Genomic DNA, 144,179 nt, shown 5'->3' with positions numbered 1-144,179 from the left:
CACAACCCAACATCATCATTATTCCCTTTTTAGACATCCTAAGAGACACATATTTATACAATCCCATGGTCTGCAACCATGGGTAGATATTCAAAAGCTAACTCAACTTACATAAAAGAAGGGAGAAACCCTTTATGACTCTTTAATTATCTACAAGCTCCGTGACCACAACTTGCAGATAGTTTACATCTTTATACAAAAAAGCTTGGGATTTTTCCCCAAAAATTGGGCTTTTGCCCCAAATTGACCCTAGGGGACCCCATGCTAATAGTATAGTGTAAAACTTTGATGAAAGTTGGCTTACATGTTTTGATGTGTATTTGAGACAGGTGGATCTCGTATGAGATAATCTGAAATGTGGTCCACGAAGGGTGTTGAGGGTTGGAGCCTTCAATGAGGGATTCAAATATTCCTTCCAATGGTAGTTGATAAATTTGCTTATGGGGTAGGAGTTCCCTTCTGATGGGAGTCAGTAAATATGTTTGGGGGTTGTATCTCCCTTCTAGTGGTTCTTGGAGAATGTGTGGAGGTTGTATCCTCTTGCAGGTGGATTCCTATGAGCTAGTAAGAGTATGCACTGGTAGAGGATGTAATGAATATTTTCTTTATATAATAGGAAAGAAGACATAGATGACGATGATCATTTTCTCCTAGATTGGGTTTCCACCTAAAATATTGGTGTTCATATGTGTTAATGTGTTTCTTATGTGCTGTGATTTGTCTATTCATTACTTAATACTATATGTCTATGAACTAATAATGCAATTATTAAGTTAAAAATCAGATGGAATTTTTGAAGAATTAAGTAATATGAACATACACTATTTGCATTCACTAAAGTCATGCATACATGTGGGTTGTGCGAGTAATAGTAACATATAAAATTATGAATGTGAAATTGGAATTTAAAGTGAATTAAAAATATTTATTTCCCCCTTGCCTCTTCTTAATATTTTTCTAAAAAAAATTCTATCTCTTCGTGCTGCAACAAACAAGTTCTGTCTCTATTTATAATTGTGAAGATCTTATTGTATTATCAGTGTCTAATCATGTCACTATGGAGGAATATGGTATTATGCTTCCCTTCCGTACAAATTGGACTCAGGACTTCTAGTGCCATAGTATCTCCTTTGGTGTGCACCTATGTTACAACTCATGTATTAGTCTTCCTTCCTACTCTAATAGTGCCTCAAATCTTCCAGCCATGATTAGTTTTTGTTGTATTTCCTTCATACAAGATTTTGATGTCTTATTCTCTTGATGGATATTTCCAAACTCCATGCAATTCCAACGTTTTATTTTCCTTTTTACTTCGTTTAACTTCCATTGAAATGTCTCCATCCCATTCCTCCCTTGAAAATTTATTTCACCCCAACAATATTCCAACTTATGCACAAAATCAGGGCATTAGAACCATAAGGATTCAAACTAAGAAGGCATTTTATATAGGGGCATCTTGAGGTCAATTTTGAAGCATATAGGTTAGTGATTAGAACCCAAAAAAAGAATTATGGGTACTAAAAATCATATATTTCTTTTCAAAAAACCCTCCAAGAGAAAAAAATTGTTAAGGTGAGGGTTATCTGGTATTTACTACTTCAGTGATTATTCCATGTGAATATGCCATTAATAGTGTCCACATTATTGATCTAAATATATTGGATTACTCTTGGAATGTTTGGAACATTTGATTAACATAATGAAACCCTCCATTTTTCTCCCCCAAATGCCTAATAATATTAAAATCCCCTAAGATTATCCAAAAAATTTCTTGATACAATCTCCTTAGGTGTTGCAAATCCTATAAAAACCCTTGTTTTCCCCCAGTGTTTAGGATCCATAAATTGTAAATAGGGAAATAAAGTCTAATTCCGCAAGGTGCAAAATATACTAGAAAGGATGTTTTAGAATAAGATATATTCCAATTACAAAACCACCTTGGGGTCCCAATGCACTTCCAGACCCCGAATAGTCCCTCTGGTATCCAACACCATGGAATATATGCCCCTCTAGAATTTTTCCATAGTACTTGATAATTTTTCACTGGAAATCTTCATTACTTGTAATGGATAATACCAAGATTCTACTTTTCTATTCGTTATTTCATGTACCTCAACTTTCCTTTATTTTTGAGACCATAGATATTCCAGGTCACAATATTCATTGAGGGTCAGAAGAGATGATTGGGATGTACTCTATGTTCTCATTTATTTGACTACATTTGAACAATTCTCCCACCTCTAAGATCACATACTGAGTCACCTTCCTACACTTTTTTCCTTGTTAGCTTCCTCATTAAGTTTATATTTATGTTGCTAGGGTGCGTCATCCCTTCTCACATGACAATGATACTCTTCAAATATCCTTGTGACAATTATTTTTTCTTCTTCCAACCTACATACAACTAGTAGATGTAATTAATCTACTACTTCAGGATTTCTTGATTTGGATTTCATCCATATTCTAAAAAATTCAATCCTTGTTTTCTCATCCAGACTAAAATTTTCAATTATGTCTTCCACTTCAAATATTTCCTGTAGGTTTTAACCCCGTATATAAATTACTTGCATACAAATTCTAAAACACAAAAAATAAACAATGCGAGAGCATAACACATAAAACACATATACATAGAGATTTTCCCCTAGATCCAAAAATCGGGACTACCAGCTTGATTTTTCATTATGTTCCTTTTAATGTTACAATACATATTTGTACATGCTGAAGCATTCAATACCATGGACCGAAAACCATCGCGTCCAAAACCATGTGAGAAAACCATGCATAAAGCCATAGGTAGGTCTGCCCAACCTAATATAGGATCCAAAACCAAAATTTTCCAAGGCATTGCCTTCGACCCCATAGAGGGGGGCTACCCGCACCCCTAAAACCCCCTATGACCCCCCCACTACGCAATCGATGCAATGATGGGGGGGGGGGGGCCTTCGGCCCCCCTCTAACCTCGTGGTTAACTACGTGGGCTAGTCATGGAAATAATATAACAAAACCCAACATTCTCCCACTTGTTGTTTTATTTCCAAAAGGGACCACAAGGGAATTTAGTCATTTATCCAACACTGCAATGCCCATTGTTTCTCTACACCAAGAGAATATATCAGAGCTCATAGATTTTGTTAGTGCATCTGCAGTATTCTTCAAAGTGTCTACCTTTACCAGCAAGACCTTTTTGTCTTCTATCATATCCCTCACAAAGTGATACTGAACATCAATGTGCTTTGTCATTGAATGATATGCATGGTTCTTTGCCAAGAAAATTGCACTTTGGCTATCATAGTCTATCCTTACAACTCCTTATACTAACCCCATACTTGAACATAATCTCTGCAACCAAACTACTTCCTTTCTTACATGATTTGATGCCATGTATTCTGCCTCCGTATTTGATAGTGCCACTATAGATTGTTTCTTACTCATCCAACTGACTACACCTCCAAATAGGTTAAACACATACCCACTTGTAGATCTTCTCTGGTCCAGATCTCTATCCCAGTCTGCATCAACAAAGCCATGAATATCCAACACTATGTCCAATCCCAGTCTTCCTTGGTAGCACAAACCATAATCACTACTGCCACGCAAATACCTGAAAAACCTACTTCACTGCTGTCTAGTGAACCTTCCCTGGTTTTGACATAAACCTTCTCAATACTCCCACTTCATGTGTAATGTCTGGTCTAGTACAGACCATTGCATACATCAGGCTACTGATTGCACTTGTATATGGAACATGGGACATGTCCTCTTCCTCTTCTTATGTCTTGGGACATTGTTCAGTAGATAACCTCACACCTACAGGAATAACAACCTTCACCGGTTTACTATCCTGCATATTAAACCTCTACAGTATTGTCTCGACATACTACCTCTAGTTTAATTAGAGCTTCCTCTTTGCACGGTCTCTTTGAATTTCCATGCCCAAAATATAGTTTGCAGCACCAAGATCTTTCATGTCGAATTTGGAGGACAAATGGGTCTTCAAATCCTAGATAATTTCTTTGTCATTTCCAACTAGCAACATATCATCCACATACAAGACTAGATAAATAACACGGTCACCAATTAATTTAAAATACACACAGTGATCTTCTTTGCTTCTGGTGAAGCCAAGTCCCAATATAAATGTATCAAATTTCTAATACCACATCCTTGGTGATTGTTTTAACCCATACAGAGACTTCTTTAACTTGCATACCATTTCTTTCTTACGTTCACCGCAAAACCTTCTGGTTTCTTCATGTAGATCTCCTCTTCTAGATCCCCCTCAAGAAATGTTGTCTTCACATCCATCTATTCTACCTCAAAATCAAAAGTAGTCGCAATAGACAAAACTAATCTAAGAGAAGCTACCTTGGCAATAGGAGAAAAAATATCACGAAATCAATTCCTGGAACCTGGGAATAACCTTTTGCTACCAACTGATCTTTGTATTTCTCCACCTTTCCTTTTGCATTTGTCTTCTTTTTGAACACCCATTTGTTGTCAATGGTTTTCCTTCCAGCCAGAAACTCCACCAGATCCCAAGCCTCATTTTTGTGAAAAGATGCCATTTCATCAACCATGGCCTCTTTCTAGAGTTTTCCATCCTCTGAATCTATTGCTTCCTTCACAGTTATGGGATAATCATCAGTAACAGATAAAGCAAAATTTGAACAAAAATAAAATGGACTATACCTTTTCGGTTTCCTTCTTTCTCAAATTGATCTTCTCACACCCGTAGTTTTTGGCTCTTCATCTTCTAATTCCTCCTCTACTGTAGAGTCTGATTCTTCCTCCTTAAGCTCAAACTCTATCTTCTCAGGTTCCTTTGGTTGGACTTTATGTTTAATAACATCTTTCACCTCTCTGAACATCACATGTCGGCTGTACACAACCTTGGTTTTTACTGGGTTCCAAAGTTTATAACCCTTTAAACGATCCTTATACCCAATAAAGATGCACTTTTCAGATTTACTATCCAACTTGGTTATTTTCTCCTTCGGAACATGCACATATGCATCACATCCAAATACTCCCATATATGAAAGAGAGGGTTTCTTACTTGTCCATACCTCTTATGGAGTCTTATCCTCCAACACTGATGAAGGTGATCTGTTGACTAGGTAACATGTTGTCTCCACCGCCTCTAACCAAAATTCTTGTCCTAACCCGAACCACTGAGCATGCTTCTTGCCCTTTCCATCAACGTCTTGTTCATTCTTCCTACATCTACATTTCTCTTAGGTGTGTATGGAGTAGTCTTCTTCCATGCTATACCACACTTCTTATAGAATTCTTCAAATTCCTTGTTGTAAAACTCTCCAATGTTATCTGTCCTCAACACCTTTATCTTCTTCTCTACCTAGTTTTCCACTAGAGCCTTAATTTCTTTAAACCTGGAAAAGACTTTAGATTTCTTATTAAGGAAATATATCCATGTATTCCTTGAGAAGTCATCTATAAATGATACATAGTATACAGACTTACCTAGTGATGGAACCTTCACAGGTCCAAACACATCACTGTTCACAAGTTCTAATATATGTTTCGCCCTCTTACCACCAGAGGGGAAACTCACCCGATTCTACTTCCCATATACACAATTTTCACAGAAATCAAAATCCAAAGGGATATTACTCATACCTTCTACCATACCCTTACCATGAAGTATTTGAAGGCCCTCCTCTCTAATATGTCCGAGCCCTTGATAACATAGCGTGGTCTTCTCCCTAGAGACCACTAGATTTTCTGCTCCACTTTCAGGAACCACAGAACTGTTGCGCCCATAAATAACAGTGCTACCTTGCAGCCTATACAGAGTTCCAATCCAAACTCCCCACATCAGTACCATTGCTCCCTGAACCATTTTGTAGGTATCCTTCTCGAACACTGTTTTTACACTTGCATAATCCAGCTTGCTTACAAAAATCAGATTTCTGGCCAATGCAGAAATATGCATAACATCCAGAAGCATTCTAACACTTCCACCTTGCAACTTCAACTTTACTTTTCCACAACCAATGATTCTAGCCTTCCTGTCATCCCCCAAGAAGACATCACCACCATCATATTTCTCATACTCGCAGAACCACTCTCTATGGGGAGTGAAGTGAAATGATGCACCTGAGTCAATCAACCATGCCTCCTGATCTACATGTGTACTTGAAGAAGCCAAGTACACATCCCCACCTTGATCTGAGATGGTTTTCACCTCTGTAGAAAGAGAATCATCACATCCCTTTCCTTTCTCAGGAGCTTTAGATTTACAATCCCTTTTGTAGTGCCCTTCCTTTCCGCATTTCCAACACACCACCTTTACATGTTTTCTAGGAGATTTAGATCTCCCACTCGATGACTTATTTTTGTTTCTGTTCTAGGACCATCCTTGTAAAAGCAAGGCATCATCGTTCTGCCTCTCCATATTTTTCCCTCTAATCTCCTCCATCAGCAAGGATGAAACTATTTCAACAAACTACAAGGCAACTGCATTGCTACTTATTGCAATAACCAGACTATCCCACGAATCTGGAAGAGGACACAACAAATTGATGCACTTATCTTAATCTGAAATTTTAATATCAACATATAATAACTGATTTACCACAGTATTAAATGCATTCATATGTTCTGCCCGAGTCTCCATCTTTCATCCTCAAGTTATACAGTTTTTTCCATAGGAACAATTTATTCACTAGAGACTTAGATTGGTACAAAGTCCCTAACTTGTCCCACAAAGCCTTCGTCGTAGCTTCCCCTGATACATTCAACAAGACTGAATCTAAGACACACAATTGTATTGTGCTCTTAGCCTTCCGATCCAACTTCTTCCATTCTTCATCGGACACTCTTGTTGGCTTAGTACTTGGATCTACCACGACCCACTGATCTTTATCCACCAACAGATCCTCCATATTGAGTTTCCATAACTCAAAACTCTGATCATTAAATTTCTAAATCTCTATCTTTCCACTGCTCGCCATCTTCTTTCACCACCAAAATCCATCCCGCAGATCTCCCATAGAACAGGGTCTGCCACAAACCTGAGCAAAACCCCTCAGCAACAAAGGTGTCCCTTTGAATCCAGAACAACTTTGATACCAAATGTTGGTTTTATACCTTTACAGAAATTACTTGTATCTGAATTCTAAAACACAGAAAATAAAAAATGTGAGAGCCTAACAAATAAAACACATATACGCAGAGATTTTCCCCTAGATCCCAAAACTGGGACCACTAGCTTGATTTTTCACTATGTTCCTTTCAACATTACAATACATATTTATACATGCCGAAGCATCCAATATCATGGACCCAAAACAATCGTGTCCAAAACCATGGACTGAAAACCATCGTGTCCAAAACCATGTACGAAAACCCTGCACAAAACCATAGGTAGGTCCGTCAAACCTAATATAGGGTCTAAAAACAAAATTTTTTTAGGCACTATCCCAGAACCCATAGACGGGGGCTACCCGCAACCCTCAAACCCCCTATGACCCGCCCGCTATGCAATTTCCACGACGAAGGGGGGGGGGGGCTCTGTCCCCCAGTTAACTACATGGGCTAGTCATGGAAAGAATATAACACAACCCAACATTGCCTTGGTGTGTGCTAGTAGTTCACTTATGTCTTGTTCACTAGATGGATCTTATGGGTTTTGTCTTTTGGGAAATTGTTCCTCCTTCTGAATCACTAATTTCCTCCCTATCTGCATGGGTGGTTGTGTCTAAAGGATTAGATCTTTGGACAAACACTAATTTTCTTACATATTCACATGGGTGAAGAACTTAATATGAGTATATTTACTTTGGTGCACATTCAAATTTTGTGTTGGGTTTCTTACTGTTGGGCCCCTATTGTCATGATTCCTTCTATTATTAACCTTCTAAAGCCCATATTGGGTTGTACTAGTGTTTATCATTGGTTATTTTTTAGGTGCTAACACAAAATTGTGAATTAAGTTCCCATACCCATTGCATAACCTACATTTAAATGATATGTTCTCATAATACAACAACTATGTCCATACATTATCTTGCTATTCAATTTTAATGGATTACAGAAGGGGTTTGGAGATGTTCAGGTAGAAATATATTCATGCATAGGAGGTTTGTATTCTTTGCTTTGTAATCTCATAAACTTATACAAATTATCTAATCAAGTTCCTTATTCTCCCCATTATATTGAGCTCCCAAAAGTCCTTTGGCAGTGAAAATATTTGAACCCACAATAGGGCTGCCAGAAATTGCTCCTTTTCTAGTTATAACAGGATTCCCAAAAGATCATGAATATCCCTCCATTATGCATGAAATAGGGACCATTCTCAAAAACCATCTTTCTATCATCTAGTTTAGGGAACATTACAATGAAAAAACCTTTTCCCTTAGTCTTAGCTCAATTTCTATGTTCAACCTCCACTTCAATTAGATCCACTAGATTAAATCACACTCCTTTAGAAAAATCCCCATGGATTTACAAATGAGGGCATGATCCTTCATTAACTGGTAGGACTTCTCCAACCAATTTCTTGGAATAACAAAACGATAAGGCAACTACTTATTATGTTGAAAATTTAGCACTTTTAACATAGTAAATAATATACCAAGAATTTTCTATAAAATAGATTCCTAAAGAAGAAGACAACTATAATCTGTATGTTAATATTAAGAAATTATGGTTTTAAAAACTAGTTATCCATCTACCTATTTTTCCATGTGGCAAAACCATTGAATGGATCTTACAATGAGTAAGAAGTAGAAGAGACCAGATTGAATGACTTGCAAACAGAACAAATTCTTCACCCTATATATGTGTGACCTCCCACATCAATCACTGGTGGTCATTTCCGAGTTAATCAAATGGGAATAATTTCCAAGAAAAGGATAGAATATTAGATCTCTCAATGTTCCCATTTTATGAGTTTAAATATAGAATCTCATAAAAAAGGAAAAAATACTTGGAAAGAGAACCAAGTAATACTATATATGTCACTATTCAAAGCAAAAGTGTAATGGATACTACTATTGATCCTATAGTGATAGCGTCCATCATAATTTCATTTACTATTGGAACTGAAAAAACATGGATCACTTGGAAAAATAAGTTGATGAATTGGAGGAAAGCTTAGTGGCTTCACAACTATAAAATGAAAGATTGCAAGACAATATCTAGACCATATCAATTGCAAGTTCTCATAAAGAAGATTTCCAAGAATCAATTTTAGAATGTTCTAAAACATTGGAGGAAATCATAAATAAATTATGTAATGAAATTATCTTCCTCCACAAAGAAGTATCAGCACTACTATAGTTATAGAAAAATCTAAAAGGAAGAGAAAAATTGGTGAAGTATACCTTTAAATTTGCATATCACATATACAGATGGTGCTCCATATATCTAGATGCCTTAGTGCGACTAGCAAGAAAAGAGACAATGGTTGCAGAAGGAGAGAAAGTGAGAATTTTGATGTGATTGAAATCCCATGGAAATCTTAGTAGATATATTGCAATAACGATTAATTCATATTAGATGCTCCATACTCTGTTAGAGTTCCTTGTTAAACTGCATAAAGTTCCTGTACTACAAGAGAAGTGAGGTCCAAAGAATAAATATAAAGATAAATCCAAATTATTTGAATTCAATAAAGCAGGATTTTATATTTCCGAGGCTTAGCTCAATTGTTTTAGTTCTCATCATTAAAGAAACGTAAAATTGAGAGCTCAGATGGTCAATTATTCTTAATGTTCTTATTGTTAGTGATCCAGGTGGGTATTGGTTGCCACCCACTAATTCCACTTGGACCCCCACCATTGTTTGTTTCATTTTTTTAGTTCCCTTATTTGTAGCACAATTTACTATTTTTGGTAGTATTTCGGGTCCTGAACATCCAGAGCCATTTTGAGGCCTTAAATGACGTTTTCTTAGGAAACCTAGGAGAAACATGGGGCTAGCGACTAATGTTTTTGATCCCTAAGTTGTATTCCTCAGATATATATTTCTAATGAGGTATTGTGCATGTAAAATAGAGATCGTATGCCAAAGTTATGACCCCGGGAAGTTGATGTACCAATTTACCCAAAACGAGGCCCATAGTTTTGGTGCTTCATCTCCTAGGGTCATGGTTTTGGATGTTTAGGGTTTTCCATTTTTCCTAAACAATAAATAGGCCTTTGAGCCTCATTATAAGATAGTTCAAAGGCATGTAGCCACCACATCTCTCCTCAGATATAAGCTACCATAACTCGAGCTAGTTTATTTGCATTTTTGTTTGTAAGCATATTTCAGTATTTTACATTAATGAAATGAAGTATTATTTTCGCTATATCTCTGTAGTTGTGTTTATCTCTGTAATTTTTTGCATTCCTATTTTAATTTGGATCAGTGGTATCAGAGCAGTCTACTCTTTCACTATTTCTCTTTGCATGTCCCCATAGAGGCCATGATATAAGGAGTTAGGGCTTGAACTGGTCGAACCTTTGTAAGACCAGCATCGCAAATCCCAATGGCCTCCCATGGTGGATGAAAAGAAAGATGAGGGGGAAGGAGATCTTATCAAAATCTTGCTCAAAGAGGCCCTCGAGCGATAAAGGAACATGATGATGGACAAATTTGCCAAGATCCTTCAGCGACTACCCAGGGGTGACACATCTACTTCTAGTAGCTACTTTGGAAGCGCCACACCCTTTAAGATACAAGTTAACTTTGACATTCCCATATTTGAGGGTCATATAGATGTAGACGCCATAGATAAATGGTTAAATCTACTAGAAGGGTATTTTTATGTTCATGATTTTTCCGGCCAGGAAAATATTACTTTCACTCTTCTCAATGTTTCCACCCACGTCAAGGACGCATGGGAAGCCTACTACGAGCATAAGGATGAGAGTAAAACCTCACCTTTTTCGGCTGCACCCACTTGGAATTCATTCCATAATGCCATCAAGGAGCAATACTACCCTATCAGAAGCTATGAGGATAAATACATTAAGTAGACCACACTGGCACAGGGAAGGGACCAAGATGTGCCATAGTTTGCCAATATTTTTCATACCCTTCGCACAAAGTTGACTATCAAGGATTCTAAGCTGCATTTGGTACACAAATATTGTAGCTTCCTACATAGGTACATCAAAGATGAGATGGAGTTCCTGGACATCTCCTTGCTCGGCATGGCCGATACACTATCAAGATCAAGAAAAATTTTAAACAAAAGAAGAGAGACTTTGGATATGCAAATCCAAAGCAAGGGAAAGGCACCCCCAAGCCACTGAACAAAGGGCAAAGCCAAGGCAGGGTGGCCCAGGACAACCTGCCAAAGCCACAAGCAAAGAAAAACACTGCAAAGCTAAAGAAGGACATAGGAAAGTGGTGTGAGTTCCATAAGAGCTCCACTCACAACACAAGTGATTGTCTGGCCAAGCAGTGACTGGTGGCTGAGCTAAAGTATTTGGAATCAGATGCATACTTAGACTCCAAGTCAGAACCCAATAAGGGGAATGAGAAAGGGAAGAATATTATCGTTGCGGATCCCAACACCACTATTGCCACCATGAAGATCCATAAGGAGGAACCTGAAGATCCAGAGGAGGAGGAGCACCTCTTCCACTCCCAGATGCGGGTAAAAGGCTCCCTTCATAGTTCATTATCAATAGCAGGATCCAAAAGAACCTCATTTTAGCAAAGGCCATGAAGCGACTGGGCTTACCAATCACAGCACATCCATAACCATACACCATCAAGTGGCTTCATCAAGGACGAGATCTTCGTGTGAGCTAGCAATGTTACCTTCCATACAACATCAAGTGCTTCATGAATGAGGTACTGTGTGGCATTGCTCCCCTTGATGTTTCTGATGTATTATTAAGCTAACAATACTTGTGGAAGTGACATGCTGTATTTGATTCAAGGCCTCATGTTGCTATTTTTACTTTGGGAAATAAGTTGTACAAGATACCAGAGGTAACACCGAATACCACCATCTCTTTGGCTATTGCAAATCAATGCAGTAAGCTCATTTCCAAAACCAGGAAATTTTTTTTACTGATGATACGCCCTCAAGGAAATACGAAGAAATTTTCCATGACCTCTAGACATGGCCCCTCCGCACGACAACTATAGATGGACAAGGTCATGGAGGAGTACGAGGACATCTTCACCTCCCCTGTAGGGGTTCTTCTGCACTGTCAGGTCAAGCACTCCATCGATCTAACCTAGGTGTGCCACTACCCAATGGACCAATCTATTGTTGCTCCATTCTTGAGAACAATGAAATCAAGAGGGAGATTCAAGAGTTATTGTAGAAAGGTCACATCCGACCAAGTTCATCACCCTGTGGGAGCCCGATTACAAAAGAAGGATGGGACTTGGAGACTTTCTATTGACTATCGGTTGCTGAGCAAGATCACTGTCTGGAATAGGTACTTGATCCCATGGATTGATGACCTTTTGGACAAACTGAAGGGGGAGAATATTTCAGCAAGATCGATTTGAAGTCAGGATATCACTAGGTACCAATCAAACCCTCTGATGTATGGACTGCCTTCAAAGCTAAGGAGTGCCTTTTCGAATGGTTCGTTATGCCTTTCAAGTTGATGAATGCTCCTGCAACCTTGATAAGGCTAATGGATGACATCATGTAGCCATTCACCAACTCATTTGTAGTGGTATACTTGGATGACATCCTAGTCTTCAGCCAGAGTTGGGAAGAGTGCCTCCACCACATCCAACAAGTTCTCCAAATAGTGCGACAACATAAGTTATGTGCCAATTTGGAGAAATGCACTTTTGGCATGACCCAAGTTTAGTATTTGGGATACATTATTGATGAGTAGGGGGTTCATCTAGATCCAGCCAAGATCAAATTCATTCGATATTGGCCATCTCCAACGACTCTGACAGAGCTTCGCAGCATTCTAGGTCTTACCAACTTCCACTGCAGGTTCGTTGGGATTTTCTCATATCACTTGGCCCTTGAGTTAAGTCACCAAGGGAGGAGTGAAAGAAAAATTAATTTGGTCTGAATCTTAATAGAAGGAATTCATAGAGTTGAAACATTGCCTCTTCTTTGCACCAGTGCTCACATTACTAGACTTGCAACAACCATTTGAGATCGAGACAAATGCCTTTGACTATGCTATTGGGGAAGTCCTTACTCAACATGGGCATCTAGTGGCATATCATAGTGAGACACTTTCATACATAGTCCAGAAGTATCTGACTTATGAAAAAGAGATGTATTCCATTGTCCAGGCCTGCTGACAATGGAAGCATTACATTTTGGGGAAGGAAACGATCATCCATATAGACCACTAGCCCTTGCAGTTCATACAGACGCAAGGGAAGTTGCAGAATGATCACCATCAAAAGTGGTCCACATACCTGCAATATTTCCATTTGAATATCAAGTATAAGAAGGGCAGCACCAATAAAGTTTCATATTTCCGCAATCGACCACCGATCATGGCGTTAACCACCATGCTCAACTCTTATGGGCATGAGACTTCTGATTGGCCAGTTCTCTAGAAAAGTGACCTAGAATTTAGCCACACATACCAGACACCCTTGGAGGGTCAGTATGTTCTAGATTTTCACCTCCAGGATGCCCTGTTATGCCACCTGGGTCACCTTTGTGTTCCTTCAAGGGAGCGTGCCAAGATGATTTGGGAAGCATACTACTGTCGGGTTGTTGGGATTTTCGGGGTCAAGAAAATGGTAGTAGCACTATAGAATTATTTATATTGGTTGAATCTTTGACAGGGTGTCAGGAAGTACATCAGATCTTGCACTACCTACACCATTGCCAAACCGACCATCAAGAATCAAGGCCTTTATAATTTGTTGCCTACCCCTAGTCAACCTTCGAAATCCATCTCCATGGATCACCTGTCGGGCCTTCCTTCTACTAAGCATGGAAACGACTGTGTTTTTGTGGTCGTCGACAAGTTCTTAAAGATGGCCATTATGGTAGCCTACAAGAAGAATATCACAACAAAAACCACTGCTAATTGCTTCTTTGAACAAGTGTGGGTAAACTTTGGGATCCTACAGTCTATCATCTCAGGTTGGGACAATAGGTTCCTCAGTACATTTTGGTCCAGTCTTTAGTTGATGTTGGACGCCAAACTCACTAAGTCCATAGCTTTCCATCCCCAAACTGATGGCCCGAAAGAGGTTGTCAGCAGGATGATCATACACATTATGTGCATGTAAAAGTCAAAGCATCCATGCACATGGGATGAGAGCCTCTCGTATGTTCAACACAACTATAACCAGGCTCTCCATAGCTCGACTGGCCACAACCCCTTTTAGGTGGGCTTGGGATTCCAACCACTATGTCCCATTCATGTGCCATGACATTTGCAGCTACTCAGACAGATTTGGCTCATGTCCAGTCTGAAATAGATAAGGAAAAAAACTTCATTGAGCACATCCATCATATCCACCAGTAGGTCCATGACATTCTGGGGAAATCAAATGCCAAGTACAAGCAACGACATGATCAACATTGGGTGTCACACAGGTTTCAGGTGGGTGACAAATTCTAGTTGCATTTGTAAAAGGACGGAGCCTATCATAAACTCAAACCACTCTGATATGGTCCTTACACTATTATGAAGGCTGTGGGAGAAAATTCATTTGAGCTCAACATTCCTCCATTCATTGGCTTGCACCCAGTGTTCAATGTGGATCGCCTTTAGCCATATTTTCCATCATTACTAGACACATCCAACATTGCAGAATAGCTCACACCAATAGGGTTAAATCCAGATTGCATGGAACAAGCTGTAACAGATTGGATCATGGACACGTAGATCAAGCATACTTTCCAATAGAGGATTCCAATTGTATTGAGTTGTCAAATTAGGCCAACTCCTTCATCAGGGCAAGTGGCTCACTAGGGACCAAGTTCAACAAAAGTTTCCTCATCTCATGGAGGAACTCAAAAAAATGGGGACCATTTCTTCCTAAGGGGGGAGGAATGGTCTAGATGGATATTGGTGGCTAGCCACCAATTCCACTTAGACCCCCACCATTGTTTCCTTCAATTTTTCAGTTCCCTTATTTGTAGCACAATTTACTATTTTTGGCAGTTTTTCAGGTCTTGAACTTCCGGAGCTATTTTGAGGCCCTAAACGACATTTTTTTGGGAAAATTGGGAGCAAGAACTTATTAACGAGGTATTTTTCACGTCAAACGGAGATCATATGCTAAAGTTACAACCCCAGGAAGTTGAAGTACCAATTTACCCAAAACGGGGCCCATAGTTTGGTGCTTCGTCTCCTAGGGTTAGGGTTTTGGATGTTTAGCGCTTTCCATTGTTTCTCAAAAATAAATAGGCTTTCAAGCCTCATTGTAAGATAGTTAAAAGGCATGTAGCCACCACATCTCTCCTCAGAGATAAGCTACCATCGTCTGAGCTAGTTTATTTCCATTTTTGATTGTAATCATATTTCAATATTTTACATTAATGAAATGTAGTATTTTTTGTGTATCTCTGTAGTGATGGTTATCTCTGTAATTTGTTGCATTATTATTTAAATCCAGGTCAATTAAGATCTATTAATGAGCCAATAGGAAGTTATCACTTCAAATGGATCTTCCCAGATCAATTTTTTAGTGGTTGTAGTTATTATTGATCTCTATATCCCATGAGACACATTAATAAAATAAATAAACAAAGTAATTTTCTACACAAAATGACTTAGATCCTACAAAAGACAAAGCAACAAACTATGTTGTGGAGCCAATGAAATTGCACACCAAGGTATCAAAGCTCATGGGTCACTTACAAATGAAGATAAAGATGTTTCTTCTCGATGGTCTTAAGTGTGAGATGAGATTTGAGAGAGAGTCACCAAAGAAGGTTAGATTAGCTACCTCTGAATATTAGGACTGACATACATATCTCATAGGGAAATTACAAGTGGGAGCTCCCAACATGGAAATCATGAAGTTGGTCCCATAAAGAAAGTTTTCCATTAATGCCTTTGAACTTTTGTTGTAATTTGTAATATACTATATTGTGATTAGAAAACAAATAAAAATAAAATAGGGAGAAAATGAAAAGTCATGAGGGAATTTGAATAGTCAAGGGAGGTGAAGAGTCACCTTATTTTGTAGAAATATGCCCTCATAGCTAGTTAGAAGGAGTTTTTAGTTCTAGACTCCATTTGAGCACCTTGTTTAGGAAAGGTTGTATATCTTTTTGAGAAATCAAGTTATATCTTAGTACTTCAAATATTGGATTGCATGGATGATTCATGTAGTGGTGCATTCAATGTTTAAAATGCAACAATAAAATCCTTATTTAATTTTTTTCTTGAATTAAATTAGGAAAAAAATTGTAATTCTACATCACAAGCCCACTTGTATGAGTTAACTATGTTAAATTGGCTTAGTTTTCTTAGTTAATTCAAGTTGAGGGTATAACTAGAGTCATGTAGATTTTATCCTACATCTTAGGAGCCTTAGTTGAGTTTATTTTGAGCTATAATTAATTAATTCAGTTTAACTGAGTTAAAGTCTGCTAAACTAGTTACAACTAATGGAGGAACTAGTAGGAGGTTAGAAAGTGGGGTGTTAGTTCATGCGTTCAGCCAATTAACTACCGATTCACTCATAAATAACTGATGCATGTCAGATCTGAGAATTACCTAGTGGATATTTGAGTTTAGGGGCATTTTACAATCAATTTTATAATAATTTGAATTGTACAGGTGGTGCATGTAGTCATAGGAATACGTGTGAGGATTGGGAAATTATAATCGAGGATTTTCCATAATTAATATGGGGCTAATTCTCAAGGAAACATCATAAGTAAATAGGGACTCCAGCAAGGCAAAATTTGGTTAATTAATGGCATGGTCTTGTCTAGGAAGTCATGAGACAGACAAACATAATGCAAATGTTGTTTGGGCTTGAGAAAAGAATTGCAATCTTCTCGTATTATCTGACTAATGAAATATACAAATAGTAGGTGTTTTTAGTTGTGGTTTTCCATGAGAAATCACTGTGTAATGTGTTGATTTAATTCTTTCTCTTGTATGTTTTGTGATTTCATGATCATTTAATTATTTCTGCTGATGAGTAGAGTAAATTCAAGTCTATTATTTTAGTAAATTATAATTAGGAATTTGAATCTACAAGGAATTTGTACATGGTATTAGACCATACATCAATCTATAAGAGGAGAATAAGAGTGTCTTTTTTCGGTGAAATAAAATATGCACTATCATTCTTTAGATCTAGTTGGATGTCGTTCTATGGGTTTAGACTTGAATATGCCCTTAGGGGTAGTTTGAATTATATTTCTTGGAAGGATAGGATGGAGGTAGTGTTTCAAGACAACATGCTAAAGGAATTCATAGACAAAGATATTCCTAAACCTCCAACAACTGATAATGAAGATAGGGAAGGGTGGAGGAAATGTGTTGCAAAGGTGAGAAGGATCATACTAGAATGGGTTTGATATCATACAATCTCAAACCTCTGCAGGAAGGAGAATCCATATGAAATGTGGAAGGCCTTGACATATCAATTTCAAAACAACAATGACCATAGGAAGCTAACACTAAATGACAAGTTTAGGAAATTCAAGATGGAGAAGGGTGACACAATACCAAAGTACTTGACCAAGTTCACCCAATGTCAGGATGACCTTGGAATTGTTGGTGTTATAGTTGTTGAAGATGATCTATCCACCCTAACACTTCTAGGATTTCCCAAGAGCTGGAACATATACCCAGATTTAGCAAATGAGAGGGAGAAATGACCATAGTGGGATCATTTCTGGTCTGACTTGATGCAATAAGAGATTTGGCAGAACACCATAGATGGATCCTCATCCAAGACTAATGATTAGGAGAAATATGCCTTGGATTTACACACAAAGAAAGGGATAGGGAATTCATCCCATTCCAAATTAGGTTCTAGTCAGGGTGATGAGAATAAGGACTTATCAAAGATTAAATGTTTTCACTATCACAATTTGGGACACTATGACACGAAGTGTTTGCATAACAAGGTAAAAAAGAAGCCCTTTGGAGGAGTGGCAGGCGAAGCTCTTTCTTCACAATTCGAGATGGATTTCACCCTCATTACTTGAATGGTGACATTGATGATGGGTGGTGTGTGGTATCTAGATAGTGAAGTGTCATTCCATATGACCAAACAAAATATATCTTCAGTCACTTCGAGGAGATGGACCTCGAGATGCACATCGAAATGGGAAATGATGGAATTTATAGCATGAATGACATCATTATTGTTACTTTTCAAAGGGAGTTTGGTTCTCCTCTCACATTAAAATATGTCATGTATGTTCTAGGTTTCGAGAGGAATATGGTTTCAGTGTCTATGTTGGAGGATTGATGCTACGATGTGATATTTATCAAAGGAAAGGATTTCCTTTATCACATAGCCTCAGGACAAGTGAAGCAGATCAAGGTTCAGGTGAAGATTGGGCCACCTACACCACAGAGATTTGAAGATCATGCATCATATTTCTACAGGACTTACCAAGGGTACACTAGAGCATAAAGATACATGCAAAGGTTGTACATTGAGGAAGTACACCAAATCCATCTTTCATGATAAGTGCAATTGAGTGCAAGCAATCCTTTCAGGATTTCACTAAAATGTGTGTGGACCGTTCTTGACAACCACCATGGATAAGAACAAAAATTATGTAATATTTGTAGAAGATTTCTCATGTAAGTGATGGATTTTATTCATGCAGAATACAGATTAGGCATTCTCTAGATGTTGTCAACTTAAAGAAACTCTTGAGAATTACATTGGTAGAAAAGTGAACGTTATTAGGAGAGATAACAGTGGAGAATGTTTGTCGAATTAATTCAATAACTTATATGCATAAAAAGGAATTCAATGGGAGTTAATAGCATCCCATAACCCACAACAAAATGAGGAGGTTGAAAGGAAGAAACAAAGTATTCTGGGAGCTTCAAGGGTGGTGTTACATATTAGGGACTATTGTTGCACTTGTGGGCTAAAGCATGTAACACAGTTGTATACATTCAAAGTAGGATTCCTCATTAGATTCTTAGGATGACTACACTAGAAGAAGAAATTTCAAGTAAGAAACCAGATGTGGCACACTTCAGGATCTTTGCCTCATCAATTTACTGTTATGTTAGCAAGGATGCAAGGAAAAAAATATAGAGCCAACAACTGATTTGGGAATATTTGTGGGGTACACTCATACACCTCACAACTATCAACTATACATGCCATCTCATAGGATGATAGTGGTTCGTAGAGAAATGAATTTTGATGAAAAGGATATAGATGTTCCCTTGAGAGTGAGCTTTAGTTACATGTAGATGAGGATATTTTATCTCTAAAGGAAGAGCGTTAGGATGATGTGGAGTAGCCACATGTAGAGGAGTAGATAGTGGAAGAACCCACTCATGTAGATACTTCCAAAGATGGAAGGAAGAACACCAAAGAAGTTGAAAGATTGATGCATGTAGCTAGAGAGAATGTGGGTGCACCCACATAATAGTGTAGTAAAAGGAGGTCACCAAATAAGTACACTTTCTACATGTCTCTCATGAGTGACAGTGTAGAGATTGAGCCATCCTCATTTGAGGAAGAAGTGAAGAAACAAGTATGGGTTTGTTATACACATTTTTGGGCACTGAAACTCTAATCAAACATGTCCACAAACCAAGGGCTCCTAAGTCCCTAAAAGTGTTTTTCCATCCCCTAAAAGAATAAGGTCAGCTGATTACATCATCTCCCAGAAGTTCTCCATGAAAAACTACTCAGAACTGGTGAAAAATGGACCATCTCACTTGCTCCATGGTCAAAGTGCGATGCATCCCACCTAAATGCACAGGGGAGGTGTGATGCATACTGAAAAGCCCTTCTATGGGGCTCAATGGGTGAGAATGGACAAATGGCAGAGGCAGTATGCGAGGTGGAGGATCATGGAATCTTCCTGAAACTTCTCTTGTGACACTTACCTCTTTGAATTCGCCCAGGGATGAGTAAGAGATCATCATTCTCCAAGCGGAATCAAGAACTAGCAGAGAGAGGACACTAATTAGATCCCAGAAGCTAACTCGCCCCCCTTGCAAACATTTATATATGGATCCATCATCCCAGAGATCCAGAGGCTAGGATTTTGTATCTTGTAAGGAAGTGTTGTTGGTTTCTTGTTGTAACATCATAGTGTTGGGTGATCTAAGATTTTCATGAGGTGAAGAAGGGCTTCTTGCTGAGAGGATGACGTTGGGTCAGAACAATTGGTTGTAATCCTCTTTTCTCATTCTTGATATTAATAAATCTATTCAAGTTTTCCTCCACATTCTTGTATGTTTGATGATATATTCTTTTGTGTGGTCAATATACGTCTTGTCCTATATTGTTTATGATTGTAGATCTCTATTCTTCGATAGTATTATGCTGCTTTCATTCCACAGGTGATCTTTGAAGCTGTGTTGAGAAGAGAGGAGTGGCAAGGATCTGTCAGAAGAAGGGAGGGGAACTGAGCAAGGAACCAAGTGCAAGACAGAGGTTGGTGTCCTTCATTCCCCTCTTATTTACTTCTCATAAAGGAAAACAAAAGTGATTTTAGTTTGTTTGTTTCTAAGATAGCTACTCATCTTAGTGGGACTAGCAGCTCTGCATAGACACTAGATTTCCCGATAACAAAATGGCAACTCCGCTGGGGAGCGAATAGCTTGTTTAATTTTTCTATATTTGTTAGTTTTATAAACTTACAGATGGAGCCTGAAGTCAAGCCAGCTAGCCTTCGAACTACATTTGCTATGCAAGTGAAAAGTAGATCAATGCTACTTCGGTCTATCTCCGGGTTTTGTTTATATACTAAACAATTGATTTGTAAACATCCTAATTTCCCTTGTGGTGGCTCTAGTAACCTCCTTAGAACTACCCCTGTGATTTGTTTACAGGTTATCACTTGGTCGGCCTAAATCCCTGAACTCTGCTGCAAACTGTGATCAAGAACTGGTTTAAAAGTCTTGCACTGTACCATCGCACCCTCTCTTCAAGGATATCAGTATGCATCGCACTTCTTGTGTGTTGTAGGTGGGATTCATACTGGAATCCCTGTGTATTAGGTGCGCTGATCAGAAAAGGCTAATTTTGCCTCCAGACTTTGTTTTTTCTTCACTCTTTTCAACTCTATCTAGGAGTTTTGCTGTCTGTAGTCGGTATAACTCTATTGGTAACCCCCTTCCTTACCATTATTCCACCTCCATTGTGCAAAAAACTGTAAATGTTTTTATGTATTGTGAGCCATTTTCAGTTCTCCTTTACAAAGAAGTAGTGTAATTGAACTATCGTTTCTTGATTTGGAGGTGTCGCAAGTGTCGTTTTCAATCATAGAAGAGAATCTGATTGTTCTTGATAGTTGATTACACTATTACTCTTGTATTTGATTTGAATTAATAGTTTTTCAAGTGTCGAAAGCAAGTTCTCAATTCCAAATCGCAAAGTGTCATCATTGTCTTCATTTTGTCTTGAAAAGAAGCTTGTTAGTAATGTCACTTTGAAAGATAATTCAGGTTTGCACATAGCTTTCTTTTTATCATTCACACAATAAGAAGGCTGAAAACAAATACATGCATGTGCATTTGAATTTAGACTATTTGTTGGTTTGATTTAGGATAGTGCATATAGTGTGTGCTCTCTACTCTGTGTTGAAAGAATATCATCCCTCTTTCTTTAGTAGCTAGGATTTTCATTGCAAAAAGAAGATTAAACGATTGTTTATCATCTTAGATTACATTTTAGGAATTACACATCTACATCACGTGGTGAACCTGAAAGGAAAATTTCTTGAGCAAGATCAACTGTAAAATAAATTTAATGAATCTAAAAACGCTTTGGAACCTAATGCACAACATTTATAAGTCTAGGCTAGAGACGTGTTCCGGCGTTGTAAAGCCTGGTAACTATTGTTTTCATTGCTGGTTGGATGATTCCTCCACTTTGAGACAACAAGTTCTAGTACGGACTTGTTCTCCCACGTACTGTTGAGTATATATTGGGATACCATAATAGGCTATATCCTTTATCCATAGGAAGTCGTGTCTACCGCCCTATTGATCGCAATGCACTAAACACAACATTCAGGAAGATTGACTACCGTACCGTAAAAAGTATTCTGTAGTTTTTCGATTGGTTTGGTAATCCCTCTGTCTAGATTTCTAGAGTAGTCTCTTTCGTTCCTTTTTAGACTCCTTAAAGGAAAAGGTCCATCTGAGCACTTTTCACTTCAGGCTCATTAAAAATCAAAGGCGACTAGAGTCATCTTTTGTTTTTCTCAACTCTTAAAAATTGAAAATCAAGTTGTGTCAAAGCATCTAAAATTTATTTTAATCGGAATAACATCATTGTTCCCTCGTTGGTCTTTAGGTTGAGAAAAATGGAGTCCACCAACCAAGGATTTCCCCTTGGAGGAAATCCTAGTCCTTTCTCCTCTTGGGGATATGTTGGTGCACCCCATATGGCCACATTGTCACTTCCAGGATTGACGATTGGCTTGCCCATATGGCTCTTCTCTACCTCTATCATTCAAAATACCACAATTCTTGAGCAATCAAGTCAACAACTAAATGATACCAGAGTTACCCCCCAACCTTCTACTTCATCTGATTCTCCCTCTCCTCCTTCCTCTTCGCTTGATGAAGCTGGTAAAGAAAAAAATCAAGTAATTGAGAAGAAGAAGGAGAAGAATAAGAAGGAGCCAAAGGCGAAAAGGCGTAACCAGGCATCGTCTAGCAAAAATCCACACATTACACCGTCCAGGCCTAAATCGCCATGTGTCATTTGCAAAGGAGAACACTATCATCGATATTTTTCTTGCATCCCTCGGATCTTAAGGGACTGGTCTCCTCATTTGCACAATCTGGTGTCATCAACCTCTGACGATCATGTTGAGAATACACCGTCAACTAGTGAAAATGAAGTCTCTGGACAAAAAAGGAATTACAAATTTCCTTGTAAACTATGTGATGGCGATCATGCCGTCGACCAGTATCCCTTACTAGATGAGGCTAAAAGAGTTTGGATGACCGTCTGGTTTCACCATTATGGCTTCCTCCTGGGTATAAGAAACTCTTTCCAAATCCATCACTAGTTGAAAATCCGGCTGACATGCCATTGTGGTCGGCTGAAACATCTATCATTGAAGATGAACCCTCTGAATCCATACTAAATGAAAGTCAAAAGGTCGAGATGGCAGTGGACCCGGTCTTGCCTTCAGAAGATTAATCTTCGGATGATAAAATCACCGAGGAGAATAAGAACGACACTATTCAAATTCTCTTTGTAAACACAGACTCCGATGAACGTAGGGGCAGTCTACCCATTCCTTTACCATAGGAAGGAAGTTCGTCAGAGTCATATCTGGCCATCTATATGGTCCCACCTCCAAGAAACCTAGTTGTTTCCTTCGACTGGAATCTATTAGGCAGACCCCATTTACTGGCTAGTGTACCGTTTCGAATCATTGTACAAGCATACAAAATGGTCATGGCCGGTATCACCATAGATGAAGGGGCGTTTATGAGTATCCTTTCCTCAATAGCTTGGGAAGCACTTGGTTCACCATCTCTTCTGCCTGAGATGAGAAATCTGAAAGGCTTTGACAAAGGAACCAGTTGACCGTTAGGGATCCTTCCCAATGTGCCCATAACGTTGAGATGGAAAACCGTTCACATGAACGTAATGGTAGTCCAAGGACCTCTAGATTATATTCTACTCCTTGGACCCGACTATATTTATAGCATGGGAGCCATTGTCTCCTCACTCTTTAGAGTAATGTGTTTTCTGCATGAAGGCAGAGTGGTCAAGCTCGTAGACCAGCTTTCGTTTCCCAGCTCACACATAGCTAATAGTAAGATACCATCCCTAAATGGTATTTTCATGCAAGGAATGTCTCATCAATCCCCAGTTCGTCCACCTGATGAGCGAGACTGATTCTGGAGGACATGACTGAAACCCAGGGGGAATGCACCCTAGTCTGTTTTGGCAGGAAAACCTTGGGTATAGGGTAGGTTTCCGCGAAGGACATATGACTAGTTTATGAGTTTAGACTGGAATAAGATTCCTCCGTCAAAGTTATGTGAGTGGAGGTGGATTCCGCCACTCACCTTTGTCTACTTCAGTAGACATCACCGACGAAGTGTTCTGTTTGAAGTGTGGATAGAACAATCTTTGGTAACTTGGGAATTTTTCGCTATACCTGGGGTCATGCAAACCTCGTGCAAGCAAGCGATAAATGGCCAACTAACGTTATCTCTATGATTCCGCTGACTTCAACTGCCTAGGTCGGGTGAGTGGTCAAATCGACCATTCATCTTCGCAGGGGCCAAGTTGGTGCTAGCAAAGTAAAGGAGAAAGTTTCCTACCTAACCTTGGCGGTGATCTTGGTAGTTAAGTAGAGAGGCGTAGTTGGTCGTTCCTAGCTTGCATGCGAGAGGCACCGGAGCAAAGCTTTGTAAGGTGCAAGCTCCACAAAAATGGCATCTTAGATGAGACATCCTTATTATACGACTGGATTGAGCAGTTTTTATGTGGAGTTCAAGCTCGTTAAAAATTAAACACAAGCAGTGAGCAAATGTTTCCCCCAGATTTTAAGCTCATTCGTTTAAAAATGAACCAATTTCTGGTAAATAACCATTGTGAATGTATTATCATCAGCTTTCGAGCCATGGTTGTGTTCTCATCATCACCTCCACTCTGTTTTAGCCGATCATTCACCTCCATTTGATTGTTTACCCCTTTTGAGGAACAACTGCGAAGAGTGATCCTGTTAGCCATCCTTGTAACACTGGCATGATTGGAAGATTCCAAAACTTACCTGGAATTAGCTGCTACCCGAATTTGTCACTCGTTCCTCGAAAAGCAAGTCTCCTTTAAGCTCTTTTCATCTGACTTGTAAAATATGAAAAGATTGCCGAGCGATTGGCCTCTCCAGCTCGTTAAAGTGACCGGAAGTGCTATCCCTCCTCTAGATTTTAATATTTTTGGACCTGAAGGATTATTACACAAAAAGATCGAGTGCTTGTTTTGTTCGGCTCGTTAAAATTAGCGAAAATTCATCCTTTCCGTATTATTTTATACTTTTTCAGACCTAAGGGATTATATGATGAAAAAGGATTATTGGAGTTTTCTTTAAGTCCCTTTCAGACTCTCTAAAATTGAAAAGGACTGAGTTGTCTTCGTCATTAAACTTGTTAAAACCTAATGGCGAAAAAATTGTCTATACAGACAAGAACAAGTTTCACTATCGCTAGGCTCACTAAAACATAGCAATGGGTTTGCCCGAAGGGAAAATTATAGAACAAGCATATTTTATCCTCCTCAAGCTTGAAAAAAATAAAGAGGTACTGGTCAGCAATGATTGGGGAAAAATTGGGAAGAAAACTTGAAGAAACTTTATTGGTAGCAAGTCGCTCTTGAACATGACACTTTCACTCCGCATCAGAGTCGGGTTGGGTTGTTCCGTTCACTAGTCATATCACCATTGGTCCATCACACCATCCATATTTGGGGTTAATGCTACCAATCCATCATGTCAGTGTCACCAGTATGTTAAAGAGAAGTCACTCAGAGAATTCACCTGTGTCTCATCCACTATAATACATTCACGCTCCATTCTTTCATGACCGCCACCCTGAACCTTATATCATCAGATCATTTTCACCTCCATTAAAATCATTTTCTCCGTTCCGTGTCGTAGATGTGGGATTCATTAAAGCCCTCCTACAACGGATCGCTTCTTTTCGACATCAGCTCATTATGCAGGAAGTCAATCTAGGAACAACCCTTTCAGTACTTTGAAGCTTGCATGCCTCAATGGCAAGTTTCTCACTTCCGGCGATAGGTTTACATCATTGGCCTTCGACCGAAAGATTTTGCATGGTGTTCGATGCCAAGTCCCTTTTCACACCATGCGAATTGTATTGTAGTACCTTGAGGGTCATCATCATTATCGGTGATTCCTCTCATGCCTGTTAACAGCTTACATCATTGGCTGGTAATCAGGCGATGTCTTTCCATGTTCGACTCCAGAAAATCTCTCACATGGATCGACTTGTACTTTGAGTGAAGATCAAACGAGATTGAAGACCCCAGATCTAGTTTCATCCATTCGGGTTGTGATATATACTTAGGAAACTAAATACATCAAATGTACATCACTGCTACACAGATAATCATCCAAACTAAGGGATGATGGCTCTACCAAAATCATCAGTCTGCACACAGACAATTGTCTGTCCTATGTACATGAAAATGAATTTATAAAGCTGAGCATGGGAATGCCCGACTCAGCTAGATCATGAAAATATTATGAAGATAATGTATTGTATTGTATCTTATTATAGGTTGCCTTCCAGCTCGAAAAACTTCGGATCCTCATGTTAAAGCATTTCACCCGACATCAAAAGAATAACGACCACATGCTTTAGGGGGAAACTGATATAGAAATTTTTGGGCATTGAATCCCCAATCAAACATGTCCACAAACCAAGGGCTCCTAAGTCCCTAAAAGTGTTTTTCCATCCCCTAAAAGAACAAGGTCATCTGATTACATCATCTCCCAGAAGTTCTCCATGAAAAACTACTCAAAACTGGACCATCTCACCTGCTCCATGGTCAAAGTGTGATGCATCCCACCTAAATGCACACGGGAGGTGCAATGCATACTGAAAATCCCTTCTATGGGGTGCGATGGGTGAGAGTGGACAAATGGCAGAGGCAGTATCCGAGGTGGAGGATCATGGAATCTTACAGAAACTTCTCCTGTGACACTTGCCTCTCTGAATTCGCCCAGGGATGAGTAAGAGATCATCATTCTCCAAGTGGAATCAAGAACTATCAGAGAGAGGACACTAATCAGATCCCAGAAGCTGACTCACCCCCCTTGCAAACATCTATATATGGATCCCTCATCCCAGAGATCCAGAGGCTGGAATTTTGTATCTTGCAAGGAAGTGCTATTGGTTTCTTGTTGTAACATCATAGTGTTGCGTGATCTAAGATTTTCATGAGGTGTAGAAGGGCTTCTTGCTGTGAGGATGACGCTGGGTCAGAACAATTGGTTGTAATCCTCTTTGCTCATTCTTGATATTAATAAAGCTATTCAGGTTTTCCTCCACATTCTTGTATGTTTGATGATGTATGCTTTTGTGTGGTCAATATACGTCTGGTCCTATATTGTTTATGATTGTAGATCTCTGTTCTTCTATAGTATATGCTACTTTCATTCCACAGGTGATCTTTGAAGCTGTGTTGACAAGAGAGGAGTGGCAAGGGTCTGTCAGAAGAAGGGAGAGGAACTGACCAAGGAACCAAGCATAATACAGAGGTTGGTGTCCTTCATTCCCCTCTTACTTACTTCTCATAAAGGAAAACGAAATTGGTTTTTGTTTGTTTGTTTCTAAGATAGCTACCCGTCTTAGTGGGACTAGTAGCTCTGCATAGACACTAGATTTCCCAATAACAGGGTTGATTCCATTGTAGAGGATTATGAATTCATTATTAGAAAAAGTGTTTTTGAAGTGGTCCCAAGACTAGTAGATAAGTCAATGGTGAGTTTGAGATGGCTTTACAAGGTAAATAAAGCATAAAATGGGAGTGTGAAGTAATACAAGGAAATATTTGTGGTGAGAGGGCTCTCCTAGGTGGAGGGAATTGATTATGTTGAGACCTTTGCTATACTATCAAGGTACACTTCAACCAGATCTATTCTAGTACTTTCCATGCATATGGGATGGAAGATATGCTAAATAGACAAGATTCCTTAATGAAGTGATTAAGGAAGAGGTTTACATTGAGTAGACAAAATGATTTTAGACCTTCAACAGAGAGTTGCATGTGTGCAGACTTAAGTGAGCATCGTATGGATTGAAACAAGAACCTCGTGCTTGGTAAACCACGATTGAAAGTTGCTTCACTAGGTTGGAATTCACCAAAAGTGAAGTAGATGCAAACCTTATCATATTGTGGTTGAAGGTAAATTTTTTATTATAGTATTATATTTCGATGATTAATTTTAAGAGGTCATGAGATGGTGGTAAAACATTGCAAAGAGGAGCTTGCAAGGAATTTTGAGATGAAGGATCTAGGTATCATGCATTATTTCCTTGGTATCAAAGTATGGCAAGAAGATGAGGAACTATTTGTCTCTCAGGGAAAGTATTCCAATGAGATATTGAAGAAGTTCCAAATGGAGAGAAACAAATCCATGCAGACTCCTCTAGCAGGAAATTGGGGGAAGGAAGATGCTAATTGAGGTGAAGTAGTGGATGCTACTATTTATAGGAAGCTTGCTGATTCACTTATTTATTTGGTGAAAACATGACTGGACATATGTTTTGCAGTTAACCAACTTAGTCAAGAAATGGTTAAGCCAACCAAACTCTATTAGAAGGAAGATAAACATGTGTTGAGATATCTCAAAGGCACACTCAATTTGGTTTTTTGTATAGATAGATATAGGGAGTGAAGCTTCAAAGATTCACAAATGCATATTTGCAAGGGATTCCATCTAACAAGAAGAGAACACTATGGGGAATATTTAGTATTGGGTCAACACAAATTTCTTGGTAAAACAAGAAGAGATCAGTTTCACTCAATTCAGCAGAATAAAAGTACATGGTTGCTAGTCAAGTAACTTGTGAAGATGTCTGGATGAGGAAGATCCTTGTTGCATTTTTTGGTTAGTAGATGGATACTACAGTGATTTACTGTGACAATTAGATTTGTATCAAACTCTTTGAGAATCCATTTCTTCATGTTCAGTCCAAGCCTATCGACATTTGGTATCACCATATATGAAATTATGCTCAAAGGAGAATCATGTAGTTGGAATACATTCCTAAAGTGGAACAAGATGTAGACATATTGAGTAAGGAACTTTCAAGAGGAAAAATTGAGTTCCATAGAGGCAAGATCATGGTAGTAGATAATCCCTTTCTTGTTGGGAGGAAATGCTGAAAATGAAACAAGAAAATCCTAATTTAATTTTGTCCTTGAATTAAATTAGGAATAAAATTGTAATTCCACATCACAAGGCAAATTGTATGAGTAAACTAATTTAATTTGACTTAGTTGGCTGAGTTAATTCGAGTTGAGGGTCTAACTAGAGTCATGTAGATTACCTCCTACATTACAGGAGCTCTGGTTGAGTTTATTTCATGTTGTAATTAATTAATTCAGTTTAACAGAGTTAAAGTCAGTTAAACTAGTTTCAACTGATGGAGGAACTAGTAGGAGCTCAGACAATGGGGTGTTTCTTGATGTGTTCAACCAGTTAACTGATTATTCACTCATAAATAAATCATGCACATTAGATCTAATAGTTACCCAGTTAAGATTAGATTTCAAGGACAATACAATATTAATTGTATAATCATCTAAATTATACAGGTGGTGCACGCAGTCAGAGGAAGGCCTATGAGGATTGTTCAATTCTAATTGAGGAATTTACTTAATTAATAGGGGTCTAATTCACAAGGGAAAAAACACAAGGAAATGGGGACTTGGGCAAGCCAAAATTGGTTAAGTATTGGCATGGGCTTGTCCAGGAAATAATGAGACAAATAGAGATAGTGAAGAGGTTGCTTGGGCTTGAGAAAAGCATTGTAATCTTCTAATATTTTATGGATAATGAAATTTATAGATACTAAGGGTTTTGACTTGTTTCTTTCCCCAGGAAATGATTTTGTAATGCGTTGATTGAATTATTTCTCTTGTATGCTTCTAAATTTTTCTATCATTTAATTGTTTTCGCTAATAGGTAGAGCAGATTCAATTCTATTGTTTTAGTAAATTACAATTAGCAGTTTGAATCTTCAAGGAATCTCTACATTCAACATTTCAATGCAACATTTGGAATCTCATTGAGCTAAGATAGAAATTTCATCCATATATTTTTGAATGTTGGGTGACTTATCTCACGATCTTTTAATGGCATGTGATTATTCTTTCCATGTGTTAAGTTAGTGAACTCTTTTATTGATATAAAAACACATGTTACTTGAATTTCTGTGCTATTTATAATTTCATTTTCTTTGTTGATTGCGAACTCATTCAAAATCAATAAACAGATGCTTCCCTTCATCCATGTATCTTTATAGAAGCATGCTTACATTATTCTTTTAAAGATTCATGTTTCTTTTTTTGCTTCATGTTATGTTTTTTTTATCTTACTTGTATAGTATTTCATAAGCTATTATAACTTATGTTTTGCCAATTTTTATATTGGTTTTCTCTTGCATTTCTCATCTCATCAAAAAAAAAATTGAAACAACATGGTGGTAGCGAGACCCACATTCTAGATGGGACTCCCATTCTAAATAGTGTAAGCTCTAATTGGAAATTTTCACTGAGGAGATCCCTTATCATCGGGGAAACCATTTTCTATCAACACGTTTATGTGAAAAGGTTATGCATATGAGAAGCTTACTTGTCATGATTAACTCCCATAATTTGAGAGAACATAATTTCAACCCCATTAATCGTGGAAAATAATCCATCCATGTGGAATCTATGGAGAAGTCTCTAGAAGGGTCAAATCTATAACTTTAGTTAAGAGTTGAAGCAATTAAACTTAACCCCTAGTTTTCTATTGGGCTATTTTATAGCCTATAACAACATAAGCTCCTTAAGCTTTTCAAATATTTTTGTTTTTTCTTGAGTCAAATAAAATGCTTCATTCTTTGATAATGTCGTTATAGGTTCTTTTATATGACCATAATTCTTGAAAAAACTCCAGTAATAAATGATCAATTCTAAGAATCCTCGAAGTTTCTTCAAGGTTTTTTTGATTGACTATTATATCATAGATTTATTTTTGTTGGAGTCTACATTGACATCTCAATTAGATACAATATGATCTAGATATTTCACTTCCCAATCCCAAAAATAAAACTTGGAAGGTTTGCATATGTATTTTTTTCTTCCAATAGTTTTAGGACGCAATTGACATGATGCACATATTCTTCACAAGATTTACTATAGATTATCATGTCATCAAAAAATATATATAGTTTGAAAAGGATTTCTTTAGGAATTTAAATGTTTAAGCTACATTAGTAAGACAAAATGTTGGAAACAAAAACTCAAAATGACATTCACATGTTCTAAATGTTATATTAGAAATGACTTCTTGCCTCATTCTAATTTGATGATATCCTATGCATAGATCCATCTTGAAAAATAAAATTTCTCCATGAAATTCATCAATAACAAGAACATGGAACTTAACTTTGATGACTATTTTGTTGAGTTGTTTATAACATTGAAAAAATTTCTATTGGGTTTATCTAGGGTGGTTCAGAGGAATGATTAGGATCCTCACCACGTGCTCCCAACCTACCTTCAATTATCCTAAGTAACATGATGATATTTGTTCTAATGGCTTCAAGTGTCGTTGAAAATTAATAGTCTCTTCATGACGAGAACCTGCATATTCCTCATATGGAAGAGAAAGGTATTTACTAAGTGAAACAATATTGACACATATGCAGGAAAGTCCCTTTTTGTAACCATCACCATAAGTGAATAGAAAGCATGTTAGCTAAGTTATACTATTTCTACTACTAATATTTCTTATATCATATTTTGAATCGCACTGTTTGGTGCATATGAATAATTGTAAGGCATAATGTTAGGTGGTGCACTTTTTGGTTTCAAATGAATAACATGGAGGAATACCTTTAAGAATCTCTTGAAATACATCATAATGATAGAAGATAACTATTTGTAGATCCACATGGGTGTACAATGCAATTTTTTGAAAATATAGTGAGAAACATTTTGCAATTACAACATGATTTCCATTTCTAAGTATTTTTTTATATTGTCAGGTCATCTCACTTTAGAGGATTTCCATTTGATACCTATAAGATTTATTTCCTTTCCTCTTGAGGAAAATATTATGAAAAACTATTAGAAAGTAAGGGCTTGTTCATGGTGCTAGACCCACCAACAGTCAAGGGGTCTCGCCACTATGTGGTCACAATTAGACCTCACACCGTTTGGGATAGGAGCCCCATCTGGATGATGGCCTAGTTGTCGGTTATCTGAAATATATGCCTTGTCTCTAATTGTCAGCGATAGCAAGGAATGTGCATGTGCCTTTGAAAAGCAATGGGTTTGTGTCAGGTGACTGTTTGATCGTACGTGTGTTAAAGTTATTTCACTTCAAAGGGGAAGAAAAGTGAGCCTCTAAGATGTTATCACTCAGTATTTTCTCAAGGTTAAAGAAAGAAATCACGGAGGTAACCACAAACCAATCTTTTAGGCTTAGGCTCTAGCCAACCTAAGTCTAGATAGGGATCTCTCTTTATAATTTAGCTTTGGTTTTATGGGATTTTAGGCTAGTTCTTAATGTTCATGGGGTTTTGTTTTGAATTGAAGGTTGGGTGGTGGAATTCTTACAGCAGATGGATAGAGCTAGGTCTTTAAGCTATTGGGCTATGAAATCAACAAATGGATAGCATAACTGGACCAGATCATTAAAGGGAATGTTCACAGGGCAGGCTAGCAAAGCAAAAGGAAAATCATTAGGCCTAATGGGTGAAGTGATATTAACCAGGGTGAAAGGGAACTCAAGAATCCTTGGACCGGGATCAGAATCACTTCACCCATTAGGCCTAAAGATTTGCCTTTTCCTTTGCTAGCCTACCCTGTAAACATTCATTTTAATGATCTGGTCGAGTTGTGCTATCCATTTGTTGACTCTATAGCCAAATGGCTTGAAGACCTAGCTCTATTCATTTGCTCTAATAATTCCACCACGCAACCTTCAATTCAAAACAAAACCCCATGAACACTTAGAACTAGCCTAAAATCACATAAAAACAAAGCTAAACTATAAAGGGAGAGCTCTCTTTGAACTTAGGTTAGCTAGAGCCTATGCCTAAAATATTGGCTTGTGGTTACCTTGGGGATTTCTTTCTTTAACCTTGAGAAAATACTGAGTGATAACATAGTGGCGACCATACTAGGGAGAACCAACATTTTCTTCAGAATTGTTTTACAAGTTTAGATTTGATCTATGATGGTGGATAGTGATCAGACATACAAAGGTTAAAATCATCCACCTGGTGACTCCAAATCAATTCCATAATCAAGACTCCATTAGAGGAAAGAACTTGAAAGAACTGTATGAAAAGATCAGGCTTTTAACTTGGATTGTTATCCAAGACATTATGTTCTTTCTCATCAATAAATTTTTTCAATGTATATTATATTTTAGAGAAGATTTTAGATTAATTTTTTATTATTTCTCTTTGAAAATTGTAGATATAAAGTCTCCTTACACATTTGAACAAGAGTCTTCTATCTCTTATGAAGATCATTTTTCCAATTAAGGAGCATCAAACAATCAAGACTAATCATACAATCCCTATACATATTTCAATACCTCATAAAGTTCCTGATAAATATAAGCATTCTTTTTACCTCTTACACTCCATGTTTTCCCTAACAATTATTATGAGAATTTCCCTAGGTTTGATGGAGAAAATGGTATCATTGCTCAAAAACATATTCAAGGTTTTGAAAATTATCTAGACTTATTTGAAATTAATGAAGATGATGTTATTATCAGGCTTTTTTCTCTTTCTTTTCAAAATAGAGTGAAGAGTTGGTTCAAGAATTTACCTATTGCAAGCATCTAAAATTTCCAACAGTTTGTCAAAATTTTCCTTGATAAATGGATAATCAAAGTCGACCTTATTGTGATCATAGAAGAATATAATCAATTAAAATGACAACTAGATGAAACAATACAACAATTTTCAGACAGATTTAATCAAGCCTATTATTCAATGCCATCAAATATAAGACCTCCCCCCGATTCAACTCTTTTGCATTACCCAAGGGAATTTGATCCAGAGATGGAATTTTAGCTAAGAGAAAGAAACCCCTCAACACTAGAACAGATGCAGAACATTGCAGTAGATGTAGAAGTTAATCTACAAATTAGAAGAGAAAAGTTGAAAGCAGAAAAAGAGGAAAAACTCGAAATTTTGATGAAGAAAACAGAGGAAAGGATGCAGAGATCACCATGAAAGATGATTTTTTTCTCAAAATCACCATGACACATTTATTTCACCAAAGGAAAAGGTTGATATTCATGAACAAATTCCTTCTAACTCCAACTACCACAGATCAGAAGATAGATTCATAGAGCAATATGTGGAGGAGAAATCTCCTGATTTAATGTGTACGTTTGATGACATTAATTCTTTTGATGATCTGCCCAAATATGATCAGTATGATGATGATTATGTTCTTCAAATCCAAACTAACTTTACAGAGCAATCAGAAGCTAGTTTGGGGAATAAGGAATTCAGTTTCAGTATCTTGAAAACAATGATAATTTTATCCATATTGGCTATGAAAGTGAAGAAGAAAGTCTAGAAAATTTGGAAATAAGTGAAGCTTCTTTGCCTCTTTGTTTTGAATCATTTGAGTGTTTAAAGGAAATGTGGTATAACATCTCTAAAGAAAAGGATGAGCAGCTTGTAGAAACCTATGAAGTTCCATTCAAACCTATATGTAATAAGTTGCAACAATCCTTCCAAGTTGTTTATAGTCCAGTAGCTGATAGGTTGGATGATAAGAGCAATCAAAATTTTTCTCCATTAACTGACTATAAGAGTCAAAATCAAGATGATAAAGGTTTCACCAGATAGACATTTCAATCAATAGAAATATCATCACAAAGCTCATCTGGAAGTCTGCAAGGTGTTAAAGATAAAAGTGACATTTCAATTTCATAGCATGGAAGCCATCTAAAACAAGTGTGCAATTGCTTAAATTAGTTGAAAAATAGTGTATATATTTTGGAAGATCCTTTTGTACAATTTTTAGAGCCTACAAAGGAAAGCAATTATTTCCTTATCTTCTCTTTGGTTGACAAGGTTATATTTGACTTTAGAACCTCAGTTTTAATCACAAACAAGCCCAAGTAGCAAAATCCATCAATGTATATAATGCTTGAGTGGTTGCATTGGTTGTTTCATTTTACCTAACCAACAACCAGAAAGCTGATTAGAGTAAGTAGGTAGGATTTTAGTTGGTGTAAACTCAGTTTTCAACAGCAAGTTTATGTTAGATCAGAGTTTAGTTTGTAGAAAAGGGTGTATTTTCAATTCCAAAGTTTTAGTCACAAAGATTATACAATAGAGCATATACATGTGTGGAATTGACCCAATGGATCATGCTACTAGTCGACGGTGTTATTCACATTTCACAAGGAAATGTCATCCCCAAGTGGAGTGTTATAGACATATTTGGGCACTGCGACCCAAAAGTCATATGTCCATAAACTAAGGGCTCCTTAAGTCCCTAAAAGTGTTGTTTCACACCCTAAAGGATCATGGTCAACTAATTACATCATTTCCCAAAAGTTCCTCCTAAAAAATTACTCAGAACTGGCCAAAATTGGACCATACAGATTGCTCCATGGGCAAGGTGCGATGCATACTTAAATGGCCTTTTGTGGGGTGTGATGAGCGAGAATAGACAAATGATAGAGACAGTTTGCAAGGTGGATGATCATGGAATCTTCCAGAAACTTCTTGTGTGACACTTGCCTCTCTGAATTTGCCCAGGGATGAGTAAGAGATCATGAAATCTCCAAGTGGAACCAATAACTATCAATGGAATGACACTAATCAAAAACCCAGAGCTGACTCACACCCTTGCAAGACATCTATAAATGGATCCCTCATCTAAGAGATCTAGAGGCTAGAATTTTGTATTTTGTAAGGAAGTGTTGTTGGTTTGTTGAGAAGAGACATTGCATTGTTGGGTGATTTGCTTGTTCATGAGTTGAAGAGGGCTTCTACAACTGGGAGGATGATGCTAGATCAGACAGCTGGGTTGTAATCCTCTCTTACATTACTATTAATAAAGTTCTTTAAGTTTTCCTCCATATGATCTTGTATTTGTGAATCTTATTGTTTATGAATGAAATTGTATGGTCAATGTGTTTCTGATTCCGCATTGTTTATGATGTTTTAGATAGAGATGCTTTGATAATTTGTTGTTACTTTGACTCTACAAGTACTCTTTGAAGCGGGACAAGTAGGAGAGGAGTGGCAAATTCTATCAAGGAAAGGAGAAATCAAGCTAGAATCAAAGAGAAAGATCCAGGTTGGTCCTCTTTTCTTCTCTTCCATCTATCACAGTTAAAGGAACTCTTGAAAAGTTTTCATTGTTTGTTTCTAAGATAGCTACCCATCTTAGTGGGACTAGTAGTTCGAATCGACACTAGTTTTCCCTGAAACAAAATGGCGACTCCACTGGGGAATGAATAGTTTGTTTTGTTTGTTTATTATTTGCTTTATAAACTACAGACGAAGCCTGAAGTTAGCTAGCTAGCCTTCGAAACGCCTTTTATATGCAATTGCGAAGTACACAAACACTGCTTCAATCAATCTCCAGGTTGGTTTATGAACTGAACATCTAACTTACAAAGCACCCTAAATTCCCTTTTTGTAGCTCATAACCTCATCAGATCCTACCCTTATGCTTTGTGTTTACTGTGCATCATTACTCAGCCTAAATCACTGAACTTAGCTGCAAGTTTTGAGCAAAAAACAAGCTCAATTTCTCTCCCTACCCCATCGCACTATCTGTAACTATGCAACTTGGATGCATCACACCTCCCATGCGTTGCACATGATATGCATACCTGTTTCCCTGTGTTGCAGGTGCAATGATTGAGTGAACTATTTTTCTTCTCTGAAATTTGGTTTTTTCTCTCTATTTTCAGCTTTATTCAGTAGTTTTTCTGTTCATGATTAGTGCCTTCTTGCTATAACCATATTCCTTCACATTATTTCAGCCTCCATCAGTTAGGAATTGTAAATGTTTTTGTGTATTTTTCGATCATTTGCAATCTTCCTTTGTCAAAAGTAGTCTAATCGAACTGTTGTTTTGATGCAAGTGTCGTAATTGTCATTCTGAATCAAGAGAAGAGTGTCATAAAGTCTTCCTCTTCTAGATAGCTTATTGTACTTTTGTCATTGTACTTGATTTTGAAATTATTAGTATTTCAAGTGTCGAAAATAGTTTTCAATTTGAAATCGAAAGTGTCGTCTTAGCCTTCCTTTCGTTTTGAAAAGAAAAAATTGTTAGTACTATCACTTTGAAAGAAAATAGTTCAGATCTGTACTTAGCTTTCATTTTATCATTCACACATTAAGAAAGCGGAAAAAAAATACATGCATGTGCATCTGCATTTTGACTGCTTGCGAAATTTTATTTAGGAAAGTGCATTTAGTGTGTGCTCTATGCTCTCTGCTGAAAGAAAAAATCGTTATCTTCTTTCCTTTGTAACTAGGATTTTCATTGCTAAAAGAACATAAATGACTATTTATCATTTTAGATTGCATATTTAGGAATTTCACATCTACATCACATGGTGAACCTTCAAAGACAAACTTCTAAGCAAGATCAACTCTAAAATAAACCTCAATGAACATAAAAATGCTTTGGAATCTAATACAACACATCTAGAAGTCTAGGCTAGAGATGTGTTCCAGTGTCATAAAACCTGGTAACTATCATTTTCATCGAAGGTTGGGTGATTCTCCTCTTTGATACGACAAGTGCTAGTACAGACTTGTGCTCCCTGTACCATCGAGTATATATTGGGAGACCAAAATAGGCTAATATCCTTTATCCTTAGGAAGTCGTGTCTGCTGCCCTATTGATCGTAATGCACTGAACACAACATTCAGGAAGATTGACTACCATACATAAGTCCTTGGTAATTTCTCTATCATTTATCACCAAGGTGTATTTTGTAGTTTTACGATTGATTTGGTAAACCCTCTGTCTAGACTTCCAGAGTAGTCATTTTCATTCCTTTTCAACTCCTTAAAAGAAAAGGTCCATCTGAGCACTTGTCACTTCAGGCTCATTAAAAATCAAAGGTGACTAGAGTCACCTTTAGCTTTTTCTCGACTCTTAAAAATTGAAAAATCAAGTTGCGTAAAAGTGTCTTAAAATTCATATAAATCGGAATAAAATTTTTCCCCTTTAATTTTTTGAGTTGATCAAGTAATCCGCAAACATGGAAGAAAATAAATCAAAACCCCGTCATTCACGGAGACTAGTGAGTCAACCATCTTTGACCCTGAAAAAAAAACCATCCTAGGCAAAGCGTTCTCATTTAACTGAGTCCAATTCACCTAATTTATTTGAAACTTATGTTTCAACATCGTAAGAGACTACAGTTACTCCAATTACCTCTGGTACATCTGCCTTTACAGAAGAAGTTTCGAAGTTACAAGAGGACATTAGAACTGATCTTAGTGTAACGGTAGACACCTCTGTTCCTGAAACAACTCCACCTAGTACTGATCAAGAAACTAAAGTTCACTTACCTGAGCATCTGGAAGTTGAATTCCAAAATTCAGAAGGTGTCACCGCTCCAGTATCTATTACTGCAGAAGCTACACTCTCTTCGGTTCCAAAAATATTTTATGGACCTGACGGTCTACCTCTTCCACCTAGATTGATTGCTATAGAAGAGATAGTAGAGGATCTTCCACCCATTACTCTAGTGCATTTTGGAATTGGGATCCACTTACATCCTTCTACTATAGAAGTTAGTTCTCTTTCATTGCAAGTTCCTCTCGAATCACTAGGAAATCTTTTGGATAGACGAAACATGTCTGAACAAACATCAACATCTAGCACTGTGTCAATTGACATAGCTACGGCAGAGCTTCCAGCTGCCATTCCTACAATGATTGATGGTATACCATTTGTCTCGGCTAGTTATCAACAACAAGCTGGAGTCCAATCAGGGACTGTTTCGACAACATGGTTAGTTCCTATTTCTTCATCTAGATTCTCATCTGGTATTTCTTATGTTGAAACTCAACAAGTTGATCCAATGTGTCTTCAAAGGCCAATCTACCATTTAAGTACTGGATTACCACCATATGGGGGGCAGTATGCCTGTTCATTGTTCCCTCCTGGAGAACAACCATATGAGAGTTTACAACAAAGTTCAGGTCAAACTGGAATTACATCCAGCAGTTGGGTACCAATACTGCCTCAACAACCAAGGGTTGTATATTCAATGCAACCAGTCCATCTTATGTCAAATATTCCCACTACACCTGCTATTGTGACTGTATCGCAAGTACAAGTGCTACTTGTTGTATGTCAACCTCAAGATTCTCAGGTTGCAATACAACAGCCTCTCGTCTCAATGATTCAATCACAAGCTCAAGTTAGTGCCTCCTTATCTGGAGCGACTCAGGTTCAAACAGGTACTATGACTCCGCATCTTGGTCAATCATCCAGTATTGGACAACAACAAATGGTCCAACAACCATGGCTAGTTCAATATCAACAACCCCAATTCTAGTAATCATACCAAGGACCTGAGCAACAAATCTTTGTAAGTAATGGGCAACTGCATTTCCAAAGCGATTATCAACAACCATACTATAATGGTTATGCCCATCAACCTTATTAAAGTTACCAACATCAAATACATTATGCTGGTATGCAAAGACCTACTGGTTAGGCGATTCCATCTTATCCTGGGTATGCTTCTCCTAACCTGAATCAACAATTTCCCTTTGTAGCAACTCTAGAATTACTAGATCTAAACCATTTGATGAATGATCCAATTTCGTACGCCCCTTGGTGGCCTGCAATTCCTCATAAACTTCCCTTTGATATTCCTAAATTCACTGGAAATCCAAGTGAAGATCCATCGAATCATGTAATAACATTCTATTTGTGGTGTTCATTCAACACCTTGAATGATGATTTGATTAGGCTTCACCTTTTTCAACGAACGTTAATTGGTTAGGTAGCTAAATGGTATATATAATTTCCTAGAGCTTTGTTTGATAACTTCAGCACCCTTTCCACTACCTTTTTAACCCATTTTTAGTTACCAATAAGGTACGAAACAGGGACATAACTCCTTACCAACTTTAAATAGACAACATCCAATCACATATTGGATCATATTCATGAGTGGTGGCATCGTCGAGGAATGGTGAAGACGTATGTTCCCAATCAGCTTTTAGATGAATGGTTTATAAAGTCATTGTTACCCTCTATTATAGAGGATGTGGCTAAAGGAGGAGTTGTTACAGAAGAGCAAGTCATTGCTCATGCGCAATATTTAGACTTGATCTATATTTAGTCTGGCACGCTCTACGACAAAATTCTTGACGCTCCTAGAACATAATTTTCCATTCCTCCTCCTCATAAATCAAATAAAGACTTTCATGTCGGTGATGGTGTGATAGGTATGACAAGCACGAAAACTGCAAAGGCTACATCTAAGAAAGCCCGTACATTTTCTAGTCAAAAAGTAGATGAGGAACCTCTCGCCTCAGAGGTCAATGCCGTGTCAACCGACAAAGGGAAAAATGCTAAGAAACCAGGAGGCAAGAAGAGAGGGACAAACAAAAAGAAGAAACAGGAGGATTTGACTCCTGAGAAACCTTCTGGAAACCCTACTAGAAATAAGAAACCTAATTGGCCATGCTTCATATGCGACGAGGACCATTACACAAAATATTATCCACGTCAAGCTGAAGTCAAGAAGTTTTTCAAAAAGACTTTAAATACCTCAGCAGTATTGACTGATCCATTTCCAAATCCAGAAACTAACCTAGTTGCTAGTGATCGTGCTTCCCCATCCCAAGTGCTTATGCTATCCATCTCAAAACAACAAAATGACGCTTTGATATCTACAAGGAATAAGGATTATGGAAATCCACAATCATCGAATGGCAAGGCTACAGATCAACCAAGTAGTTTGACAACAACTTCATCAGAAGTTGTTCCACCAATCATTCCTGAATTAACAATAAAACTGCCTAAGGGAGTAGTACATAAATCGACATTTAATCCTCGTGCTCGAGCAACACAGAATTATAATATAGTGGAAGATCTGGCCCATTCGCCATCCGCTATGTCGACACTTGAAGTACTACAAAATTTCCCCTCCCAAAACAAGATTTGTTATTAGCGATAGATGGGATTGATCCAGCAGATTCCAATCTAGTGGCCTTTAATCATAAAGGATACGAACCTCAGTTACCAGCACAACTCGCTTTCCTCATACAGGTTAAAGTCCTCAACAAAATTCTTCATCAAACAATCATTTATGAGGAATAATCTACCTATATTATGTCAATGAGTTGTTGGAAAACTTTAGGCTCTCCACCCTTGTCATGGTCATTAACGACGTTAAAAGCATTCAATGGAAGAACATACATGCCATATGGGATATTAAGTAACTTGCAAGTTGAACTGGGGGGCAAGACAATAGAAATTGAAGTCGAGGTCATTGATGGAAACCTTGACTACAATATCTTGCTAGGAAGGCCCTAGATTTATGTTATCGTTGCTGTTGTGTCGACATATTTTAGAAAGATTGCATTTCCCTTCCAAGGAAGAATTACAATCATAGACCAACTAACCTTTTTCCCCAACAGTTCGCAAGTTACTTGAAGCATTCCGTTGATCCATGGAAGTTCTCAATCACTTCAAGATATTAGAGTAGATTTCCTAAAAGACCCTTCCTTAATGGGTACTTTTACCCTCCCACCTATAAGTAATTTGGTGAAAGTGGCCACAGTGGAAACATACCATATGATATCTTCTACATCATCAAAGATTAATAATAACTCTGACCATTTTGATAGTGTGGATCATCGTGAGGTATTACCCCCAAGCCCTACCATACCTACATCATCTGATGATCAATTCAGTGATGTTGTACATTTGTACTAGGGGCATTGGAACCAGATCTTTCCTTCATGACCCCTTATGAGTTGTGATCAAAGGTCACCAGAGGATAGTTCGTTGACTGGTGTCAACCTTGTTAAAAAGTAAAACCAAGGATCTGAGCAAAATTCCTTGTCTTGTGTCAAGCTCGTTAAAAAATTAAACAAGGCTGAACAAAGTTCCAAGTCGAGTCTTTCACTTGATCTCGTAAAGGAACCTTCATTCCATCCACCTAATTACCAAGTAGTCTGGTGAATGTAACAAAGCTTAGGGGGCATGCACCCTTGTCTATGTTGTGGACAAACACAGCCATAGAGATAAGTTTCCCTGTAAGTTATGTGATCGGTCTGAGTGACCTTTCACCTTTGTCTATTTGGCGGACAAAGTGCATGAAGTGTTTTGTCTAAGTATTAACAAAAATCATCCTGCTAAACCACAATAAGTTTCCATATGGTTATTGAAGAGATTTTTTATGCTGGGGGCATGCAAACCTTTTTATACAAGCAAAAACGACCAATTTCATTTTTTAGCTTTTTAGCGTTTTATTTTTGTCGTTCCTCGCTTACATAAAAAGGAAAAAAAGCAACGTTCTTGTAAGGTTCAAGCTTGTTAAAAAATAAACCTGACACTGAGCACATGTTGGCACAAGGTTCAAGCTCATTAAAAAATAAACCCACCATTGGTAAATAACCTTTGTGATCGCTTTGCCATCAGCCCTTTTGAACTTTGGTTGTGTTCCTTCCGTCACCTCCATTAATTTGGCCGACCATACGCTTCCACTTGATTGTTTACCCTTTTGAGGAACATCTGCAATGAGTGATTTTGATTGCCACCCTCTTCACACTACCATGTTTTGATAAGTTCCAAACTTACCTGGAACCAACTACTACCCAGAAATACCACTCGTTCCTAAAAAATGAGCCTCTTTTGAACTCTTTTTACACTCGTTAAATATAAAAAGATTGTTGAGCTATTAACCTTCCTAGCTCGTTAAAGTAAGGGGAACAGTATCCCTCTCATATATTTTAATATTTTTGGATTTTAGGGATTATTAAACAAAAAGATCGAGCGCTTGTCTTTGTCGGCTCGTTAAAACTATTGAAAAGTCATCCCTTTCATATTATTTTACACTTTTTCAGACTTAAAACAATGTAAACTTTGAAACGGGCACTGATACTGTTACCCATTTCATCGAGATAGCAAAAAATTGACCCAATTTTGAAAAGGGGCGATGCAAAACACACATACTTTTTTTAGAACATAGTTCATGGCACTTTAAATAACCGATACAATTACCCGTTTCGTAGAGGTAGTAAAAACATGACCTGATTTTGAAAAGTGGTGATGCAGAATACAATACTTATTTTTTGGAGCATATTTTTGACAATTTAAATATTCTTATGTATCAAATATAAATATTTGTTTTAAATGTTAGTGATTTTTATGCTGATTTTGAAACGTGCTGATGCAACGTGTTATACAACATACCTTTTTTTTAGAGGACTTATTTTTCACACTTTAAAATTTATTATGTCCAATTTTTTTTTAAATCATGATTACTTAATGAATTTTTAAGTTGTTTTATTTTTACTTTTTTAAATGTTGATTACTTCAAGAAACTCATATAAAAATATATCGAAAAAAAAGACAAAAAAAAATGTTAATAAAAAGAAAATATCTCATAAACCATAAAAGAATTTGAAAAAAAAAAACAAACATAATTATATATATATATATATATATATATATATATATATAGATATATATATATATATATATATATATATATATATATATATATATATATATATATAATTAACTAAGGCAAAATAGAAAAATAAAAAAAAACATTAACAAAAACAAGAAAAAAAATAAAATAAAAACAAACTAGATTAAAAAAAAAAAAAAATAGAAAATTAACAAAAATAAAAATAAAAAACTAATAAAATTAACATTAAAAACATTTAAAAAATAAAAAAACAAAATAAACTGAGAATATATATATATTAAAAATATATGTCTTTAAAAAAAAAATAAAAAAATTAAAAAACACGTATTTAAAATTAAAAATTAAATTTTTAAAGAATCATATTTTTTCTATTTAAAAAATAAAAAACAAAATTGATTAAACTTACATTTTTTATTTAAAACAAAACAAAATTTAAAAATTTAATTTTTTTTTAAACAAATTGTTTTTTTTTTATTTAAAAAAAATATGTATTAAAAAATTTTAAAGTAATTGTTAAACAATTTTTTTTTATTATTATTTAAAAAAATATTATTAAAAAATGTTAATTTTTTTCTTCAACAAGTTTTTTTTTATTGTTTAAAACAAAAAAATTTAACGTTTTTTATTTAAAAAAATAAATTATTAAAAAAAATAAATTTGCGCCCTCCCGGTCTCCCGCAGTGGCGCGGCCCCGAGTGGAGGCCTGCACGCAGGACCTTTGCCCGGGGCCGTGCCACCGCGGGTGGCCGAGAGGGCAAAGGGGTGATTCTGGGAATCGCCCCTCCACCCTCCTGGCCGCCTGCGGTGGCGCGGCCCCGGGCGGAGGTCCTGCTTGGTGGCGTGGCACCGGGTGAAGGCCTTGCAAGCACGACCTCTGCTTGGGGCCACGCCACCACAGGCGGCCAGGAGGGTAGACGGGTGATTCCGGAATCGCCCATCTACCCGGGTTCCCGTCTACCCTCCCGGTCGCTTGCGGTGGCATGGCCCTGGGCGGAGGTCTTGCCTAAATCGCCCATCCGCCCTCCCGGCCGCCCGCGATGACGCGGCCCCGGGGGGAGGTGCTGCCTACAGGCCTCCCCCGGGGGCGCCACCGCGGGCGGCTGGGAGGGCAGAGTGGTGATTCCGGGAATCGCCCCTCCGCCCTCCCATCCGCTCGCAGTGGCGTGGTCCCGAGCGGAGGTCCTGCCTAGAATTGCCCCTTCTCCCTCTTGGCTGCCCACAGTGGCACGACCTCGGGCGGAGGTCCTGACTGCAGGCCTCCGCCCGGGGCCGTGCCACCGTGGGCATCCGGGAGGGCAGAGGGGCGATTCTGGGAATCACCCCTCCATGCTCCCGACCGCCTATGGTGGCACGGCCCCGGGCGGAGGTCCTGCGTGCATGCCTCCGCCCGGGGCAGCGCCACCATGGGTGGTCGGGAGGGCGGAGGGGTGATTCCCATGCGCAGGTCTCTGCCCGAGGCCATGCCACTGCGGGCGGCCGAGAGGGCGAAGGGGCGATTCCTCCGCCCAGGGCCGTGCCACTGTGAGCGGCCGGGAAGGCGGAGGGGAATCGCCTCTCCGCCCTCTCGGCCGCTTGCGATGGCGCGGCCACGCCACCACTAGCGGCCGGGAGGGCGCAAATCTTTTTTTTTTAATAATTTTTTTTGTTTAAATAAAAAACTTTAAAAAATTTTGTTTTAAATTTAAAAAAAAACTTGTTTAAAAAAAAATATTAACATTTTTTAATAATTATTTTTTTAAATAAAAAAAAAAAAAACAAAATTGTTTAACATCTATTTTAAATTTTTTTAATATATATATTTTTTAAATAAAATAAACAATTTGTTTAAATTTATATATATATATATATATATATAGTTTTAAATAAAAAAGTAAATTTAATCAATTTTGTTTTTTTATTTTTTAAATAGAAAAATATATGTTTCTTTAAAAAATTTAATTTTTTTATTTTAATTTGAAAACACATATATTTTTAAATTTTTTTGGTTTTTTTTGTTTTAATTTCATTTATTTTTATTTTTACTTTTGATAATTTTCTATTTTTTTTTTAATCTAGTTTGTTTTTAATTTACTTTTTTTCCTAGTTTTTTTTTTGTCTCATATATATATATATATATATATATATATATATATATATATATATATATATAATTAATGTAATTAACATTTTAATCTTAATTTTAGTAGTTTTTTTTTTTTATTAATTTTCTATTTTTTTTTATTAAATTTAGTTTGTTTTTAATTTTAATTTTTTTTTTTAGTTTTTTGATAATGTTTTTTAAATTTTTCTATTTTTACCTAAATTTTATAGTTTGTTTTAATTTTTTTTCCTTTTCCATATATATATATATATATATATTTTTTCTTTTCTTTTCTTCTCTTTTAACAATTTTTTTAATGGTTTACAAATTTTTTTTTGGGTTAAATATGTTTTCTTTACTATTTATTTATTTATAATTTTTAAGTTTTTTTAGTTTTTTAATTTAATTTTTTTTTTTTGACATTTTTATGATTGTTTTTTTGTTTAATTTTATGTTTTGTTTTTAGTATATACTTTAATTTATGTTTTATTAATTTTTAAACTTTTTTTTTGTTTTGTGTTTTTTCATTGTTTTAATTTTTTTATTTTTAATTTTATTTTATGTCTTCATTATTTGTTTGAAATTTTAATTTTTTCCAGGGTCATGATAAAATATTTTACGCTATTATTTCGAAATGTTGAAATATTACCCTTGAAAAAAAGGGAAAGAAAAAAGTGTTATCTCAACGTTAACACTTTTTGTTTTGAGGGTGTTTTTTGAACAACTTTTGCACAAAAAATTGGTTTTCACCGCCATTTTTAAAACATGTTCAAAATTTACCCTAGAAAAAAAGGTGTTATTTCAACATCAACACTTTTCATTTTTAGCACTGTTTTTGATGTTTTTAATAGGGTTTTTGGCTAGAGTTCCTGTTTCAAAGTTTACATTGTTTTAAGGGATTATGCCGCGAAAATAAATTGTTGGAGTCTCCTTTTTGTCCGTTTTTAGACTCTCTAAACAAGAAAATGGCTGAGTTATATTTGTCGTTAAACTCGTTAAAACAATAGTCACAAACTTGTCCACCCAGACAAGAACGAGTCTTGCTGATGCTAGGCTCGCTAAACACAAAGTGACAGGTTTTCCCGAAGGGAAAATTATAGACCAAGCATATGTTATCCTCCTCAAGCTTGTCAAAAATAAAAAGGTATTGGACAGCAATAACTGGGGAAAAATGGGAAGAAAACTTGAAGAACTCTCTTGGTAGCAAGTCGCTCTTGAACATGACACTTTCACTCCATCACCGTGATTGAGTTGGGTTTGGTTTCCGTTCACCGTCACCATTGGTCTGTCATGCCATCCATGGAGTTAACACTACCAGTCCATATCAGTGTTTCCAATATGTTCAAGAGAAGTCATTTAGAGAATTCACCATCCAACAAACACCTCATCCACTACATTACATCCATGCTTCATTTTTTATGACCGCCATTCCTAAACCTCATATCATCATATCATTTTCACCTCCACAAAAATCATTTGCTCCATTTCACGTCGTAGATGTGGGATATATCAAGGCCCTCCTACGACAGGTCACTTTTTGTCGACATCAGCTCATTATCCAAGAAGTTGACTTAGAAACGACCCTTTCAGTACTTTGAAGCTTGCATGCCTCAATGGCAAGTTTCTCACTTCCGGTGACAGGTTTACATCAATGACCTTCGCCCAAAAGACTTTGCGTGGTGTTCGACATCAACTCATATATTCACACCACATGAATTGTATTGTAGTACCTTGAGGGTCATCATCATTGTCAGTGATCCCTCTCACATATGTTAACAACTTACATCATTGGCTGGTAATCAGGCGATGTCTTTCCATGTTCGACTTCAGAACATCTTTTCACATGGATCGAATTGTACATCAGGCAAAGATTGCACGAGTTTTGAAGACCCCGGATCTAGTTTCATCCATCTGGGCTGCGATATATTCAGGAAAATAAATACATCAATTTTACACAAAAGTTGCACAAATAGTCATCTAGCCAAGGAAGATGACTCTTCATGCAAAGAATCACAAGTCTGTAACAACAGACGATTGTCTATCCTATGTACATGAAAATGAATTTATAAAGCTGAGCATGGGAATTCCAGCCTCAGCTAGATCATGAAAATAATATGATGATGATATATTGTATTGTATTTTATACAGGTCACCTTCTAGTTCGAATACCTCGGATCCTCATGAATAAATCATTTTACCCAACATCAGAAGATTTATGACCTCATGCTTGAGGGGGCAACTGTTATAGACATATTTGGGCACTACAACCCTAAACTCATATGTCCATAAACTAAGGGCTCCTTAAGTCCCTAAAAGTGTTGTTTGACACCCTAAAGGATCATGGTCAACCGATTACATCATTTCCCAGAAGTTCCACCTAAAAAACTACTCAGAACTAGTCAAAACTAGACCATACAGGCTGCTCCATGGGTAAGGTGCAATGCATACTGACTGCCTAACTGGCCAGGTGTGATACATACTCAAATGGCATTCTATGGGTGTTACCGGGAAAAGTGTCTATTTAGAACTGCTCTATCCCATTAAGGTGTGACAGCTACCTTAGAAACAAACAGAGAAAACTACTTTTGTATTTCCTTTATGAATTAAAGATAGAGGGGGATAGAAAGAACCGACCTGTGTCTTGTGCTAATCCTTTGATCCAATCCCTCTCTTCTTTGACAGCGTCCAGCTACCTGCTCCCTTACTTGCCCAGCTTCACCAAGTTCCTATAAGATCACAGAAGAAGAAAACTATACAAAGACATGGATCTATATTCATAAATAGCTTAGGATCAGATTTAAGCTAAACATACAAATGTAACAAGTATCAATGATACAAAATCATGTAGGAGAAAATCAAATAGTTTTTATTGATATACAAGAAGATCCAGGAGGAGTTACAACCGATGATTCCTGACCCAGCATCAACCTCCCAGCAAAGAAGCCCCTTCTTCACCTCCAACAAAGCATAAATCACCCAATACTCTGATATCTATCTCAAAACCAACAGCAATTCCTTGCAATGTACAAAATTCCAGCCTCTGGATCTCTGGGATGAGGGATCCATATATAGATGTATGCAAGGAGGATGAGTCAGCTCATGATTTGATTAGTGTCTTCTCTCTGTCAGTTCTTGCTTCCACTTGGAGACTGAGAGCCTCTTACTCATGCTTGGTCAAATCCAGTGAGGCAAGTGTCATAGGAGAAGATTCTGGAAGCTTCCATTGTCTTTCCACCTCGCGGAATGGCACTGCCATTTGTCATTTCCCGCTCAACGCACCCTGATAGTGCATTTAGGTGCGTTGCAACGCACCTAGCTAGTGTATTTAGGTGCTATGCAACACAGCTAGCCAGTGGAGCAGCTGAAATGATCCTGATTTAACTTATTCTGAGCAGTTTCTGGTGGAGAACTTCTGGGAGAAGCTGTAATTTGTTGACCTTGTTCCTTTAGGGGTTGGAACAACACTTTTAGGGACTTAGGAGCCCTTGGTTTATGGACATTTCATGCTTGGAGCTGCAAGGCACAAAAATGTCTATAACAGTTGCCCCCTAAAGTATGAGGCCGTTAATCGGGTGAAATGCTTTATTATGAGTATCCGAAGTTCTTTCAATGTTGGGAGGAGACCTGTAATAAGATACAATACAATACATTATCTTCATACTGTTTCTCATGATCTAGCTGAGGCGGGCATTCCCATGCTCAGCTTTATAAATTCATTTTCATGTACATAGGACAGACAATCGTCTGAGTGTAGACTAATGATTCTGATAAAGCCATCATCCTTTTGGTAGGATGATTATCTGTGCTGCAATGCTGTACATTTAATGTCTTTATTTTCCTGAATATATATCGCAGCCCGGATGGATGAAACTAGATTCGTGGTCTTCAATCTCGTCTGATCTTCACTCGAAGTACAAGTCGATCCATGTGAGAAATGTTATGAAGTCGAACATGGAAAGACATCGCTTGATTACCAGTCAATGATGTAAACTGTTAACAAGCGTGAGAGGAATCACCGATAATGATAATGACCCTCAAGGTACTACAGTACAATTCACGTGGTGTGAATAAAGGACTTGGCGTCGAACACCACACAAAATCTTTCGGTCGAAGGCCATTGATGTAAACCTGTCGCCGGAAGTGAGAAACTTGCCATTAAGGCATGCAAGCTTCAAAGTACTGAATGGGGTGTTCCTAGATCAACTTCTTGGATAATGAGCTGATGTCGACAAGAAGTGATCCGTCAAAGGAGGGCCTTAATGAATCCCACATCAATGACACGGAACGGAGCAAATGATTTTGATGGAGGTGAAAACAATCTGATGACATACGGTTCAGGGTGGTGGTCATGAAAATATGGAGTATAATGTATGGTAGTGGGTGGGACACAGGTGACTTCTCTGGATGACTTCTCTTGAACATGTCGGTGACACTTATGTGATGGATTGGTAGCATTAACCCCAAATGTGGATGGTATGGCGTGACCATGGTGATGTGACCGGTGAATGAAACAACCCAACCCGACTCGGACACGGAGTGGAAGTGTCATGTTCAAGAGCGACTTGCTACCAATAAAGATTCTTTGAGTTTTCTTCCCAATTTTTCCCCAGTCATTGCTGACCAGTTCCTCTTTATTTTGTCAAGCTTGAGGAGGATAACATATTCTTGTTCTATAATTTGCCCTTCGGGCAAACCCATCGCTATGTTTTAACGAACCTAGCAATAGTGAAACTCGTTCTCGTCTAAAGACAAGTTTGTCGCTATTAATCTTTTTAACGAGTTTAACGACAAAGATAACTCGGTCCTTTTCATTTTTAGAGAGTCTGAAAAGGTACGTAAAGGTAACTCCAAAATTCCTTTTTCGTCATCTAATCCCTTAAGTCCGAAAAACTATAAAACAATACAGAAGGGATGAGCCGAACAAAACAAGCGCTCGATATTTTTGTGCAATAATCCCTCAGGTCCAAAAAGATTAAAATCTAGAGGAGGGATAGCACTTCCTGTCCCTTTAACGAGCTGGAAGGCCAAGGACTTGGCAATCTTTCCATATTTTACGAGTCAGTTGAAAAAAGCTTAAAGGAGACTCGTCTTTTGAGGAACGAGTGATAAAATGGGTAGTAGCTGATTCCAGGTAAGGTTTGGAATTTTCCAATCACGGCAATGTTACAAGGATGGCTAGTGAAATCACTCTTCGCAGCTGTTCCTCAAAATGGGTAAACAATCAAATGGAGGTGAATGATCGGCCAATGAAAAAGTGGAGGTGACGGTGAAAACACGACCAAGGCTTTAATGGCTGAAGTACTACATCCACGGTGGTTATTTACCGGGGAATAGTTCATTTTTTAACGAGCTTAAACGCGGGTGGAAACATTTGCTCGGTCCGGGTTTATTTTTTAACGAGCTTGAACCTCGCGGTAAACACTGCTCGATTAATGGTCTTTTTCTTATTTGACCATAAATAGCTTTGTTCTTTCAAAGATCGTACTGTATTTTCAACTGCTTCATCAAACTAGTCAGAAATGAACAATATTTGCTTGAGAATGAGTTAAAACGCTAATATTTTACTTTGAACTACGTAAAAGTAATTAAAAAGTTTTTTTTACCTCTCATTTTACCATTTCATTTGAAATTGGTTTGTTGGAGCTTTGGAGGTGCTTTTCCCCCTCGATTTTCACCAGTTGATTTCAGGAGATTCTGTGGATGATTCTCGGCGCCGTCTGGACCAGGTAGGAGCTAAACCTAAGCTCTTTCATTTCATGGTTTCCATTTTGCATTTTGAGCTTGATTCCTAGCTTTTCTGAGCCCCTGGGGTTTGAGGAACGTGTTCTGCCATCAACGCACCCTCAGTGTATCGAAACCTACGGTGAATGTTGGCCTGTCTAAAGGCTATCTGACATTCAACGCACCTAGAACACTACTGCAGCTGCGTTGGGCGCAAAAAGGGAATTTGATGCACAATTTTTGATGGAATTTTTGCCTGTTTCTCACCAAAATCAGGACCTAACTCCTCTCTTGTTTGTTTTTCAGAGGTCTTTGGAGTAAGATGACCCTTACATGGCGAGAACGTGAGCATGAAGAAGAGGACATGGTTTCCCTACATGATCCAGTTACAGTGAATGCGCTGTGGAATTGTGGCTTGCTGAAGTTCTTCCGCATTTCTAGCATGAGACAGCAGATCAACTTACTGCAGTATTTGCTCGATGCTTGGGATCCTACCAATCAGGTTTTCCAGATCAGGGGCAAATCTATCCCCTTGACTGCAGTAGACATCTATTTCTTGACTGGCTTGTCGAGGCGGGGTGCCCCCATCTCTTTGTCAGGTTCGGCTCGAGGAGGCGATTCTGTGAGAGATTATGTCCGCCGGTACTGTAGAGAAGGATCTCAGCCGAGTAAAGACGGCAAGATCATCATCCGTGATGTCACTGACAGGTCCCTTAGGACTATTCTGTTTACTTTTGGTAGGATGGCCAGTAGTGCGTCTCTTCATGTAGCCAATCGATCTTATATGCAGCATGCCTTGGAATGCCTCCAACCGAAGGTGTTCAACTGGTGTGACGTAGTACTTCTTGTGATGAAAGAACAATTGACCAAGCTAAAGAATGGGAGATTGAAGAACTTTGGGTATGGTTCTATTTTGACCGCCTTTGCCTTGGAGAGGATACCACTGATGCAGCCGTAGTACATTGCACTCGCTTTACCTCCTCCTACTGAACCACGTATGCAGAGATGGGTTGACCATATGTCTAGGCATGCTGGCCAGTCTCAGATTTCATTTTCTGATACCTTCTTCAGGTGGTTTGACCATCAGGAGATGGTTTATTCTGAGTATCCATATGCTGGCATGGACTTCCGGGGTGATCCAGATTTAGTACTGCCGGATGGCGAGCAGTGGGGCGCCATTGGTAAAATCTTTGACCATATTGTTGTTTATCGTTTTTTGCTTGTAATGTTCTTGTGCTTTATTCTATCAAGACTTTAATCAAACTCATGTGTACATGCAGATGTTGGTCCTGTTCGTCCAGTAGTTCGCCTGAGAGTACCAGCTGCTGCCCCAGCAGGAGAGGCCGTCAGAAGAGCTGTTCTTCGTGACCTCGATGTGGCCGAGACTCTCACATCTTTGCAGGAGTAGGTTGAGGGCCTCACTCTCAGTATTCCGGATGTGAGGACCGATGAGCTACCTTTACGATTACAGCGGCATACTACTGGTGTGCCCAGACGATGGACTCGTCTCTTACACATGATCGCACAGGTTGTGACTTGCTATCACGAGCATCATTAGACTAGGGTTCCCCCTAGCATTTTGAGTTTTTGGGTCATTTGATCGATTTTGTCTTGGTTACAGAACATTATGTGTAAACCATAAACAGTTATATATATTTTTGATTTTCGGAGTTTTATTTTGGTTGAGTTACATGATCCCATGCGAAACATTTATGATGTGCTTCTTTTTTATAAATGTTGCAAATGTCTATCTAACACATAGTTTGCTAATGAGTCAGTTAATGTGTTTAAGTTTCTGGAAATATGTTGATACTGAATAAGATCAAATTGTCTTTCCAAAATCTTAACCCTTAGGAACCTGCGATAAATAGCTGGGTTTCGGACGGAATATATACCATTGAGTTGTAGTATTACGAGTTGTGAGTCTAGCCTGACAATTAGTCGGCGTATACCATGAGTGATGGCATCAGAGAGAAGTTCTATCAACGTGCTATACTCAGCGATGTTATTCGTTGATCGACCAATACATACACCTCTGAAACTTACTAACTCGCCGCTTGGATCAAAAATGGCCCAGGCTGCGGAGGACAGGTTCCGCGAACTACGACTCGCTCCGTCAGCATATCCAATACATGGCTCCAATAGGTTTGACATCTACAATAAATGTAAAAAGTGGATTACTCGACCAAAACAAAAACTTTAGCGAAAACAAAAACATAACAAAAGCATGTTGGTTACCATTACGCATAGTAACGCTTGAGGTACAACCCATTACGGGGTTGTGCTAGTGGAATTCCATCATAATCCATTAACTCGTAGGCTCCTTTCACTAACACTCATTTAACAATATCGGGGCCCATCCATAAAGACTTAAATTTACCTGCTCCCAATTTATCGGATTCTTGGTCGTAAAGCAAGACCAAGTCACCTTCCGAGAAGACACAGGGTTTGACATTTTTGTCGAACTGTGCCTTGACTCGTTTCTTATGGGCTTCGTTAGCCAAAGAGGCATCACGACGGGTTTCATCCAATTGGATTAATTCCAAGAAACGAGCCTCTTCTTTTGAAGTTCTGGGGAGGAGATCAATTGCGAGTTTGAGAGACGAGATTTCACACTGGATTGGTAAGACTGCTTCCAGGCCATATACCAGTTGGAAGGGTGTGAACCCGGTTGCATTCCTTACCGATGTTCGGTAAGCCCACAAGGCTGAGTACAGGATTAGGTGCCATCTTCTTTTGTGAACTCCGATCATCCTTTGCAGCATGCGTTTCAGGACCTTGTTGATCGCTTCAACTTTTCTGTTGGCTTGCGGATAATACGGAGTAGAGCTGTCGTGAGACAACCCTAGTTTGGCAGCTAATTCGACCATCATGTGATTGCGAAAATGTGATCCATGATCTGTGACTATAGCCTGTGGTACGCCGAATCTGGCGACTACATGATTGAAAAAGAAGAGGGCAGTTGTTTCACCAGTATTATCTAATGTAGGCATCGCCTCAGCCCATTTGGTAAAATAGTCAACTGCGACTATGATATACCCATGCCCCCCGGTCGAGGTGGGGTTACATGTCATGAAATCGATGCCACATTTGGCGAACGGCCCAACAGCAACTATTGGCTGTAGAGATGCGGGTGGTCTTCTGGTTTTGCTATCAAAAATTTGACAAGCATGGCAACTTCTGACTGCGGTTATGCAATCTTTGAACATTGGCCAAAAGTATCCTGCTCGTAAATTTTTTTGTGTTGTAGCATATCCAAATTGATGCCCCCCATACGCGCCTGAATGACACTCATTCAGGACTTTTTCGGCTTCCTCATGGGTGAGGCACCTTCTCAGAATTGTATCGATACCACGACGGTAAAGTGTATCACCGACGATCATGTAGTCTTTTGCTTGGTATCGAATACGTTTTTGTTCAGAGTGGGAGGTGTTTGGCCTAAATTTTAGGGTTTGGAGATAAATGATTATATCTCCATACCACTCATTGCTTATAGATATCAGAAACAAACTCTCATCCACGATTGATTCTTCGGATGTTTCATCGTTGGACAACGATGGGAGATCGCATAATAATTCTGCGAAAACTAGAGCTTTCTTTGATTTGGATTTTACAAAATCCAGATCAAACTCTTGTAGGATTGCTATCCATTTTCAGTATTTGCCCCCCAGTAACTGTCGCGACAATATATAAGTCATGGGGTTGCAATCTAACAGAATGGTAGTTTTCCGAAAGAGGACATAGTGACGAAATCTCTGTATCGCTTGAACAGCTGCAAGTGCTATCTTTTCAACGTAATAATATTTGCTTTCTGTATCATTTAAGTTTTTACTTAAATAATATATAGGATGCTCAATTCCATCGAATTCTTGAACTAAAACCATTGCAATGGTCGTATCTGCTGCAGCCAGATACAGGTTAAAGTCTCTTTGATAATCAGGGGTGTACATTAATGATGCTTTCATCAGGAATCTTTCAAAGCATCAAAGGAAGCTTGCGCAACCTAATCCCAGACAAAGGGTACCTCCTTTTTCAAAAGACGTGTATAACGTTTAGCAAGTTCGATGTAATTTGGAATGAACCTCCTCAGAAAGTTTGCTTTCCCTTGGAGTTTCTGAATCTGAAGCAAATTTGAAGGTGGAGGCAAATTTATGATTGCCTGGACCTTACATGGGTCGAGACGAATCCCATCCTTGGAGACTACAAAGCCAAGTAAATGACCAGAACTGACGCAAAATACACATTTGTGTGGATTGAGTCGTATCTTGTAGTGTCGGCAACGTAGAAATATCGCTCTTAAATGCTGCGGATGATCAGTCCGCTTTCGTGAATGAGCCGGAAGGTCGTCGAGGTATGGTTGAACGATGTTTTTGATGTCATGGAAGGCATAATTCATTGCCCTCTGAAACGTCGCCCCTGCGTTCTTTAAACCAAAGGGTAATTTTCGATATGTGAATGTGCCCCACGGACAAATAAATGCAATATTTGAATGGTCCTGTGGGCGGATATTTATTTGATTATACCAAGAGAATCCATCCATGAATGAAAAGATTTTGCATCCGGCGCATTCATCAATTATCTGGTCAATGAAGGGTGTAGGGTGGTTGTCTTTTGGACAAGCTTGATTTACATCCCTATAATCGACGCACACTCTAATTGTCCCTTGTTTTTTCATAACAGGGACAATATTCGATACCCAATCGGTTAGAGGAACTGGGTAGATGAAACCAGCATGGAGAAGTTTTTCAACTTCTGCCTTAATAGCAGCGGCTTTCTTGGGGTGCACCTGCCTTAGCCGTTGTCGTACTGGTTTGACATCTGGATACATCTTAATTTCGTGTTCAATGATACTCGAGTCAATGCCTGGCATTTCACTGTATGACCAAGCAAAGACATCTCTGAATTCGCGAAAAAGAGCGTCATATATTTCCAGTTCTGAAGGAGAACAACATTTGCCAACATAAATATTCTCTACAATATCTGTTTTGGTCGAGATATTTATGGCTATAGTCTCTTCAATGTTGGACAAGTTTTGCTCGGAATCCACCGTATTTACAGTATTTGATAGAAAATCAAAGACTGAGGGATGATAAAGGTCATTTTGAGTATCTTCTCCACAATCCGGAAGAAGAGAACGATGGTGGGAATCATTCCATGGTGCTCCTTCGATTACCATTGATTGGACAATTCCTTCGTCGGTGACATGCACTCGCGACCAAGGATCAGAAGGAGTACCATGTTCTCTAGACCTATCTATCCAAATGCTTGATGAGCGTTGATTTGGGTTTGCCTCCCATGCTAGAAACATTGATTGCTATAATATTTCCGTTGGGCTTGGGGGAAAAACCACTGCATGATCCATGTCGATATCGTTTTCTGAGATCTTTGTAGAAGATATCATGTTGCAGGTTCCTATCGACGCTACTTCTGCCAGATTGATTGGAGGTGGAAGAGCGAAGGTTCCCATTAGTATAGGATCTTTTAGTAGGCCTACTCTGATATTCTGAAGCGAATGGGGGCTTCCATGGATCATGGGAATGCTTCCTGTAACTTGAGAACCATTGGGGAGGAAGTTTTGTTGATCGACAATTGTAATTCCTCCTTGAAAGGGAAATGCAATCTTTCTAAAATAGGTCAACACAACAGCTGCCATGGCATAAATCCATGGTCTTCCTAGTAGGATGTTGTAATCAAGATTTCCATCGATGACTTCAACATCTATTTCTATCGTTTTCCCTCCTAGTTCAACTTTCAAGTTATTTAGGATACCATATGGGGTATATGTCCTTCCGTCGAATGCTTTTAATGTCGTCGAAGATCACGACAAGGTTGGAGATCCTAAAGTTTTCCAGCAACTCATCGACATAATGCATGTAGATGCCCCCTCATCAATAATTGTTCTATGAACAGTTTTGTTGAGGGCTTTCACTTGAATAAGGAAAGCTAGTTGAGCTGGTAACTGAGGATTGTATCCTTTATGACTGAAGGATACAAGATCGGAATCCTTTGGGTCAATCCCACCAATGGCTGATAATAAAGCCTGCCTTTGGGATGGGCAATTTTGTAGTACTTCAAGAGTCGACATAGCGGATGGCGATTGGGCCAAATCTTCCACTATGTTATAATGCTGTGCCGCTCTAGCGCAGGGATTAAATGTCGATTTGTGTACTACTCCCTTTGGCGGTTTTATCGTTAATTCAGGAATGGTGGGTGGCACAACTTCTGTCGAAGTTGTTGTCGAACTACTTGGTTGATCTTTATCCTTGTTGTTCGACAGCTGTGGATTCCCATAATCTTTGTTCCTTGTTGATATCAAAGCATCATTTTGCTGTTTTGAAACTGACAACATTAGCACTTGAGACGGGGAAGCATTTCCACTTTCAACCAGATTTGTTCCTGGATTTGGAAACGGATTAGTTAACACTGCGGAGGTTTTTGAATTCTTGAAGAATTTTTTAAGCTCTGCTCTGTGTGGACAATCTAAAGTCCGATGATCCTCATCGCATATCATGCATGGAAATTTTAGTTTCCTATTTCCAGGAGGGTTTGAAGAAGATTTTTCAGGTGATGATTCATCCTGTCTCTTCTTCTTCCCTTTGCCTTTCTTCTTTCTCCCTGGTTGTTTGGTTTCTTTGCCTTTATCTGTCGATACGGTATTTACTTCCGAAACAAGAAGTTCGTCTTTTGCATTTTGACCTGAAATCTTACGGGCCTTTTTGGATGTAGCCTTTGTCGATTTCGTGTCTATCGTGCCAATCATGCCATCACCGGCATGAGAGTCATTGTTTGATTTAGGAGGAGGAGGAATTGAGAATTCCGGTCTAGGGGCGTCAGGTATTTTGTCGTAGAGCATGCCGGACTGAGTGCATATCAAGTCCAGATATTGTGCATGAGCGATAACTTGCTCTTCTATTATGACTCCCCCCTTTGCCACATCTTCCGTGATGGAAGGCAGTAATGACTTGATAAAGCATTCAGCTAATAGCTGATCGGGGATGTACGTTTTTACCATCCTACGACGACGTCACCACTCATGTATATGATCAGATATGTGAGTGGCCGTTTTCTGTTTGAAGTTGGTAAGAAGTTCTGTTCCCGTTTCGTACCTTATTGGTAATTGAAAATGGGTTAAAAAGGTTGTGGCTAAGGCACTGAAGTTGTCGAACGAAGCTCTAGGAAATTCAATGTACCATTTTGCCGCTGGACCCGTTAACGTCCTCTGAAAGAGGCGAAGTCTTATCGAATCATCATTTAGGGTGTTTGATGAACACCATAGATGAAAGGTCATCACGTGATTCGATGGATCTTCACCTAGATTTCCATTAAATTTAGGAATATCTGATGGAAGTTTATGTGGAATCGCTGGCCACCAAGGGGCGTAAGCAATTGGATCGTTTGTTAACCGATTTAAATCAGGTAACTCTAAGGTTGCCACAAAGGGTAACTACTGATTCAGGTTAGGTGAAGCATACCCAGGATAAGATGGGATTGCCTGAGCAGTTGGTCTTTGCATATCAGCATAATGCATTTGATGCTGGTATGACTGGTATGGTTGGTGGACATGACCATTGTAAAATGGTTGATTTTGACCGTTTTGAATGTACGGCTGTCCACTGTTCGCAAAGATTTGCTGCTCAGAACCTTGGTATACTTGTTGGAATTGCGGTTGTTGGTATTGCACCAGCCATGGTTGTGAAACCATGTGTTGTTGTGTTATACTAACCGTTGGACCAAGGTGAAGGGTAATTGTACCCGTCTGGACCTATGTCGCCCCACTAGTCGGCGATTGTGGTTGAGTCGCAGGGTCAAGGGGTTGTTGCATTACAACCTGAGAAACTTGAGGTTGGCATACAACAGGCATCGTTTGAACTTGCGACACCATCACAACAGCTGGCGTAGTCGGGATATTCGACATAGGTACGCATTGTTGCATTGAATACACAACTCTTGGTTGTTGAGGTAGTATAGGTACCCAACCACTTGAGGTAATTCCAGTGTAACCTGAATGTTGTTGTGAAATCTAGTATGGATATCCTCCTAGAGGGGATAATGAAAGGGCACACTGCCCCCCATATGGTTGTAATCCGGAACTCAAGGGAATTGTTTGCCCTTGGGGACCGGACTGCCCAAATTGACCTCCAAATGGATCAATTTGTTGAGACTCAACATAAGAGTTTCCGGATATTATTCCGGATGAACAAACATGAACGGACCATATTGTCATAATAGCCCCTGAATGGGCTCCTTCTAGCAGCTGAGAGCTAGTCGGGACAGATGGTATGCCGACGAACATTATAGGAGTGATAGCAGGGAGTTCTGCCATCACCGTGTCAGATGACACAGTCCTAGATGTTGACGGTTGCTCAGACATTTGTAGTCTATCCAAAAGATTACCTAGCGATTCTACAGGAGCTTCCACTGGTGGTAGACTAACTTCTGATGAAGAAGGATATAGAGTGATCCCGACTCCAAAGTGAGTTGGAGTACTTGTTTGAGGATCTTCTACAATTTCTTCAATAGCAATCAGACCAGGTGGAAGGGGAAGACCGTCGGGTCCGTAAAATATTTCTAGTGCCGAAGAAGGTATGGAATCGACAGTGACAGATGTTTGAAGAACAAGACTCTCCGAACCGGTTGTAGATGGAACTGGTTCGGTAACACAAGTGTTTACTCTCATACTAGGATCAGTATCACTATCCCTCTGTGGTTGTTGAACTTCTTCTGTAGAGGCAGGGATTCCAGAAATTTTTGGCGTAACCGGAGTCTCTGATGTCGTTGGAACACTTGTTCTAACTTTAATAGGAGATTTGGAATCGGTTAAACGAGTTGACTTTGTCCGTACTGGTTTCGATTCCGGAGACAAAGATGGTTGACTCGTAAGCCTCCGCGAACGATGGGGTTTCAATTGACTTTTTTCCATGATTGCGGATTACTCGATCAACTAAAATAAAAAGGGGAAATGTGTTTCTGAATTAAATGAATTTTAGATGCTTTTGACACAACTTGTTTTTTCAGTTTTTAAGAGTCGAGAAAAAACAAAAGATGACTCTAGTCTCCTTCGATTTTTAATGAGCCTGAAGTGACATGTGCTCAGATGGACCTTTTCTGTTAAAGAGTCTGAAAAGGAACGAAAGGGACTACTCTGGAGATCTAGGTAGAGGGAGTACCAAACCAATCGCAAAACTGCAGAATACTTTTTACGGTACGGCAGTCAATCTTCCCGAATGCTGTGTTCAGTGCATTGCGATCGATAGGGCGGCAGACACGGCTTCCTATGGATAAAGGATTTAAGCCTATAGGGGTCTCCCAAAATATACTCGAGGGTACGTGGAAGCACAAGTCCGTACTGGCACTTATCGTCTCACAGTGGAGGAATCACCCAACCATCAGTGAAGACAACAGTTACCAGGCTTTACGACGCCGGAATACGTCTCTAGCCTAGACCTCTAAATGTTGTGCGTTAAGTTCCAAAGCGTTGTTAGATTCATTGAATTTCTTTTAAGTTGATATTTCTTATGAAGTTTGCCTTTTGGGTTCACCACGAGATGTAGATGTAATTCCTAAAATGCAATCTAAAGATGATAAGCAAACTTTTATCTCTTTTCAGCAATGAAAATCCTAGCTACTAGGGGAAAAGAAAGACACAATCTTTTGGCAAAGAGCAAAGAGCGCACTGTAAATGCACTTTCCTAAATCAAGCCAAACAGACTGTCAATATGCAAATGCACATGTGCATGTATTTGTTTTCGACTTTCTTAGTATTGATGCTAAAAAGAAAGTTGATGTACGAATCTGAATTTTCTTTCAAGCGACAAACACAAACAAGCTTCTTTTCGAAATCAAAAGATAAAGATGATTACGACACTTTAAGATTTTGAAATGAACACTCGTTTTTGACACTAGAAAATCACAAATTTAAACCAAAGGCAAAAGTAAAAGTATAGTCGACCATCAACAGCAATCAAACTTTCTCCTAAGATCGAAATCAACACTTGCGACAGATCTAAATCAAAGGACAACAATACGACTATTCTACTTTTGCAATGGAAAACTGTAAACGACTCAACAAACACACAAAAACATCTACAGTTCGTTTGTACAAAGGAGGCAGAATTACAGCAAGGAAAAGGGGTTTTTAAACAGACACATACACTGATCACAGGCTGCAAAAATCAGAGACAAAACTGGAAAGAATGAAGCACAAGAACCTCAGCTGCACAAGGCTAGTCTGATCAGCGCACCTGTAACACAGAGAAACTAGATTGCAGCGCAGGTTGCCCTTTCGGGAACTGCGCTGAAATGCAGGAACTCTTAACAGTGCCTGCGCTGGGCCAGAAACGAGAATCTGTCCGGCTTCTGGGTCACGGTTTACAGTTTAGTCTTTGGTTTTTGGCTGAGTAAAAGCAATCAGTAATGCACATACTTCTATCAGCTACCATAGATTCATCCAGAGAAACCTTTTCACTTACTTGAACGAAAATCTTGTCTTGTTTTTCACAGAGGCAATGAACTACCTCCTCATGAAGATCTAGTGTTGGTGAGATGAGAGCATTTAGGTCTGCTACTCCATTTTCTTCATTTGAGGCAGCCGCGACAATACAACTCTCTTGTATGAGATCCAGAGCAACATGTTTCACCTCATCACAATTTATCTCCCGATCTGATTTATTATCATCACTTTCTGAGATTGGAACATTACTTTCCTGCGTTACCTGCAAGCTATCTTCTTCTATGGACTGATCGGAAACAACATTTTCTCTTTCCTCATTTTCAACTATATGGAAATCTTCAGGCTGCTGATATTGACAAGTATCCTCTAAGATTTCTGTGTGCTGCTGAAACGGATTTTCATACAGATCCTCCATAATCTCAACGTCCATAAAATTATCATATTCATAATATTTCTCAAGGCTTTCAATAAAACTATAAGCATGCTTGCAACAATCTTGAACTAAATTTAGTTATGGATAAGAGTCCTTATATCATTCAATGAACATAGTATGAAAATCCTTTAAACAGTAAATACAAGCAGGCGGCAAAATTTCATACCATGATTGGGCTTTACCTTCCAGAGTGGCCAAGAATATCTTCATCAAGCAATCTTCAGGAAAATCAACCTTCAACTTGCGAATATGCATGTGAAATCTAACCAGATGTAGAGCAGCATCCTTCTTACCATCATCATTAAATATAGGCAGATTCCTTGACCAATCTACCTTTGGAATTTTATTTGGAAAACCAGGGATGTGATCTCGACTCAAGGGAGCATATCTTCTTGTGATTCGGTCCATCTTGAAAATCTCACAGCTACTGATCTCTCTGCAGTGAAGTCACCATGAAGCATTGATCTCAGTGAAGGAGTCACCAGTGAATGATTTCAGCCTTGTCAGTGTCTGATCGTTGTTCACCATCAACAATCAGATCTGAACTTGATACATGTACTGGGGTAAAATGAAATCGAAGTGGCCGTATTCACAAGCTCACGGAGATTGACTGAAGCAGCGTTTATCTACTTCCGCTAATGCAAAGCAAAAGCGTTTCGAAGGCTACCTGGCATAACTTCAGGCTCCATCTAAGACTTATGAAACAAACACATCAATCCACAAACAAGTTGTTCTCCCCAGTATGGTCGCCAATATGTTAGTGCTTGAAATTTCACCTCAGGCTGAGAAAGGTAAACCTCAAGGCAACATAAAACCACTTAGCCTCGTAGCTAGCCCTACGGGGCATGAGAGGGCTCTCTCCGGTCTATCTTAGTAAAGATCTTCAATGGGCGAGATGACCAATAGGAAAACACTGATTTTAGGCTAGTAAATTGATCAAAGGGGTCAATTTGGGGTTTTTAGGGTTTTTGGTGGTAAATTGAGGAGATGGCAATTTTGGGTGCGGGGATTAGACACAGTTTCTGCAGGGGGTTCTTTGGGGCGAGATAGGAGACAGTATTGATGCCTTAGATTGAGGTGAATGGATGAGAAAGACAGGTGAGGAGCTAAGGAGAGCAAACAATAACTTTGAATTCTCCTTAAACAGTAGAAAACATTGAAATTAAACAAACTTAAAAGCAGAGCACGACAGTCATGAATTCTACTTTAACACTTCATTTTTTTAATGTGCAGAAGGAAAAGAAAGGAAATGATTCACATAATGCACTTACAAGTACATAGAGAAACACACCATCAATACATGTAACCACAAGAATCCCAAAAAGGACTGCAAAACCCTGGTCTTCCTTAGCCAAAAATTGCAGAGATACAGTGAATAATACAATGATAGCTTTTCCCTCAAGAGTCCAACCATGAAAATGAGCAAGAAAGTACATAATATAGATCATCTAACCTCTTTCCCTGCCTCCATGGGTTGAGCTCACTATCCTAGGAGCTGTTTCAACCACTTCTAAACTAAGCACTGAAAACTAGGCAGTCAAAACAACTTGCCTCTATAAGCTAGGAAACCAATTCATTTATTTAATTTTCACCTATTTCATGAATGAATCTTCTAGAAGAGGTACATAAGTGTAAAAGTGTCATAAAAGTACATTAATTACATCAAAGAGGATAATAATCCACCCCAAAAAGTCAAACAGGGTCAAATCTGCGTTTTTCTGAGCTGTACAGTGAAATTTTGAGAAAATTGCCTGATAGGTCGCGCGCCTCTGCCTGACGGGTCGTGCGCCTTTGGGACCACCGTTGGGGCACTTCTAGGTGTCCAAATTGAGCAAGACTAGGCTTGTTGGAAAGGTCTGTGAGTCTACTTTCCAACCCAACTGGAATTTCTGAATTTGGTGGTCATTTGCCCCTCCAAACTTGAAATCTCCCAAGATTGCTTTCTGTGTCTCAAAAATGTGGTAGAAAGTCATTTTTTGCTTGTTTTTTTGACTTTCTGGAGGCCCAAAACTTCATAAAATCTCTTGTCCACGGATGAGCATATGTAAGTTCTCATGAAAAATCTGGAAATACTGAGTTTTTGCAAAATGGAGTTACCAGGATGAAGGGTCGCGCGGGCGGTGAGACCCGTTAATGGAGAAAACCTGCAAATTGCCTGAAAAAACCAAAATTTACCAAAAATGCTCAAAATTTCTTGGGATTTGTGTTGTGGCTAGGCTATTTAGTGCCTTGCTCCTTCAAGGAAGCCTCGGCCAAGATGTGGAGGGGGTCGGACCTTTTTCTTCGTTTTTGTGCTTTGGCCAACCGTCTTTAGAGCACCTTCCTTTTTGCCTTGCATACGTGCATTCGGGCCCAATAGTGGTTTTTCATGTTCCGGAGCAGGCTCAACTTTTGGTGTTGACTCACGGTCATCACTTTGCTCATAGTCGGTTTCGGTTTCTGACATGGTTTCAGGGGCAAAGTGGCTGAAATGTACTGCTGCTTCTGCTTTGAAATCTGCTGTTTTAACTGTTTTGAAATGTTGTTTCAAGGGGACAAGTAGCACAAGGGAAATGTTAGGGAAGGGAGACTTGGAAGGGAAATTGGGAAAAATATATGAAATAGGGTTTAAAGAGAAGAATCATGACATCAACATCATCATACAATTTCATTTGCAAGGATGTTATGGAAGGTAGGGTTTAGGGTTTGATTTTTGATTCTTAGGGAAGAGGGGTAGGGTTTAGGGATTTTGACCAATTTTGCAAGGGAAATTTACATAGAAAGACAAGGAAAAAGAAATGGGAAATGGGGAAAAAATGATAACAAGGGGATACAAAAATGATAACAAGGGGATACCTTAAAACAACATAAAACCCTAGGCATATTTTACAATTTTAAACCACAGCCATATAGAGCTTTTTCTCTTACACAATGAGATCTTTAAAACATGTATTCATGATGTCTTTAACCATAACAAGCATCAATTTGTAAGTTGGAGGGCCTACCTTAGGCAATTTATCAATTTTGTTGGCTCCTTGGATGAATTTGCAGGCGATTTGATAAGGAGGGCGCTGACGGGTCGCGCGCCTCACCCAACGGGTCGCGCGCCACTGACGGGTCATGCCCGTTAGAAATTAACACTGCTGGAAGGCGCTTGATGGGTCGCGCACCTCTGACGGGTCGCGAGCCTGGTCTGACGGGTCGCGCGCCTGATCTGCTCATAATTTCGCTCCAACCCTCGCCCAATCTCTCTTGCAAGTGAGTTAGATGCACAATGAGGGTAAATGGAGGGAGATTGGGCTTTTATAACTTTGATTTGAAATAATTTCATGCCCAAACCCACTTTATAATGTTTTTCTTTGACACTTTATAAAATTGACCATTTTGGTTTCCTTTGTCCTGAAATTGACTCATTTAATGCTTTTGCTTGATACTTTTTGCAGGGATATCATCTGAGGGATCTTGGCAAGGGAGCCAGGGTTACATGCTGTCCTTGGAAGCTTTTTGAAATTTCATCACTTTTTACAAAAATTTGAAAAATGACCTTGGCTTTAAAAACAGGGTTTTTAAATCCAAGGTGAAAATTAACTGTACAAGATAGAAATTTGCGAAGAAACATTTTGAAAATCATCCCTCTGGCTTGCTGAGCACTTATTGACCTTCAGAGACATGACCTTGTAAACAAACTTGACCAAAACCCTAGACCTAGGAATTTGACCTCAAGACAAGACAAGGCAAGCCTGAAAGAGATTAAGGACTGAAATGACTTTGATCCAGCAATGCCAAGAGGGGGACAAAGACACCAGCTCCTCCATCAGGGTTATGGCATGCTTAATGGGATGCAAAAATTGACACTGATGAGACACCTACTTATGCAAATTCAAAGAGTTTTGATCGCCGCTGGAGGGCTACTAGACCAACTCTAACAATCTGGACTGCTTAAAGTAGGAGCTTCCATAATAGCTTTCTTAATGGACTCAAAGGATCTTCTTGTTGCATCAGTCCATTTGATCTCTAACCCCTTTCTAAACATGGAGGTAATGTGCTTTACAAGTTCTGCAAAATTTGGGATAAACCTCCTCAGAAAATTTATCTTGCCCGGAAAGGACTGGATATCCTTCTTTGATCTCGGGACAGACAAAGTCTATATTGTTTTTACTCTTTCTGGGTCAATTCTAACACCTACAGCAGAAACAACATGTCCTAACAACTTGTCTTCTTCTAAAGCAAATTGTGAATTTTTAGGATTAACTGAAATCCCAAACCTTCTGCACTTCAGGAACACTTTCTTCAAATGCTACAAATGGTTTTGATGGCTGTTGGAGTATACTATTATATGATCAAGGTAGATAAGGACAAACTTATCCTTCTCTCCCACAAATGCTATATCCATAACTCTCCAAAAGGTGGCTCCAGCATTCATCAACCCAAAAGGCATCTTCGAATACATGAAAATGCCCCAAGGAGTGGTGAATGCAGTCTTCTCTTGATCATATGGATGTACAACAACCTGATTATATACTAAAAATCCATCCAAGAAAGACATCACTTTGGCTCCTGAGACTTTCTGCAGCAAATGCTCCATCTTTGGTAGAGGGTAATTGTCTTTCTTAGAGCATTTATTTAAGTTTCTGAAATCTACGCAGAGCCTGATTTCTCTGCTTTTCCTCCTCACCACAACCAAATTGGCTACCCATTTTTAATATCTAAGATGGATGATGATTTTGGTAGCCAGTAATTTCTTAATTTCTTTTTCAATCAGAGTGTTATCTCAAAATCAGGCCCTGGAAGGCTGCTGACCAGGAAGACTTCAAGTAACTATTTCAAACCTACTTTAGGCTGAGGCTTAGCCTCTTCAACCTGAGAGGGCTCTCTCTAGAGGGGTTTATGATTTTGATTAAGATAAGATGGCTAACTCTTTGTGAAATAACTGTGACAAAAATGAATGCTGGAAATATATTAAACAAGTTTCCATTGGGCCTATGGAGTCACTAACACTTCAATGTAACAGTGAACTTAATCTTACATGGCAGTCAGGGCATTCTGCATTTGAAGTTCAGAACATAACACATATGGAACCACAGTTTATAGATGCATACAGGAAATCAGAGCACAATCAGTGAATTCTGAGTGATTATACATCTACACAACTGTAAAAAACATTAAGGGAAGGATAAAATCACACATTCTGAACATAGAAATCCTTCATGAATCCTGAGAAGTAAAATTGAAATTATATTACTGAAATGAGTGTTTACATAAGCCAAATACAAGTTGTGTCATAAAATTTTCCAACCCTCATTACATTGTTGTTTCAGCTATATATAGAACTCTTATTCTAACTGATTCGAGCTTCCTCCTCCAGCATGAGGGGAATTCGATAACTACCTCTAATGACACCTATCAACTATTTAACCAACTAATAAATACAATAAAGTGCTGACTGGAGGTTTTTAAGAGTTCTAAATTAACTATGACTCTAACTCCATTTTCCATGCATAATGGCTTCTCCTTGTTCTTTGACACCTGGTCTTCTTTCGATTTGGCTGAGCTGGATGTTTAATGCTCCATATTGACCTTGAACGCTGAATCTTTTAACTGCTCAGAAGTATTAGGAGATTTCCCTTGCTTCTCGGCTTCAGTTTTCCTCAAAAAGTTCGAATGTACAGAAGCATGTCTTCTAGCCTTTAATAACCCAAAACATGGAAAACTGCCACGTTCTTGATGTGTTGTAAGCTTCATCAATGAACATGTATGCAAGCAAAAGTTCCTTGTATGCAAATCGTTTGATACCTCTTGAACGGTGATAAAGGGGCTTTACAACAGAAATTTTAAAATTGGGTTGAAATATTCCACCTTTTTTAAGCTTCCACCTGTCTTGATCTGATTAACTGTTAGATATCTTCAGATAATGCTTTGTATGCCCTTTAGGTGTTCCCATTTCAAAATTCCTGCTTATAATTAAAAACTTCCTGTTTGTGTTTAAATCATCACCTACAGCAGTTTCGTAGCGCGCTACGAAACTGCTGAGTTTTTAAAACAGCTTGCTTTTGACCCGAGACCTTTATTAGCCGAGTATTTGATTGCCCAAAACTTCCTTAAACTTTACACATGTCGCACAGGGATTTATGTTTCCTCAAAAAGATAAAGTCAAGCAAATTTGTCAAAAATTTTAAACAAAATCTTACTTGGCCTCAAAACTCATTTAGCAAGTAGCTGACCTAGCTGTGCCTTCAGATCTTCAATTTGTTTCTTCATAGCTTTATTCCCAGCTCGCAGCTGCATATTGATTCTTCTGATGTACCTGGCTTCTCTGATTGCTGGTACTGTCCATGTGTAAAATTGTGAATGGCCATCAACCACTGAATTCAACTGGTTTTCTAGGGTTTCACTCCCTTTCCATAGAGCTTTACGATACTCTGCGTATGTGACTGCATGTTTTCTAGCGGCTTTCTTCAATTTGGCAATCTCATATTTAGCTGCTTCTAATTGGCTCTTTATGGTTGCTATATTATCTCCTTGAGATGTGATGATTGTTTTGCTTGTGTCCCTTTACGTTCCTTTCCCTGTTTCCTCTGTTCTTGGCAGTGCTTCCTTTACTTGCTGGAATTTCCTTGTTATAGGTCTTCTGGGTTTAAAAATGAATTCTTCAGCTGGCTCATCGAATTTAAGCCTTTTTGAGGCCTTAGACTTCTTGGTACCTTCTTGGTCTGACTGTGTCAAATCGATTTAGACTGGTTCAGACTGCTCGAATTCAATGGCCTGTAATAAATCATTCAAACTTGCCTTAGACACTGGGCTCTCTTCAACTGCTATGGCTTTACCTTTTTCCTTATTTATCTGGCTTCTTGTCCTTACCCTTGAGATTGCTTTAGATGTGCTTGTTTCTGGTATAGTCTTCTTATCATGAGTTTTTTCCTTTGTTAATTGCTGAGGTTGATCTTGAATGATTAGTGGCTTCACTGGTTTTCTTAGCTGTGACTTTGAAACCCTTTTAGCTCTAGCTTCTTTTTGGAGCTCGGCTATTGTAAATTCTCTGACTGGTTGTGGAGTGAGGCCAATCTTGCTTTGGAATCCAGCCATGAAAATAAAAGAATTCCAGTCTCTGTCTATCTTTTGGAGGCCATCTAAAACCAGCAACTTGATCAAACCATGATGAAACAAAGAGGTTTCACAGTCCTCTTTCCTCAGCTGCACCTTATCACACATCTTACTCAAGCTGCGAAACAAATAAAAAGGAAGGTCTATGGAGACTTTCCCAGTGAAATGCAAAAGCAGTTTGAAATGGTAAGAATAGACCTTGTTATACCTTCCTTCACAAGTCAAATATTTCTATATGCAAGTGAGTAGAAGAGCATAATGCTCCTTGACATAACTCCTGGGCACTACTTTTGTTAAATCTTCATTTACATATGCATCTTTTAAAAACTCCTTACAAGGATTCAGGTCAAACTTGAAATTTTTAAACCATTCCTCTTGTCCTCTTGGGATCTCTGTCACAGCAGATATTGCTTCTGGAGAAACCTGTACTTCTAACATAGCTACCTTTGAATTCAAACCAGTGAAGTTTAGCGCAAATTCTTTAGTTACCTGCGCATGTCCTCCTTGTAGCTTTTTGCAAAAGTTCCAGCACCCGGCATCTTTAAACGCTTTCTTCACCCCTTCATCTCTCAGCATTATGTCCAGGCCCTCAGGTTCAATCCTCTGACATTTACCAGATCTGTGCTCTTTTTTCTCCATTCTTTCTTCGAGATCTTCACACACAAAGACTAACAGCTCCAGTTGAAATCGTGATTCAGCTCCTTTTTAATTCAGCCTCGCTTGATTATCAGCCTCGCTTGAAATTTAAACTCTTCCATTTAAAACCTTTCAATACATAATCTGGCAGATTTGTCACTCATGCAGCACTTACGACCATCATTAAGGCTTATGCACGGTAAAATTTCTTGGGAATGATACTCTGTGCATATCAACAGATCTAGTGGTGGTGATAGTGGCAAATGAGCGTTCAAACGTGATAAGAGAGGTACATGAGCTGACATGAGAGGACAAGACTGATGACTCACCTAACGGACTTGACATTTCGGGAAAGATTCGCTGCGGAATGCACGAATCCATGATTTCGCAGCGCTGTTAGTTTAAAATTTTAATGATGCGCTGCGAAACTACCTAATCATGATGCGCTGCGAAAACGCTTAACCATGATTGCGCTGCGAAACTGGCGAATGGGATTACGCTGCGAAACTACTAAAAGACATGGTGACTCAGATAAGACAAGATATGACTATAGAACAATGATGGTGGAGGAGAACCAATGGGAGTTGAGTATGGTTTGAGTAAAAAACTTTTTAAAACTCCAAATCCTAAGTGAAAAAAAATAAAACGAAACCAAACTAACACAGACCTTTGTCATCGGACTAGGATAGAAAATGATATGCATCAAATTTTTTAGTTCTAAGTGATAACAGTGGCTCCATTTTGGGATAGTGTGCTCCTGTAGTACACTAAGAACTCATAGGTCCAGTGCTTTATCCAATTTCTGAAAACATAAACAGAGTTGACAAGCATCCCTTTCTAGCTTTGTGGGCCTTCACCTCGGGCTTGAGCTTCCTGTTCAGCTTGTCATTTATTTTCAACAAGGAAAGACTAATAAAACGATTATATACAATGTTTGTGAGACACTTGGTAAAGATTCAATCAATTGTAATGCTTTAGGAACCTGCCATTAATAGGTCCTCCAGCATATGGTGTTCCATCAACCTCCTGTAGAATGTAGGTGTTATTCCCATGGAAAGCAGAAATTTGATATGGCCCTTTCCTCAAATTTTCAAATTTACCATGTTTACCTTTCTCTTCAATTCTAGCTTCCCATTTCAGGACTTTATCATGAATCTGGAATGTAACTTCTTTGATCTTTTTGTCAAATGCTCTCTTGATCCTGTTTTGGTTTTGTTGATGACTGTCAAACACCTCGTTTCTTTTCTCCTGCAAAGCTATTAGCTGATTGATCCTTCGTTGTACAGCATTTGGTTCCTCTTCTAATCCTTGAATCAGCTTCATTACTGGTACTCCGAGGGATGTTGGAAATACAGCCTCTGCCCCATATACAAGCTCATATGGTGATGTTCCAATGGACCTCTTTGTGCAAATTCGGTCAGCCCAGAAGGCATATTTCAGTTTCAAATGCCAAGCCTTTTTATTTTCTTGCAGCAGCTTCTTAATGATTCTCACAAGACTCTTGTTTGAAGACTCAGCCAGACCATTTCCCTGTGGATAATAAGCAGTGGAATGTCCCAGGGAGATGTGATACTAATGACAAAAATTAATCATTCTTTTGGACTTGAAAGCTTGAGCATTATCTGTAATAATCTTGATTGGGCAACCAAATCTTTATAATATATTATTTTCTAAGAAAGAAATAATCACTGAATCATTTGCTTGCCTTGTGGGTATTGCCTCTATCCATTTTGTAAAGTAATCGGTGGCTGTGAGAATCCAGTGATGCTGTCCTGATGAGGGAGGATGGAATTCCCCTATAAAATCTAATCCCCACAACTGGAAAGGTGCTTCAACATAAATAGGAACCAATGGCATTGGCATGAGCTTTCTCTTTCCTTCAAACACTTGACATTCATGGCATGTGGCTATCTTTTTATAAATATCTCTAAACATAGTTGGCCAAAAATAGCCAGCTCTCAAAACCTTGTTTGCAGTGGCTTTCCAATAATATTCCTCCTGCATCTTTCCAAAACAGATTTTGGTCATACACAAAATATCTGAGAGATTTCAACTTGGTAAACCGAGCTTTGGATTTTGAAAGATTATCAGGAGCTCTATTATGCTGCAAAACAAATGCTATATCCTTGTACCATTCTGAGATCAAGAATTTCTCATTTATTTGGACCAATTCTTCCTCATTTTCAGAAATTTCTGAGATTTCTGTGCTTAAATTAATATCAATACAGTCCAAATTTGACTGAGTCAACAATTTGGCTAGGCCTGGACCCTTTACCAACTTGGTGGGTTTGATCTCAATGTCATACTCCAACAATTTTGCTATCCACTTTCCCCTTTTTCCATCTGGATCAACTTGTGTAAGAATATCTTTTATAACAGCATTTGGCACGTATGCAACAATATGAGAGTGCAAAACATAAATTTTGAAATCCTTAATTGCTTTCACCAATGCATAGGCTTGTTTCTCTAGGATATTATATTCCAATTCAGCATTAGCCAATGTCTTGCTAAAGAAAGAAATGGGTTGTTCATTACCTTGACTTCCTTTTTGCAATAAAACTCCAGAAATTGTGTCTTCAGAAGCGAATGTGAAGATAAGGAACTCCTTGGTAAAATCCGGGCTGATGAGTACTGGTGCTTGAGTAAGTGCCCTCTTGATTTCTTCAAATGATTTTTTTGCTTCATCTGTCCATTTAAGATCTGCTCCTTTCTTTAACATCTTTGTTATGTTTTTGACCACTTCAGCAAAGTTAGGAATGAATCTTCTAACAAAGTTAACTTTCCCAAGAAAGGATTGAATCTCCTTCCTACTCCTTGGTAAATCTAACTTTTGTATTGCACTAACTCTATTAGGATCAATCCTAATTCCCTCTTCAGAAATAATATGCCCAAGCAGTTTGCCAGAAGTTAAAGAAAAAATACTTTTGGTTGGGTTTAGAGAAATACCAAACCTCCTACACTTCAATAGGACCCTTTCAAGGTGCTTTAAGTGGTCTTCTTCCCTCTTTGAAAAAACTGTGATATCATCAAGATAAACAACCACTGATTTGTCCTTTTCTTCAACAAAAGAAATATCCATTGCTCTCTGGAAAGTTGCTCCTGCATTCATGAGGCCAAAGGGCATTTTTGCATACATGAATGTTCCCCATGGTGTAGTGAAAGCTGTCTTCTCCTGATCATCTGGGTGAACAAGAATCTGGTTGTACCCTGAGAAGCCATCAAGCATAGACATCCTTTGTGAACCAACAATGTTTTGCATAATGAAATCCATTTTGGGGAGAGGGTAATTATCTTTCAATGAAGCTTTGTTTAAGTTCCTGAAGTCTATACAAATTCTAATCTCTCCATTCTTTTTTCTGACTGGTACCAAGTTAGCAAGCCAATTTGAGAATCTGATTGGGACAATAATCTTAGCATCAAAAAGCTTTTTCACTTCTTTTTCAATCAATGGCATTAGAAGAGGATTAATTCTTCTTAGCTTCTGCTTAAAAGGCTTTTCATTCTGCTTAATAGGAATGGTGTGCTGTATGATTGAAGAGTCATATTGTTTCAAGTCAGCATAGCTCCATGCAAAAACATCAATGAATCTTTTCATCATTTCAACATATTTGGTCTTCATATCAGCTGAAAGGAATTTTGAAATCTTGACTATTTTAGGCACAACTGAGTCACCTAAATTACAGTTTTCTACTTCCTCTTCATTAGCTTGCAGTCTTGGTGCTTTGAACACATCATTTTGATCAAATAATTTTTCAAGAGGAATGAGGCCTTTCGGGATGAAATTGTTTTGTAACTGTACAACTTCAGAACTTCCCTTTGACTCTATTAACATATTCTGTTGATCTATCTGATTGTGCTCAAACTCTTCTTTTAATTCAATGAAGTTCCTTACATGCTGATCATCCTCAAAAACTTGCCAATTTATGATATTATCCGGTATGACTGGTCTATGGCGAACCTCCACTTCATAATTATCAAAAGAGTGCTTAGGAATGATAAAGAGGCTGGCTGAAACAGCAAGAGAATCTGCAATAGAGTTTTGGTCTCTAGTTTTGATGCTAAAAGAATAGGTTTGGAATTTTTCTAACATCTCCAACACTAAATTTCTATATGCTCTCATCCTTGCATCCTTAGTTTGATATGTACCTTCTATTTGTTTAATTACCAATTCAGAATCTCCATGAACAGCAATATTTTTGGCTTTCAACTTTATCAAGGCTTCCAAACCTAAAACTAGAGATTCATACTCAGCCATATTGTTGGTACAATCAAAATTTAATTTGTATGAGAGAAACTTACTTTCTTCAGTTGGACTAGTGATCCAAATCCCAGCTCCTGCCCCTTCTTTTCCTGCTGATCCATCAAAGTACAATGACCAACAGCCCATGATGTCCCTTTCATCTCCTTGCTGCCCTTCCTGACTCTGATTTTCAGCAGGTTTATCTTGTGATTCTCTTCCAACTGATTCATTGAAAAGGATAGCTGATCCAAGACCAGTATCACATGAGTAAATAGGAAAATTCTGAGGCTTTTCTTTGCTGCTTACCATGTAGGCCATCCTTGTTTCACGATACAACCTCCTTTGTTCACCAAACACTGGAATGGTAGCATATGTAAGATCCATCTGCATTGTGCCCTTGATTTTTGCTGCCCACGACCTTGAAAGAAGCATTCCAAACTTTGGTGGAATGTCTGCAACAACAATGTCCATAACAGTTGTTTTTGCTGGAATTTGTGTGAGCCCCACAACAACATCTTTTATCAAACCAATGCAATGGACTCTTTTTGAATCAAAGGAAAATAAATCCTTATATGGCCTAGTAACCTCTAACCCCAGTCTTTCCATGATTACCTTAGGCATGAGATTATGTGATGCCCCCGAATCTAACATAGCATTATGTAGAGTCATGTCATGGATGGTAATGCTTATGTAGAAAGGAGGAAACTCTTCATTTTGTTCATCCTCAAGTCTTGGACCCAAACAAATAATAGGATTATCTTCTTGTACATTTAGGATATCAGCCACTCCTGGTTGTGAATTAAGCATTTCAACAATCTTGCTTCTGTATTTGTCTACCTTGAGAATTTCATTAAAAGGGACTGATATTTTAATTTTTGCAATCTCATTCTCAATGTTAAAAACAGAAGTAGTTTTTTCAATTTCTTTGGGAGGAGAAGGAATTTGAATATCCTTTTTGTCAAGAGGAGAATCATCTTTACCTTCAACTACCTTTGATTTTTCCTTTTTATCATCAGCTATCCTTGAAGTATTCTTTTTGATCTGTGCTCTGTTTGCTGTAATAGGAACATCTCTATTCCTAAGATTATAATGCTTTTTCATCTCAAAGATAGCATGCTGATAGCCCTTTAAAAAATCTGAAGGCTCTTCTCCTGATTTTATCACACTGGACTCATCATGTTCCTCCTTGGTCAAGAATATCCCTGACACTTCTTCATCAAAACAATGGATTGATTCCTCAGGGACTTCAGGTTCATCTTCTTCATCTACCAAATTTTGCTGGAAGGGAGGTCTCACTGGAGGATCTGCCTGCTGATTTCGGTTATCTCTTGGCCTTTGCTGATTCTGAGGTCTTCTGAACTGAGGATTCTTGAATTGAGGTTCTTGCTGTGCTGGAGGAGCAGAAGCATTCCCAAGAGCTAGTCGGTCCATCAATTTCTCCATGGTTTTCATCATTGTTTCAAACTTGTCTTCTTGAGCGGATGTAGAAGGCTTCTCTTCTTCCTTCAACTTAGACTTTGCCATCTTAGATTTCTTAGCAGCAAGCATATTCACCTCTACCTTAATTGCATCATTTTGCATGTCAGCAAGAGAGGCAGACTCCCTTTCTCTGAGTAAAAGAGAGAAATCTGAATCAAATGATTCAGCATATCTCAACTGTGCCAAAGCTCCAGGAGGTTTCAAATGAGCTGGAATAGAATTGTATATTTTGTTAAACCTCTTAGAGAAATTTTGAACAGTTTCCTCTGGAGCTCTCCTAAGATTGTTGTATTCAGTAAGGGCTTGGACATGGTTGGTTCTATTTCCCCATTTCCTTAGAAAGCTGTCTTCAAACTCTACCCAACTATGAATGCTTCCAGCTCTAAGGGCTTTAAACCATTTTCTGACATCCCCAATGAAATTTTGAGCAAACAATCTTAGTTTTACATCTTCATCATCCACTTCCTCCCTGTCAACAAAATCATTGAACCTATCCACATTTTCCTCTGCTGTAATATCTTCATCTCCTCGCCATGTTGGAATTCTGGCAGCATATTTGCTAGGAAGGTCATGTAAAATAGCAGGAAGAGCTAAAGGGGCATACCTAGCAGGTATAGCCATAATGAATGGAGGAGCAGTGACAATAGGTATTGTATGACCAGTGGGAGCAGAACTAGTGTGAGATAGTGTCTGAGGACTATGTGGACTAGCAGAGGCATAAGATAAAGTATTGGTACGGAAAGGGCTATTTGGACTTTGCAAACCACTGACAAAAGAACTCCAATTCGGGAGAGGTAAACCAGTTTTAGATTTGAGCAAAACTTCAAAAGGGTCAAGCTCTTTGAGCTGATTCAAGTCCTCTTCCTCTAATAGCAATTCTGAAGTAACAACCTCCCAAAACTCTTCCTTATCTTTTTGTGACACTAAAGATGAAGTATCAATGCCTCTCTTTTGTAAATCTAAAATAATTCCAATAAGTTCTTCTTCGTTCTTAGACCTCAACAATACCTCATGAATTTTATCATCAACAACTTTATCTTCAGGACTTCTAGAAAATTCAGGGAACAAAGATTTTGATATAGATGAAGTACCTGGTATATCAGAAAATCTTTGCCTGCTCCTTGAGATAATGTTGGGATTATCCACAGGACTAGGTGGATTTGGGTCAGGATTACTCCTTGTATATCTTCCTCTCGAAGCCACCTTTTTAACTTTCAGATTGAATGGAGTCACCAAGGTAGAATGCAGCCTCGAAAACCTTCTGAGCTCCTGCTACCTTCAGAAGTTCAGCTTCATAATTTCGGGAATGAGTAATCTTCAGGCTCCCGACAGACGCACCAAAATGTTATCTCAAAATCAGGCCCTGGAAGGCTGCTGACCAGGAAGACTTCAAGTAACTATTTCAAACCTACTTTAGGCTGAGGCTTAGCCTCCTCAACCTGAGAGGGCTCTCTCTAGAGGGGTTTATGATTTTGATTAAGATAAGATGGCTAACTCTTTGTGAAATAACTGTGACAAAAATGAATGCTGGAAATATATTAAACAAGTTTCCATTGGGCCTATGGAGTCACTAACACTTCAATGTAACAGTGAACGTAATCTTACATGGCAGTTAGGGCATTCTGCATTTGAAGTTCAGAACATAACACATATGGAACCACAGTTTATAGATGCATACAGGAGAGCACAATCAGTGAATTCTGAGTGATTATACATCTACACAACTGTAAAAAACATTAAGGGAAGGATAAAATCACATATTCTGAACATAGAAATCCTTCATGAATCCTGAGAAGTAAAATTGAAATTATATTACTGAAATGAGTGTTTACATAAGCCAAATACAAGCTGTGTCATAAAATTTTCCAACCCTCATTACATTGCTGTTTCAGCTATATATAGAACTCTTATTCTAACTGATTTGAGCTTCCTCCTCCAGCATGAGGGGAATTCGATAACTACCTCTAATGACACCTATCAACTATTTAACTAACTAATAAATACAATAAAGTGCTGACTGGAGTTTTTTAAGAGTTCTAAATTAACTATGACTCTAACTCCATTTTCCATGCATAATGGCTTCTCCTTGTTCTTTGACACCTGGTCTTCTTTCGATTTGGCTGAGTTGGATGTTTAATGCTCCATATTGACCTTGAACGCTGAATCTTTTAACTGCTCAGAAGTATTAGGAGATTTCCCTTGCTTCTCGGCTTCAGTTTTCCTCAAAAAGTTCGAATGTACAGAAGCATGTCTTCTAGCCTTTAATAACCCAAAACATGGAAAACTGCCACGTTCTTGATGCGTTGTAAGCTTCATCAATGAACATGTGTGCAAGCAAAAGTTCCTTGTATGCAAATCATTTGATACCTCTTGAACGGTGATAAAGGGGCTTTACAACAGAAATTTTAAAATTGGATTGAAATATTCCACCTTTTTTAAGCTTCCACCTGTCTTGATCTGATTAACTGTTAGATATATTCAGATAATGCTTTGTATGCCCTTTAGGTGTTCCCATTTCAAAATTCCCGCTTATAATTAAAAACTGCCTGTTTGTGTTAAAATCATCACCTACAGCAATTTCGTAGCGCACTACGAAACTGCTGAGTTTTTAAAACAGCTTGCTTTTGACTCGAGACCTTTATTAGCCGAGTATTTGATTGCCCAAAACTTCCTTAAACTTTACACATGTCGCACAGGGATTTATTTTTCCTCAAAAAGATAAATTCAAGCAAATTTGTCAAAATTTTTAAACAAAATCTTACTTGGCCTCAAAACTCATTTAGAAAGTAGCTGACCTAGCTGTGCCTTCAGATCTTCAATTTGTTTCTTCATAGCTTTATTCCCAGCTCTCAGCTGCATATTGATTCTTCTGATGTACCTGGCTTCTCTGATTGCTGGTACTGTCCATCTGTGAAATTGTGAATGGCCATCAACCACTGAATTCAACTGGTTTTCTAGGGTTTCACTCCCTTTCCATAGAGCTTTACGATACTCTGCGTATGTGACTGCATGTTTTCTAGCGGCTTTCTTCAATTTGGCAATCTCATATTTAGCTACTTCTAATTGGCTCTTTATGGTTGCTATATTATCTCCTTGAGATGTGATGACTATTTTGCTTGTGTCCCTTTGCGTTCCTTTCCCTGTTTCCTCTGTTCTTGGCAGTGCTTCCTTTACTTGCTGGAATTTCCTTGTTATAGGTCTTCTGGGTTTAAAAATGAATTCTTCAGCTGGCTCATCGAATTTAAGCCTTTTTGAGGCCTTAGACTTCTTGGTACCTTCTTGGTCTGACTGTGTCAAATCGATTTAGACTGGTTCAGACTGCTCGAATTCAATGGCCTGTAATAAATCATTCAAACTTGCCTTAGACACTGGGCTCTCTTCTACTACTATGGCTTTACCTTTTTCCTTATTTATCTGGCTTCTTGTCCTTACCCTTGAGACTGCTTTAGATGTGCTTGTTTCTGGTATAGTCTTCTTATCATGAGTTTTTTCCTTTGTTAATTGCTGAGGTTGATCTTGAATGATTAGTGGCTTCACTGGTTTTCTTAGCTGTGACTTTGAAACCCTTTTAGCTCTGGCTTCTTTTTGGAGCTCGGCTATTGTAAATTCTCTGACTGGTTGTGGAGTGAGGCCAGTCTTGCTTTGGAATCCAGCCATGAAAATAAAAGAATTCCAGTCTCTGTCTATCTTTTGGAGGCCATCTAAAACCAGCAACTTGATCAAACCATGATGAAACAAAGAGGTTTCACAGTCCTCTTTCCTCAGCTGCACCTTATCACACATCTTACTCAAGCTGCGAAACAAATAAAAAGGAAGGTCTATGGAGACTTTCCCAGTGAAATGCAAAAGCAGTTTGAAATGGTAAGAATAGACCTTGTTATACCTTCCTTCACAAGTCAAATATTTCTGTATGCAAGTGAGTAGAAGAGCATAACGCTCCTTGACATAACTCCTGGGCACTGCTTTTGTTAAATCTTCATTTACATATGCATCTTTTAAAAACTCCTTACAAGGATTCAGGTCAAACTTGAAATTTTTAAACCATTCCTCTTGTCCTCTTGGGATCTCTGTCACAGCAAATATTGCTTCTGGAGAAACCTGTACTTATAACATAGCTACCTTTGAATTCAAACCAATGAATTTTAACGCAAATTCTTTAGTTACATGCGCATGTCCTCCTTGTAGCTTTTTGCAAAAGTTCCAGCACCTGGCATCTTTAAACGCTTTCTTCACCCCTTCATCTCTCAGCGTTATGTCCAGGCCCTCCGGTTCAGTCCTCTGACATTTACTAGATCTGTGCTCTTTTTTCTCCATTCTTTCTTCGAGATCTTCACACACAAAGACTAACAACTCCAGTTGAAATCATGATTCAGCTCCTTTTTAATTTAGCCTCGCTTGATTATCAGCCTCGCTTGAAATTTAAACTCTTCCATTTAAAACCTTTCAATACATAATCTGGCAGATTTGTCACTCATGCAGCACTTACGACCATCATTAAGGCTTATGCACGGTAAAATTTCTTGGGAATGATACTCTGTGCATATCAACAGATCTAGTGGTGGTGATAGTGGCAAATGAGCGTTCAAACGTGATAAGAGAGGTACATGAGCTGACATGAGAGGACAAGACTGATGACTCACCTAACGGACTTGACATTTCGGGAAAGATTCGCTGCGGAATGGACGAATCCATGATTTCGCAGCGCTGTTAGTTTAAAATTTTAATGATGCGCTGCGAAACTGCCTAATCATGATGCGCTGCGAAAACGCTTAACCATGATTGCGCTGCGAAACTGGCGAATGGGATTACGCTGCGAAACTACTAAAAGACATGGTGACTCAGATAAGACAAGATATGACTATAGAACAATGATGGTGGAGGAGAACCAATGGGAGTTGAGTATGGTTTGAGTAAAAAACTTTTTAAAACTCCAAATCCTAAGTGAAAAAAAATAAAACGAAACCAAACTAACATAGACCTTTGTCATCGGACTAGGATAGAAAATGATATGCATCAAATTTTTTAGTTCTAAGTGATAACACAGAGGAAGGAGCAAAGGGTTTATTGGTGTTAGCTTTTGTTTGAAAGGGATGGTGTCTTTCACTAAAGGGATTTTGTGTTGGATGGTCTTTTTATCATATGTTTTTAGGTCACTATATTCCCAGGCAAAGACATCAAAAATTGCTTCATTAGATTGCAGTATTCCAAACTCTGGGAAGCGGATAGATGAGTGGACAGATTTACATATCTTGGATGATATGGACTCCCTATGTTGTGCTTACAAACTGTAGATTGGTCTTCTTTTTGGGCAGCCTTATAAGGTACATCATTCTAGTCAAACAACTTTTCTAAAGGAACTAAACCTTTAGGTATATAATTGCTGGGTAGTTGGACAATGCTATCTTTACCAATTTTATTTCTAAGCTGGGTTTGGTGGCTTTCTTCCAAGCCTTCATTCTCTTGGTTAATTTGCATTTCAGAGAATTCATCAATGACTCGCAGAAATCTATTCACTTCATCATCATCTTCAAAAACTTTCCAACGCTGGACATTATCAGGCAAGCATGGTCTATATTTCATTTGGACTTCATAAACTAGTTTGGGAGGCATGGGAGGGATAAACATGCTAGCAGACACAACAAGGGAATCAATGAGCTGATTTTTTACTCTAGGGATATATGAGATACAAAAATTATCAAAAGAATACTTGAGTCTCCATACCTCATGTCTATATGCTTTCAACCTTGGGTGCTTTGCTTGAAATGTTATGTTTACTTGCTGAATGATAAGATTAGCATCTCCAAACACCTTTATGCTTCTGATTCCTCTATCTTTGGCTACATTAAGACCCCATACCAGAGCCTCGTACTCTGCTATATTGTTGGTGACTTGAAAAGCTAGCTTAAAAGATAGATGTGTGCTTTCTTGTTTTGGCGATATCAGCACCATCCCTACTCCTGCAGTATCCCTGGAACATGCTCCATCAAAGAACATCTTCCAAACCTAACTTCCTTGCTCTTCTTCAGCCTGATTTGTTGGTTTCTTGATTTGCATTGAGGCCTTCTGAGATTCTTCTATTTGGAGAATACATGCTCCAAAATCAGTTTCTACAGCATAAATGGGATGACTAGAAGGATTCTTCTCATCACTGATGATGTAGGCTAGCTGTGCTTCCCTGTATAATCCCCTGCTTTGCCCTCCAAAAACTGGGATAGTGGCATAAGATAAATCATTTTGTAATGTTCCACCTATTCTCTTGATCCACCCTCTAGACAGTAGCATGCCAAACTTGGGAGGCACATCTGCTACCACAATATCCACCATCATCCTCTTCATGGGCAGCTGAGTTAGGGTAATAGCTAGGTCTTGGATTAATCCTAGGCATTTTACTTTCCTTGAGTTGAATGAGAATAAATCATGATATGGTCTGGTGATATCAAGGCCTAACTCTTCCATGATAGCTTTAGGCATCAGATTGTGGCTAGCCCCTATGTCTAGCAGGCAATTGTGGAGGATTTTATCATGAATGGTCAAGGAGACATAAAATGATGCAGGATTATTATCTGCAGGCTCAGTCATTGGGCTAAGCACAACTGTAGGCTTATCATCTTGCAAATTGACAGAGTCAGTGGAGGTTTGTGAGGTTTTCAGCTCAAGAACGTCAAGGATAGGCTTTCTAAACACTTCACTCTTTACTAGTTCTATAAGAGGCACATATATTTTTAACTTTTGAACTTCTGATTTGAAGCTAAAAGGGGGAGGGGATTTTTCAAGACCTCTTACCTCTCGAGATGGTGCTTTGAGGATAACTGGATCAGCTGCTGGTCTTCTCAGTTTGATATTCTATGGCTCTGCTGGGACAGTAGCTCTATGGGTAAGATTCTCCTTGACATTGTTTGCCTTTGACCTCAGATTATATCTTTGCTGCTCATCAGCCTGTAGAACAGTATCTCTGTCCCACCTTTGACTAGTTTGGTCCTGCAGCGATGATTCTTCATATGCAGCCAATGTTAAAAATGCAGCACTACCCTTATCTTCCGTGCAATGAATTTCATCTTCAAACTGCTCCTCCTCCATGACCACATTCTGGAAAGGAGCCTTGACCTTTTGATCTTCGTTTGCTTCTTTACCCCTCTGAATGATCTACAATTGATCATTTGCTCTTCTGAATGGATTTGGATTTCTTGGAGCAAATGTATTTGGAAGCCTTGTCTTCCCAGATTTTTTCTCAACCTTTAGCTTAGATATTTCAGCAGCCAATGACTCTATCATCTTAGTCATCTTGTCTAACTTGGGTTCTGCAGATGAGGTAGAGGAAGAAGAAGCCTCACTTCTCTGTCTCCTTCGATCAACATGACTTTTGAGCTTTTCTACAACCATAATATTTGATTCCACCTCTAGGGTTACATCTTGCATTTCAGCTAGAGTGGCACATATTATTTCTCTTAATAGCAAGCAGAAATCAGAGTCAAAAGCATTGGTATAGGCGATTTCAGCAGAGGTGGGGGTAGGCTTTACTTCAGCTGGTATCTTGATATACATACGATTGAATCTTTTATTAAAATCAGGCAATGATTCCCTATTTTCCCTCTTAAGGTTTCCAAACTCGGTATGGTAGTATAACAGATCTTTCTTATCTCCCCAATGCTTTAAAAATACCTCATCTAAGGCTTCAATGTTTGCTATAGACCTAGGGGTCAATTCTCTGAACCATTTTCTAGCCGCTCCATCAAGACTATGGACAAAAACTCTCATCCACACATCATCTTCACTAATGTCTAGGTTATCAGCATAACTATAAAAAGACTCAAGTTGTTCTTCAGCTATTACTCCCTCTGTACCAGTGAACTTAGGCACATATTTCTGATATTCTCCTACATGCATGCATTCAAAGGAAAAATCAAGACTAAGGGTCCATACCTAGCAGCTATGATTCTTTCCATCTTTGTGGGTTCTTGTTGGCCTGCCATGATTGGCATACATGGAAGGACACTGGCAGCTTGAGTGATAGGAAGAAATGAAATAGGTGGAGAGACGAAGGAATGTGATGGACTATATGGGGTGTTTTCTTTGGATTGAGATCCAAAGGGGAACTAAATACACAAGCAACTTTATGAATCTCTGAATGTATTTCTTCACTAACAACGTTAGGCTCTAGATCTTCAAATTGTATATTGTCAGTTATAACCTTCTCTTGCAGAGATACATAAGATTTCTTGGGCTTACCTGATCTTGATGCTCCTTTCTGTGATGTTTTCTTCTACTTAACAATCTTCTTAGGGTCAGGCACTGTGTCAGCTAGTGATTTCTGAGGATTTCTCATAGTATGCCTCACAAACTAAGCCAGAATTGTAATGTGGAGTTGCCAAAGTGTTGGTTCTCCAGTAGAGTCGCCAGATAGATGATTACAACCATAAATGTGTCTAGACTTTGTCTATCATCAAAGCTAGAATCATGTCGTTTCCCAGGGAAGCTGAGCTTCAATCTCCTATCCCCAGCAATAGCGCCAATTAATGTTATCACCCCAAGAAACTCTCCTAGGTTGTGGCTCGGAGATGCTCGGGAACATTACAAACTCAACTAAATGTTGGAAATGGATGCATGGAAGGAATGATGCTTGTTCAAGTCGGATAACCACTTCTACTATGCTTAACTCCAGGCATGTGTGAACACCCCTAGACTACAAGGCTTTAGACCACCAATTACTCACAGTTCAAGGATTGGGTGAATATGGAGAATACTGACCACACCAGCAGATGCACAAGACCATGTGATGGCCGGCTGCAAGTAGTAAAGAGGTCCGCAAATCTAATTCCCTAAGACATAGACATGATGACAGCTCTCTGGCATTAGGTGAAAAGAAACCTAAATAACACATTCATTAATACATACAAGACTTTAGCATAAAGATAGGATGACAACTCCTCTAATGCCAAACATCAAGAGTTCAGGAAAACAACATAACAGGCACAACCTAGAACAAAGTAGAAATGGAAAGTGAGTAATTAACAACAAAAAAAGCTTGTATTAGCTGAAAATGAAGATGAAACGCTGCAAGTATCAAAGTAGTTACAGTCTCTAGAAGTTGAACCTTACATCAAAACAACAACCATCAACCTTGATTACCTCTTTTTTCTGGGTATATATAGAGTTTTATTACAAAGGCACTCGGCCATTCTAGGTAGGGAGGGGTCATAATTGACCACCAATCGCTTTAACTGCCTGATGGAGTCTCTGGTGCAATTTTCTTGCTTTAATGAACAAATTTGATATTCTTAGGTGCTATGCTGTCCTCTGAGGTGGCTGGAGTGGCATATAAGATAAAATGCCATGCTTGTTAAATGTGAGTTTATGCTCGAGCCTTGTCCTTCTTCTTATCTAGTATTCAATATATTGAATGCGGTGGTTGGGGAGGAAATGCACCAGTTACTGGTAGATGGTCATATTCATCCTCTGGGTGCGTGGAACGGTCAGGGTGGGTGGACTACATGGCAGATGTACGAGCAGGACGGAGGAAGGAAATCAGCCGTTGGATGAAGCGAATTGACAGCGGAGATTGCTCGGTGGGAGATATCAGGAGGGAGTGGGAGTAAGATGATCAGGAGCTGTTGGATCTCGGGTGGGCAGATCCAATGGTCATTGAATAGAGGAGGCACATGGGATTTAATGGGCAGGAAAAGCAGTTTCGGCGACGAGCGGTATCAACTGCACCACTTTCGAATGACGGGTGGTAAAGGTACAAGGGCGCGTGATTCCATTTAAAGTGCAACGTGTGGCAGTGGAGGGGAGGGAAAACCACCCTCCATTGCACATTAACGTGGCACTATTTCGCGGGCACGAGGAGAGCGGATGCCATCCGATCGTGGCAGAGATCATCGGACGACGGGGACTAGATTGTGTGGATTTCCGTCGGATGCGGTAGAGAACCGTTGGATCGGGGGTGGAAGGTCATAGTTTTTTTTTAATAAGGTTTTGTCTATTAATGCCTGGGCTCAGAAAGGGCTTTAATATGATTTTCAATGAAAGGCATGGGAAACAGAGACAAAAGGAGGGTGAGAGAGGTAGAGGGTAAGTGAGGGCAACCACCATAGCCTGTCTTTGAGCATGACCAAGGACCAAGTTTGCCTCCAGTTTTAGAGAATATAGCAAAGCTAACAGGTCCTCTCTTCTTCTCTTCCATCTATCACACTTAAAGGAACTCTTGAAAATATTTCATTGTTTGTTTCTAAGATAGCTACCTGTCTTAGTGGGACTAGCAGTTTGAATTGATACTAGTTTTCCCTGAAACATGGAGCCACTGTTAGGTTCCTATACCAATAGGAGTCATAATTTTGAATGACTAAGGTTAAGCTTGTAATATTGTACATGCCTTTGCTTTACGCAAATGTTTTCCATCTTATAAAAAAATAAAAAATGTAAAGAGGGTATGCCCTAAAAGATAAATCAAAGGAAGAGAAGGTCAAAAAAATGAAAGTATATGAACCCCAAAAACAAAAATACCATGAAATTGTGCAAGTCCAAATGCCACTACTATTTACCTTTATGCATAATAATGATTATGTGCAGCTTGTTATTCATGCCAAAATCCATGGTAATGAAACTGTTTAATCTTGATTATACCATGCTTTAAATTTAATGTTTCTAGATCAGAGAACAAAATCTGACCAAACAGTTTAATTGTGGCAAATAATAGTTAGGTAGAGAAAATAAAATGAGCTCATAAGCTTAATCTAAGCCCTTGGATGATATAAGGTTAGAACTAGATAGTTTACTTTGTAAAGAAAAGAAAAATATTGACAAGGGTTTGCTAGCCTAAATGCACCCTAATGAAGTGAAGAAAAAATGGTAGGATGAGTAAGTGGATAAGTAGTAGAAAGGTTGCAGAAATATCATGTGATTACATAAAAGCACTTATGTCATGGTTTTAAATGAATCTTTCCAATATGCATAAGTAGAGGACAAAGCAAAGGCAATGGTTGACAATGCGATTTATTTAACATCCCCTCATTCATTTTAACCCCTATGAAACTCACCAACTTCCCTTTCACAATAAAATTATTAATTCCTATATTTCTTTAAGTCAAGAAGGCTCAGAGCATTTCTCTGACTTCTACTGGGACCGGGCCCTCAGCTTGATGACTTAAGGAGGAAATATGTTAAATTCCCTTATAAATTTTTCATTCCCCTCACAAAACCCCTTTTCCTAAGGATACGTTCTCTTGCCCAGGAAAACCCCTTTATAAACATGTTTTATGTTCAAAACCCACCAAATACATTTATCCTAAGTACTAAGCATATGGAATGCACATAAGATTTCACATACCTAAGTACAAACACCCCTTCTGCTCATCTCACCCCATATTAACTTTTCTAATTAAATATATAAAAGTCTCGAAAAACCCATTTGCCCTATATATTTAACGCCCTTATATAAATTAATCCCACCCTTTAGTTTATTTATAAACTATATTACTACCCCATATCCCACAAAATACATTAAAACCCTGCCCTCAGTCCCTAATCCCTCATTATAGACTGGCTCGAGCCCCTAACCCTGGATTAGTCCTTAAATAATCCAGAAACCACCGCAGTTAAATCCATGCCCCCCCCATTAATTCCTGTCATTTATCCCCATGCAGCTTCACCTCTCGATCACCATTGATCACCCCCACCCACATCCAACATCCCGTAATCATAACAACCACACTCGATATCCACCCTTTAACCACCCAATAGAATGGTTTTCCCCTGACTCCCGATGCTACATGTCATTCAATGAATGGAATCGGGAAACCCCTCCTGAATACCACCAAGCCTGCAAAAGCGGTGCAAAATAAACTGCTTACTGCCCTCTCACTATATGAAAAAACCATCTACTATTCTCTTTGTGCAAAAATTCAAAAAATCAAATGTTTACCCGTTTAAACACGAAAACCCCAGTTTCACTCGTTTTCTCCTGTTTATGCAATAAAACCCTGTGTAACCGTTCTGCCCCACCTAAAGCCTCTGCTAACCAATTCAAGCATGGTTTACCTCTCGAAATCACTTTGGACCCACTCCATAGACCTATAAAGCTCGATAAAGCCATTAATGACCCTCCCTGTCAACCCAACGTTTTGTTAACAATTTGTTTTATTTTACAGGCGATCAAAAGACCGCATCCTTGGATAAATAGTATTAATACTAGTCATAAGACCTGTTTACTTTGAGATTGTTATCAAAACTATTCAAACAAAGATGGAAAATAAAACATACAGTTAAAATAAAAGTAGAGGAAGCATGAAATTAAATGATTTACTATTGAAATAGATAGTAAAAACCTAAAATATATAATGAAGGTAAAAGGACACAATAAAGAATAGTCAAATTGTATCAGGGTTAAGGAGTATCAGATTGAATACCAATTCAAGTAAAGCAGCTAGCATGAAGACAAACAACAGGGAAGACAATTACAATCATATCAAAGTGAAGATAGATTAAAAACAAAGCAGTAAAAGTAAGCATGGAGGCAGTAAGGTTTAAACAAAGATGAAAACACTTTCACTGGCAACAATGAAGTTTATCCAAAGTAAAAGTGAAAAACGGATAAAAGAAATTTTAAGGTTAAAAGATGAAGTTAGAGCAGAAATGGTACATTCTTCAGAAATTAATTGTTTAAGTCATAGTTTTTCAGAAACTAGTTTGGCCAATCCAAGATGAATTTTGAAAAATTAGAGGAGGTTTGTGTTTCTAAGAGGCTAGTCTACATAAATCTATCTCACTTTTTACACATGTATTACCAAAAGTGAGATAAGTGCATGTCTCCACATCCTATTTTTTGGACTGTGCAAAGTCCTGTTTTTGACATCTTTTTGCAGAGAATATTATGAACAGCTGGAGCAGAATTTTGGGAAACACAGAGAGCTTTATCTCAAAAACAAACTTGTCTACAATAACCTTATTCACTTTTTACATATCTATCTTGGATTTAGATATACAAAGGTATCAATGGACCCAAATTTTGTAGAATTGTTGGGGCATAATGCATGAAGAAAGGATGCAGTTAGTGACTGGGATGCCTCATCATCAATTAAGAGTTGCTATCAAATTTGAATTTCTCTTATTTTTCACCCTCAATCCACAAAAATAGTGCCAAATAGATTCATTAGTTTTTAGTGTCCTTTATTTAAGTTCTATTAATGTAAAACGGTTTGAGATGTTTGTAAAACCAATCTTGATCTTTTTTCAAGATATTTCAGTTTAAAATTTGTATAAATACTTCTCCATTTGAAGTTTTTTGGGTGGATTCCAAGACATTTCTCTAGACTTTTTCTCTCAAATCAGAGTTCTATTGTATCAATGACTGGATTGGCTTGCTGGATCAAGTAATAAAGATCAGATATTTTATAGGATTCTTGTGTAAAGCGAAATACAAATAAGTATTCTTCCATGTTCAATGTTGTTTTTCCTTATGTTTTTTCCATAATATTTTATGTAAATTTCTAAAATCTAAATGTATAACAAGGAATGATATTTCAGAAATTGCTTGAATGCACTATGTCTTTACTGCTTTATATTATGAATGTTTTATCCTAAACTATCTTAGCTAGGGAATTCTTAACTGCTCCTTACCTTCTATAGTTTTTCCTCTGTTCTATAGCAAAGGATTCTTAAGATCCCTTTGTTCATGATCACCCTTTGTTCTTCATTCTGATCCTAGTCCAAGGATTCTTAAGTGCCCTTTCACCCTGGTTAGAATCACTTCACCCATTAGGCCTAAAGATTTGCCTTTTTCTTTGCTATCCTACCCTGTGAACATTCCCTTAATGATCTGGTCCAGTTATGCTATCCATTTGTTGATTCCATAGCCCAATGGCTTGAAGACCTAGCTTTATCCATTTGCTCTAAGAATTCCATCACCCAACCTTCAATTCAAAACAAAACCCCATGAACACTAAGAACTAGCCTAAAATCCCATAAAAGCAGAGCTAAATTACAAAGAGAGAGCCCTCTCTAGACTTAGGTTGGCTAGAGGCTAAGCATAAAATATTGGTTTGCAGTTACCTTGGTGATTTCTTTCTTTAACCTTGAGAAAATACTGAGTGATAACATAATAGAGAGGTAGTAGCACCACCCTAGTAGAGACACACATAAATGAGAAGCATTTGTATAACATCAAGCAAAATAGTCTACAAAGATTGTTAGGATATTCCAACACATAGGAAATAGTTAAGTTCAACTTCGTTTAGTATAGAGTTAGGTATAGAGTTAGGTAAAGTGTGTTTCTTTACCGTTGTACATTTTGTAACTTACAATACGACGGTCACGATATGTAGTGATCTGACGGTTCACTCTCTCCTCGGTATTACCGACACTTGATCCGTGGCTTGACACCCGCTTGGTCCATGAGTTCTATTTAAAGCGCATGGAGGGTCATTGTTCGGGTAATCCGTCTATGAGAGAAAGCTTATGTAAATTTTCATTCTTTGATTAATAAATTGCCTGAAGTGGCCACGTTGGCTCAGGCCGTGGACTGTTTCCCTCTTTGAGGGTTTTAACCACATCAAAAATACTGGTGTATTGATTTGAGATCTGGTTGTGAGCAGTGTCCTTTTGGTGTTCGTTCTGAGGAACTTACCCTGTAAATTCCTACATGGTATCAGAGCTATTTGAGGGCCACGTCCATTGGTGATCCAAATCTGAAGCCGGTAGAATTGCATGCAGCTGTCGTTTCCTAGATTTACTGTTTCTAACTACTTTCAGGCCGAGAGGACTGCTCTGTTGTGTTTGGAGCATCTGTTCCAGTGGGGAACCCCTTTTGTTTCACGCGAAAAGGTTTCCGGTAGCCCTATCTGCGTCATTTTTAAGATCTGAAGGTATACAATGTTTATCTGCAGTTTACTGTTATTTTCTCTCTGGTTATTTCGGTTTCTGTTTATTTAGCTTTTTTTTATTACCAGATCTATACCTTTCATTTCTGCGTATGCTCTTTGCCCTGGGACTCTGTGCGATCTGGGAAAATCAGAAACAGAAAGGAAGTTTTTTTTTCTCATGCGTATGCTCTTTTCCCTGCACCTTAGTGTGATCTTGGAAAATCAGAAACATTGAGAAAAATATTTAGTTTCCGGCTAAAGCTAACTTTGAGCCGTAAGGTTCGTTTTTCTTTGCATATTCGTGTTGGGTTTTGTGTTTTTGTTTTGTAGGAAAAAAGAGCTTTCTCAAGGCAAGCACGCAACCCAAGGCCCACCCCCGCTCTCTCTCTCTCTCTCAAATTTTTTGTATAGCTCAATTGGTTCAAAGCTATTTTAAGAGAGTAGAGGTCTTGGGTTCAAATCTCCATTTTGTGGGGGCATTTTTTTTTCATTCCCGCACATTCGCGCACTTTGCCGGCAACTTCAACAAAGTTTTTTCAAAAAGCCATAACTTCTTCATCCGGAAGCCTTTTTCAGAGCCGTTTTTTTTAAAATAGCCTAATTTTTCAAGATCTATCCATTGGAACACTTACTTTCAGCATCTTCAGCTTCAGTTTTTAAAAAAAAAATGGAAATTCCATGCCAAGTCATTCTTGACAGCACTAACTACTTCCAATGGATAGCCTACATGGAAGATATACTTAGAAGTAGAGGTCTCTACAGAATAGCCACATGCCAAGAGAAGAAACCAAAAGATGAAGACAAGGCTGCAAAATGGGAAAATAGACAAGATCAAGCACGTGGTTTGATAGGGATGTCTATTTCTCCTGATCTTAGATTCCATATTGCAGAACTTGATACTCCTCATGAAGCATTGGAACAAATCACTAAAGTTTTTGGGATTAAAAATGAAATTAGAGCCCATCAACTTGAAAATGAGTTGCTTACATTGGATCCTAATAATTTTTCTTGCATTGAAGATTTCTTGTCCAAATTCAAGACCCTTAGATATCTCTTGGAAGGTGTCAAGGTTAAGAAAGAAGATAGTAACCTTATTTATTCCATCCTTACTAAGTTGGGACCAGCCTACTCTGTATTTGTTTCCACCTTCCATTCTACAAGGGAAGATTTCATTTGTCAAGGAAAAGTCTACAAGGCCCCTTCCTTTGACTCTTTTTGTGATTCTTTAATAAGAGAACAAGAAAAACTCTTACACCTTGGTCTTCTTAATCTTGGAAACTCTTCCAAGAAAGCGTTAGCGGCCCAGCAGCAACCAAATTCAAAGAATCCTAAGAAGTCATATCCTAAAAAGAATGGTCCTAAACCAAACAAGGGTCCTAAGCAAACTCAGCCTCAAAATGAAAGATCATTTCAGCAAAATGATAGGACCAATAAAAACAAATGGAAGAAGACTGATAGACATTGTAACTTTTGTAATCGAGATGGCCACTTAGAATCTAAATGCTTTAAGAAGATGGAAGCCTTAGAAGCCGCAATGAAGAAACATAACATCCATGTGGAGCATTCTTCAACTTCAACTTCAACTTCATCTTCAGGAATGGCACTTTCTGCATGTCGTTGTCAATCATCTCAGTCTGGTTATGCATTAAATGTATCTTCTTCTTCTCATTCTCATGAATGGCTCATTGATTCTGGAGCCTCTTATCACATGGCCAAAAACAAAGCCATGTTTTCTTCTTTAAATGATTGTAACACCAAAAATATATATGTTGGTGATGATAGATCTCTTAATGTTGTAGGGACTGGAACTGTTCATCTAGACAATGGTCAGTTTAATGATGTATTATGTGTTCCAACCTTATCCTGCAACCTTCTATCTGTATATCAGATAACTCATTCAGGTGAAGGTAAAATTGTTGAATTTTCACCTCATGATGTTGTAATCAAGGATATAAGAGATCCTAAACAGATTCTAGCTACTGGTATTGCTGATGATTCCACAAGGTTGTATAGGTTTCACAACTTTGGGTCATCAAATCTTCCCTCAGTATTTGTTGCTCATAATGATGAAGTGAGCAAACTTTGGCATGAGCGATTTGGTCACTTAAACTATCGCTCCCTTCAGCATCTATGTAAAGAAAATATGGTGACAGGTCTTCCTATGGTATCTTGCAGAGATGGTGTTTGTTCCGGATGTGTACTCAGAAAACATCATCAGGACAGTTTTGAAAAACGTGCCTCTTGGCACGCCTCAGCCCCTTTATAGCTTGTGCACAGTGATTTATGTGGTCCACTTCCTATTGCTTCATTCTCTGGCTGCAAGTATTTCTTAACTTTTATTGATGATTTCTCCAGACGCACTTGGGTATACTTCTTAAAACTCAAGAACGAAGTATTTAACACATTTTTGGCCTTCAAAGCCTTTGTTGAAAAACAATCTGGACATCAAATTCTTAAGCTAAGAACTGATAATGGTGGAGAATATGTTAAAAACACATTCATCAACTTTTGCACCGAAAATGGAATTCAAATGCAACATACTGTTCCATACAATCCACAACAAAATGGTGTAGCTGAAAGGAAAAATCGCACCTTAAAGGAAATGGCTAATTGTATGCTGCAATCTAAAGGACTCAGTCTTAGTTTTTGGGCCGAAGCAATTAATTGTGCAAATTATATAATAAATCACACTCCTACTAAGGTTCTAAAGAATATCACTCCAGAAGAAGCTTGGAGTTCCATTAAACCAGATGTAAGTCACTTTCGTGTTTTTTGAAGTGAAGCATGGGCCCATATTCCAGATGAAAAGCATAAAGCTTTAGAACCTAAGAGTGAGAAATGTACTTTTGTTGGATATTCTGAAGATGTAAAAGGTTATAGACTTATTCCATTTAAGTCCAAAAATGTTATCATTAGAAGAGATGTAAAATTTGATGAATATAAATCGGCCTGCGAGCCTAGTCCAGCGGATGTGCCACCTCTTCCTATCTCTTCTACTTTTGAAAACATTTCTTCTTCAGATGATGAAAGTGAGGATGAAAATCCTCCCCCACCTTCTCAGGATCCTCAACTTCCACGATGGATCCGTGCTACTCGAGATGCAGCAGGTGATCTTGCCGGTGATCCTACAGATCAGCGACATACACGTTCTCAGTTTGAAAGAGCCTCTTCTTTACTGGCTCAAGCTCCAGTAAATCATGATCCTGACACTTTTGCAGAAGCTTCAGGCCATCCACATTGGGAAGCAGCTATGAATGAAGAATATCATTCATTGTTGGCGAATGATACATGGGATCTTGTTCCTCTCCCAAAGGGATGCAAACTTGTTAGATGTAAATGGGTTTATAGAACCAAGTATGGACCAGATGGGAAAGTTGATAAACATAAAGCTCGTCTTGTTGCTAAGGGCTTTTCACAAGTTGAAGGTATTGACTACACTGAAACCTTCTCCCCTATTGCCAAAATGAACTCTATCCGCCTTGTTCTTTCCCTTGCTGCCTCTTTAAAATGGGAAGTCCATCAGATGGATGTTAAATCTGCCTTCTTGCATGGGGACTTACATGAAGAAATCTATATGGAACAACCCATTGGCTTCATCTAAACAGACTCCAGCCTTGTATGTCGACTTAAGAAATCTCTTTATGGTCTCAAGCAAGCTCCTCGGGCTTGGTATGCCAAAATGGATAGCTTTCTTTTAGAATCTAGCTTTTCTAGGTGTTATTCTGACAATACTGTCTACACCAAGAAAGTGGGCAACTCTCTTATCATCCTTATTCTTTATGTTGATGATCTTATTCTTACTGGTAGTGATCCCAACCTTATAAACCATGTGAAGTCCAGCCTTAAAAAGAAATTTGAAATGACAGACTTAGGACACTTACACTATTTTCTCGGTCTTCAAGTCTTGCAATCCAAGGAGGGTATTTCCCTTTCCCAGTCCAAGTATGCTTGTGATATTCTTCGTCATTTTCACATGGAAGACTGTAAGCCAGCCCCTTCTCCCTTTCAGTCTGGAGTCAAACTTTCAGTCTCTTGTACTTCTCCTGAATTTGATGCTACCTTATACCGTCAACTTGTAGGAAAGCTCTTGTATTTAACCCATACTCGTCCTGACCTTTCCTTTGATGTTGGCCTTGTTGCTCGTTTTACGCAAAACCCTCGTGAAAGTCATTGGAAAGCAGCTAAAAGAATACTTCGTTATGTTCGAGGTACAATACAGTTTGGGATTCATTACAGTGCCAAAGCAGCTCCTCTATTAGTCGGTTTCACTGATTCTGATTGGGCTGGTGACCCTGATGATCGGAAGTCTACTGCCGGTTATGTCTTCACTCTTGGTTCAGGACCTATTACATGGGCTTGTAAGAAACAGGCTGCCATTTCTCTTTCGTCAGCAGAAGCAGAGTATCGTGGTGCCGTGGAAGCTAGTAAGGAAGCCTTGTGGCTTCGTCAGATCCTATCAGAGTTTGGCTTTGAGCAGCAGCATCCAACCACACTTTGGTGTGATAATCAAAGTGCCATTCAGCTATGCAAAGATCCAGTCCAACATCAGCGCAGCAAACACATTGAACTACACATGCACTTCATCAGAAAGCTCATTCATGACCATGTCCTTGAAGTGCAATATTGTTCAACAGATGATCAGGTTGCAGACATCTTCACAAAGGCTCTCACAGAGGCGAAGTTCACTAAACTTCGATATATGCTTGGAGTTCAGGAAGTTGTCACTAAGGGGGGATAGGCTCTAGTGCCTCCTTCCTTCTCCTATTGTGTCATATTTGTAAATCCTTCAATCCTATCCCAAGTTGTTCTTAAGGGGGGATGTTAGGATATTCCGACACATAGGAAATAGTTAAGTTCAACTTCGTCTAGTATAGAGTTAGGTATAGAGTTAGGTAAAGTGTGTTTCTTTACCGTTGTACATTTTGTAACTTACAATCCGACGGTCACGATATGTAGTGATCCGACGGTTCACTCTCTCCTCGGTATTACCGACACTTGATCCGTGGCTTGACACCCGATTGGTCCATGAGTTCTATTTAAAGCGCATGGAGGGTCATTGTTCGGGTAATCCGTCTATGAGAGAAAGCTTATGTAAATTTTCATTCTTTGATTAATAAATTGCCTGAAGTGGCCACGTTGGCTCAGGCCATGGACTGCTTCCCTCTTTGAGGGTTTTAGCCACGTCAAAAATACTGGTGTATTGATTTGAGATCTGGTTGTGTGCGGTGTCCTTTTGATGTTCTTTCTGAGGAACTTACCCTGTAAATTCCTACAAAGATGTGATGTTGGTGCAACCAATGAAATGAGGAATATCTATCTAATATCTAGCGGAATAGTCAATAAGGATGTGAGAATAGTACTATCAATTACAACACATTATCAATATGATAAGTACCAAAATAACTGAAATAGTTCAACTACTTTAGCACAGATCAAAGAAAACATGAATTAAAAACATTTACAAAAAATCCTTACAAATATCCATAATCCATGCATGAAAAACATGTTAGCCCATACAACTTCTTATATTAAGTAAAATTTACAAGACAAATGTATACAATGAACACTAGTATCTCCAATAGTGGAGCATTGGAGCCACTCCTTGCTCCTCAAAAGAACTAGCTTATCTCTCTAATGCCTTGCGGGAGGAGCCAAGATGAAAAGTCATTTTATGCTTCACCTTCCTTATGAATCTTCATCTACCCTCATGATTGTTTGACTTCCTATGACTTTTCAAATTTACATGACGCTTCATGTTCCACTCATGTTCTTTGGATTTCCACTTTACAATACATTTTCGAAACATAATTTACATCATTAAGCACAATGGTGTGGCATGTGACAACTCATGACATGACATGACATGAAAATGTTGACATAGACTTGATTTATGATATGGAAATTTCAAGAGACTACTACCACTGTGTGTTGCATGTCTTCTTCTTTTCACATCCACGTGACTTGGTGATAAGGGATCTTCAATGATCTCAAGCCTTGAATAGTGATCACAAATTTTTGTCCCTTTGCTTTTTCTTGATTCATAAAATTGTGTATTCATCGACAAGATGGTATTTCATCATGTTAAACTCCATCATATATTTCTCCATCATCTCTCCATTGAATAATAAAGCACTTTTTCCTACAATTCACTCATGACGAGACGACATAAGTCCGGAAATCCCCCTAGCCTAAGATTGAGCATGTTGATCCATTAACTGAATTGAAACCATATGAAAGACTCAGAAAAGGGATAGGGATTATGTGGTTTCATAGTTCAAGAAGGAAATGGGATCATTGAAGCTTCATACTATGAGTGCATAGTTCAGGCTGGGCTAAGGGGACAAACAGTGCAATTCCCACAGTCAATGTGATAGGCTGAGGGGATGAGCATTGGTTGAGCACAATGCGCAGTTTCGGGAGACAAGATAGGTTGGGCCATTATGCATATGTATAGTTTAGGAGCTCAAGTATGAGTTTGAGGCTAGAGACTAAGTAATGTTCAGTTAACATTAGGCTAGAAGGAATATTTTCACAATTGTAAGAGTCAAAGTGAGGGCTTGAGCATAGAAACTATGCAGGGAAATGTTCTTGGAATGTAGGAACTACACATTGGGTAGTGGAAAGAGGAAAGTTTACATGTGAGAACTAAGACTTTGCAATGCATAGTTCAGGGAGGTTGGTTGAGGCTAGGTTTCTTGGCCAGGAAGCTTTCCTGAAAATGAGTAAGTCTGGGATCAATGAGGCTGATGTGAACAGTGATAGTGATCGAAGACTTAGAATACTTGATGACACAACAACATAGATCATTGAGGAAACATGAAATTGGATTTCCCTTAGTGTGACAACTTTACGATAACTTTACAACAAGTGTGACACTTAAGATACACTTTGTGATGACCATGATGACACTTGTGTGATAGTGCTTAAATTTTGGAAATGAGTGTGATAACTATTTACATGGTTAGAAAACATTATTTGTTATCAACAAAAAATGATCATATAGCCATTTCTAACTAGGAAGATCAAAATACACTATGTAAGATTAATTTTACCATAGTAAAATCACTTTCACTATGGAAAAGAAACTAGTAAACCACTTTTATTAAATTATTTTCTAATTTAAGTAAAAAACTCCATGAGAATAATTAGATAGATAATTATTTATTTAATTTTCTCTAGGAGTAATCATTAAATCACTATTTAAATAATTATTCCTTGTCACATTTGACTAAATCCCCTAGGAATAAGTAAATAAATCATTATTTATTTAATATTCCTTATTTCTATTATTGGAATAATTGTTAGCTCACTATTTAATGATTATTTAGATTTCACATAATTCTTAATCCTCACGAAATAATTAATAAATCATTTTATTTGTTAATTATTTTTAAATAATGATATTTAACCATTTTAAATATTTGTTCCCTCTCTAATAAATATACTAAAGTATTCCAAATGGTTAGATCTTGATTTGGTTAATATTAGTTTAGTATTCTCCATTTTCGAGATTAACTCAATACTTTGTTATAAATTGGAGGGTTCTACATTCATTCTTTACCATGATCATAATCATCATTACCATTATCGTCTTTGAGCTCATGTTTGAGTTCTCCACATTTTTTTTGGGTTTTTCTCATATTGAGAGAGAAGATCATTTTATGAAGTGTCAAGGAAATAAAAGGACCCATCCAATGGAGGGGGACTTAAAGACCCTTTTGTAGATCTCCTTCACTAGGTTTTTTTAATAAAGAGTTTATTTTAATTAAAGTCTTTCCATTTGGGTGATTACATTGGATATGTTTGTTGTTGCTTTCTACTCTGGATCATATGTACTTTTGTTGTGGGTTTTTTCATTTTTATTGCAGATTTGAATTGCGAAGTAGCCATGAACTTGTTGTTATGGTCACTTTTCACCTAGTGACATAAGTGAAGTTTTTTTGGTACACCTTCCTGTTAGGGCTTGAATTTGGCCTCAGGCTGAAAAAGACAAAATTCAAGGCAACATCAAACCACTTAGCCTCGTAGCTAGCCCTACGGGGACAGGAGAGGGCTCTCTCCAGGTCTATCTCGGCAAAAGGTCTTCAAAGGGATGAGATGACCAATAAAGAACACTGATTTTAGGCTAGTAAACTGATAGGGAAAGTTTGATTTTAAATTTTAGGGTTTTGCTGGAAAACTGAGCACGACAATTTTGGGTGCGGGGATGAGACACAATTTTTGCAGAGGTCTTTTTGGGCAAGTTAGGAGATTGTCTTGATGTCTTTGAAATAATTGAATGGATAAAGATGACCGGTGAGGAGTTAAGGAGAGCAAGAAACCATCGAGAGTTCTCCTTAAACAGATGAAAACATAGATATTAAGCAAACTTAAAGGCAAAGCATATAAACCATGAATTCTACCTTAACACTTCATTTACTTAATTTGCAGAAGAGAAGAGTAGGAAAATGGTACACATAACAAACTTACAAGTACATGAGAGAAACACACCATCAACACAAATCACCACAGGAATCCCAAATAGTGCTGCAAAACCCTGGTCTTTCCTTTGCCAAAATTGCAGAGATACAATGTGTAATACAGTCTAAGCTTATCCCTCAAGAGTCCAACCATGAAAATGACTAAGAAAGTACATAATATAGGCAAGCTAACAAATTCCCTTACCTCTAGGGGTCGAGCTCATCATCCTAGGAGCTGTTTCAACCAATTCTAAACTGAGCACTACAATCTAGGCAATCAAAACAACTTGCCTCTATAAGTTAGGAAACCAATTCATTCATTAATTTTTTGCCATTTTATGAATGAATCTTCTAGAATAGGTAAAAAAGTGTCATGTCAACATGAAATTACATCAATTACATCAAGGAGGATGAAAAATCCCACCAAAAAGTCAAAACTAGTCAAATGCTGCGTTTTCCTGAGCTGAAGGTGAAAAATTGAGAAAATGTCCTCATGCGTAGCGCGCCATTTCTCAACGCGTAGCGCGCTTTTGAGCCCACTTTTGGGGCACTTCCCGACATCCAAATGAGGAACAGGTGGGCTTGTTGGAAAATTCTGGATGTCTACTCTTCAGCCCAAGTGGAATTTCTCAATTTGGTGGCCATTTGCCCCTCCAAAAGTGCAATCTCCCAAGACTGCTTCCTGTGTGTCCAAAAAGTGGCAGAAGGTCATTTTTTCATGTTTTTTGATCTTTTGGGGGCCCAAATCTTCATGAAATGTCTTGGCAGTGGCTGAGCAAGTGTAATTTTTCATGACAAATCTAAAAATGCTGAGTTTTTGTGAAATGGACCTCCCCAAATTAAGGGTAGTGCGCGGCGCGCTACGCGTTGAGGGCAAAAACCTGTTTTTAGCAAAAAAAAATCAAAATTGACCAGAATTGCTCCAAATTTTTTGATTTTTGAGCTGAGGGTGTATTATTGAGCACCATGCTCCTTCAAGGTGGCTTCAGCCAAAATATGAAGTGGATCGGGCCTTTTTCTCTGTTTTAGTGCCTTGGCCAAGCGTGCTTTGAGTACCTTCATTTTCGCTTTGCACACATGCATGCGGGCCCAATAGTGATTTTTCATGTGGAGGAGCATATCTTTGTCCCTGTTTGCCTTGGCTATCAACTTCTCTAAATGAGTGTTCACTTGAATGAGCATAGACCCTTGCTCAATAGGTGTCAAATCACCTGGTCTCTTGCGAGCCAAGTTCTGGTCTTCTCGGATCCTCCGCAACTCATCAAGAGTGTGTTCATCCTCTAACTACTTGTTGCACTGCTCTAAGTATGTGATTGTCCAATTTTCCATTTCTAACTTTTGCTGCAACAAGTGATTTTCAGCCTTTAGTTGTTGAATGATCTCCTTTGGCTCCGAGCTAGGAGAACTGATATCAAGGTCAATGATATCTATGTCCGGATCACCTGATGGCCCCTCATCAATCATGGGCTGCTTGCCCCTCTCTTGTACCTGTGCTGCTGTCGAAAGCGAGGCCCCTTCCACCTGATGTGGAGATAACACTCGCTGTGCTGATGAAGAAGGCGAGACCCCTTCAACCTGATGTGGAGATAATACTTGCCGTGCAGATGCAAATAAGGCCCTGTGGCCTCTCTGATATGTAACACATGCTAGAGTACTGACATGCTCGGGCTCTGGAATGTGAAACTGCTGTGAAGGACCTCCCTCATCATGGACAATCTCAGGAGGTGGTTGTGGCACCATGAAGAAGTCGCGAGAAATGAAATCCTCCCAAGCAATAACCTGCTGTGCCAACTGATGCATCACTATGATCTCGATCAGTGCATAATGATATATACTTTTGTGTTGCTGTGCGGGGTTCTTCCTTTGCACTACGGGCACCATCTTCTCTATATTTCGGCACATAAAAAAGGAATGTTCATCATTCGTACCTGGGTGAAATGCATCAACAAACGGATATGGTACGAATATAAACGTGAAAATCTACCCTCACAAGTGAAATAGCGCATAATGAGCCTCATCAAGGGTGCATACTCATCCCTTAGGAATCTGAAAGGAAAAACAGAAGTTAGGTGTCTCATGCATCCGGGTTTGATGTATGGTTGATAATGAAATCTGTCTAGCTGCTTGCGCTTGGTCCACTCCTCCCCAACATTTGGTATCCCGGTGGCTTGAGCAACAATTTCAGGTGACAGAGTGAAGTCCACTCCTGCAAGGTTCACATGACCATTGTGCAAATGTAGGACAAACAAGCGGACTAGTTCTCTGTGATGTTGAATTTGTGATATTCGCTCACAATATCCAAGGCATGATTGATACTGAAAACATGTCATTGCAAGTGGACAAGCTTTCAAATGAGCCAGAGAAGTGGGCTCCTCCCTGACATGCCGGCCACCCTTACCACCCTTGTGATGCCTCCTTGGCACTTCTACCTCTGGTGTTGATTCACTGTCATAACTCTGCTGATAATCTGATTCGGTTTCTGACATGGTTTTGAAGGCAAGATAGCTGAAATGTAATGCTGACTTTGCACTCAATTAACTGTTGTTTGACTTTGTCAAATGCTATCACCAAGGGGACATAAATACAAGGGGATTGTTAGGGAAAGGGGAACATGAGGGAATTAGGGACAATAAACATAAAGAAGGAATTTAGGGAAGGAAACATGGGAAATCACAAAATTGTGGGATTTTAAGGTGAAGTGGGGTTTGGGAATTTAGTAGGTTTTAGGAATTTTAGAGAGAAGAATTATGAGACTTTTTGGGAAAATTTGAAGGAGAATGTTGATGGAAATAAGGGAAAAGAGGGATTACAAATGGGCAACCTTGGACATCAAAAAAAAATTTGAAACCCTAGCACCATTAAGACTTTAAAGCTTCCACATCAAAGAAGGGTTTTGACTTTTCATTTTCATGGCATTCAAGCATATTAATATCTCATTCAACTTGCAAAACCAAATTTAGCCATGGAGGAGAGGCCTACTTGCAATTGCTTGAGAGAAAAGACGATTTGATAGCTTGCTGACAGTTTGTTGGGCGAAAAACCCAACGCATAGCGCCCCTCGCCCAACACGTAGCGCCCCTCTGACGCGTAGCGCACGTGCAAATTTGTTCTGAGAAAGGCAGCCTGATGCGTAGCGCGCCCCTGACGCGTAGCGCGCCCTCCCTGATGCGTAGCACGCCTCTAAAACTGCCCAATTTGCTCAATAACTCCTAAAATCGCCTTTGCAAGGATTCTCTTAGCTTGTGAGAGGCAAATGAGTTTCTAATGAAGAGTGATGTGCTTTTATAGGCTTCCTTTAGATTTTTATTTGCCCAAACCCCACTTTATAATGTTTGAGTGTTGACACTTTTTTGAATTAATTGGCTCTGACTTCTGGTTTCCTTTCTTTGAAAAAATTGATTGAAATGATGATTTATTTTGAAAATTTTTGCAGGGATAGCTTCTAAGATGCTTTGGCAAAGGAGACCAAGGCTGCGCTTCAACATTTGAAGAATTTGAAATTTTGACAATTTTTACAAAAATGAGATAATGACCCTTGTTTTTCAAAAACAGAGTTTTTGAAGACAAGGTAAAAATTTAGCTGTACAATAGTGAGAATTATTGAAAATGATGTTTAACGAAGGACATCCCTCTGGCCTGCTGGTCCTTTATGACCTCTCAAGACAAAAATTGACTCAACCCTAGACCTAAGACCTCGAAATTTAAAACAAAATGAATGACCCTTTGAAGATTTTATTAACTTAAGCAAACCTGAACCAGCAGTGCCAAACAGGAGGGGAATAAAAAGACACAAACTACCTCCACCAGGATTATGGCATGCCTAATGGAATGCAACATGATCACACTGATGAGACACCTAATCATGCAATGCAAAGAGCTTTGATCTCTAGTGGAGGGCTACTAGACCGACTCTAACATTGGCTCCAATGGGGATGGTAGCTCCTTGGAGATGCCAAGAACCTCAGACCTCTGGGAGAGCAGATCAATGCGTTCAACCATTGGGTGATGGAGTCATTATTTACTCTTTTGACACAAACTCTAACAGCTTTAGTGACTGCAGATTGACTGAAAATTGGACACAACTTTGACCCAAACTAAATCAATTGTGGACAGAAAATGGACTGATAAAAACACCTTGACAAACCTCAAACCAACCAATCTTCATCTTCAGAATTATAGCCTTCACCGCGGGCCCCAGACTGAGGATGAAAGATTAGTACACACATGCAATAAAACAGAAGTAAAACGGTATATACAATGATGGTGACAAGAACAGAAAATACTTAGACATGGTACCTCTTTAGCAGCCGACCATTGATCGACCCTCCGGGATAATCATCTCCATTCATTTCCTTGAGAAGAAAAGCATTTTGGCCATGATATGCTACGATCCTATAGGGACCCTTCCATAAATTATCAAATTTGTCGTGCTTCCCTTTGTCTTCATTCCGAGCATCCCACTTCAAAACCACATCATCTATTTGGAAGTCATCTGGTTTTGCTTTCCTGTCATAAATCTTCTTTATGCGCTCTTGCAACTTGAGAGTATTATGAAGAACCTCCTCCCATGTCTACTGTAAATGAATCATTTGATTAATCCGCCTTTGCATGGGATCTTCCTCACTATCAGCTTCTTGAAGCAATTTGACTACCGGGATAGCAAGCGAAGTAGGAAACACTGCATCTGTCTCGTACACCAACTCAAAAGGAGACATGCCAATTGACTTTTTCTGACTTACCCTATCAGCCCACAGTGCATTCACTAACTTTTTATGCCAGCTCTTCTTATTGATTTCCAGCAACTTTTTAATGATATTTACCAAGGACTTATTTGAAGATTCTACCAACCCATTTCCTTGCGGATGGTAGGCGGTAGAATGCCCCAAGCTGATATTGTATTTGTAGCAAAAGTCAACCATTCTCTTTGATTTGAATGATGTTGCATTATCTGTAATTAACTTACTTGGACAGCCAAAACGTGACAGTATATTATTTTCAAGGAAAGAAATAATTACCGCATCCGTGGCCTGCCGGGTGGGAATGGCTTCAATCGATTTTGTGAAGTAATCTGTAGCTGTCAATATCCATCTATGCTGTCCTGATGATGCCGGATGAATTTCGCCGATAAAATCCAAGCCCCACTGCTGAAATGGTGCACTGACTTCAATTGTTTTGAGAGGCAATGGCTGTAATTTCTGTTTCCCTTGAAAAATTTGGCACTCATGACAATTCTTAACAGCTTTATATACCTCTGAAAATAATGAAGGCCAATAAAAACCTACCCTTAGGATCTTATTTGCTGTAGTCTTCCAAAAAAAATGACCCCCGCAGTCACTTTTATGAAAATCTTCCACAACTGTTTTGGCTTCCTCCTCGACCAAACAATTCAGCAATATTCCACCAAGGTCTTTCCAGTATAGTGCAGATTTAAGGATGCAAAACTTGGCTGCTTTCAACTTCAATGTCCTACTTTTATTTCGAGGCATCCCGGGAGGTGAAGACAAATTTTGAAGTACATATATAATATCAGCATACCAAGGAGAAGAAATAAAGATGTCAGATACCTGTTGTGCTGAATTCTCCTCATCTTCATCGGACATGGCAGCTATCAAATTGATGTCTAGGACATGTAGATTTGTTTCAGCCATCAATTTGGCAAGACCTTGCCCTTTGATCAGCTTAGTGGGTTTAATTTCCACATCATACTCCAATAATGCAGCAATCCACTTACCCCGCCTTCCTTCCGGTTCTACCTGTACCAAAACATCCTTTACTGCCTGTTGTGGGGAAAAATGCCTATGCAGGATGATCCTATCCACCTAAGGTGTGACAGTGCCTTAGCAACAAACAGAAACATCTATTTTAGTATTCTTCCTTTATGAATTAAGAATGAAGAGAGATGGATGGACTAACCGGTGTCTTCCGTTTGTCCCTCGATCCGGTTTCTCTTCTCTTTGGGAGTTCCCAGCTACTTGCCTTCTCGCTCACCCAACTTCAACAGGTTCCTGCAATATCACAAGAAGGGAACACTACACAAAGACATGGATTCATATTCATAACTAGTTCAGGATTAGAAATAAACCAAATACACTAATGCAATCATACATCAAAGACACATCCGCATATAGGAGAAACCAAGATAGCTTTATTGATGAAGAACAAGGTTCAGGAGGAGATACAACCAAGAGAGTTCCAATCCAGCATCTCCTTCCCAGCAAATGAAATTCCTATCTTCACCTCCCTTCAAAGCATTAAGCACCCAATGATTCCAATCTCAAACCAACACCAATTCTTTGCAATAACAAAATTCCAGCCTCCGGGATCTCATGGAGGAGAGATCCATATATAGATGTTTGGAGAGAGGATGAGTCAGCTTGAGATCTGACTAGTGTCCTCTCCCTCTGTCAATTCTTTCTTCCACTTGGAGACTAAGAGCCTCTTACTCATCACTAGTCGAATTCATTGAGGCAAGTGTCATTGGAGAAGATTCTGGAAGCTTCCAGGATCTTTCCACCTCGTTGAATGAACTTGCCATTTGTCATTTCCCGCTCAGCGCACCCTGGTAGTGCTTCTACCTGTGTTGCAGTGCACCTAGCCAGTGTAATCTCTGCATTTCAGCGCAGACAGCTAGTGGAGCCTCTGAATTGATCCTGAATTGACTTTTTTTTGAGCAGTTTCTGGTGGAGAACTTCTGTGAATTGCTGTGGTTTGTTAGCCTTGTTCCTCTAGGGGTAGGAACAACATGTTTAGGGACTTTGGATCCCTTAGATTACGGACATTTCATGCTTATAGCTGTAAGGCACAAAAATGTCTATAACAGTTGCCCCCTAAAGTATGAGGCCGTTTATCGGGTGAAATGCTTTATTAGGAGGATCCGAAGTTCATCCAATGCTGGGAGGAGACCTGTAATAAGATACAATACAATACATTATTTTTCATACTGCTTTCATGATCTAGTCGAGGCGGGCATTCCCATGCTCAACTTTATAAATTCATTTTTCTGTACATAGAACAGACAATCGTCTGATGGTAGACTGATAATTTTGATGAAATTATCATCCTTTGGGTAGGATGATTATCTGCTGCAATGATGTACATGTCGATGTCTTTATCTTTCCTGAATATATATCGCAGCCCGGATGGATGAAACTAGATCCGGGGTCTTCAAACTCGTTCGATCTTCACTCTAAGTACAAATCGATCCATGTGAGAAATGTTTTGAAGTCGAACATGGAAAGACATCACTTGATTACCGGTCAATGAGGTAAACCGTTAACAAGCGCGAGAGGAATCACCGATAATGATAATGACCCTCAAGGTACTGCAGTACAATTCACGTGGTGTGAATAAAGGACTTGGCATCGAACACCACGCAAAATATTTCGGTCGAAGGTCATTGATGTATACCTGTCGCCGGAAGTGAGAAACTTGCCATTGAGGCATGCAAGCTTCAAAGTACTGAAGGGGTTGTTCCTAAATCAACTTCTTGGATAATGAGCTGATGTCGACAAGAAGTGATCCGTCAAAGGAGGGCCTTAATGTATCCCACATCAGTGACACGAAACGGAGCAAACGATTTTGATGGAGGTGAAAACGATCTGATGATATATGATTCAGGGTGGCGGTCATGAAAAGAATGAAGGATAATGTATGGTAGTGGATGGGACACGGGTGACTTCTCTGAACGACTTCTCTTGAACATATGGCGACACTTATGCGATGGATCGATAGCATTACCCCAAATATGGATGGTATGGCGAGACCATGGTGATGTGACCGGTGAATGAAACAACCCAACCCGATTGTGGTACGGAGGAAAAGTGTCATGTTCAAGAGCGACTTGCTACCATCAAATTTTTCTTGAGTTTCTCCCAATTTTTCCCCAATCATTGCTGACCAGTACCTCTTTATTTTTGTCAAGCTTGAGGAGGATAACATATGCTTGTTCTATAACTTGCCGTTCGGGCAAGCCCATCGCTATGTTTTAACGAGCCTAGCGATAGTGAAACTCGTTCTCGTCTAAAGACAAGTTTGTTGCTATTTAATGCTTTTAACAAGTCTAACGACAAATATAACTCGGTCTTTTTCACTTTTAGAGAGTCTAAAAAGGTACGTAAAGTCAACTCCGAAAGTCCTTTTTCGTCATCTAATCCCTTAAGTCCGAAAAAGTATAAAACAATACAGAAGGGATGAGTTTTCGATAGTTTTAACGAGCCGAACAAAACAAGCGCTCGATCTTTTTGTGCAATAATCCCTCAGGTCCAAAAAGATTAAAATCTAGAAGAGGAATAGCACTTCCGGTCGCTTTAACGAGCTGGAAGGCCAAAGCTCGGCAATCTTTTCATATTTTACGAGTCAGATGAAAAGAGCTTAAAGAAGACTCGTCTTTTAAGGAACGAGTAATAAAACGGGTTAGCAGCTGATTCCAGGTAAGGGTTGGAATTTTCCAATCACGGCAGTGTCACAAGGATGGCTAGTGAAATCACTCTTCGCAGTTGTTCCTCAAAATGGGTAAACAATCATATGGAGGTGAACGATCGGCCAATGGAAAAGTGGAGGTGACGGTGCAAACACGACCAAGGCTTTAATGGCTGATAATGTTACATTCACGGTGGTTATTTACCGGAAGATAGTTCATTTTTTAACGAGCTTAAACGCGGAAAAACACTGCTCAGTCTTATGTTTATTTTTTAACGAGCATGAACTATGTGCTAAAACTGCTCGGATCTTGCGTTTATTTTTTAACGAGCATGAACTGTGTGCTAAAACTGCTCGATTCTTGCGTTTATTTTTTAATGAGCATGAACTGTGTGCTAAAACTGCTCGATAACATGGTCTAATTTTGATTTTTTACCATAACTAGCTTTTCCCTTTTCAAAGATAGTACTGTACCTTCAATTGCTGCATCAAACTAGTTAGAAATGAATAAAATTGGCTTTGAAAATGAGATTAAAACCCTAATATTTTGCTTTGAACTACGTAAAAAACAATTAAAAAGTGTTTTTTACCTCTCATTTTACCATTTCATTTGAACTTGGTTTGTTGGAGCTTTGGAGGTGCCTCTTCCCCCTTGATTTTCACTAGCTGATTTTGGGAGATTCTGTGGACGATTCTCGGCGCCGTCTAGACCAGGTAGGAGCTAAACCCTAGCTCTTTCTTTTCATGGTTTCCTTTTTGCATTCTGTGCCTCTTTTCCTGTTTTTCTAAGCCCCTGGGGTTTCATGAGCTTGTTTTCTTATCAACGCACCCTGTGCCTAATGAAACCTGTGCTGAATGTCAGCCAGTATGAAGGCAGTTTGACATTCAACGCAGGTGAACCACTCCTGCAGGTGCGTTGGGCGAGAAAGAGGAACTTGTTGCACATTTTTTGATGAAATTTTTTCCTGTTTTGCATCAAAATCAGGATCTTACTCCTTCTCTTGTTTGTTTTGTAGGGATCTTTGAGCAAAATGACCCTTACATGGCGAGAACGAGAGCATGAAGAAAAGGACATGATTGCCCTACATGATCCAGTCACGGTGAACGCGCTGCGGAACTGTGGCCTGTTGAAGTTCTTCCGTATCTCTAGCATGAGACAACATATCTCTCTACTGCAGTATTTGCTCGACGCTTGGGATCCTATCAACCAAGTATTTCAGATTAGGGGCAAATCTATCCCCTTGACCGTAGTAGACATTTACTTCTTGACTGGTTTGTCGAGGCAGGGTGCCCCCATTTCTTTGTCAGGTTCGGCCCGAGGGAGTGACTCTGTGAGAGATTATGTCCACCAATATTGCAGGGAAGGATCTCAGCCGAGCAGAGACGGCAAGATCGTTATCCGTGAGATTGCTAACAGGTCCCTCAGGTCTATCTTGTATACTATTGGTAGGATGGCTGGTAGCGCGTCTCTTCACATAGCCAACAGATCCTATGTGCAGCATGCCTTGGAGTGTCTCCAACCGAAAGTATTCAACTGGTGTGATGCAGTACTTCTTCAGATGAAACGTCAGTTGACCAAGGTAAAGGACGGGAAGTTGAAGAACTTTGGATTAGGTTCTGTTTTGACTGCCTTCGCCTTGGAGAAGATACCACTGATGCAGCCACAGTACATCGCACTCGACTTGCCTTCTCCTACTGAACCATGCATGCAGAGATGGGTTGATCACATGTCTAGGCATGCAAGTCAATCTCATATTTCTTTCACTGATACCTTCTTCAGGTGGTTCGAGCATCAGGAGATGGTCTATTCCGAGTATCCATATGTTGGCATGGACTTCCGGGGCGATCCGGATTTGGTACTGCCGGATGGCGAGCAGTGGGGTGCTATTGGTAAAATCTTCGACCATATCACTGTTTACTGTTTTTATTTATAATGTCCTTGTGCTTTATTCTATCAAGACTTTAATCAAACTCATGTGTGCATGCAGATGTTGGTCCTATTCATCTAGCAGTTCGCCCGAGAGCACCAGCCGCTGCCCAAGCAGGGGAGACTGCTGGGAGGGTTATTCATCATGACCTTGATGTGGCTGAGACCCTTACAGCTGTGCAAGAGTAGGTTCAGAGCCTTACTCTCGGCATTCCAGATGTGAGGATTGACGAGTTACCTTTACAGTTGCAGCGGCATACTACTGGTGTGCCTAGACGATGGACTCGTCTCTTACGCATGATTGCACAGGCCGTGACGTGCTATCATGAGCATCACTAGACTAGGGTGCCCCTAGTATTTTTGAGTTTTTGGGTCATGCGACCAATTTTTTCTTCGTTACAGAACATTATATGTAAACCATAAACAGCTTATGTATATATATATTTTGATTTTCGGGGTTTTATTCTGGTTGAGTTATGTGATCCATATGTACAACATTGATGATGTGTTTCTTTTTATAAATGTCGCAAATGTCTATCTAACACATAGTTTGATAATGAGTCGGTTAATGTGTTTAAGTTTATGGAAATATGTTGGTATTGAATTAAATCAAACTGTCTTTCCAAAATCTTAACCCTTAGGAACATGCGATAAATAGCTGGGTTGCGGACGGAATATATACCATTGAGTTGTAGTATTACGAGTTGTGAGTCTAGCCTGACGATTAGTCGGCGTATACCATGGGTGATGGCATCAGAGAGCAGTTCTATCAACGCGCTATATTCAGCGATGTTATTCGTTGATTGACCAATACATACACCTCTGAAACTTACTAACTCGCCGCTTGGATCAAAAATGGCCCAGGCTGCGGAGGACAGGTTCCGCGAACTACGACTCGCTCCGTCGGCGTATCCCACACATGTCTCCAGAAGGTTTGACATCTGCAATAAATGTAAAAAGGTGGATTACTCGACCAAAACAAACACTTTAGCGAAAACAAAATACAACAAAAGCATACAAGTTACTATTTAAGCATAGTAACGCTTGAGGTACAACCCATTACGGGGCTGCGCCAGTGGAATTCCGTCATAATCTATTAACTCATAGGCTCCTTTTGCTAACACTCATTTAACAATATAGGGGCCCATCCATAAAGAATTAAATTTACCCACTCCCAATTTATCGGATTCTTGGTCGTAAAGCAAGACCAAGTCACCTTCTGAGAATACACGGGGTTTGACATTTTTGTCGAACTGCGCCTTGACTCATTTCTTATGGGCTTCGTTAGCCAAAGCGGCATCACGACGGGTTTCATCGAATTGGATTAATTCCAAGAAACAGGCCTCTTCTTCTGAAGTTCCGGGGAGGAGATCAATTGCGAGTTTAAGAGACGAGATTTCACACTGGACTGGCAAGACTGCTTCCAGGCCATACACCAGTTGGAAAGGTGTGAACCCGGTCGCATTCCTTACCGATGTTCAGTAAGCCCACAAGGCTGAGTACAGGATTAGGTGCCACCTTCTTTTGTGAACTTCGATCATCCTTTGCAACATACGTTTCAGGACTTTGTTGATCGCTTCAACCTGTCCGTTGGCTTGCGGATAATACGGGGTAGAGCTGTCATGAGATAGCCCTAGCTTGGCAGCTAATTCAACCATCATGTGATTGCGAAAATGCGATCCATGATCCGTAACTATAGCCTGTGGTACGCCGAATCTGGCGACTACATGATTGAAAAAGAATAGGGCAGCTGTTTCACCAGTATTATCTAATGTAGGCATCGCCTCGGCCCATTTGGTAAAATAGTCAACCGCGACTATGATATACCCATGCCCCCCGGTCGAGGTGGGGTTACATGTCATGAAATCGATGCCCCATTTGGCGAAAGGCCCCACAGCTACTATTGGCTGTAGCGGAGCGGGAGGTCTTCTGGTTTTGCTATCAAAAATCTGACAAGCATGGCAACTTCTGACTGCGGTTATGCAATCTTTGAACATGGTTGGCCAGAAGTATCCTGCTCGTAAGATTTTTTGTGCTATAGCATAACCAGATTGATGCCCCCCACAGGCGCCTGAATGACACTCATTCAGGGCTTTTTCGGCTTCCTCGTGGGTGAGGCACCTTCTCAGAACCGTATCGACACCACGACGGTAAAGTGTATCACCGATGATCATGTAGTCTTTTGCTTGGTATCGAATACATTTTTGTTCTGAGTGGGAGGTGTTTGGCCGAAATCTTTGGGTTTGGAGATAACGATTATATCTCCATACCACTCATCGCTTGTGGATATCAGAAACAAAATTTCTTCCACGATTGATTCTTGGGATGTTTCATCGTTGGACGACAATGGGAGATCACATAATAATTCTGTGAAAACCAAAGCTTTCTTTGATTTGGATTTTACAAATTTCAGATCAAACTCTTGAAGGATCGCTATCCATTTTGAATATTTGCCCCCCAGCAACTGTCGCGACAATATATAAGTCATGGGGTTGCAATCTGATAGAATGGTAGTTTTCCGAAAGAGGACATAATGTCGAAATCTCTGTATCGCTTGAACAGCAGCGAGTGCTAGCTTTTCAAGGTAAGAATATTTGCTTTCTGTATCATTTAAGTTTTTACTTAAATAATATATAGGATGTTCAATTCCATCGACTTCTTGAACTAAAACCATCGCAATGGTCGTATCCGCTGCAGCTAGATACAGGTTAAAATCTCTTTGGTAGTCTGGGGCATACATTAATGATGCTTTTACTAGAGAATCTTTCGGAGCGTCAAAGGAAGCTTGCGCCACCTGATCCCAGACAAAAGGTACATCCTTTTTCGAAAGACGAGTATAACCTTTAGCAAGTTCTGCGTAATTTGGAATGAACCTCCTCAGAAAGTTTTCTTTCCCTTGGAGTTTCTGAATCTGAAGCAAATTTGAAGGTGGAGGCAAATTTATGATTGCCTGAACCTTACAAGGGTCGAGACGAATCCTGTCCTTGGAGACTATAAAGCCAAGTAAACGACCAGAACTAACGCAAAATACACATTTGTGTGGATTGAGTCGTATCTTGTAGTGTCGGCAACGTAGAAATATCGCCCTTAAATGCTGCGGATGATCAGTCCGCTTTTGTGAGTGAGCCGGAAGGTCGTCGAGATAAGGTTGAACGATGTTCTTGATGTCGTGGAAGGCATAATTCATTGCCCTCTGAAACGTCGCCCCATCTTTCTTTAAACCAAAGGGTAATTTTCGATATGCGAATGTGCCCCACGGACAAATAAATGTAGTCTTTGACTGGTCCTGTGGGCGGATATTTATTTGATTATACCCGGAGAATCCATCCATAAATGAAAAGATTTCACATCCGGCGCATTCATCAATTATCTGGTCGATGAAGGGTGTAAGGTAGTTGTCTTTTGGACAAGCTTGATTTACATCCCTATAATCGACGCACACTCTAATTGTTCCTTGTTTTTTCATAACAGGGACAATATTCGATACCCAATCGGTTAGAGGAACCAGGTAGATGAAACCAGCATGGAGAAGTTTTTCAACTTCTGCCTTAATGGCAGCGACTTTCTTGGGGTGCACCTGCCGAAGCCGTTGTCTTACTGGTTTGACATCAAGATACATCTTAATTTCATGTTCAACAATACTCGAGTCAATGCCTGGCATTTCATCATATGACCAAGCAAAGACATCTCTAAACTCGTGAAAAAGAGCGTTATATATTTCCAGTTCTGAAGGAGAACAACATTTGCCAACATAAATATTCTCTACAACATCTGTTTTGGTTGAGATATTTATGGCTATAGTCTCTTCAATATTGGATAGGTTCCGCTCGGAATCCACCGTATTTACAGTATTTGATAGGAATTCAAAGACTGAAGGATGATAAAGGTCATCCTGAGTATCTTCTTCACAATCTAGAAGAAGGGAACGATGGTGGCTATCATTCCATGGTGCCCCCTCAATCAACATTGATTGTATGATTCCTTCGTCGGTTCCATGCACTCGCGACCAAGGGTCCAAGGGGGTACCATATTCTCTAGACCTATCTACCCAAACGCATGATGAGCGTTGATTTGGGTTCGCCTCCCAAGCTAGGAACATTGATTGCTACAATATTTCGGTTGGGCTCGGGGGCAAAACAATTGCATGATCCATGTTAATATCGTCTTCTGAAATCTTTTGTGCGGAAGATATCATGTTGCAGGCTCCCACCAACGCTACTTCTCCAATATAGATTGGAGGTGGAAGCGCGAAATTTCCCATTAATGTGGGGTCTTTCAGTAGGCCTACTTCGATATTTTGAAGCGAATTTTTGCTCCCATGGATCATTGGAATGCTTCCTGTAACTTGAGAACCATTGGGGAGGAAGCTTTGCTGCTCAACGATTGTAATCCCTCCTTCGAAAGGGAATGCAATCTTTCTAAAATAGGTTGACACGACAGCTGCCATGGCATAGATCCATGGTCTTCCTAGTAGGATGTTGTAGTCAAGGTTCCCATCAATGACTTCGACATCTATTTCTACTGTTTTCCCTCCTAGTTCAACTTTCAAGTTATTCAGGATACCATATGGGGTATACGATCGTCCATCAAATGCTTTTAATGTTTTCGAAGATCGCGACAAGGTTGGAGATCCTAATGTTTTCCAGTAGCTCATCGACATAATACATGTGGATGCCCCCTCATCAATAATCGTTCAATGAACAGTTTTGTTGAGGGCTTTCACTTGAATAAGGAAAGCTAGTTGAGCTGGTAACTGAGGATCGTATCCTTTATGATCGAAGGATACAAGATTGGAATCCTTAGGATCAACCCCACCAATGGCTGATAACAAAGCCTGCCTTTGGGATGGGCAATTTTGTAATACTTCAAGAGTCGACATAGCGGATGGCGATTGGGCCAAATCTTCCACTATGTTATAATGCTGCGCTGCTCTGGCGCGAGGATTAAATGTCGACTTGTGTACTACCCCCTTTGGCGGTTTTATTGTTAATTCAGGAATGATGGGTGGTACAACTTCTGTCGAAGTTGTTGTCGAACTACTTGGTTGATCTTCTTCCTTGCCGTTCGACAGCTGCGGATTCCCGTAATCTTTGTTCCTTGTCGAAATCAAAGCATCGTTTTGTTGCTTGGAAATCGACAACATAAGCACTTGCAACGGGGAAGCATTTCCACTATCAACCAGATTTGTTCCTGGATTTGGAAACGGATCAGTTAACACTATTGAGGTTTTCGAACGCTTAATGAATTTCTTCAGCTCAGCTTTGTATGGACACTCCCTTGTCCAGTGATCCTCATCGCATATACTGCATGGATATTTCCTATTTCCAGGAGGGTTTGAAGAATTTTTTTCAGGGGATGATTCACCCTGTTTCTTCTTCTTCCCTTTGTCTTGCTTCTTCTTGCTTCCTGGTTGTTTGGTTTCTTTGCCTTTATTTGCTGATACGACATTTACTTCCGAAGCAAGAATTTCGTCTTTTGCATTTTGATCTGAAATCTTACAGGCCTTCTTGGAGTTGGCCTTTGTTGATTTCGTGTTTGTCGTGCCAATGACGCCATCACCGACATGAGAGTCATTGTTTGATTTAGGAGGAGGAGGAATTGAAAATTCCGGTCTAGGGGCGTCAGGTATTTTGTCATAGAGTGTGCCAGACTGAGTATAGACCAAGTCTAGATATTGTGCACGAGCGATAACTTGCTCTTCTGTTACGACCCCCCCCCCTTTTCCACATCTTCCGTTATTGCAGGAAGTAACGACTTGATAAACCATTCAGCTAATAGCTGATCGGGAACGTACGTTTTTACCATCCTATGATGACGTCGCCACTCATGTATATGATCAGATATGTGAGTGGCCGTCGTCTATTTGAAGTTGGTTAAGATTTCCGTTCCCGTTTCATACCTTATCGGTAATTGAAAATGGGTTAAGAATGTCGTGGCTAAGGTGCTGAAATTGTCGAACGAAGCTCTAGGTAATTCAATATACCATTTAGCCGCTGGACCCGTTAACGTCCTCTGAAAGAGGCGAAGCCTTATCGAATCATCGTTTAAGGTGTTTGACGAACACCATAGATGAAAGGTCATCACGTGATTCGATGGATCTTCACCCGGATTTCCATTAAATTTAGGAATGTCTGAAGGAAGTTTGTGAGGAATCGCTGGCCACCAAGGGGCGTAAGCAATTGGATCGTTTGTTAACCGGTGTAAATCGGGTAACTCTAAAGTTGCCACGAATGGTAACTGTTGATTCAGGTTAGGTGAAGCATACCCAGGATACGATGGGATTGCCTGAGCAGTTGGCCTTTGCATACCAGCATAATGTAATTGATGCTGGTATGACTAATAGGGTTGGTGGACATGACCACCCTAAAATGGTTGATTTTGACCGTTTTGAATGTACGGTTGTCCACTGTTCGCAAAGATCTGCTGCTCAGAACCTTGGTATACTTGTTGGAATTGTGGTTGTTGGTATTGCACCAACCATGGTTGCGAAGCCATGTTCTGTTGTGCTATACTAACCGTTGGACCAAGGTGTGGGGTAACTGTACCCGTTTGGACCTGCGTCGCCCCACCAGTGGGCGATTGTGGTTGAGTCACAGGGTCAAGGGGCTTTTGCATTACAACCTGAGAAATATGAGGTTGACATACAACAGGCAACGTTTGAACTTGCGACACTGTCACAATAGCCGGTGTGGTCGGGATGTTCGACATAGGTACACATTGTTGCATAGAATACACAACCCTTGGTTGTTGAGGTAGTATAGGTACCCAACCACTTGATGTAACTCCAGTATAACCTGAATACTATTGTGAACTCCCGTATGGATATCCTCTTGGAGGGGGTAATGAAAGGGCATACTGCCCTCCATACGGTGGCAATCCGGAACTCAAGGGGATTGTCTGTCCTTGGGGACTGGATTGCCCAAATTGACCTCCAAATGGATCAATCTGGCGAGTTTCAACATAAGAGTTGCCGGATATTATTCCGGAGGAACAAACTGGAACGGACCACACTGTCGAAATAGTCCCTGGGTGGACTCCTTCTAGTGGTTGTGAGCTAGTCAGGACAGATGGTATGCCGGCAAACATTGTCGGAGTGACGGCAGGGAGTTCTGCTGTCGCTGTGTCATTCGACACAGTCCTAGATGTTGACGGTTGTTCAGACATTTTGAGTCTATCCAAGAGATTACCTAGCGATTCTACAGGAACTTCCACTGGTGGTAGACTAACTTCTGATGTCGAAGGAAATAGAGTGACCCCGACTCCAAAATGTGTTGGAGTACTTGCTTGCGGATCTTCTACAATTTCCTCTATCACAATCAAACCAGGTGGAAGGGGAAGACCGTCAGGTCCGTAAAATATTTCTGGTGCCGAAGAAGGGGTTGAATCAACAGCGACAGATGTTTGAAGAACAAGACTCTCTGAACCGGTTACAGACGGAACTGATTCAGTAACACAAGTGTTTGTTCTCAGACTAGGATCAGTATCACTGTCCCTCTGTGGCTGTTGAACTCTTCTATGGAGGCAGGGTTTCCAGAAATGTTTGGAGTAACCAGAATCTCAGATGTTGTTGGAACACTTGTTCTAACTTTGATAGGAGATTTCGAACCGGTTAAACGAGTTCGCTTTGTCCGTACTGTTTTCGATTGCGGAGACAAAGACGGTTGACTCGTAAGCCTCCGCGAACGACGGGGTTTCAATTGACTTTCTTCCACGATTGCGGATTAATGGATCAACCAAAATACAAAAAAGGGGAAAGTGTGTTTCCGAATTAAATGAATTTTTTAGACGCTTTAGACACAACTTGTTTTTTCAGTTTTAAAGAGTCGAGAAAAAACAAAAGATGACTCTAGTCTCCTTTGATGTTTTAACGAGCCCGAAGTGACAAATGCTCGGATGGAATTTTTCCGTTATAGAGTCTGAAAAAGGCCAAAAGGAACTGCTCTAGAGTTCTAGGTAGAGGGTGTGCCAAAATTTTCGCAAAACCGCAGAATACTTTTTAAGGTACGGGTGGTCAATCTTCCTGAATGCTGTGTTCAGTGCATTGCGATCAGTAGGGCGGCCGACACGGCTTCCTAAGGATAAAGGTTTTATGCCTATAGGGGTCTCCCAATATATACTCGACAGTACGTGGGAGCACAATCCGTACTGGCACTATCGTCCCTCAGGAGGAATCACCCACCATCAGCGAGATCGACAGTCACCAGGCTTTACGACGCCGGAACACGTCTCTAGCCTAGACCTCTATGTTGTGCGTTAAGTTACAAAGCGTTGTTAAGTTCATTCAATTTATTTTAGGTTGATCTTTCTTAGAAGTTCGCCTTTTTGGATCACCACGAGATGTATGATACAATTCCTAAATGCAGTCTAAAGATGATAAGCAAGCTTTTATATCTTTTCAACAAATGAAAATCCAAGCTACAAAGGGAAAAGAAAGACACCATCTTTTCTCAAAGAGCAATCAGCACACTCTAAATGCACTTTTCCTAAATCAAACATGCAAACTATCAAGATGCAAATGCACAATGCAGGTGTTTGTTTTCCGCTCTCTTAATATTGATGCCTAAAAAGAAAGCTTTTTGCACAACTTTGAATTTGCTTTTAAATGACAAATACAAACAAGTTTACTTTTTCGAAATCAGAAAGGGTAGAAGAGATTACAACACTTAACGATTTTCGAAATGAATACTTGTTTTGACACTCAAAAGAGACAAACTCAAACCAAAAGCAAAAATGAATGTATAACCAACTGTAAATAGCCAATGAACTCTCTCCTAAGATCACAATCAACAGATCTGAATCAAGGGCTACAAGATGACTATTTCACTCTTGCAAAAGGAAACTGTAAATGATGCCACAAACACATAAAAACACTCACAGTTTTTTGTACAAAAGGAGGTGGAATTTAAGCAGAGAAAAAGGGGCTATTAGATAGGTACCTATGCTGGTTACAGGCTGCAAAAATCAGAGATAAAAACAAGGCAAAACAGAGCAGAGAACCCCAGCTGCACAAGGCTTAAGCTGGATCCAGATTCGGCGTACCACAGGCTATAGTTACAGATCATGGATCGCATTTTCGCAATCACATGATGGTTGAATTAGCTGCCAAGCTAGGGCTATCTCACGATAGCTCTACCCCGTATTATCCGCAAGCCAACGGACATGTTGAAGCGATCAACAAAGTCCTGAAACGTATGTTGCAAAGGATGATCGGAGTTCACAAAAGAAGGTGGCACCTAATCCTGTACTCAGCCTTATGGGCTTACCGAACATCGGTAAGGAATGCGATCGGGTTCACACCTTTCCAACTGGTGTATGGCCTGGAAGCAGTCTTGCCAGTCCAGTGTGAAATCTCGTCTCTTAAACTCGCAATTGATCTCCTCCCCAGAACTTCAAAAGAAGAGGCCCGTTTCTTGGAATTAATCCAATTGGATGAAACCCGTCGTGATGCCGCTTTGGCTAATGAAGCCCATAAGAAACGAGTCAAGGCGCAGTTCGACAAAAATGTCAAACCTCGTGTCTTCTCAGAAGGTGACTTGGTCTTGCTTTACGACCAAGAATCCGATAAATTGGGAGTGGGTAAATTTAATTCTTTATGGATGGGCCCCTATATTGTTAAACGAGTGTTACCAAAAGGAGCCTACGAGTTAATGGATTATGACGGAATTCCACTGGCACAGCCCCGTAATAGGTTGTACCTCAAGCATTACTATGCTTAAATAGTAACCTGTATGCTTTTGTTGTATTTTGTTTTCACTAAAGTGTTTGTTTTGGTCGAGTAATCCACCTTTTTACATTTATTGCAGATGTCAAACCTTCTGGAGACATGTGTGGGATACGCCGACGGAGCGAGTCGTAGTTCGCGGAACCTGTTCTTCGCAGCCTGGGCCATTTTTTATCCAAGCGGTGAGTTAGTAAGTTTCAGAGGTGTATGTATTGGTCAATCAACGAATAACATCGCTGAATATAGCACGTTGATAGAACTGCTCTCTGATGCCATCACCCATGGTATATGCCGACTAATCGTCAGGCTAAACTCACAACTCGTAATACTACAACTCAATGGTATATATTCCATCCGCAACCCAGCTATTTATCGCATGTTCCTAAGGGTTAAGATTTTGGAAAGACAATTTGATTTAATTCAATACCAACATATTTCGAGAAACTTAAACACATTAACCGACTCATTAGCAAACTATGTGTTAGATAGACATTTGCGACATTTATAAAAAGAAACACATCATCAATGTTGTACATATGGATCACATAACTCAACCAGAATAAAACCCCGAAAATCAAAATATATATATACATAAGTTGTTTATGGTTTACATATAATGTTCTGTAACCAAGACAAAATCGGTCGCATGACCCAAAAACTCAAAAATACTAGGGGGCACCCTAGTCTAGTGATGCTCATGATAGCACGTCACGGCCTGTGCGATCATGCGTAAGAGATGAGTCCATCGTCTAGGCACACCAGTAGTATGCCGCTGCAACTGTAAAGGTAACTCGTCAATCCTCACATCTGCAATGCCGAGAGTAAGGCTCTCAACCTGCTCCTACACAGCTGTAAGGGTCTCAGCCACATCAAGGTCACGAAGAATAACCTGTTGGCATTATGTTTTCTGGTATGACTGTATGTTACAGATGTTGTACTTGATGGCAACTCCAGTGGTAAGGCTCTCAGTTTGTTGAAAATTAAGAAGGACGCAGACAATCGGTTCAGAAAGTGCGTCCCCGCAGGTATACCATGCAGAACCCGCGTCCAGGGACGCCGGCCAGCCGTTCAGGGGGTGCGTCTACCCAGTGCACACATTTCAAGGTAGAGAAAAGCACATGGGGGTTTCTTGTGTGGTATCTAGCCAAAGGTTTTGTGTTTCTATGGTGTCGGCTCGTGGTATTGTTCCATGTTTTGGGGAGGAGCTTGCCTATATAAAGCAAAGGTGTTCATTTGGATTGAGCAATTGTCTTGGGTTGAATATCTTATTTGGTGAGATCTAGTCCAGATCTAAGAGGGTGAATCTGCTAATGGACTGTGATCTCTATGGCGCATGATCAGATCTGTAGATCTGACTGTTTGGGTCTGTTCTGAAGTCTTCATATCATTTACATCTGAAGGGTCGCAGGTTCAGTGAAGGGAAAGTGCGCCGGGACGCAGATACTGTAAAGGGCAAGTGCGCCGAGACGCAGTACAGTAGAGAGAGACCTGCGTGGGGACGCAGGGCGATCAAGGTTCAGGTGCGTCTCTGAAGCAGAAGGACGCGGCGCGATAATGTTTTCAGGTGCGTCTCTGTAGCGAAAGACGCGGCGCGATAGTATCTTTGGGTGCGTCCCTGAAGCAACAGAACGCAGAGCAGTCACAGGAACAGTGCGTGGGCACGCAGCGGAGCAGAAGGATATCTGCGTGTGGACGCAGAGTAGCAGAAGGTTAACAGCGTCTGGTTGCAGGCCATTGAAAGAAAAAACTGCGTCTCTGTTTTAAGATGTTCTGTTGATTGAATTTCTCTGTTGATAAGGTGTTCTGGGTTAGTTCTGTTATTGCTGATCTGATATCTGTAATGGTCTATATCTGTTATGTATTTGTTGATCATCTGATGCTTTATGAAAAGAAGTAGGGGGTTGTAGCTCCCTTCCAGCAGTAGACTGGAAAACGAGAAAGAGAGAGAGTTGTAGCTCTCCGCAGGTTGCAGCCTGCGTACTGGTAAAGGACTGCACCAGTACAAAATCATTGTAAAAGAAGTTTCTAAATTGAAAGAAGATAGAGACATATTGCAGCAGGTGGTTTTCACCCACATTGGGTTTCCACCTTACATCTTGTGTTCTTTGGTGTGACTATTTGTTTTTCATGCTCATTATTTTATGGTACTGATATGTAAAAATAATTCAAAGATCAAATAAGGAAGATTTATTCAAATTGCTTGATAATACTGATTCACCCCCCCTCTCAGTATTATTTTCAACAATTGGTATCAGAGCAGGTCCTTCAGAGAAGCTTGATCGCTTGAAGGTAGATCGTTCATCATGAGCAACTACGAGAAAGAAGCATCAATCAGGCCACCGATTTTTGATGGGACAAATTTCAATTATTGGAAGGTAAGAGTTACTGCATATCTTCAATCTCTTGGTACAGAAGTTTGGAACATTGTAGAAACAGGCTATGCTTTTCCTTCAGCTACTCCTACAGATCCAGCTGAGAAAAAGAAGTATGAAACAAATGCAAAGGCAGTCAGTACTCTATTAGGAAGTATATCCCAAACAGAATTCATGAAGGTAATGCACTTCAAATCAGCAAAAGAGATATGGGACAAAATGATCACTAGCTATGAAGGAGATGAACAGGTAAAACAAGCTAAACTTCAAACTCTCAGGATTCAATATGAGACTCTCAAGATGTATAATGATGAAAGTGTGGCTAATTATTTTCTTCGGGTAGATGAGATTGTTAATTGTATGAAAAATTTGGGTGAAGAAATAAAAGAGACTATAGTAGTTCAAAAGATTCTAAGATCATTATCCCCCAAGTTTGAATCTAAAGTATCTGCAATAGAAGAAAAGGAAAATCTCCGTGTTCTCACTATGTCTCAGCTACATGGAATTCTAACTGCTTATGAAATGAGAAAGGGAGGTCCATCAGACAGAAGGGAAGCTGCTTTTAAGGCATCAGGCAAAGAAGATTACTATGAAGCAAGCCATGTTCCAGAAGAAGAGGAAGAAGAATCAAATTTTGTCAGAAATCTTCAAAGGGGTTTTGGAAGGTTCAGAGGTAAGCTACCTTTCAAATGCTTTGCTTGTGGAAGAGTAGGTCATTATGCTGCAAAATGTCCTTATAAGGATAAAGGAAAGGAACCTGCTAGATGGAACAAGAAACAAAGTGCAAATAAGAAAAGCTACTACACCCATGAAGATAGTGATGGCTTATCAAACAGTGATGAAGATGAACAAGGTAATAAATATAAGTTGTTAATGGCATTTGAAGATGATGATTATGAGGATGCTGTAGATGTGGATAATCTCTATGATGAAATTACTAGACTCAAGAGATGCATAGAAGAAAAGAATGTGATCATTGATACTTTGCAATTTCAAATTGATGAAAAGGAAAAACATCTTGAAAAACTAGAAGGTGAAATTGTTGGTCTCAGAAAAGAAATTGAGAAAACAAAAGCTATTAATCTTAAGTTTGTCAAAGGATCTGAAACTTTGGATGAGATTATCAATGTGCAGCGGTCTCCTCTAAACAAGACAGGTTTGGGCTATAATGGAGAAACCTCTCAAGCATCCACCTCAAAAAGTTATCTTGATGCAGCAAGAAGAAATGAGCAGAAGAACAATGAAGATAATCAGGTAAAGCAGGGACGAATTACAAACAGAAACTATCAGGGACAATCCATCTTAAGGGTGAACAAAAGCTACAACCAGCCACAGGTAAAATCTTCTCAGTTTGGTTCAAGAATAGATGAAAATAGAAATTACAATCAGTTGGCTGGTAGATTCAATAACCGCAGAAGCTTCTTCAATGGACAATGCTTTTCTTGCCATAACTTTGGTCACAAAGCAGCTCAATGTGTTGCATATAAAACAATCATGACTAGGGAAGCTCAAAAACAAAGAAGTATGACAGGGATTACAAAAAGGACCTATAACAACTTTTCGGTTCTTGAAAATGAAGTTGAATGTTCTATTTGCAATAATTTTGGTCATGAAGACTCTGAATGCAGGAGCAGGTTTCAGGAGAAAAAGGAACAAGCCACAAGCACCAAAACATGGAGAATAAAGGAACCTCAAACAGAAAGATGTGGGATAGCATTTTATGCAGAAGGACAAGAAAATCTATGGTACATTGACAGTGGATGTTCGAAACATATGACAGGTGATAAAGAAAAACTTGAATCTTATTCTACTTTAGAAAAGGGAAAGAAAGTTTCTTTTGGAAATGATACTCCTGCAACTATAAAAGGAAAAGGTATTGCTCCTTTGAAAGAAAAGGTCAAGGCTGGAAATGTTTTGTATGTTGATGGATTGAAGCATAATCTACTAAGTGTCAGCCAGATGTGTGATCAAAAAACCGAGGTTATTTTCAGATCAAATGGATGTCTTGTTCGTGATCTTGATACAGGTAAAACAGTACTCAAAGGCAAAAGAACTCCAAATAATCTGTACATATTTGAAGAAGGACAACAACAATGCTATCTTAGCAAGGATGAAGAGCACTGGTTATGGCATCGAAGGTTGGGACATCTAAGCTTCTCACAAATAAGGAAAGCATGCAAATATCAGGCAGTTCGCGATCTTCCAGATATCAAAATTCCTGACAACACCATATGCAGATCATGTCAGTTTGGAAAACAAACCAGACTAACTTTCCAGAGAAAGAGGGATCAGCTAGCATGCCTCTTGAGCTAGTACATACAGATACATGTGGCCCATTCAGGAAAAGAACACCTAGAGGAGAGGAATACTTGATATTATTTATTGACGATTTCTCCAGGTTTGTCTGGTTAGGACTTATGAAGCACAAAGATGAAGCATTCGAAAAATTCAAGTCCTTCAAAGCCTTGGTTGAAAATGAATCAGGTCACAAAATTAAGTGCCTCAGATCCGACAGAGGTGGGGAATTTACTTCAAATGAATTTTTCGATTTCTGTGATGAACATGGGATAAGGAGAGAATTCTCTACAGCTAGAACTCCTCAGCAAAATGGAGTTGTTGAAAGAATGAACAGAACAATCCAACAAATGGCTCGTGCTATGCTTGATGAATCAGGAACTCCCGCAACTTTCTGGGGTGAAGCTGCACATGCTGCAGTTATTATTCTCAACAAGACAAATGTCCGGGTGAACAGCACTCAAACTCCTCATGAGCTCTGGAGTGGTAAAACTCCTTCGGTAAAGCACTTCAAAATCTTTGGGAGCAAATGCTATATCAAGAATACTGATGAGCAGCTTGGCAAACTTGAACCTAGAGCAGATGAAGGCATTCTTCTTGGCTATTCTCCACATAGCAAAGCATACAAATGCTACAATAAAAGACTTGGCAGAATTGTTGACAGCATTGATGTAGTGGTTGATGAGAAGGGATATATTCCTAGGCAAGTACATCATGAAGATATAGAAGAAGATGAAGGCTACCCTCAAAGACAGAATAATGAAGAAGAAGAACCCCAAGGAGAACCTCAAGAAGAACCAGAAGAGCAAACAAGAATAGAAGAGAAAACTCCATCCAGATATGTTCAGAAGAATCATCCAGAATCTCAGATTGTGGGGCAGAAAGAAGCAGGTGTACAAACAAGAAGAATAGTTGCAGAAGCCTCAAGCTATTTGGCATTACTCTCCTCTACTGAACCACAAAATGTGAAAGAAGCATGCAAAGATGAATGTTGGGTGAAAGCAATGGATGAAGAACTTGAGCAAATCGAAAAGAACAACACTTGGGAGCTGGTTCCTAGACCAAAGGATAAGAATGTTATCGGAACAAAATGGGTCTTCAAAAATAAATTGAATGAAAATGGAGAAGTAATTAGAAACAAAGCCAGACTTGTTTGTAAAGGGTATGCGCAGCAAGAAGGAATAGACTTTGAAGAAACTTTTGCTCCTGTTGCAAGACTTGAGGCCATCCGAATGTTCCTTGCTCTCTCAAGTTTTCAAAACTTCAAAGTATTTCAAATGGACGTGAAATCAACCTTTCTGAATGGAGACTTGGAAGAAGAAGTGTACATTGAACAGCCAGATGGGTTCATTCTTGGAAATGATCCAAATCTTGTATGCCGATTGAAAAAGGCTCTCTATGGTCTCAAACAAGCTCCAAGGGCTTGGTACTACCGGTTGGACAAATATCTTCATCAACAAGGCTTCTCAAAAGGTTCAGCAGATAGCAATCTGTATATAAAAATTGAAAATGACAAATTACTAATACTTGTTGTGTATGTAGATGACATTATTTTTGGCAGCAATGAAGAAGCTATGAGTCAAAGCTTTGCCTCGGTCATGCAGAAAGAATTTGAAATGTCCTTGCTAGGAGAACTGACATATTTCCTTGGTTTGCAAATCCAACAAAAGGAAGGAGGAATCTTTTTATCTCAAACCAAGTATCTCAAGTAGATTTTGAAGAAATATGGCATGGAAGATGCAAAACCAGTATGTACACCCATGGTCACAGGATGTAGTCTCAGTGCAAATGATGAATCTGCAGCAGTACATCAACCAACCTACAGATCTATGATTGGAAGTTTACTATATTTGACAGGTACCCGACCGGACATCATGCATGCAGTTGGAATAGTTGGAAGATTTCAGGCAAATCCGAAGGAGACTCATCTTCAGGCAGTAAAGAGAATTTTCAAATATCTTCAAGGGACTCAAAATTATGGCTTATGGTATCCTAGAGATACAGATCTTACTCTTCATGCTTATACAGATGCAGATTGGGCCGGAAGCGTGGATGACAGGAAAAGCACAAGTGGTGGTGCGTTCTTTATGGGTTCCAGACTGGTATCTTGGTTCAGCAAGAAATAGAGTTCGATTGCCTTGTCTACAGCTGAAGCGGAATATGTTGCTGCTGCATCTTGTTGCACTCAACTCCTTTGGATGATGCAGACTTTGCAGGATTTTCAAATCACTTGTACACCACCTATCCCCATCTTATGTGATAACACAAGTGCAATCAGCATCTCAAAGAATCCGGTTATGCATTCAAAAACCAAGCACATACCAATCAAGTACCATTTTCTCCGGGAACAAGTGCTTGAACAGAAAGTCAAGTTGGAGTATGTTCCTTCCAAGGAACAAGTTGCTGATATTCTTACCAAACCATTGCCCAGGGACACGTTTGAATACCTCAGGCAAAAGCTGGGGGTTGTTGATGCATCATCTTGTTGAACCTCTTCTTATTGGTGGTACAGGCTCAGGGGGAGCACATAATGCATTGTTGGCATTATGGAGAAGGAGATCTTGGAAATAACTGCAATATGTCTCTATCTCTTTCATGGTGGTGCGTTGCTGCAGATCTGGTTCATATTCAGGGGGAGCATGAGCTTAGGGGGAGCATACCCTTTTCCCTTGATGTCAAAGGGGGAGAATGAAGCTGAAGTTTGTGAGGTTGCCATCAAGTCCAAAGGGGGAGATTGTTGGCATTATGTTTTCTGGTATGACTGTATGTTACAGATGTTGTACTTGATGGCAACTCCAGTGGTAAGGCTCTCAGTTTGTTGAAAATTAAGAAGGACGCAGACAATCGGTTCAGAAAGTGCGTCCCCGCAGGTATACCATGCAGAACCTGCGTCCAGGGATGCCGACCAGCCGTTCACGGGGTGCGTCTACCCAGTGCACACATTTCAAGGCAGAGAAAAGCACGTGGGGGTTTCTTGTGTGGTATCTAGCCGACGGTTTTGTGTTTCTATGGTGTCGGCTCGTGGTATTGTTCCATGTTTTGGGGAGGAGCTTGCCTATATAAAGCAAAGGTGTTCATTTGGATTGAGCAATTGTCTTGGGTTGAATATCTTATTTGGTGAGATCTAGTCCAGATCTAAGAGGGCGAATCTTCTAATGGACTGTGATCTCTATGGCCTATGATCAGATCTGTAGATCTGACTGTTTGGGTCTGTTCTGAAGTCTTCATATCATTTACATCTGAAGAGTCGCAGGTTCAGTGAAGGGAAGGTGCGCCGGGACGCAGATACTGTAAAGGGCAAGTGCGCCGAGACGCAGTACAGTAGAGAGAGACCTGCGTGGGGACGCAGGGCGATCAAGGTTCAGGTGCGTCTCTGAAGCAGAAGGACACGGCGCGCTAATGTTTTCAGGTGCGTCTCTGTAGCGAAAGACGCGGCGCGATAGTATCTTTGGGTGCGTCCCTGAAGCAACAGAACGCAGAGCAGTCACAGGAACAGTGCGTGGGCATGCAGCGGAGCAGAAGGATATCTGCGTGTGGACGCAGAGTAGCAGAAGGTTAACGACGTCTGGTCGCAGGCCATTGAAAGAAAAAACTGCGTCTCTATTTTAAGATGTTCTGTTGATTGAATTTCTCTGTTGATAAGGTGTTCTGGGTTAGTTCTGTTATTGCTGATCTGATATCTGTAATGGTCTATATCTGTTATGTATTTGTTGATCATCTGATGCTTTATGAAAATAAGTAGGGGGTTGTAGCTCCCTTCCAGCAGTAGACTGGAAAACGAGAAAGAGAGAGAGTTGTAGCTCTCCGCAGGTTGCAGCATGCGTACTGGTAAAGGACTGCACCAGTACAAAATCATTGTAAAAGAAGTTTCTAAATTGAAAGAAGATAGAGACATATTGCAGCAGGTGGTTTTCACCCACAATGGGTTTCCACCTTACATGTTGTGTTCTTTGGTGTGACTATTTGTTTTTCATGCTCATTATTTTATGGTACTGATATGCAAAAATAATTCAAAGATCAAATAAGGAAGATTTATTCAAATTGCTTGATAATACTGATTCACCCCCCCTCTCAGTATTATTTTCAACATAACCCTCCCAGCAGTCTCCCCTGCTGGGGCAGCGGCTGGCGCTCTCGGGCGAACTGCTGGACGAACAGGACCAACATCTGCATGCACACATGAGTTTGATTAAAGTCTTGATAGAATAAAGCACAAGGACATTATAAATAAAAATAGTAAACAGTGATATGGTCGAAGATTTTACCAATAGCGCCCCACTGCTCGCCGTCCGGCAGTACCAAATCCGGATCGCCCCGGAAGTCCATGCCAACATATGGATACTCGGAATAGACCATCTCCTGACGCTCGAACCACCTGAAGAAGGTATCAGTGAAAGAAATCTGAGATTGACTGGCATGCCTAGACATGTGATCAACCCATCTCTGCATGCGTGGTTCAGTAGGAGAAGGCAAGTCGAGTGCAATGTACTGTGGCTGCATCAGTGGTATCTTCTCCAAGGCGAAGGCAGTCAAAATAGAACCGAATCCAAAGTTATTCAACTTCCCATCCAGGAAAAATGGAAAAATGCCTATTTGTTGTGGGGAAAAATGCCTATGCAGGATGATCCTATCCACCTAAGGTGTGACAGTGCCTTAGCAACAAACAGAAACAGCTATTCTAGTATTCTTCCTTTATGAATTAAGAATGAAGAGAGATGGATGGACTAACCGGTGTCTTCCGTTTGTCCCTCGATCCGGTTTCTCTTCTCTTTGGGAGTTCCCAGCTACTTGCCTTCTCACTCGCCCAGCTTCAACAGGTTCCTGCAATATCACAAGAAGGGAACACTACACAAAGACATGGATTCATATTCATAACTAGTTCAGGATTAGTAATAAACCAAATACACTAATGCAATCATACATCAAAGACACATCAGCATATAGGAGAAACCAACATAGCTTTATTGATGAATAACAAGGTTCAGGAGGAGATACAACCAAGAGAGTTCCAATCCAGCATCTCCTTCCCAGCAAATGAAATTCCTATCTTCACCTCCCTTCAAAGCATTAAGCACCCAATGATTCCAATCTCAAACCAACAGCAATTCTTTGCAATAACAAAATTCCAGCCTCCAGGATCTCATGGAGGAGAGATCCATATATAGATGTTTGGATAGAGGATGAGTCAGCTTGAGATCTGACTAGTGTCCTCTCCCTCTGTCAGTTCCTTCTTCCACTTGGAGACTAAGAGCCTCTTACTCATCACTAGTCGAATTCATTGAGGCAAGTGTCATTGGAGAAGATTCTGGAAGCTTCCAGGGTCTTTCCACCTCGTTGAATGAACTTGCCATTTGTCATTTCCCGCTCAGCGCACCCTGGTAGTGCTTCTACCTGCGTTGCAGTGCACCTAGCCAGTGTAATCTCTGCATTTCAGCGCAGACAGCTAGTGGAGCCTCTGAATTGATCCTGAATTGACTTGTTTTTGAGCAGTTTCTGGTGGAGAACTTCTGTGAATTGCTGTGGTTTGTTAGCCTTGTTCCTCTAGGGGTAGGAACAACATGTTTAGGGACTTTGGATCCCTTAGATTATGGACATTTCATGCTTATAGCTGTAAGGCACAAAAATGTCTATAACACTGCCACGTTAGGAACATATGCTATAATGTGAGAATGCAATATATACACACGGAAATCCTTCAAGGCCTTCACAAAGCAAGTGCTTGTTTTTCAATGATGTTATACTTTAATGCTCCGTCCCTTATAATACGACTGAAAAAAGCAATAGGCTTCTCAACACCATCTCTTTTTTGCATTAGTACAGCTGCCAATGTGTGCTCAGAAGCAAATGAAAATAAAATAAAGTCTTGTGTGTAATCTGGACTGATTAGAATAGGGGTTGAAGATAGAACCAACTTTACCAAATTGAAAGATTTTACCGCCTCTTCGGTCCACTTTAGCTGGCTGTCCTTTTTTCAGCATGTTTTTGATTTCTCTAAGATGCTCAGCAAGATTTGGAATGAAGTGACGCAGAAAATTCAGCTTACCATTAAAGGATTGTATTTCTTTTTTGCTCCAAGGCTGCTCAAGTTGCTGAATATCTTCAACACGTGCAGGATCTATACGGATGCCGTCTTTGGAAATGATGTGGCCCAAGAGCTTGCCTTCACTCATGGCGAAAAGACTTTTCTTTGGATTCAGTGAAATACCATATTTTCTGCACTTTTGAAAAACAATTTTCAAGTGATATAAATGTTCTTCATCAGATTTTGAAAATACAGTAAAACCATCAAGGTAAACAACTAAAAAGACATCTTTCTCGTTGGCAAAGGCCATGTCCATCGCACGCTGAAAAGTGGCACCTGCATTTTTCAAACCAAATGGCATTTTTGCATAATGAAATGTTCCCCATGGAGTAGTGAATGCAGTTTTGTCACGATCATCCTCATGTACCAAAATCTGATTGTACCCGGAATAGCCATCGAGTAGCGACATCCTTGATTCTCCAACTACTCGCTGCAATATATGATCCATTTTGGGCAGTGGATAATTGTTCTTTAAAGACACCTTATTCAAATTTCTGAAGTCAATGCATAAACGGATCTCACCGGTCTTCTTTCTTACGGGCACCAAATTTGATATCCAATCGGAAAATCTGATAGGTACTATGATCCCGGACTTGTATAACCTATTCACTTCTTTTTCTATCAAAGGTGGCAATTTAGGATTGATTCTCCTCAACTTTTGACAGAAAGGTTTTTGATTTGGTTTTATAGGAATAGTATTCTGAATGATATTGGTGTCATATGTTTTTAGATCTGAATAATCCCATGCAAAGACATTAGAAAATGAAGATAACAATCTGACATACTCCTTTTTTACCTTTGGTGACAATGACTTTGATAGCTTTACCATCTTGGGATTATCAGCTGCTCCAATGTTTACCTCTTCAACACCTTCTTCAGTTGGTCTCAATGTCGGTTTGCGGGCCACATCATCTTGATCAAACAGCTCTTCCAAAGGAATCAATCCTTTAGGAATAAAATTTTCCTTAAGTTGCAGCGCATCCATTTGATTTACTTCATCTGGTTCAGTATCTATGGAAATGTCTTTAAACTCACCTTCAAGTTGCAGAAAATCTTTGATTTCTTCATCATCCTGGAAGACTTGCCAACATCGTTGATTATCCGAAACTGTGGGGCGGTGTTTCACATAAATCTCAAATTTGTTGCTAGAATTCATTGGAATTTTTAAGTTACTTGCTGCCTTGGCCAATGCATCAGCAACACCATTTTGTATGCGGGGCACACATGTCAAAGTATGTTCAGAAAATAATTTTAAAATATCTAGGACAGCATTTCGATATGCCCTCATGCGAGGATGCTTGGCCTGAAACTCACCTTTAACTTGCTTTATCACCAGCTCGGAGTCACCATAAACTGCAATCTTCTTTGCTTTCAGCTTGCGAATAATTTTAAGGCCAGCAATGAGAGCCTCATATTCTGCCTCATTGTTTGAACAATCGAATGCTAGTTTATAAGAACACACTCTCACCTTGATTGGGACTTTGTCTCGGGCAGAAAATGGACTTCGAATCCACACACCAATACCAGAACCATCGCTGCCCACAACGCCATCAAAATCCATGGTCCAAAGACCATCTTCATCTTCTTCCAACTGCTGAAACTGTGTCGCCTCGGTTTTTTCTGTTTGCTGCCCCTTAGCTTCAGCTGTTTGCTTCATGGCAACTGGCTTTTCTTCTCTTTCCTTTTGTAGAACTTCTCTAAAATTTTCAGTAATCTCTGTATATCTTCTGCCTGAACTAACTGACTATCTATCTCACTAAAATTATCAGCAAACAAAACAAACGACTCCAAATCTGTATGTACATAATTTACGGGATGATTTATTGGCTTTTCTTTGCTAGTTATCATGTATTTCATCTTTTGCTCCCGATATAACTTTCTCATTTGACCGAAGACTGGAATTGTAGCATAAGAAAAATCTAGCTGAAGTGTACCTTTCAACTTAGCTCCCCAAGACCTTGAAAGTAACATACCAAAACGCGGAGGAATATCCGCCACAACCACATCCATCAAGACATTCTTAGCTGGAATCTGATCTAGGCTTACCACCAAGTCCTTGATCAATCCGATACACTTTACCTGACTGGAATCAAATGAATATAAATCATGATATCTTCCATAATTGCTTTCGGCATCAAATTATGCGAAGCACTCGAGTCAAACATAGCATTATGCAAAACATACTCTTGCAACCTCAAACTGATATAGAAGGGAGGAACATCACTTTCAGGAGACTCACCATATAAAGCAGGCCCAAAAATTAATTCCGGCTGATCATCTTCTACGTTTACCGTGTCAAGCATTGGATCAATATTCAGAATTTTGGAAATTTGTCCTCGGTAGGTGGTGTTTTTCATGATTTCGGTCAATGGAATAGACACTTTTAACTTTGAAATTTCATTCTCCAAACTAAATGTTGTAACCTTTTCACCTTCTTTGGCCGGAACTTCTTTTCTTTCAACTTTATCCCTCATTGTGCTTGGTGGCTGATTTACCTTATCTGCTGAAGATGATTGACTTGCTGGGGGATCAATTATCTCTTTTCCTTTTCTCAGTGGGGAAGCTGAGTCAATTTTTGCTGAAGTATCTTTCTTCTTCTGAATGGGATTTATGGGAACAGCTCGATTTCTTAATTGTTTCTGCTGAGCGGACAAAGCATTGAGATATCCTCTTTGGTACTCCTCCGATTCTTCCTCAAGTGCTGCATCATTTGATAAAATATAACTCTCATCCTAATGGATGATGGAATTTCTCACATATTCTTCTTCTTCTGTAATATAGGTAGGCAGATCATCAGGAGTGAAAAAATGATTTTCTTCCCCGAGAGTATCACCTTCATCCTCGGATTCTTGACTAGCAAAATTCTGCTGAAGTGGAGGTTTTATTTGCTGCTGAACTGCTGATTCTTGTGCCCTTGTTTCACGCTGCTTAATTCTGTATTGTGGCTGCTGCGGACCTCGGAAATTAGGATTGCGAATCTACGGTTCCAGCTTGTCTAGATGCGTATTTTCGAGCAGCCTTTCTACCCTTTCTACCTTGCGAAGGAGCTGATCTGATGTAGAAGCTTCTTCTTTGATTGTCACTTGTTTTTCGGCTTTCATCCTTGCTCTTTTATCATTCAAATTCACTTCAACACTAACAACGATTTTCTTCATATCCTCCAAGGTAGGCGGATCTCTATCTCGCAATGAATAAGCCATCTCCGGATCAAAGCCATCCGGGAATTTGAGAAGAGCTGATTTTCTAGATGGTCTTAAATCATCTGGAATAGCATTGTAAACTGTGTTAAATCTGATAATGTAATCTTGGACAGACTCACCATGATTACGTTTGAGATTGTTGTACTCGGCATTGATCTGAAGTGGATCCTTTCTGATTTCCCATCGATCTAAAAACTGCTTCTGAAGTTCTTCCAATGTGGGTATGCTTCTAGCTATCAAACCTCTGAACCATTTTCTTACTTCTCCTCCGAATGTTTGCACAAACAAATGCATAGTTACATCTTCTTCATCTATCTCATATAGATCAAAGAAAGTTGCCATTTTGTCTATATGCTGCTGAGCGGAAACACCCTGAGGAGTGCCATCAAACATGGGAATTTTACTCTGATAATCAGCTGGCATATCATGCAGATTTTGAGGAAGAGCAAGAGAGGCAAACCGGGCAGTGATTGCTTTAGGTAGATTGGGTCTAGGAGTAGTAGGTGGAGTAGGTGTAGCTGTAGTATGAGGGGTATAGGGAGGTGTAGGCAGAGGAGAAGCGATATGAGATGAAGAGGGAGAATTGACTGTAGATTCAGGATGTGTAACTATAGGGGATATAGAAATAAAAGGAGGATTGGTTTGTTCGTGCGGAACTGAAGCCGTGATAGTAGATCCAATATTGCCAGATATAGTTTCGAGGAAATCAGCAAGATTAGTGACTTGGATATCTGTCTGAAGGTGTCTTAGGATAAAATTTTCGACCAATTTATTGTGTCTCTCGATTTCAAGGGCAGCAGCAAAATCAGGGTTGGGAACTAGAGAATCAAGTGCACTTTCGGATTTGGTTTTGAACAGGGACAACTCAAAGCTCTCATCAAAATCAATGTCTTCAAGATACTAAAAAATAACTGGACATGAATGAGATTTGAATATATGACTAGAATCTAAAGCCAGTTTGGATATCAAGGAACAAATAGCCAATCAGCCTGTGAAAACTCTCAACTTATCATCAAAAGTTCAGAGTTTACAAATGTACTGGGGTAAAATGCAATCGAAGTGTTGTATTCACAAGCTCACGGAGATTGACTGAAGCAGCATTTATCTACTTCCGCTTATGCAAAGCAAAAGCGTTTCGAAGGCTACCTGGCATAACTTCAGGCTCCGTCTAAGACTTATGAAATAAACACATCAACCGACAAACAAGTTGTTCTCCCCAGTATGGTTGCCAATATGTTAGGGCTTGAATTTGGCCTTAGGCTGAAAAAGACAAAATTCAAGGCAACATCAAACCACTTAGCCTCGTAGCTAGCCCTACGGGTGTTAACACCCAGGTTGTTCCCTATGACTCCCAAGGGAATACGGCCAGGGTAACCACTAACCAATCTTTGGATTGCAGCTTCTAGCCAGGCTGTAATCAGAGAGGGCTCTCTCTTTAAGGTTTAGCTCTGTTTGTGCTGAGATTTCAGGCTAGTTATGATGTTCAAGATTTGTTTTTGTATTTGGTTGAGGGATGTCTTCTGCATCAAAGGTGTACGTTTTCAAAGAGTATTAGTCCATTGGGTGATGGAGTCTGTAGCTAAAGGTTGTCTGGAATCTTGTGTAGATTTGTTGATATTGCAGGGCCATTTAGATATCTCAGAGAACAGTTTTGAAATTGTGGTTATGAGGTGTGTTCAACCAGTGAAAAGCAATTAAGAATTTTCCACTAAGCCGGGGTGTGAGAAAGGGATATGTTGTACAGGAGCAAACTTGAATTCCTGAAACAACAATCACTGTGAAAGCTATAGTTTGAAAGTGCAGCAATTAAGAATTACACCTTATGTCTATAACTGAAGAAAACATTCATAACAACATAGATTGAGTTCAGGGTATTCTATGAATAAATCCTGAAACTATTCTTTTTCTATGCTATCAACTATAGAATATAGTAGCATCATTGAGCCATGAAAAGATAACAAAAACACATAACGAAAGTTTATAGAAGACTTATTGTGCCATGAGAGTATGCAGGAATCCTGTAATATTCAGCAACACTCCACAAAGACTCAGAAAACACAGAGCTTTGGAAATTCCATCAGCCTTTGTATTAATAATCTGGAAAGTTACAGCATAAGAAACTCTTGAAGAGCAATCAAAAAACAACAACCCCCACAAGCTTATGCGAGGGGAGAATATATACAATTGGTTATACAAAATATCTGAGTGCTAAGTTATCTCAGAAATGAATACGTCCACCAACTTTTCAAGCTCTTAGATAAGAAAGTTATTACATCATTGAATACAAAGTAAATGCATCTTTATGCCTGTCAGAAGATATTTTGGCCTTTGGAGGCCACTGAGTCGGTTGGAACGTTCTTCTTTAATGCTGGAAAATGTGCCTTTACGGCTGCCGTGCTGTAACTTCTCGGCCCTGTCACCTGTAGCTGTGCATCTTGCTTTGCTGGCCGAATAGTTCTGCTGAGTTGGCTCAGCCCTTCCCTTTTCATGCATGCTGATTTTACTAAGTTTTCCTGTGCATGACAACTTGTATTTTATGATGAAAAAACTTTGTGAATGGCTTCCTGGTCTATAAGATCATCTGTATTGCCTTGGTCCACCATTCCTGTGTGGGCAGTTGATGTCTAAGAATTGCATCCACAGTCTCATCTGCCTCTGTGTATTTATAGAAATTGGGAGGCACTTCAAACAGATGTTTGAGCTCATTCATGATAAAAAATAAGTTCTCTACCCTGTTGTAGAGAGTTTGACCTGTTGCTGGCCCTGTTTCCTCTGAGGTACTGGCCTTTTCTGTGATCTGATTTGTGGCAAAGGTATTTACCCTTTTGGCATAGCTTTCATGCGAAAGCAGTCTTCCTGTGCTGTTCAATAAGCCTGGAAGACCTCTGTTCTGCAATGCCACAAATTTATCCATGAACCTATTGACCTCGGTCTGCATATCCTGGGTCCTTCTCTCTAGTGTCTGCACTAGATTTCTCAGTGTTAGGACCCTCTTTATTAACAAAATAGTCTCAGTCCTGTTAGAGATTCCCATAGTTGCCAACTGAGCACTTGTTCTATTGTTAAGCACGTTGATCATTCTGTTGGCAACTTCAGGCATATTGCCTAGAGATGCCCTAGCTCTTTGGATCTCTCTGTGTGCTTTTGCAATGAGCTCCATCTGCTCATGAATTGTTTCAATATATTGCCATTGGTCAGTGATGGACTAGCCAATATTTTCCCATAAGACTGTTTTGAGCTCAGCTACTACTTTGTCTAGTATGAGCTCCTTTTCTAGCTCCTTTATCCTCTCCTTGAGTGCTTTGATCTCCCTCCCTTTCTCAGCAACACTCTGCTTGGATTTATCATACCTTTCGTTCACCTTGGCAAGGTTTTCCCTGGCCTCATTCAGTTCTGACATTTGTGCTTCCAAGGCCTGAATCTCATTCCTCAGCTTTTGCATATCCAGGCTTGGGGCCTGCTCTGTTGTTGGTGCTGGTGCTGAGGTAGAAGGTGCTGCCTGTTCTGTTTGCTGCATGGGAGGGGCAGTAGTTTGAGGAGGCTCTTCAAGATTAATTATTTCAGGAGGAGGCTGAGATGTTTGACCTCCTTCCTTTTGCTGTAATGATGCCTCCAATGCTGCCTGTGTAGCCTCTGATTCTCCTAGCTTTTCTTGGGTTTGGATCAGCTGTTTGTATAGGGAGACTAGTATTGCTGCTGCATCTTGGTCATGCCTCTACTAGGAAACTTCATCTGTTTGAGGGTGAACTGTTGCTGGGATTTTGATCTTTCTCCTCAAAGCTGCCATGTTTGCATCCCTCAATTTCAATATTTCTTGTATGCCCTTGATGTCCTTGGGATCATGCCCAATTTCTATGATTATATCTTCTAAGGACCTGATCCTTTTGTCCTTTGCTTGAGAGGATGCTCTTTCCAACTCAAGTTGAGCAGCTGTATTATTTAGGCTATTCACTAGCCTATAATTATCCAATGTCTTGTCTGCCAAGGAGGCATATACCATCTCACCCGTTTGATTGTGTAATTTGATTTTGTCCATTGGGTGGATGTCCTTGGCAAGGACCTCAAGATTGGTCCTCAAGTAGTATGAAGGGGACTGTGGTTGTAATGCAGTTGGCATGAAGTGACTCATGATCATCTTGCCCTCATTTACATCATATGCAGACATAAGTCTTTGCTGGTTAGTAGGAGCCATCTTCAACAGATGATTATATAGTTGTATTTTTATTGGCTCACTTCTCCTCTTTATGTCAATGAACTGCTGTTTGATGCCCAGTTCACCTTCTCTTTGGTGGCTTGAGGAGCTGACTTCTCCTCCCACTGTTCTGTCTTGTTCCTGCTGGAAGGAACTCCCAGATGCCTCCCTGCTAGGTGGGCCCATGCCCAAAGATTTCCCTATAGGCACTTCTTCCTCTGAGAAGGGATTCATTCTATGTCTTTTCTCCCCATGATTTTTCGATGTTGTGAGGGGAGTCTCTATGTCCCTCTTCCTGCTTATATCTTCCTTTTGTGGGGTTTGGAGGACTGATGCCTCCACTGTTGTCTCTTGCCTAGGAGGCACAATTTGTTGGGGCTGTTGCTCAGTGGATTTTGGGGCTTCCACTGTTTGCTTTTGCTGCACAGGCTGCTCCTGTCTTTGTTCTTCTTGCTGTTGGTGTTGTTGTTGTTGATGCACTTCCTACTGCTGTACTTCTTCTTGCTGTTCCACCTCTTTTTCTGTTTGCTCTTCAGTCATGGGAGGTGGCTGTTCCTGTTCCACCTGTTTTTGTTTGCCTTTGCTGGATGTCTGTTGAGTGTCCATGGCAGCTTGCTGATGTGCTGTTGAAGATGAGGCAGCTGCTCCAAGATGCCTTTGATATGAGAAGGCAACCTGTCCACAAGTTTCCAAGTCAGCCTCTTTTTGAATATTCCTAGCCTCTCTTTCTAGCATTTGCTCTCTAGTAATTGGCTCTTCTAGAGTACCCTATTTCCAGCTCAAAGAATTGGCATACTTTTCAACCTCAGGTAGCCTTACATGTGCATAGTTACCCAATTTGTATCTTATCCTCCTGAGGGAAATAAAATGATTAGGGTCATAAGGTGTCCATTTGAAACTGGTTTGCACTTTGAAACCCTCTAGGATCATATCTGCTTCCTTCCATCCCTCCTCTCTTTTATTGTATAGAAAAGGGCCTAGCTGGTTCCTTACCTTCAACTGCACCTTCTTGTTCTTACTTTGGAAATGGAAGCAGTCGGCATTTCCAAACTGCCTGAAGTATTCTAAGGCAAAAATTCTCATAGGGACATATCTTGGCAGCCTATAAGGGTTCAACTCACAGCCATATATTCTGATTACTGTGTGGTGTTGGTAAAAGTACCAATCACCAATGTTGTAGACCTTGGAGAGATGGAGAACTCTTTGCATGTCATCAGTCAACCTTGGAGGAGGCACACCATACAACAATGTCATAGCTGGGTGAATGAACAGGTCTATGAATTCACAGTATGTGTATGGTGATTCAGAAGTATAATGAAAAACTGAAGACCAAAACACAACTGACCTTGGATTTCCCTGGGCATTAAGTTTCTTGAGGGGAACGAAGAAGCTGTCTGGTTGATAAAATAAGAACAGATGGTAGATGTATGAGGTGTATCTGAACACCCTTTCCCTTTGTAGATTTATTAGTTGTTCATGAATCTTTTCTGCAATATATGTGGCATAGTCATAGTGTATAGCTGGGGGCTTTCCAGGAGAAAATATAGACATCATTGCCATTATGGTGTCATCAACATCCTCAACTCCCCTGTACCCCAGGACGTAGCTGATCAAATCCACCAGCATTCTGCCCAAGTCATTCAGGTAATGATATCCAATAAGAGGAGTTCTCGTAGTTTCAGAGCTTGGCTGTATGAATAACTGATTGATTTTGATGATCTGGGCACTTGACAAATTGCTCCCCTTCTTGACTAAGTCGAACATGGAGAGAGGGGTCAATGGTCTTGCAGTGTGAAAATGCAGCATCTCATTTATGGTTTCTGGGGTGATATGGAACAAGACTGAGCCTGTAGGACTGAGAATAGCTCTCTGGCATGGGTCATAGCACTCCTGGCATCTATGGATCAAGTCTGGAAGGGCATTGACTTGAGGGAGGTTGTAAATGGGCAAATTTGAGTACCAAATCCCTAAAATATCAGCTCCAGTAAGGTGTTGGGCTTTCAATTCATTTAGCATATGAATATTAAACTTTGATTTCATTGGGAAAGAGTCTATCATCTGATAATCTACATCTCCCAGGGCTTTCCATTCTAACTCCCTTTGAGGGGCATTCAGAGGCTGAATATTCAGGGCTATTGGTGCTTCCATAGCTAATAAGGCTTCTCACTTGTATTTAAACTGGTTTTGAGTGAGCAGAGAAACACAGAGGGGTTTCTTTGCAATAGAGAGGTGAGTTGCAAGGAACAGAGGGTAAATTGTGAAAGCAGCAATTGAAATACTGCTCAGAGGATTGATGAAGCCAGTACCAGGATTGACAAAATTGTTTCTACGGTGAATTTATGCAGTTGAGGTTTTTAGTTCACGACTGCGCGAACTACCTGTGAATTTATTTAAATTCTGCTAAATGCAGACTCTGCAGAATGTTTTTGCCCCGCCAGTTGGAAATGGATACAGGTCACTGGATGCTTGCTGGTGAATTTCGTGCTTTACACTCTCTTAAGCCAGTTTCTTGTACAAATATGGATAAAACCAGGTGCGGGAAATGTTTTTGAGAAATACCTTGTGAATTGCCGGTAACAGTTGCAAATGCAGGTATGACGGATGCGCCCACGGTTTCTGAGTCGAGTTCTGTAGGTTGGCGCTGGTTTGGTCGTGAAATGCATGCAGAGGATACAGTAGCGTCTTTTTGAAAAAAGTACAAAAAACACGACATTTCGGCCAAAATATGGATTTTTTGGAATATTGGCGCATTTTTTGGATGACGTCAGCATGACGTCATCAGGTGGGGTCAAGGTTGGATGACATCAGCATGATGTCACCGGGTGATGTGGCAAGCTGTGAGTGGTCCACGGGGATGGTGAGGTGGCGGACAGATCAGAGAAGTGGCGGACAAGGGTGCCGACGTGGCGGTGAGGTGGCACTGATGTGGGCCTGACGTGGTGATGACGTAGGCATAGCAGGACCGGCGGTAAACCAGAAGCGGTAATGGTTTTTCTTGGACCGCCTTAGATACGGTCGCTATTTTGTCAGAGGGCGACCCGAGAAATTGTGAGGGCGACGCGTGGCAGAGGCCTGACGTCACCCTCTGACAGTTTCTCGGGTGCTATCTTATGGACGTCGGGCCCAACCCGATATGCATACATGCCGTCCGATCAAAGGTGCTCGATCCGACGGTTGACGGATCGCTAAATCGTGCGGACGATACGGCAGCGGGTGGAGTAATAAAATATTATTTCCTTTGAAAAACGCGCCCGGCGGGACTTTGGGTTTCGGCGGAGTTATATAGTTTTCATTGTATTTTTCAAATGAAAATGTATATTGCGCCCATACTTTGGATAGGTCGGAAAAAGTGGGTTTTTTGTGTATTTTTGCGAATAGAGCGGGTTAGGGGTAAAAATGGGGTTTTTACAAGGTCTTTTAGCGAATGAAGGATTAATGGGTTGGATAACTTCTGAAGGGGGAGAAAAGGGTAAAGCTTAGGGCTTTTAAACTGACCAGATGTCAATTTAATCCCTGATAGTGAACATATGACTATAATTCCAAGGGGAGGGATATTTATACAATGCTTGGGGTTTATACACCATAGTGTTATAATAGTAGGGAAAGGGTAACATAGGGGATTTAGATAGTAGAAGTTAGGGGTTAATATGGATGAACAGGTGAATGAGGAGTGATATCACTAAGTTTATTTGAAGATCACTTAGCTTAGGGAGTAGATCAAAATGAAAAGAATTTTACACAGGAAATGTGGCTTTTAAAGGCATAAGAACGAGCATAAAACCTCAAATTCTTCCATGAATCTCAACTGATGAAGGGATGTTAGTAATGAGAGTGAAAGGGGAAACTAGGAAGTCAGACATGCTCCCTTGCCTTGCTGCAACATATGGAGAAGAGGACCTTCTCAATCCACTGATATTCCTTTGTAAACAGTTTATCAAACACTCACTTAGGAAGGCATGACATTTCTGCAACCCCAACTGCCTACCCATCTATTTGCCTAGCATTTTTTGTTTCTTCAGGGAGGGTGCACTTAGACTTGCAGACCCTTATATGCCTTTTCTTTTCCTTGGCTCTTTCCTTTTGATTTTCTATCTAATGCTACCCTTATTGCTTCCTAGGTCCCAGATTAAGCAGTTGGGAACCTTATTTCTCTACCTAGCTATTGGTCTGCCAAGATTAAACAGTTTGGATAGACTTCTTTCTCTATTCTACAATAGAAAATTGAAACATGGCATGATCCAGATTAGGCTGTTGGACCATCCACCAAAATTGAGTCAACATCAAGCTATGTACATACCTTGTCTTCTCTTGGAAATATGGGATCTTTGTATCAGCAAAGCAGAGCATATTTGGCACTTGCATTTGCCAATCATGAAATATGAAACCTATTGATATAGGTATCCAACAGTGGCTCCACATGGGGATGGTTTTTCTTCTTGAAAGACCAAGAACAGCAGGTCAGAATGCCTTGGCCCTCTGGCTACATCTTCACCAAAACTTGGAGTTTTTCTTCCTTGAAACCTCAAAATTGTAAATTGTCATATTTACAGAACTTGCTGAATTACAGCCTTTTCCTGCTTCTGCAAGATCCTTCAACTAAGTTATTCACATGCTGAAAGAAAACACTAAACGAAACAAATTATGTACAAGGGAACAGCCATGCTATATACATGGGGGGCAGTCAAAATAGTGCTTTAACATCCTGCCATTGACAGGACCTTCATCCAAATCAGTTTCATCAAGATTCTTGAGGAAGTAAGTGTTATTTCCTTGTACTACTTGGATGACAAATGGTCCTCTCCAAAGGGAATCAAATTTTCCATGTTTTCCTTTATCTTCCCTTCTTGAATCCCACTTGAGGACTTTGTCACCCATGTTGAAATCTTCAGCCTTAGTCCTTCTGTCAAAGGCTTTCTTCAACTTTTCTTGTAACACTTGGACTCTGCTGTACACTTGGTCTCTAGTTTGCTGCAAACATATTATTTGATTTACCCTTCTCTGCATATCATTCGGTTCAGCTTGACTTTCTTGCAGTAATTTCATAACAGGAACACCTAGGGACGAAGGGAATTTGGCCTCTAGTCCATAGACTAACTCATATGGGCTGACCCCAATTGATCTCTTGGTTGTTAGTCTATCTGCCCATAAGGCATTCACAAGCTTCTTGTGCCAATTCTTTTTACTTTCTTCCAACACCTTCTTTATGATGTTCACCAAGCTTTTATTTGATGATTCAGCAAGGCCATTTCCTTGGGGATAATATGCAGTAGAATGGCCCAAGGTAATGTGAAATTTGTGGCAGAAATTCACCATCTTCTTTGATCTAAAGGCAGCAGCATTGTCTGTTATTATTTTATCAGGACAGCCAAATCTAGCAAGAATATTGGTCTCAAGGAACTGAATGATAGTGGAATCATTTGCTTGTCTGCATGGAACAGCTTCAATCCATTTAGTAAAGTAGTCTGTAGCTGTTAGAATCCATCTATGTTGGCCTGAAGATGAGGGATGAATTTCCCCAATGAAGTCTAAACCCCATTGTTGAAAAGGTCTCTCTGTTGCAATAGGCCTCAAAGGAAGTGGTAGTAACTTTCTCTTTCCCTCAAACACTTGGCATTTATGACATGAGGTGGTGAATTTCTTGACATCAGAAAAAACAGTGGGCCAATAGTAACCAGCCCTCAGTATTTTATCCACAGTGGACTTCCAATACAAGTGTCCACCACAGTCACCTGCATGAAATTCTTTGGTGACATTGTTAGTCTCATTTTCAATTAAGCAGTTTAAAAATATACCTTCATGGTTTTTCCAAAGCAAATTGCCATCCATAACACAAAATTTAGAAGCTTTCATTTTTAGGAACCTACTCTTAGTTCTGGACAATCCTGGTGGAGCACACAGGTTTTGTAACACATAACATATATCAGAATACGAAGGGGATTGTTCAAAGGCTACGTTGATCTTTGGAGTCGCCAGCTCCGGTTCATTGTCCAGCTGGTTTATGTCTAGGGCTTGGAAGTTTGCTTCTGTCATTAGTTTGGCCAAACCTTGCCCTTTTATTAGTTTTGTAGGTTTTATTTCAATGTCAAATTCCAAGATGTTGGCAATCCATTTTCCTCTTCTGCCCTCTAAATTTTCTTGAGTGAGTATGTCTTTTACAATGGGACTTGGCACATAAGCTATAACATGGGAATAAAGGATGTAAATCCTAAAGTCTTTAATGGCCTTGACCAAAGCATAAGCTTGTTTCTCCATGATCTGATATTTCATAGGTGCATCTCTAAGAGCTCTACTGAAGAAAGCAATTGGTTTCTCGTTTCCTTGGTCATCTTTTTGTAATAGAACAACAGCAATAGTATGCTGAGAGGCAAAAGAGAAAATGATAAATTCTCTATCAAATTGAGGATTTGTTAAGACCGGGGTTTGGGTAAGGGCCAGTTTTATACCTTCAAAGGCTTGATTTGCTTCTACTGTCCATTTCACTTTTGAATCCTTTTTTAGCATGTTGTTCAATAATCTGATCAGTTCTGCTAAGTTTGGGATAAACCTTCTTAAGAAGTTAATCTTCCATAAGAAGGCTTGCAATTCTTTGATGTTTCTTGGGTGGGGCATTTGCAAGATAGCTTGTATCCTATCTGGGTCAATTCTGATGCCATCCTTTGAAATGATATGCCCTAAGAGCTTTCCTTCTTCCATACCAAACAGGGACTTCTTTGGATTCAAGGAAATTCCATATTTCCTGCATGTTAGGAAGATCTGTCTTAAGTGCTTCAAGTGTTCTTGGTCTGATTTTGAGAAAGGTGTAAGGTCGTCTAAGTAAATGACAAGAAAGTCATGAATTTCCTTGGCAAAAGCAATGTCCATTGCCCTTTGAAATGTTGCCCCTGCATTTTTCAATCCAAAAGGCATTTTTACATATTTGAAAGTCCCCCATGGGGTTGTGAACGTAGTTTTGTCTTGATCATCAGGGTGTACTAGGATTTGATTAAAACCTGAGAATCCATCAAGTAATGAGATCCTTGA

This window comes from Pinus tabuliformis, chromosome 9, assembly GCF_031772625.1.
Source record: "Pinus tabuliformis cultivar Carrire ecotype Pingquan chromosome 9, CPIR1, whole genome shotgun sequence".
Classification (NCBI taxonomy): Eukaryota; Viridiplantae; Streptophyta; class Pinopsida; order Pinales; family Pinaceae; genus Pinus; species Pinus tabuliformis.
The sequence above is the reverse complement of the archived record's forward strand: the minus strand, read 5'-3'. Positions refer to the sequence as shown.